Genomic DNA, 141085 nt, shown 5'->3' on the forward strand with positions numbered 1-141085 from the left:
AACGTTTAGATAGCTGCACTAAAATGCAAATGACCAGGTGGGGTCTGATTCTCCAGTAAAATTAAACATTTGTGTTTAGGATTCATTCTCTCTTTTTCTTTTGTTTATGACCAGTAAGGCTTTATTATAATTGGTAATATGGCAAGGAAAGTTTTTTTTTAGTTTTTTTTTTTAATCCAGCACATTTCAGCAACGAGGCAATTTAAAGTGCTTTGCATGAAACACATTGTGGAAAAAAATTGCAAGAACACCGAGAGAATATAAAATGAAAAGAAGCAACAAAAAAAAACGAGACAGGAATTAAAATACCGGAATAAAAAAATTGAGTAAATTTAGTTAGTAAATTACAAGGTAAATAAAGCGAGTACAATAAGGACAATTAGCATACCTGGTAACAGGAGTCCTCTATACTGAGCTGTTTCTGTAAATTATTTATAAATAAGTTGTGTATCTTCCTTCCCTGTAGAACTGGACAGTCCTGCAGAGCTGGAGAGGAAGAGAATCTGCCGCATCATCACCAGGGACTTCCCACAGTACTTTGCGGTCGTGTCTCGAATCCGGCAGGAGACCAATCAGATGGGACCGGAGGGCGGGACTCTGTGCAGCCGGAGCATCCCATTGGTTCAGGCGTCCTTCCCCGAGGGGGCGTTAACCAAGAAGATCAAGGTTGGACTGCAGGTGAGTTGAGAAATGTTGTTTTTCACAGAAAAAGGTAGAGAACAAAACACACACACACACACACACACACACGCGTAGGTACACAAACCTACGCGCACGTTAAACACACGTGACCGATCCCTCGTCTCCCAGGCCCAGCCGGTACCGGACGACAATGTGAAGAAAGTCCTGGGGAACCGAGCGACCTTCAGCCCCATCGTTACCGTGGAGCCCCGGAGGAGGAAGTTCCACAAGCCCATCACCATGACGATCCCAATCCCGCCTCTATCAGGGGAGGGGCTCATCAACGGCTACAAGGGAGACTGTACTCCGTGTCTCCGCCTTCTCTGTAGCATCACAGGTGTGTGTGTGTGTGTGTGTGTGTGTGTGATGGTACTTGTACAGCTATCTTTGTGAGGACCAATTAGAGGAATTTTTTTTGAAAGACAGATATTTCTGTGAAAGAGATGTTTAAGAATTAAGACATGTTTTAGGTTAAATTAAGGTTGGGGGTTATAGTCAAGGTTATAGTTATGGGCTAGCTAGAGAATATGTGACGTCAATGGATATAAACTATTGTGAAACCATTTGTTTGGCTCCACATTTTTCCGTGGTGTCTGCACAGTAAGCAATGAGTTGTTTTAGAGAGTTCTGGGGTTTCTGGAAAAAAACATCAGACACAAATTATCATTCAAAGCACCAAAATCTTACCCAATTTCAGATTTTTCTACCGATTTACACATATGCAACGTATCCTCCGTTCGTATGGTGATCTTTTTCGTGTATTTTCCCATCTCCGGCAACTTCCCTTCATTTTCCAAATCTGTTTAGACAAAACTACTTGGTTAGGTTTAGGAAAATTGTTGTTTTTTGCAACACATTGATATTTTATTTGCACTCCGTTTTACTGCACCTGCTGCACAACAACCTCCCTCAGGATGAATCAAGTGTATCTTATTTTCATCTTCACACAACAATAGCTGTCAAAAGAAATGCGGTGAAATGTCGCTCCTGTGTGCTTCCTTGTACTTTACTCGTATTAAAATATGAATCGCATTAAAAGACAATCTTCCTATCCGTCTGTCAGGGGGCACGTCACCGGCACAGTGGGAAGACATCACCGGCACAACTCCTCTCACCTTCGTCAACGACTGCGTCTCCTTCACCACTAACGTCTCTGCCAGGTGAGACGCAAGACACACGCTTTTTGTGTTATTATTTCCGATCTGATTTCTATGTGTCTGAAATGTGCATCATTGTATTTTTGATCCGTGCAGGTTCTGGTTGGCGGACTGCCACCAGATCCCAGAGACGGTGGGTCTGGCCATGCAGCTGTACAGGGACCTCATCTGCGTCCCCTACATGGCCAAGTTTGTGGTGTTCGCGAAGACCAACGACCCGGTGGAGTCCAGACTGAGGTGCTTCTGCATGACGGACGACAAGGTGGATAAGACCCTGGAGCAGCAGGAGAACTTTGAGGAGGTGGCCAGGAGCAAAGACATAGAGGTACATGAATAAATATTGGTTGGTTATCATATTTTCTGTTCCCGTCAGAATGTGAGGTTCAGTTTTGAAGCATTGTCACATCAAAACATTATCTATTATCAATTATCCGTAATCGAGCCAGGGCTGACACCTAGAGACAGGCAACCATTCACGCTCGCATCCACACGGGCAATTTAGAGTCCTCAATTAACCTGAGCTGCCTGTCTTCTTGTTCATGGATTGTACTAAATAAATTATGTTGAGTTTAATCTAACCATCGGATAGAAAACTGGACTTAAAGCAATCTTTTATGCGTTTGGGTCATTTGCACAGCAATGGAGTCACTTGTGAAATATGTTTTTAAAGTGTTAAGCCGGTTATTAATACAAGTGCCTTAAAGGGATTGCAGCAGTACATGAAGTTTAGTTCATAAGTCGGTAACATTACCATAAAGGCAACAGTGAGGAGCTGCAGTGGGCTGAGCCAACTCCTGAAACTGTAGAATTAGTATATCAAGAAAAGCGCTGAGAAAAGAAACAGGAAGCTGAAAGATGTGTAAGTGCTGTTGAGGGTTACGAGCAGCTGCGAGCTGCTTCCAGACGATATCGTGAGTTCTTACCTCCGTGATGTGCTCTCTCAGGTTCTGGAGGGCAGGCCCATCTACGTGGACTGCTACGGAAACTTGTCTCCTCTGACTAAAGGTGGTCAGCAGTTGGTTCTCAACTTCTTCGCCTTCAAGGAGAACCGTCTTCCCTTCTGTGTCAAGGTACTGCATTCACTCTCACCGTCACTTTTGCCTTCAGCGGCCTCCTTCTCAGGCTGGAATATGGAGTCTGAAGATCTATTAATGAACATGACAAAAAAAAGAAACGTGTTGAAAGTTACACCAAAGTTGACACACCAGAGTACAAAAGGAAGTGTTAGGAAGACGGTAATCGTATCTATGTAACATGCGGTGGTCCTCGGGCAGCATGTGGTCCTGGCTTCCCTTGATGGAGACTGGCAGCCTTGTATCGCCTGACGATGACCTCAACCCCACCACAGTAGAGGGAACTCGGCCCCTCACGTGACCACAAAATGACCCGAACCACAACGAATGCGTTACAATACCTTTCTATCACCCTAATATATATCGTCGGCTATGATCGCCATTCATACCACACGTTGCAATCGAGTCGTAGAAAGCCCGAACAGGAGATTGAACCGCACTAACACCCCCTCTACTCATCACAACATGGTATCTACCGGAACTTTAAATTCGTGCTCAGGTACCCCTTCGGCTTGAACACAAACCTCACATGTTATCTTTCTGCAAAAGCAACAGTTAACGCTGCCCTCAGTCATCGTTCTGGCCGAGGTTAAACCACAATGAGCACATCATGTTGAGATGACCTAAGTAGCCAAACTAAGTGTACGTTTGTCTCTACAAGTCCCGCCTCCAATCAATTCTGGCTGAGGCAGCTACAAGATCCACCAGAAACCAATCAATACATTTCAATAAAACATGCAACCCTTTGAGTGTGTGTGTGTGTTATCTTTCGTTAAGCAGCGCTAACCCATCGTTGTTTTGATCCCCTTCGCTGCACCACTCCTACCCAGTGATCCCAGTCCGCAGGGTCTAACCTAGTTCCCACTGCCACCAATGAAAAACCTGATGTCATTGATCCACCCATTAAGCTCTTGTTCTACATAATCAATCCTCTCGCATCATTTGGTGAGAACTATTCTTGGTGCTCGTGAACTAGATTAACGGTTGCGGGGCACCCGAGTTTATTAAAACATAGCAATATGAAAATTAAAGCAAATTTCCAAACTGCTTTTAAAATGTTACATTTTGTGTTTCTCAGAACATTTTTATTGATAAGAATTCTGCTAGTAAAATAAAACCGTTGTCTTAATGTATTTGTATGCATTTGTATGTTAACATACTGTTAGTGTATAGCTGTAAATATATATATTTTTCCCCTATAGTTTCACTTCATTTCTTAATTAAATGAGAAAATACTGATTGTATACAAACATATGCTGCACCATCTGGTTATTATCATAAAGACTATATATTTATACAATTTCCAGAAAACACGTGATACGTATCGTTATCGAGATATGAAATAACAACCATCGGGATACAAGATATTGTCCATATCGCCCAGCCCTCCTGTTAAACAAAGTAATCCTCAACGTGTACGGTGTACACTTTGCACCTCTATAATGGAACAAGGTACATAAAGAAGCCATGTTCTCTCTCCAGGTGAGAGATCCGGGCCAGGAGCCCTGCGGCCGCCTGACGTTCCTGAAGGAGTGTAAGACCATGAAGGGCCTTCCGCAAACCGCCGTGTGCAACCTGAACATCACACTTCCTGCAGTGAAAAAGGTACGGCGGGCGTGAACTCACCATTCTTTGTTTCCACCTCCATAACCCATGGTTCCACCTCCATAACCCATGGTTAGGGCCCCAGTAACACGGATAGATGAAAGCCGGAGAAAGACTTTGGCCAAACTGTGTCTTTTATCTGTTTTGAGCTTCTCTCTCTGTTAACCCGGTTAGCTTTGCAGTGGATTCTCGTCATTGGCTGTTTCATATTGATCATTCCTACCATTTGATTTTGGATGACATGCTTTTGGCTGAGGGCTTTTGTGCAAAAAGGCTTTTTTTCCATTTTTTATTATCAGGCTGGCTTTTTGTGGCTTCAACTCTTTTGCTGATTTTGCTGCTGAGTGTTGGCGCTTTCAAGTTTTTATTTGGTGTTTGTTTAAGCTTTTTTTTTTGCTTTTTTTTTGTTGCTAAAGTAGCTTCTCGTCTGAGTTGGAGCTTCAATCAATCACTTCCTTTTTTCACACCCTGATGTTTCTCCCCCCTCCCCTGCTTTCCATTATGTTACTCCCACTGTTTCTGCAATGCATCTTGGGAACCAGGAAATGGAGTCAGATGCCGAGGATGAGGTAAACCACACCCTCCCCACCATTTGCTGTCCTCTGCGCTAGATCTATAGCAGCCCTGCTTCATCATAGCATTATTCTTTCCGCTTCCACAAGGACAAAACAAGCTTTCCTTGTTCCGAGCAACCTTTAGCTGCTCAGTTTTGCATGCTATTTTGTAGATATGAAAAAAGATTTATTTTATGTCCTATCCTGACCCCTTCCGCTCTACAGTATCTAATACAAATGGCTTTTTTAATTTAATTTTTACTTACGTTGTCTTTTAAGTTAAGATTTAACCTTTAGTAACTGAAAACTGACTATGTTAACTACAAAGAAATAAGAATATTGAAGTGCAGTTAAAACTCTTAAAGGAACATTTGCTGCTGTATTACGCAACTGTTAAACATGGGCTTTGTTTTTATGTTAACTCCAACTAATTCAGACTATTGGGTTTGCTTTAATTTGACATTTATGATGTCCAAATGTTGGTCATTTGGTCGCATCACACAATGCAGGGTGACTTAGAACTAATAGGTTCTTGTGTTGTTTGCTATTGTTGCAGACTGAAAAGCCAGAGCGACGTCATACCTTTGCATCCCTAGCCTTACGTAAGCGCTACAGCTATCTGGCCGAGCCTGCACTGAGTGAGTTTTGACATTTTCACTAACAAATTGATGAATATAATAATGCCAGTTTTGGTGGATAAGTTAGTTTATTAACCTTTTTTTTAATCAACCTGTAAAATGCGTGATCGATATGTAGATAGATGTGACTTACTTAATGTAATAAATGCATATTTCTCATCCCACATAACATGCACTGTCCACATGCTTGTTTACAACGTGGTACATATTTTTGCATGGGTCAATGAGTGGTTGTTGTGCTGTGCTTGCCCACGTTGTGAGTTGTACTTCTTCTGGGTTTGTTTGGTTGATTTGCTTTGACTTGCCAACAGAATGTTATCGGCATTTGGGAGGAAGGTCAAAGGAAAATGTTATGTTTTTTTTTCATTTATCCCCTCTGAGTTTCATAGCACCACTTTTTGGCTTTGTGATGATGGAGCAGCTTTTTGTGGGACGAAAATGCATGCTAGCAGGTCTTGAGTTTGGCTTTCTTTCAGGTGTTTGTTTTCAATTTTTCACACATTGTGCTTGTCACCAGTTCATATTGAAGCATGGCAAAATGGGCCAAAACATGAGTCTTGGAAAACACATTTTGTCATATTTTGTTTTTATATAATAAAAGGAAAATGGGAACATCTGCAGCCGTTGGCTTTGTTGTATCGTAGTGTCTAAATTGTCTTTGGAGAATCTCTCTTTATGTAATTTTTGGACCAAACAGATAAAAGGCACTTAAAAAAGCGGATTGAAATCAGAGCCAGAATCCATACACTGATTTTAGATTAAAGTCCAAAGAGAAAAGTTGTTTTCGTGTTGATCCTGGTGCATTTGTCCTACCATTTTTCTGTTGTCAATTGTTAGTCTACGCCATTGTCTTTTTGAATTATACTTTGCTGCCGTATATGCTTCGTTCAGTTATTCCATTGTGTTGTTGTTGTTGCTGTTTGAGTCATGTCCCGATCCTGAATCATACAGGACCACAACTGTCTCGTTTCATTACTCCATCTTCAATCAATACTCGTACATCAGCACTTCATAAAACTGCAATTGTTCCTTCCTTGATACCAGGACTGCGTCACTGACAATCTCTTCCCCCTCTGATCTCTTTTTTCCTTTCACATTTTTGTATTCCTTTTCCTTCCCCAACATAATTTTTTTTTAAATATATCTTTACTATTCCACATTCTTTTTTTTATTCTTTTTTTCCCCATCCTTTGCCATTACTTTTACAAATTCATCTGAAGAAACATCAGTTGAGCGAAGCACAACAGCAAGAACACTGCCTGCTGGTTACCCTCACAAACCTGTCTTTCCAACCCGACCTTACCCACAATGGTCGACTGCTCCTATTACCGTCCCTGGTCAAACAAGGCCCGTCGGAGTGGGGGGTTTCCTCACCTCTACCGATTCACCGGAAGGCTCACCAGCTGCTTCTCCATTGAAAACTTCCTGGCCCCTCTCCTCCCCATCACCTGCATGCGCTGCAACAATCAAAGCCGCCTTGGAGTCATCCCCAGTTAAATCAGTTAGTGACTTACTGTCTTCATCCCCCATCAGGTCTTACAGGACTATGCCCTCACCCATTAAGACCGTTGTCCAGCTGGGTCAGTACCCTATCCAGGGGTCTGCCAGCCTTGTGTCCCCTGGAAGCCCATATAAACCTGCCACAGATCCAGCATCTATCAAAAACCTTGCTTCAGCATACACAACAAGGACTTCCCCGCTTCACTCGATACCCAATGGTTCTCTACCAGAGAGGCCATCAGTCTCTATTACTGCTCCAGCATCGCCAAAGGGTTTTTATAAAACTGCCCTTGGTGCCACAATTGCGACGGATGCAGGCGCACCAAACCTTTCTCCTGTAAAAAGCATCTCCAACCTGTCCTCTTTGAAAACCTCAGTAGATTCAGCACTCTCGTCCAGAGGAGGGAGGTCGCCCCTCTCGTCGCTCTCCTCAACTGGGCAGACGACAATTGCTTCCTCGGAATTGTCCATGATGAACGGATCAGTCTCTCCTGTAAAATATCCATCCTCCTCCTCCACACCATCATCCCCTTCTTCTCGCCATCTCTCGGAAAGAAGTACCAGCCTTCAGCAGCGGATCCAGGCCACCACCCAGGCAGCGACCACTGGTGTCAGCGCGGCCATAAATGAAGCTATAGACTCGTATTCTGTGGGCTATGGCACTCTTAGATCACTGTCCTCCTCGCGGAAGTCTGCAGCAGCAAGCTCTGCTTACGGGTCTCTGAGATCTGTCGCTGCCTCCTCCAGCTCGGTGGTCCCTTCTAACACGGTGACTGTACCTGTGTTTTCGTTAATCAACGTCATTCCAGAGACCCCGGTCAAACCTGGGCCTGGGTCTCTCAAAATGGCACTGCCTGATTCTTCTCGTGCCTCACCCTCTTTGTCTTCCTCTTTGTCTTCCTGTGTTACCTCATCGAAAATAAAGTCCCAACTGAAATCCCCTCCGTTCATCACACCGCCCATCATCCACCCAACCGGAACCACCAACCAGGAGATACTAAAAGATGTAGCAGACATGAAAGAGGACTTGATCAGAATGACAGCTATCCTGCAGACAAACACACAGACAGCAGCTAAAACTGTTCAAACCTCATATACTGGCACTCCTAAAGAGACCAAGTTAGAGGACGAGGAACCTTTTAGTCTAGTGGAGAAAGTGAAAGAAGATTTAGTGAAAGTCAGTGAGATATTAAAGAAAGATGTCAAGAGGGAAGGTAAGGCTATTGCAGGTAAGGAGAGGGCCTCCGAGGATGAATGGGAGGAATTTTCCAAAGACGAGATTGAGGAGGCACAAAGAGGTTCCCTCGCAGACTATTACCCACCTTTTGATGAAAACACACTCCTGCTTAGGCAGCAGTCCATGTCAAGCAAAGACTTAGAGTTAGCTAAAGTAGACTTTTTAACAAACGACATTGGTGCTAGCTCTCTCTCCAGGATGGCAGAGTTGAAATGTAGGTACGAGGAGGAGACAAAAAGGGAAGGGGAAGAGAAACAGAAACGTGTTCTCAAACCATCGATGTCGATACAAGAGCACAAACTCAAAATGCCTCCACCGGTCTCAGGCATGCTTAGGTCTCCCTCAGAGAAGGACCTAAGCAAACTTACTGAATCATATCAGGGTACGGACACTATTTTGGAGTCACCCGAGGACCTGTCCCATGAGCAGGATAAGAGTCCACTGTCAGACAGTGGGTTTGAGACCAGGAGTGAAAAAACGCCCTCTGCTCCTCAGAGTGCGGAGAGTACAGGACCTAAGCCTTTATTCACAGATTCACCCATACCTCCCTGCGTAAGTGAGACCAGGACTGAAGTGGTCCACATTAGGAGCTATGAGCATCCTGATGATCCTTATGAGCCTGTGTTCATGGAGGAGGCTGCATCTGCTCTGCCTTCTCTAGAGCAAGATGCAGCTTCTACGAGCTCCATGAAAGCCTTACAGATGAAAATGCCAGACGAGGACTCCATGATGAACAAAAGTATGTGTCTTAAAGAGGAAACTCATATTACCACTACAACTAGAATGGTTTATCACAAGCCCCAACTGACTGATGGCGCAGAGATGATAGAGGAAGGTATGTCAGTTAGAGATCTCATGAATGCTTTCCAGTCAGGAAGGGACCCATCTAAAGAACTGGCAGGCCTTTTTGAACACAAAGCTTGCCAGGATTATGTCAAAGGTGATGAGCTGACTCCTAGATTTCTTGACAGGGACAATAAATCCAAACCCAAAGTTGAAAGGATAATCGAGGTTCATATCGAAAAGGGCCACAGCACAGCGGAACCGACTGAGGTTATTTTCAGGGAAGCCAAGAAACATCCTGAGCTTTATGTGTACAAGGGGGACCATGGAATTAAGGAATTTACTGATTACGATGAGGCCCAACGGGAAGAAGAGGAACTTAATGCAGAAGAATCTCTGCCCACCTTCCTAGAAACATCTCGCGTTAACACCCCTGTTTCACAGGAGGAGGACAGTCGCCCAAATTCTGCCCAGCTGATAGGCGATGATTCGTATAAAGCCCTGAAACTATTGAGCCAGCACTCCATAGAATATTGTGATGATGAGCTATCGGAAATCAGAGGCGAGTCATATAGGTTTGCTGAGAAAATGCTTCTCTCGGAGAAACTAGACACGTCACCGCTGTCTCACTCTGACACAGATGATTCAGCAATGGTGACTGACAAAAAACACCCCCTAGTTTCTGAAGAGAGTGGTAGTCGTAGCACTGAGAGTCAGTCGCATGGAAGCCCCAAAAGAGAGTTTGTTTCTCGCTCCTCCAAAGATGGGTCCCCTGTATCTGGTAAATTTGTGCACAGGGACGAACCCTCCCAGTTTGATAAGGTCACAGTGCTTCATTACTCCACAGAGCAGGGCAGCCCAAAACATGCTGTTTGGATGCGATTTACAGAGGACAAGCATGACAGGAGCAGGGATAAGCTCCTTTATGAGGATAGGGTGGATCAAAGTGTAAAGGAAGCTGAAGAAAAACTCAGTGAGGTATCACAGTTCTTCCGTGACAAAACGGAGAAGCTCAATGACGAGTTGCAGTCCCCTGTGAAAAAGCCTGTGAGACGAGAGCCAAAGGAACCCAGGTCCTGGCCTAGCTCAGCCTGCAGTACCCCTGAGAAAACACAGCAGAAACCTAAAGCAGAGGAGGGCTTCGTTAAAAGCAAACTCAGGGAGCTTTCTGTTGGTAAAATGTTTGGCAGCACCACTACAACTGAAAAGACAAGTTCCAGCTTACCGAGCAGTCCCCAGAAAAGCATGCTCCCTCATATCAGTGAGGATCAAATTAAACAACAAACTAAAACCAGTGAGTCTGAACCCTCTTCTCCCGCTCATGTAAAATCAACATCCAAAGTCAGTGCTGTGAGGATGAAGTTTGAATCTGAGGCTCAAAATCAAAGTCAGTCTAGTCCAACTAAAATTCCTCCTCCAGTACAGCCAAAACCTTCTATAAAGAAATTACAGGAGAGCAAACTTCCTGTGTATCAGTTTGCAGGAGGAAAACCCTCAAAGGTATCTGAAACATCAGAAAAGGTTACTCCAAAAAAGGATGTAGAGAAGGACACATGTCCTGCCACAGACAGCAGTAAACCTGATTTGATATCACCAACGTCTAAAGCTGCAAAACATCCAGGGGACAAGTCGCCAAACAAAAACATTCCACAGCCTTTGTTGCAAAAACAAATTAGTGAAACTGACAGTCAAAAAGCAATTATTAAAGGGAAAGATATTGCTTCTACTGTTACTCGGGAAATTAAAGACAGTAATAAAGGTCAGAAGGTCCAGGCACCTCTTATTCACGATACCACTAGACTACTAGTGAAAGATAGTGATGTCAAAAAGAGCCAACAAGTCACAAAAAGGGAGTCTGCTTTCACAGAAGTAATTGCTCAGGTGTCAAGAAAAGACACAGAAGAACCACTAAACAAAAACCTTAGAAAAAAGACAGAATCCAGAATTCCTGTAATATCGTCTTCCACTTTAGATAATGAACTCACTAAGAAACAGACAGTAACCAAACCTTCACAGATACCTACGTTATCTAAGAGCAAAATACAGGCGAGTCTTGAGACAACCCTGGCCAAAACAGATACAAATCTGACTTTTGAAATTCTAGATAATGCGCCCAAAGATTCCAACTCCAACAACCTTACCAGCCCCAGAGACACACTGGAGAAAGTCTTAGCCCCTCCAGCTGCTACAACAACCAAAGAGAACTTCAAGGGCATCAAAACGTTACCCGTTTATGTCAGTGTCCAGGTGGGAAGGCAGGGTGAGAGGGAAGCCAAAGGATCACTGTACACAGTCAAACAGAAATCTAACTCAGCACTCAGCCTCATTAGCCCAGATGATGACACGCTAGAACAGGTCTCTTTCATAGATAGCTCAGGGAAAAGTCCCATTACACCAGAGACCCCCAGCTCTGAGGAGGTCAGCTATGACCTCACGGCCAGGACCCCTGATGGCTTTATGGAATTTATGCCAGAGAAACCCAGCCCAATCATGGAGTTATCTGAAGAATCAGATGAAGAAGACCAAAGCAAAGTTGTTTTCTCTTTTAAAGAGGTCCTGCCAGAAACCAAAACTACTGTTCACAGCACGCAAGCAGACCTTGCTAATGCTAATGAACAAGAAACAAAAAATTATGATGTACAGCAGGAGTTAACTTGTAATTTCAACGGGCAAGAATCGGCAGCCAATGGCTGGCGTGACGAAATGACTGAGCGGGAGCACCAAGAAGTCTCAAAAGACAAAGGTATTGCGTATATTGAGTTCCCTCCCCCTCCTCCTCTGGACTCGGCTTCAGAAATGTCAGACCCAGAAAGGAAAGGTTCCTGTGCCTCTTCAGACACCGAGACAGAAATGATGGAGGTGAACTTACAGGAAGAGCATGACAAGCACCTGCTCACCGAGCCAATTATACGCATCCAACCCCCGACCCCGGTGTCCCAGGAGGAAGATGACAGTCAGTCGAATGATGACGATGCAAGGGCAGAAGAGGATGAGTCGATATTTCAACCCATTCCTTGTAGGAAACTTGCTTTGAAAGTACCCGAAGAGGAGGAGGAGAAGAGGAAGGAGAAGGAGAAGGAAAAGGCATCTAAATCCAAAAAACATGAAAAAAATGGAAATGGCAAAGACCCTAATGGTGCGACCAATGGCACCAATGGCACCAATGGCTCCAATGGTTCCAATGGAAATGTAGAGGACTATGAATACGAACAAAATGGAAATGATCAGTCAATTACAGACTGTTCAATAGCCACAACAGCTGAATTTTCTCATGACACAGATGCAACAGAAATTGACTCCCTAGATGGATATGAACTTCAGGATGAGGATGATGGCCTGTGCGAGCAGGCAGATTTACGCCTGTTTAGTCTTCCGGACAGCCGGAGAGACGTCTGGGCAACAGACACATATCGGTCCACGGACCGGTCTTTTCCTCCGACCAAACTGGAAGCTATCGAAGAGGAGAAAACCCCGGAGGAATGTCCAAAGGACACTCTCAAAAAAGAGGCACCCGCAAATTGCGGAATACCGGATGGTGTTAGTAATGACGGGGTTAAAATTCAGGAACAGATCAAATCGGATAAAGAGGGATTTTCAGACACTTATTTTAGTTATAAGTTAGAAGAGGAGTTTAATTCTACTTTTAAGACTGTTGCCACTAAGGGGCTGGACTTTGACCCCTGGCCCAGTAAAGGTGAAGAAGAAGAAGTCGTTGACATGGGAGGGACAAGGGGAAGCAATGGTGAGCCTAAGCCTTTTGGACTGGCAGTGGACGACCAGTCTCAGGCGACAACACCAGACACGACCCCAGCCCGAACGCCAACGGACGATAGCACGCCGACGAGCGAGCCAAACCCATTCCCCTTCCATGAAGGGAAGATGTTTGAGATGACACGCAGTGGTGCGATTGACATGAGCAAGAGGGACATGGTGGAGGAGAGGCTCCAGTTTTTTCAGATTGGTGAGCATAACTACACGGCGGGCAGGTACAGGGTCAGGGACAAGGAGGTAAATGCCTCCTCACAACATGGGGATCAGTTTAATTTTCAGGATCCCATAGATACCTTAACAGTCCCTCATGTCTCCATTCAGACTACCACTGTCCATCTAGAAATATCAAATGCGACTGGCAGTTACACCACATGCAGAGGCTCAACTTCCAACACTGAGCCTACATTCTCCACTTTTAGAACAGGATTCAAGTTGTCATCTGATAAAACCTGTGATGCTTCAAATAGCAGCTCTAAATGTAGAATATCAGGCATCTTTGATCACGCTGACAAAACCTCAGGAACAACTGTAGATAGTTCTTATTCTGTAACCTCAAACTATTCAGATTATTCTAATTTTGATACATCAGGCACGACGGATAACTATTTGAACAATAGGCCGTCAGGCCTCACAGATTATCATTCAAATCACAGAATTCCTTCAGGGACATCCAGCCATTCTGATTGGACCTCTGAAAATCACACGTATTACCAAAGCACAAATTATTCCGCCGCATCGTCGCAACATATTTCCAATCTCCAAACATGGAGCAGCGATACCAGTGGCAACATCCCAGACCCCCATTATGTACATTCGGACGTCGGTCAGGCCGGCAATGTTGTGTTCGACGTGTTGTCCTCAACGGGACCCGCTCTGCAGGAGGTCTGCAGGATAGAAGCATCCTTCAGCCAGCTAGAGGAGAAACGCAGGGAAGGCGGGGCTTATACTAATGTAGCAATAACGGACACGGGAGCCAAAGAGGTCAAAGGCAAGTTATGCAAGTCCAGGTTACCAGTTAAGGCACAGAGCCGCCGCAAACTATGCAGTCAAAGTCAATCAATGGTGAAAGACAATGTTTATAAATTCATAGCAAAACATGCAATGCACAATGTCAGGGAAAGATTAGACCCTTTTGAGAATGTATTTCCTACATCTAGAATCCCAGTAATGAAAGCCATGAAATACTCCTCTTGTTCCCCGGTACAGAAGCAGGTTCCAACTAAGTCTTCGGTTATCGGTAAAAGTATTAAAACCAGCGGGGTTGATAAACGCCTAGCTAAAGGCAGATCCAGTACTGGGCACGGTTTAGTGAAAATCGCGCGTAGAGGTAGCACGAATGAGACGGGGAGAAAAAACACAGCAGCGGTTTCCAAAAATGGTAAAACGAGTTCTGTCGATAGCCAGGCGGCCAAACGTTTGGACCAAACCGTTCCCGAGGAGGCTGAAAGAAAGTTAGAGGGGAAAACACTGCCCACTGAGGACGGAGAGAGCTGCAGCCTCAACACCTCCTTGTCAGAACCATCTAGAGCTTCTAGAAGTCCCTGCCCTTCACGCACCTCTACCTCCACCTCCACCAGCACCACCACACCAACACCATCTGCTAGAGATGTGAGAGCTCAGGTTGAGCAGGCCAGCAGTGAGAGGAGGATGAGGAGGAAGAGTAGGCGGACACTTGGAGGGAAGGAGCAAGAGCAGAAGGAGGAAGGGAGTCAGGTTGATCGACCAATCACGGCTCCTGTCACGGAGAACCAGACTAGTTTGTAAACTCTTTCTAAACACTTGTTACACTTTTATATCTCTCTCTCTCTCTCTCTCTCTGAGATGCATGTAGCTGTTGTGGGTGCCTTTTTTGTGATGTGACGTCGTGAGTGTAGGTGTCAATTCTTCTTCCCGTCATTCTTGTTATCTGTGTCCTGTGCCGTCCGATTTAGACAACGAGGTAAAAGGTCTAAGACGCGGGGAATCGATGACAGCGTCAGAAATATAAAGAATTGGTCGCCGGCTTCCTGATTTCATGCTGATTTGATTGTTTAAGCTGCTCCGCGAGAGCAATGTCGGTATACGTCCTACGACGGTGGGTTAAAAGTACCCCACGGCTAGTGGAAAGTTGTACAACAGACGATAGTTATGTCTTCGCTGCACCGCAAACACTTTTTAGTCATCGGTATTGGATAACACAGGCTACCACACACATTCTCACGCTCTCATTTCACACACGATAGCTCGAGGTTAGCTTTCGCACACCACACCGCTCACCACCACCTTCCGCAAGATTCAGACCCCGAGATGTGAAAGAGCGTTTTAGGGGTGGGGGGGGGTCGGGGGGACCTGACCTTGTTTTTTTTTTTTTTTGGTCTGCTTGCCTGGTTTGTAGAAATCATTTGGCGGTACTTTTTTCCGCTCCCTGAAAAAATTTTAAAAAATCACTGCGAAAACAATTCATCGGCTAAACTTGAACCATTGGAACAAACGTCGGCTGCACGTGAGCGTGCACGTGAGAGGGCGGAGTCAGTCGTTTGGGAAAAACCTGCTGCAGCGGCGATACTTTTGATTTTCAAGTTGAAGCCATGAATTGCTTTTTCTCAGTGGGAGGGAATGTTGCCTGATGGTAGTTGTTTGTTGTTAGTGATGTGACTCTTTAACTGAACCTTTACTACAAATACTAATATTGCTGGACATTTTAGTGTGAATATGTGATTTTGTTTTTCTTTCTTTTTTCCTTTTTCTGGCCTCACAGATCCTCAAGCGTTTCATTTTTATTTGTCAGTCGTCTCGTTGATGTTCTTTAATATTGTAGTCTAAAAGTAGTTAATTATATAACCTAATTAGAGTGATATTTTGTGTTTTCTTTGTTAAGTTAGTACTTTCCCTAAAGCTTAATAATTAAGAAGTAAATATAAGGAACACAGCTCTATAGACCAGATTTTTTTGATAGTCCTGGGTCTTTAACCACTGCAAGACAATCAGTTTCTAGACCATAAATCAGCATGTGCCATAGAAAATACATTTTAAATAAAAATACTAGGCAACATTTGTAAACTAGTAGCGCATTTCCCAAAAAAGCGTCAATCATCCAAAATGAATCATTGAGGAAAGTCTGGCCAGAAAACCTTTTTTTTTTCCAGAGGTGAGACGTGGGACAGTGAGCTAAAGTTAGTCTTTAAGTTTGTTCAGTCGACAACACTGCAGGGTTTGATACGATGACCACATCAGAAAATGACCACACGCACACACAAAAACGCAACTCATTTAAATTAGGTATTCAGTAGGTGTTTATTATGGTTAAACCACATTAAACAATCTGAAACAGACAAACTTTCAGTTCACAATCCCAAACTGTTTTATCGTGGAGCCCCTCTGCGCCCATTTTTTTTTTTAAGGAGCCATTTTTTTGCGTCTCTTACTGAGAACCCTACATTTAATTAATTTGGGGGTTGTTGTCATAATGTCCCGTGTTAACTGTTTGTGTCCTGCCCCTCCCTGCTCCCCTCGCCACAGGCCCTCAGAGTCCCTGTGAGAGAACAGACCTCCGTATGGCCATAGTAGCCGACCACCTCGGACTCAGCTGGACTGGTGAGTCTACACACATTTAAAAAACAAACTCTCAAAAACAAGCGTGAAAAGGGGATGAAAGAATACTGGTTTTATTATGGTAACGTATACGACGCGAGCCTAATTTGTCTCTTTTTAAGTACTTTTTACCTGATTCCAGGTGACTTTTACAGAAAGGAAAATAGCAGAATAACAAGAACCCTGCAGCGGCATGTTTGTGTTCAATTGGCCCATTTTTACTTTCCTAATTCTAAATAAAGTGTACAGAATAATGTGTCCTTTTGGGGCGTGAACTTGCATTTATCTCTTGCATGAAAGAATATTAATCAGTTTTCAATCAGTCATTTGTTGTTATTTTTTGCCAATGCTTGAGTATTTTTCTTTGCCAGAAAGCTTTTGTGATTACAAAAAGGTGTGAAAATGTGGAATAAATACAGTATAACGTGGACCCTGGAGAGGGCAATAACAAACGAGAGTCTAAATATTAGATGGGGAAACCTGTCTTCCAACAAAGAGGTATTCAGTATGTGAATTTAACAGCACACACACATATATGAATGAATGGATGAGCTGGACTGGGACCAGCTCTCAAACCATTTCACAGTGTTGGTTGCCATCTGGTGGACATGTGGTTAAAAAAAAAAACACGCCTCGACTGAGCACGACTGCAGTGCATCTGTACCACATCCATCCTCACTGCACGTATGATGCAACACTCCCAAAACTTGCATTGTAAGCTATGTAAGTGAACTTTGAGAATTCAAACACACACACACACACCCCTCACGATGAGACAAATTAGGAGTTAGTATGCGAGTAAATGATATACAATCATTGTTGCATTATTAATTATTACCGTAAAAAAGCTTGCATAGCAATCTGTTGATGGTCTTCCGTGTCATGTATATCTGTGTGTGTGTGTGTGTGACGTGTGTGTGTGTGTGGGCGAGAGGAGATTTTAAGTACATATGGTTGTTGGTGCTGCGATAAGGGGCGCGGCCTCTGCAGCTCATTCCCAGCCTGACCACCTGCACTGCAGCACTGCCCCACGCCTTCCTGCATGTGTGTGAGCGGGGGGCGTCACCGTGTGTGTGTGTGTGTGTGTGTGTGCACAGGCATCCATCTGAATAGTTGTGTGTCTGTCTGTAAGGTGCTCTGACTGAATGCGTGGAATTTAATCCATATTTAATGTGCGTTCCTGTTGCAGAGCCGCAGCGAACGAGCCTCTGAACATTATGTTCTCGTGGTTTCACATTTATGGCCGGAACGCTCGTCTGTACAAGCAGAAATGCAGAAATGCAGTTTTATTTTTAGGCATTTACTGTCGTTTAGCAACCGAGGAATCAGGTACAGACGCAAAATCATGCAGATAATTTGAAATGCCGCCCTCTCCACGCGTCTTTTCCAGCTTCTTACTGCGTTTACATGTTAATCTTCTGTTTGCACCACGTGTGGTGAGTCAGGCGGCCGCTCGTCAATCAGACGTCCCACTGTTTTCTCGAGGTTCTGCTTTCTCAAGGAGGCCCTCACTCGGTTTTTGCCTCTTTTTTTTTTTTTTTCTCGTTTCAGAGCTGGCCAGGGAGCTCGAGTTCTCCGTGGATGAGATCAACTTTGTCAGAGTGGAGAACCCCAATTCCCTGACAGCACAGAGCTTCATGCTCCTAAAGAAATGGGTGCACAGGGACGGTAAAAATGCCACAAGTAAGTGTGTGTGTGTGACATTAACGACCACTAGAATACATATTTCAGCTGCTAGCTTATGAAAACAATGAATCAATGGTGTCGTTTAAGACACGACTGTAATTGCAATGTCTCTCTCCCCCCCCTCTCTCTCTCTCTCTCGCCCCTCTAGCGGATGCTTTAACGGCGGTGCTGACTAAGATCAATCGGTTGGATATTGTGACTTTGCTGGAAGGGCCCATATTTGACTACGGTAACATTTCAGGCACACGCTGCTTTGCCGATGATAACGCAGTATTCCCGGATCAGTCCGATGGTAAAGTGTAGCCCACCCTAGCTGAACTCTTAAGTCTATCTCTCAGTCTATCCCTTCACCCCTCTTCACCTCCTCTCTCAGTCAGACCTGACTGCGTAAAAACAAATAGCAGAACCAATCAGGTTTGACCGAATAACGGAAGCTCATTATGAATTTAACCAAAATGAATTAATGCTCCGGCAGGTTCATGGAGCTTTAACGGACCTTCAGGTAGTGACAGCATTAGAGTCGCCCTCTCTTCCAACGCTGGGCGGTGCGCTTAATTTGCAGCACTCAGTCATTTGGAACCTTAATGGCAAGTGATAGATTTTTTTTTTGGGTGATAATTAACATAGTTTTCTCTAAAAAAAAAAAAGAAAAAAAAAAAAAAATCTGTACCATTTTGGGTGCATGAGACTTTCTAGTATGTTTTCGTCTTTTCCTGTAAAGCATGATCCTGAAGCAAATGTGAGCCGCTGACGAGCCGGCGTCTCCGTCCCCCGTCTGATGAATGTGTCGATAATCCCGACGACGAGATTATGAAACGAAGCACGTTTTCTTCAGACGGGTTAGGGCAGAGGTTCACCATTTGGTTTGACGATAGTTATGTTTATGTGTATGCAACAAAGAAGTTTAACCGATAGCCCGCAAAATCCTTCTTTTGTCAATTTCTGTCGTATGCTTTTTATTACATAACGCAGAAAAAAAACATAATTATAACAACCGATTTTATAATAATTGCATGCTTGCTTTAAGCAGCATGGCAAGTCTTTCTCTCTTTTCTAACTTTCTCTCTCTTCTCTTAAATGAAAATTAAATGTGGCAGCTGCCAGTATTCTCTGATTCTGACGCACCCGATGAGGTTCATTTCAGAACTTGGATACAGATAGTTGATAGGTACAGCAATTTGTTAGATGCATTAAAAAAAAAACTGAGTTAAATATTTAGTGAAGGGGGTTAAGATGGCAGGAAGGGCTGTAACTGCCTGTTCTGCTACTGAGCATGTGCAGCAGGTGTGTTCATCGTCGTAGTTTAAAGGAGCGCTTCACGGCGGCGGCGGCGCACTCAAACAACATTCTCAAACTCGTGATTTTTCAATGCAGTAGAATATGTATATTTTTTCCTTCCCTGCATCCTCTTTCTTGCCAAAACCTTGCGTCTACATTACCCACAATACAGTGCGTTCAGATATTCGCACAAACTCTCTTCAGCTTTAAATTGGCACAGGAATGACATCCACTCAATGATGGAAGGTGGAAGTGGCTGAGTACCTCATTACAGTACTTAGGCACAATTGTGAGGTACTTGCACTTCATTTGAGTATATTCACTTTCCACTGCTTCACATTTCAAACTGAAAATATTGTACTTTATACCTCAATACATGTTTCTACAGCTATAGCTACCAGTCATTTTACGAATTTATATTTAACTTGAAACAACTGTACATAACGTAGTTAAAATAAGCTGAACCTCATCCAACTAAAACAATGACATGCTTCTTACATGTAAATGCATCGGTATATAATATACATAATAATATAATAATGACCGTGACCACCCTCCTGCATAATGAGGACTAACTAACTTCCCCATGCTGTCCATATTTCTCCATTACAACGCAGGACTTACAACTGCCTTCATAGAACCACAGCCATGAGGCCGGTATATGCGTCACATCATCAGCGTACGACTGCACATTTTTCCCATTGTTGTTCCTTTGGTCGTCATGGAAACAAGGAACTAAAGAGCCCCGGTCCAACCATGTGAGCTCTCCTTAGCGACGGGGACTGAAACTTCTGAAATGGACCTCATTGACGATCTTTCTGATTTTAAGTTTCTAAAAAAAGTCATCTGAACACAATGATCCGTGCTTTTAAAAATGTTTTTTTTTTAAAAAGCTCCGGATCTTTCTGCAAAGATGATTTTAACATGAAACCAACATTTTAACACATTGTGTAAATAAAAAAAATGCATGGCTACCCACGGCTTTGTGTGAGAGGCTGCCTGCTGCCCGATGTTGTTGGCTTACAACAATACACTTCTGACACTCTTCAAAGGGGCGGAGCCTTTTCAACGCACGAGACGCTCACGAGATGGGTTGAAAATGAAACGCCCTCTTTTTCAAAGTGTGCCGTGTATATAACTCTGCTTCTGTGTCACTGCTGTTAGCCGTACTGTATCTATCATCTCCTCGCCCCCCCCCCCCCCCCCCCCACAACCCCACCTCCCCCGAGCCTCCCAGCTTCTCCACTGTAGCTGCTCCTGCTTTGAAACCAGCAGACTGCCTCCCGCCTCCTCTCTCCTCTTCTTCTTCTTCTGCTTCTCAGCTGACTTAACTCCTTGATTCCCCTTGTCCACGCTAACCACCGCTAACCGGCTAATCTCCACCGGCGACTTCGGCAGCTTCTGGATCCCATCGTAGCTTCTGCTCCCCTCACCCCCCACCCCTTCGCCGCCGAGCTCAGGCCCACTAAAGTACGGCTGGAAGTGCATCAGACTCACAACTGTCCACGGGTCATGTAGGGAGCAGGAATGTGGGGGCTTTACAGGCTGGAGAAGAGGTGTACGTTCTGCAATCACACACATGTTATACACAGTTGGATTTAAAGGGCTGATTTAGGTTTATTTTTTTATTTTTACATATTTAAATCAGTGGACTTATGACTCAATTGATTTATGAATTTATTGCAGTTCAGTATTGTCCCACAATACAATGAACAATAAATATGTATATATATATATATATATATATATATATATATATATATATATATGTTTAAATATATATTATTTATTTTAAATGCAAAATCATTATTTAAAAAATCGTTAGGTAGACATTTTACTTTCTCTTTGTGAAGTTTATTGATAGTGGAATTGTGACATATTGTATAACTTTCTGTTAAACTAATTAGATATACATAGAACTAATTAGATATAAACATATATATTTGTATATTTATATATCTATATCCAATTACACACACACACACACACACACATAATCAGTAAGTAGTAGTCAGGATACAGCAGCTTGTGGTAGTTCTGGGGAAATTTGTTGCCGTGGCAACCTCGCTACAAACTCGGCCTTTCAGCGCTTCCCAGTTCCCATCCCGCTTCCTTAGAGCTCCTAGATCCCACAAATGCAACACCAAAAGCCTCCACTGTTGGAAAAGATGCTTCTGCTATTCGCTATTCTCTCCTCCTCCTCCTCCTCCTCCTCCGCGAGACAAGCGACCCTCGTGAGTCTGGTGTGCAGCGCCTCTAAAACATTCAGTTCACTTCACTGCATCGTTTGATCTGCTGTCTGTCTTCTCATCCACGTGACCTTTCTTTCTCTTTTGTCTCGTGTGAACGGTTTATTGTTTCAGTAGCTCCAAAGCTTCTTAGGCCTCCCGCGTTACCCCCGTGTCCTCAAACGCCCCGGCCTGTCGCTCCTCTATGTCCTCCTCCTCCCTCATCTACCTTGGCCTTGTCTCCTCCTTCCTCATCTACCTTTACCTCGTCTCCTCCCTCATCTACCTTGGCCTTGTCTCCTCCTCCCTCATCTACCTTCACCTCGTCTCCTCCCTCATCTACCTTCACCTCATCTCCTCTTCCCTCATCTACCTTTACCTCGTCTCCTCCCTCATCTATCTTGGCCTTGTCTCCTCCTCCCTCATCTACCTTTACCTCGTCTCCTCCCTCATCTACCTTGGCCTTGTCTCCTCCTCCATCATCTACCTTCACCTCGTCTCCTCCCTCATCTACCTTGGCCTTGTCTCCTCCTCTTTCATCTACCTTCACCTCGTCTCCTCCTCCCTCATCTAACTTCACCTCTTCTTCGTCTCATCCTCTTTCATCTATCTTGGCCTCGTCTCCTCCTCCCTCATCTACCTTTACCTCGTCTCCTCCCTCATCTACCTTGGCCTTGTCTCCTCCTCTTTCATCTACCTTCACCTCGTCTCCTCCTCCCTCATCTAACTTCACCTCTTCTTCGTCTCCTCCTCTTTCATCTATCTTGGCCTCGTCTCCTCCTCCCTCATCTACCTTTACCTCGTCTCCTCCCTCATCTACCTTGGCCTTGTCTCCTCCTCCCTCATCTACCTTCACCTCATCTCCTCCTCCTTCATCTACCTTCACCTCGTCTCCTCCTCTTTCATCTACCTTCACCTCGTCTCCTCCTCCCTCATCTAACTTCACCTCTTCTTCGTCTCCTCTTTCATCTATCTTGGCCTCGTCTCCTCCTCCCTCATCTACCTTTACCTCGTCTCCTCCCTCATCTACCTTGGCCTTGTCTCCTCCTCCCTCATCTACCTTCACCTCATCTCCTCCTCCTTCATCTACCTTCACCTCGTCTCCTCCTCTTTCATCTACCTTCACCTCGTCTCCTCCTCTTTCATCTATCTTGGCCTTGTCTCCTCCTCCCTCGTCTACCTTCACCTCGTCTCCTCCTCCTTCATCTACCTTCGCCTCTTCTTCATCTCCTGCTCCCTCATCTACCTTCGCCTCTTCTTCGTTTCCTCCGCCTTCATCTACCTTCACCTCGTCTCCTGCTCCCTCATCTACCTTCGCCTCTTCTTCGTTTCATCCTCCCTCATCTACCTTCACCTCGTCTCCTCCGCCTTCATCTACCTTCACCTCGTCTCCTCCTCTTTCATCTACCTTCGCCTCCTCTTCGTCTCCTCCTCCCTCATCTACCTCTTTCTCCTTCCCCTCCCCTCCTGCTGTCTCTTCTTGCTCCTCTGTCTTTCACTTCCCGTCTCCCCCTCCCGTCGCTCCTCCTCTCCCTCACTCCCCATCTCTCCCTTCTGGCTGCTCCTCGTTCTTCTCTCCTCCTCCGTTCATCCCTCATTCCTTTCCTCCCTCTGCCCTCTGTCTGCCCTTGTCTCCTCCAGCTCCCTCCATTTCTCCTCTCACGCTTCGCCCTCCGTCCTCCCATCTTCCCTCTCCTCCCCCATATCTCACCCCCCTCTCCACCTCTCCTCCTTCCTCCTTCCCGTCTCCTCCTCCCCTGCCACCGTCTCCACTTCACATCCCCCTTTCTCCTCCTTTTCCCTCTTCAACACGTGCCTCCTCTCCTCCTCCACTTTCTCCTCCACATCTCCCCCTTTCTTCCCCTCCATCCTCTCCCTTTCCTTCTCCCCCACCCCATTGTTCCCCTCCTCCCTCCCCCCTCCCTCCCGGTGTCCCTCCGTACTTCAGGCGAGATCGTTCTGTTCCTGAAGTCTACATTTAGAAGCTCTTCTCCTCTCTGCTTCTTTTTCTTGAAATCAACACTAACTAACTGACCTTTAACACACTTTAACATTGACTTACGTCATTATTGTCATGACGACCGGCGTTCACTCATTTCACTCCCATCGCCTGAGGCACTTTTACAAAAAGTTTTGAAACTGCGACAGTCCCCGAGGAACTTTGTGACATTAGTGTGACTGAATGTTCATGTCGAATGTTGTACGAATGCAGTACATGTGACATGTTTTCTTATATTTTTCCATCCCGTGACGTGGTCATGCGTCTCTACTCTGCATCGCTGGTCTCAGGAGTCACTCGGGAGCCCCCACGCGAGATTCCCTAAAGCGGCATTCATTCTTTAACACGGGCGCCACTTTGGGGCGGCACAACAACACGGCAAATGTGTTTATCGAGACGCTGCTTGTTTACGCGTCGGGCAAATGAGAAGCAACATTATAGTTCTTCTGGAGTCATGTTTCTGGTCACTTTTACTCATGTAAGTCCAATATTCATGGCTCCGTTTTTTTGGTCTCATGAGGGAAATGTGTGTCTTTTTAGATGCTAAATGCTCCACTTTGTTGACCCGGCTGGCTACAGACCTGTCTGTCCACGGAGAGGAATCACTCTACATCGCAGTTTTCCTCAGAGATATTTGGGCCCGCGGACTTAACTCTTGACAAGAGACAGTTTTTGTATAAAAGCGCTGATAAACCCGCTTCAGCTTCTTAACTGAATATACCCAGACAGCTAGTTACTAAAGTTAGTAACTAGCTAGTTACTAAAGTTAGTAGTTAGTTACTCAAGTTAGCAAGTGGCTAGTTACTCAAGTTAGCAAGTGGCTAGTTACTCAAGTTAGCAAGTGGCTAGTTACTCAAGTTAGCAAGTGGCTAGTTACTCAAGTTAGCAAGTGGCTAGTTACTAAAGTTAGCAAGTGGCTAGTTACTAAAGTTAGCAAGTGGCTAGTTACTCAAGTTAGCAAGTGGCTAGTTACTCAAGTTGGCAAGTGGCTAGTTACTAAAGTTGGCAAGTGGCTAGTTACTAAAGTTAGCAACTGGCTAGTTACTAAAGTTGGCAACTGGCTAGTTACTAAAGTTAGCAAGTGGCTAGTTACTAAAGTTAGCAAGTGGCTAGTTACTAAAGTTGGCAAGTGGCTAGTTACTAAAGTTGGCAAGTGGCTAGTTACTAAAGTTAGCAAGTGGCTAGTTACTCAAGTTAGCAAGTGGCTAGTTACTCAAGTTAGCAAGTGGCTAGTTACTCAAGTTAGCAAGTGGCTAGTTACTCAAGTTAGCAAGTGGCTAGTTACTCAAGTTGGCAAGTGGCTAGTTACTCAAGTTGGCAAGTGGCTAGTTACTAAAGTTGGCAAGTGGCTAGTTACTAAAGTTGGCAAGTGGCTAGTTACTAAAGTTAGCAAGTGGCTAGTTACTAAAGTTAGCAAGTGGCTAGTTACTAAAGTTAGCAAGTGGCTAGTTACTAAAGTTAGCAAGTGGCTAGTTACTCAAGTTAGCAAGTGGCTAGTTACTCAAGTTGGTAACTGTCAGGTGAAAAGTTAAACATCATGGCTAAAGTGCCACATATCTTCTCAAAAGTTGAAAATGTCCCAAATGACTTAAACGTGGTTAAAGAAGCGTGAATATTGGACTTCCATTCATCTGTTGGACACGAACATGATGATGACGCTCTGTCTGCTTGGTGTGTAAGTTCACCAGATCAGCCGTCGTGTTCTGCTGCCGCCAAGCGGCCCAAAACCAAACCGCAGCTTTCACGTGTGCCGGGGTCACACCTGTCTGACTTTTGAACAAATGCTAGATGTTACAAGTGTTTCTCATTTCATCACCTCCACCACTCAACCCACCCCTTCCCTCCTTTCCTCCCCTGTTTGTGTCTCTCCCTCCCCCCTTTCGATCGCCTCACCCTCTAATCCTCTACTCCTGCCATCCACCCAGGATACGACAATATAGATCTGGAGCTGCGAACCCCCACAGAGCTGAACTACCAGCCCCCCACCCCGCTTCGCTCAGACGACTTCTTTAGCGAGGGCGATGCTAGCGCAGACTCCCCTAGCAAGGTCCCGCTCACTAGACCTAGCGACCTCTCCCTCACTCAGACCACCAGTACCTCCAGCAGCGACCCCCCCACGGTCGCCGCCTTCAGCGCCCCGCAGCCCCCCATGGCCGGGGCCGAAGACACGACCCTGACCGCTGGAGAAAGAGGGACGTCTCAGGAGGAAAAGACAGGGCTGGTTTATTATGAGAGGCCGGATAACGACAGACGGGCGGTAGAGCAGTTAGGAAAGGGAACAGACGGGCACGCTGAGGCCTTAGAGAAGGAACCGAAGGCAGGGCAAGGCGTTGGTTTGGAGCGTCAGGGAGAAGATGCTGCCTCGGACACCGGGCACGGAAATGGAAAGCGGCAAGAAGAAGAAGAAGAAGAGGAGGAGGAGGAGGAGGAGGAGATGACTCCGGAGAGGCTGCAGAGGCTGCTGGACGATATAAAGCAGGAGGGAGGCTTGGAGGACGAGGAGATGACAGAGGAGCGGGTGAATGCGATCCTCGAACAACTGCATCAAGCAGAAAAAGACGTGTGTTCAGTTCCAGGCTGGAGATGCGAGACGTCCGGCGCGATCGTAGAGTCGGGCGCCACCGGCCACGGCCCCGGCACCGAGGAGGGCAGGTAGGATACAGAAATATATATATATATATATATATATATTTACTCTCAATCTGGTCGTTCCCTGAGCACCACCCTTCACTCCCCCTGCAGCCCCGACAGCCTGGCTGACTCGTTGGAGCCACCTCACGCCGACAGACACAACGGAGGTCACGTCCACGCGGCGAGCGAAGAAAAGGAAAAGGAGGCCGCGAGGACGGGATCGCAGGAGGACGGCAGCACAGCGGGACTGAGCAGAGGCCGCCAGGAGGCCGGAGAGCGGTCCCAGCACAAAGTCCAGGTGAGAGTCACTCTTTTTATTCACGTGTTTATATATATATTGCTGAAATTCATGCAAAAACACGTTATGTCTGTGGCCTTAAAAAAAAGTTGTTGTTTCCTTGCAAAGTTGGGCCGATATTTAATTTGAACTTTCCACAAAGTCACAATTGGAAGGTTCCCACACACACACACACACACACACACACACACACACACGTGCTCGGTCCTGTAACAATGCTGCCGGCTGCCTTCGTCAGGAGAGCGTTAGAGCCCAGGACTCCAGCTCCGATGAGGAGACCACAGTCACCACCAGGGTGTACCGCAGACGGCTCGTCCTCAAGGTGTGTACGCCCGGCTGGAGGCCGAGTGCACCTGCATCGAGCTTTCAGCCTCAAAGTGTGTGAAGGACAAGAGGCTCAGAGATGGATACCAGAACAAAAAGATGTGTTAAGCTGTGCTGGTGTGCGTTTGTCAGCCTGTGTGTGTTTTATAGATTGAAAAGTGTGTTTCTGGGTGTGTTTGTGTTTCTGAGAAAGAGAAACTGTTTATTTTCAAAGAGTGGAAAGTCTGCGAATTAAAGTATTGAAAGTAAACAAACATCACAATAAAAAGCTTTTAGGCTTGAGGTGGAAGAGTTTCTGTTTGGATAAAAGTACAAAAAGAAAAGGAAAGAGAAAAGAGACTGTAACGTAAGTCTGAGAAGTGCGAAGTATTAGTGAAATGTCCAAAATATATCCCTTAAAACAATATAAAATACGAGTTAAATGTCGGAAAGATTTAACCAAAATGAAAAATTACCAAATAATTGTACAAAAGATTATACAAAAGATATCCTCCAAAATATATACATCCAAAATATTTTTCCCATAAAATTGAAGGAAGTTGTGTGCGTGTGTGTGTGTGTGTGTGCGTGTGTGTGCGTGTGTGTGTGTGTGCGTGTGTGTGTGTGTGTGGCCTCGCTCTAGCATGAAGTGCTACTCACCGCTTGGATCAGCTGCTTCCCGGTTGCTGTGTGTTTGGCTCATTTTCATATTCAGTGCTGTTTGTATTCATGATTCTGATGCGTCTGGTTTATTCTGATAAAGAGTCCAACAACCAAAGATATTCAGTTATTAATAACAGTAGAAGAAAAGTGAAATATTCAGTTAAGAATATATATATATATATATATATATATATATATATATATATATATATATATATATATATATATTAGTTTTTTTTACACTCCGGACACATCTGCTGGAAGCTGTCGGCCTTTTTCTTGCAGCGCAGTATTATATATAAATGATCTTACGTGCATTTAAAACCGGAACCCGTAGCTTTTGTAACGTGTAGTCGGTTTTTCTGCTCTTTTGAAGTCTTTTTTTTTTACATTAAAATCCGCTGTAATGTTAAAGTGAGCGAAACGTTTTCACGTCATTTTCGGTCAAGGATTTTATTTTGGAATCTTTTCTGAGAATTTCGTAATAATGAAACTGCACTTGAATCTTGATTTTTTTTAAACAGCAGGAAACTCATCAGCTGTCTTGGTTTTATTCTAAATAACCAGATGAATACCCCCCCCCCCCCCCCCTCCTCCATCCACCCCCTCACTCGACCTTTAACCCTTCATCCCTTCATCCCTTCGTCTCAGGGACAGGAGGCCAAAAACATTCCCGGAGAGTCTGTGACAGAGGAGCAGTTCACAGATGAAGACGGGAATCTGGTCACCAGAAAAGTAACCACCCTCACCCTCCTCCATCAGCGCATCTTTATCCTACAGCACACACACACACACACACACACACACCTCCTCCTCCTCCTCCCCCCACCCCTCTCCTGACATGTTCTGCCCCCCCACAGGTGATCAGAAAGGTGGTCCGCCGTGTGTTCAACACGGAGGAAAAGAGGGAAAGTGAAGGCGAAACTGTTGCAGAAGGAGCTGCTGGTGCTACTGGTGCTTCTGGTGGTTCTGGGGGTGGAGCTACTGATTCTGCTGGTGCTGGTGGTGGTTTTGGTGGTGCTTCTGCAGCAGGAACCCCGGGGGGGAAGGGCAAGAAGAGGGGCAAGCGCTCCCGACAGGGCAACAAGGCGGAGAAGTCCGGCGAGCAAACTGAGGTTGGCGTGAACAAAAACCGACCGCTGAACTCTTGACCTGCGGTCGCCCTCTCGCTCGCCTGCATGAAGCTGTGACGGATGTGAATAGCAGACTCGTGGTCCAGGGTGTAGCCTCATGCACCAAAGTTGGTTCACTCCCTCAAATTAAAGTTTCCATCCATTGTTTTCACGCGATGGGGAAAAAAAAAAAAAAAACTGCTGGAAATTCTAGTTTTTTTAAATTATTTACATGAAACAAACACGAGCGCCACATTTACATCGTGTTTTTTTTTTTAAACGCGCAGGTTTGATTTTGGCATTTTAAATCAACCCGACAGGAGAATTGGCCCGTTTATGTTCTTCTTATATTCACGTTTTGTATAACTGTTAAAGAATGGAAATGCACATTAATTTGCATCAATTTGCTCTGCAATTGGATGAAAAAAAAAAGTTTATTAATTAATAATGTTCCCGTGTGTGTGTGTGTGTGTGTGTGTGTGTGTGTGTGTGTGTGTGTGTGTGTGTGTGTGTGTGTGTTTCCTCTGGACTGCAGTGTGTCGTACGTTGTGTTGACCTGACAACGACTAACGTGACGTCTCCACTAATATAGAAAGATGGCCGCATGTGTGCCTTCATAGTGATTCTAACCCCCCTCTTCTCTCCTGCAGCATGCGGCCCGCGGCCTCCTCCGCGGTTTTAACTTCATCATCGTTAATAACGCGTTCCCCCCGAGCTAACTGTGACTTTTCTCTCTCTCTCTCTCCCTCGTTCTCGCTCTGCAAGCCGGGAGCCAACGGCAACAGGAAGCAAGGGAAGAAGAGCCAGTCCTAACGGAGGAGCTCTCCACTCAACCAGGTACGACGATGTCATCCACTCATTCAACATCAACGGGTCACAGTTCTTATTTGGGGGAAATGTGAAATGTTGTTAGGAGAGAAGATCAAGTATGAAGCCACCAGGGGGTTAGCTTAGCTTAGCATAAAGAATGGAAGCGGAGGGAAACTGCTAGCATGGTTTTGTAAACATCTATGAGGTTCACTAATATACATTTTATAATGCGTTTATTTAGCTTGAATAAGTAAATTAACTATTCCCTTTGTTTCGATATTGATTAGTTTGTCAGAAAATAGTAAAAGAAGTAACATTTAATATTAACAGAGTTATTTTGTCAGCCAAAGATATTAATTTATGATTATTTAAAACAGATAGGAGCATTAAGTCTGCTGGATGTTTGGCTCGATTTAACCAACGGCCTCTTTACGGCTCTAAATAATCAGATATTTGTAATTGGAGCATTTACAGCATCCATCCCTTCATATTTTAATTCAATTCTTTTAACCCCTTTAGGTCCACTGACGCCCGCCAACACACTCAAAACGCACCCCGGGGAGGAAAAAAGAAAGACTGGAAGGCCTTCGTCAATCTCATAAAAAAAAAAAAAACACAAAAAACCCAGAAGAACCTCGTCTGGAGCTTCCTCTGTACACAACGCATGGTTTTCAGCATGAGCATGTCACCAAAAGTCACGTTGGAGAGCAACGACCGACTGAAACGGGGCGTGGAGGACGTGAGCCGGAGCGTTCTCTAAAAAAAATTAAATTCAAAGAACGGCACAAACGAGGAAAAACTGAACGAGGAAAAACTGAACGAGGAAAGACGTGCGGTTCACTTTTTCTTTTTTTCTTGCACCATGCGGTTCTTTTATTTTTTAAATGAAATAGATTGAATGGGTGATTTTTTTTTTGGGGGGGTTGTATATAAATGACACTGTATAAATTCTTTAAAACAAATCACACACACACACACACAACAAATAATAATAATAATAATAATAATCAGTAGCTTCACAGATTTGTTTTATGCGCTTTGCAGATCGGCCTTGAGGTGCGCCGGAACAACAAAACAACAACAAAAACAAGCTGAATGGGAAACGAATGGAAGAACAACAACAACATAATAATAACCGCTTGATTTTAAACAAAAGGACGTTTCTTTTAACGCCGACCGCTTCTTCCGCTCTCGTCCGTGGGAACTTTTTGTCTTCAGAGAGAGATAATATTTTGCTGCATGTCACTTTATTTTTTTAAACGTTTTTTTTTTTTCCTCCTCACGATTCAAAAAGAAAAAAAAAGCACTAATACAATTTATAGGAGAGAGAGATGGTACTTGTGTCCTTGTGGAGCACTCATAATAACTCACACTTCTGTCATCTATCTCTGTTTTTAAGTTTGTTTTTGTTAAGAAAAATGGAGGAAAAAAACACACACAGGAAGTTTAACTGCTATCAGCCTCGTGTGTGTGTGTGTGTGTGTCATCAAATGCAAACATCTATCTGTAAGCCCTTAATGCAAACTAGGAAGTTTAAGCTTTAAGATCTGCTGTGATTCTTAAAATAAAAAGGGGCAACCGATACTTTTATTTTGACGGTTTTGATGACTTATCTTTATTAACAGGTTCTAATTACATGAGAACAGGGAATCTCTTCTTTTTTTTTTGCCCCATTATCCAAATATTGTTCTTTTTATTGACTGTTGAAAAAAAAATAAAAATCACAGTATTGTTATGCACATTGTTAAAACATAATGTGATCTTCTGTGTATTTTCCTTCCGTTTTTTGTCTTTTTTCATACCAAAACCTCCCCAAGCATCCGTCGTTGATGATGAATCTGGTACCGACATGTATGACAAGCCAACATAGCCTACACTGGATGATCCAAGCAATTATTTAAACAGAAAAATAAACTGTGTTTAAACTGAACGTCTGTGAGTTTGTGTTTTAAATCATATCAGGGGTGTTGATTCATGGTCAGTAGATGCACACCGAACATAAAGATATCTTATTTCATATTATATGTTGAAAGTCATGAAATGATCGTCTCGTATCGTATGTCACAAAAAACATCAACTCATAAAATGTAAACCCAAAAATAATCGTGAATTTATAATGTGGAAAAAGAAAATTTAGGTTTCATTAAAAAGTTTGTTCAAAACAAAATCCTGTAAAAAAATTCATAGTATCGTATGTCACAAAAAACGTCCCATCAACTCGTAGTACGCCGTAAAAAATGTAAACAAAAAGAATCCTGAATTTATAATGTAAAAAATTAAAAATTATAGTATAGAATAGCATGTCATAAAAAAATTCATAGTCTAGTTTTTTTTGGAAAAAGAATTAATCGTATCGCAGTGTCGTTTATCTTTTTTTAAATTAAAGTTGAACTTATGTTAAACATTTGTGTCACATTTCAGAGGTTATGAGTGGAAAAAAAAAATTATGTGTATATATATAATTATTATTTTTTTCCTCAGCACCACGTAGAACATTAAATACAGAGGCTACAAAACATGTGAACCAGGTATTTTAAACATTATAACAAAGAAATAATAAGTCGCTAAATAATTGGGAGAGAATCCTCTAAACTCGTGACCTCCTCCTTGAGTCCTCCTTCCCGGCGTGCGCCCGCTCGCCCTCGTGGGCGCCCATGTGCTTGGTGAGCGAGCCGCTGGCCGTGAAGCTCTTCCCGCACACGTTGCACAGGTAGGGTTTCTCCCCCGTGTGGGACCTCATGTGGATCTTCAGCGCCCCGCTCTTGTAGAACCGCTTGTCGCACACGGCGCACCGGTGCGTGGACTCGCCCGTGTGGATCATCGTGTGCGTCTTCAGCGTGCCGCGCTGCCTGAAGCCCTTCCCGCAGACGCTGCAGAGGAACGGCTTCTCGCCCGTGTGGATGCGCATGTGCGCCGTCATGTACTCCTTGAAGCCGAAGCTCTGGCCGCACACGCTGCACGCGTACGGCCTCTCGCCCGTGTGCGCCCTCATGTGGCCCGCCAGGTTCCCGTTCTGGGCGAACGCCTTGCCGCAGACGCCGCAGACGTACGGCTTCTCGCCCGTGTGCGTGCGCGCGTGCGCCTCCAGCTGCTTGCGGCCGTCGAAGTGTTTGCCGCACGCCTCGCAGTCGTTGGTCCGCACGTACGCCTGCAGGTGGAGACGCAGGCCGTCCGAGGACTCGAAGCGCTCGCCGCACACGCCGCAGAGGTCCGCGGCGGCCTCGTCCTCCTGCACGTGCTTCAGGAACGAGGCCCTGTAGCAGAAGTACTTGCCGCAGACTTTGCAGCGGTATTTCAGAGGCGTCGACTCCGCGTGATCCTTATTTTTAGCCCCTTTGGGTTTGTTTGGTCTTTTAGTTTTCGCTTTTCGTGAACACGCCCCCTCTTTGGTCTCGCTGCCTCCGTCGCTTCCTTCGCCGTCCCTCCACTCCTCGTCGCTGTCCCCGCCCGCTGGACTCTCTGCGTCAGAGTCCTCGCCCTCCTCCTCCTCCTCTGACCGCCCGTCCCCCGTCTGATCCCCGTCTTCTTCGCCGTGGGTCTGCAGGTGCACCTTCAGGCTCTCGTCGGGGTCCAGGTGTTTCCCGCAGGCGCCGCACAGATCCGAGGTCCGTCCGTGCGCCAGAACGTGTTTCAGGAACGAGCGTCTGTAGCGGAAGAACTTCCCGCACACTCGACAGCGGCTCCGCCCCGTGGTTTGGATCTCGGTCGTCGCGGAAACTTTACTTTCCCGTTTTGGGAGTTTCTTCCCAGCGGCGCTTTGGAGGAAAGACCTTCCACACATTTCGCAACAATCGTCGCCGTGACCGCGACTCTCGAAGGTTCTGCTTTTGTTCGATTCGAGGCGTTTCTCGCTCGTCTCGTCGTCGTCGTCTTCGCTCGAATCCTTCGAGAGAACCTCGCGGTCGCTAGGCGCCAGCGTCTCCGTCTCCATCGCCGATTGTGCTCTTTGTGTCCGGTGAAAGCGTGGCGGTTCGACGTGGACCGGCTCACGGTCGGCCTCCGTAGACGCGTCTTTACCCCGAGGTGGAGCCGATGTTCTGGGGATCTGCTCAGAGGAAGCGTCCTCCGGAGAGAGCGGCGGTCCGCCTGAAGAAAAGATGGAAGAGGAAATTCAGAGCGGACACACAGAAAACTTGAATAAACACAAACTTTCCTGCATGAGCAACAAAAAGAAACTTTATTTTGCAGTCACCTGAATCCACATGTACCACAAATTCACCAGCTAAAAGTAAAGTGATTCTGAGTGATTCAATAAATAAATATTTTATATATAGGGCCTCAGTACAATGCATCCATAAACTGCTTTTATCAATTTCACTTCATCTCCGATTCATATAATGACGACAAGTTAAATGTTATCGACAGGAAACAAAATCAATGAACACTCCATGACTAATTCCTGCATCATAACCTTTATTAAAACGTGTAACGCACCTGTTCCGTGTACATCGGCCTCCGGCTGCCGTTCACCTCGGATCTCCTCGTGGGAACCGGAGACTTCTGCCCCGTCCTCGCCCAACATTTTCTCCAGAATCCTGAAGATCTCGTCGGCGACCGCCGACAGCCGCTCGTGCACGGACGCCCTCTGCTGCTCAGGGGTCATATCTGGAGGAGGAGCATCTGGTACAATTAGGAATCAATGCGAGAATAACTCGGCTGCAAGAATATCTTTGGTCATTTCTTTTATTTCTCTCTTTTTTTTTAATGTCTAAGAAATGTTTATTCTACGTTCAATAAGAATAATGATTTTAAGACTCTTAGACCAGTGGTGAACAAACAAGTATTCATATCTTTTACTTAAGTTAAAGTAATAGCACGTTGTGAAAATACCCTACATTCAAAAGTTATTTTTATATATATATAGATATATAGATATAGATATATATATATATATATAGAGAGAGAGAGAGAACCTGGTGGGGGAAAGAAGAGACTACATTCATCTATAAATAAAGAGTTGAGTTAATATAATACACAAATAAATGATGGTGCATCATGTGTACTTTTTACATTATGTATAATGACGCAAAATTACTTTTGTAAATTAACGTAAGTAAAAAAAACTTTTGACTGCAGCACTTTAACTTGTAACAGAGTACTTTTACACCGTATTGTTGATACTTTTACTTCATTTAAATTTTTTTTTAAAAAGCAGGTATTTATTGTTGTTTACAAACCCGACGTGAGCCGCAGCTTCTTCTCCGCCGCGCTGGAGATCTCCTCCGCGGCGGCCGCCAGTCTCTCGGCCACCAGCGCCTTCACCGCCCGCAGTTTGGACATCGTGGACCGGGGGAAGAGTCTCTTCAAGCCGGGAGCATCATTTTCGAGGCTTCGGCCGCACCGGAAGACACACTTTACCGGCGTTACCGCAGCGACGTGGGAGCGAGCGAGCCGTAGTACTTCCGGGTTCTTCTTCTTCGTGTGCTTAAGCTGACGGGTTGATGGTAAAACACCGCCACCCGCTGGTCGTATATGGTATTACAACGTTCAATGTCCCAGCGGTGGGCGGATGAAGGCAACACAACGTTGTAAAAAGACATATTTAGTACTTTACATACTGCTGGGTAGCTTGTAAATTTCAACAACGGATCAATTAAGGTGTATCTTTATATTTTTATTATATTTTGTATTGTTTTATTGTTTTATTCTATGTCTGTGTTTATTGTAATGCACTTTTCACCTTGTGTGGTCAAATTACCGGGCAATAAACACTTCTCTGATTCAGATGTATTGATTATATGTTGGTGTTATCAATCTGAATCTGAAAGGTGTCCATGGACCAGGACCAGGACCAGGACCAGAACTGACACCTGCAACGATGATGCAACATCTTAATATCTGCAATTGTTTTGCATTATCAAATTGTGTCACTGTTTGTTTCTACATGTAACTTCGTTAAGTATCGTGTGTGTGTGTGTGTGTGTTCTGCAAAACACAAAAAGACAAATATTGAATGTCCGTCGTCTCTAGGCGGCGGCGTGACGTGTGGATCTGTGTCATCGCGTCACGTCGGGCTAAAGGCCGGCGTGCAGTTAATGATTCATATTCAGGCTGGTTGGAATGGGACATTTGTGTGTGTGTGTGTGTGTGTGTATATATAATGCATTGTTATAGATTATACTACCCAACAGAATATATATATATATATATATATATATATATATATATATATATATATATATATGCTTTTAAATGTTGTGCCTTTACTTTACTTTTAGTAGTCGTGTAGATTCATTAAATTGGCCAAAATGATCATCAGTCCAGTCAAATATGAACCGAGTCGCGTTGAATACATTTTCTCAAGATTTCTTTTTTATTAAAAATATTCAAAACATTTTTCAAAAATACTCTCTATAACATTTTATACATTACTAAAACCACCTGAGAGCTGTGAGTGACTTGTTACCGTCTGAGGTTCAAACAGAGGAGCTGCACGTGTTCATCGTTTGGCCCTTTTTTTAAGGACTTTGAAAACTGAATATATTATATATTATTCATTTCATAACTGGTCTCTGTAAGTGCCGCCGGGGGGGGGGCATCCTGGATGGTTGCTCCCACAGGTCAGTGTCCCAGTCACACCAGTGACAGTTTCCCATCGAGACTTAGTCCGTTAAATAGTCCCGAGTTCACGCGCCCTTCTGGCTCTGCAGCCTCAGGGCGCCGTTCACGCAGTACGGCACGATGCTGACGGCGACCAGCGGCACGGTGGCGCTCTTGCAGAAGGACAGCAGGTAGAAGAGCGCCGCGCTGTGCGTGGGCGGCTTGAAGGAGTCGAACAGGTGCAGCAGCACCAGGGAGCAGACCACGCACCCGACTTTGACCGCCGTGCCGCCGCCGCCGCTCCTCTTGGTCTCGGCGTAGAGGGGCGAGTGCAGGCCCAGGCCCAGGCCGAACAGGGTGCCCATGTTGCGCAAGAGGCTGGCGAACGGCGTGGAGTCCAGGTGGACCCACTCGGGCCTCACGCACCACCTCTGGGCTTTGTCCAGGGTCCACAGCAGGTCCACGCCCACCGCCTTGAGGGCGAGGTAGAAGCCCACGGCGAAGGAGGTCAGGAAGAGGGTCGTGTCGAAGTACTTCCTCATGCTGGCGCTGTAGATCCACTGAGTCCTGTTGAAGGCTTCGGCCACGATCATACCTGCAACCCATCAATATCAGGTGAGAAAGTGAGAAATAAACTAGACGGAATACATTGTTAATGGGGTTTTATCCCTTGTGTATTTTAATTATTCAAGTGTGCAGATTAATGTGGGAATTTATGTTTTTTGTGTATTTTATTTGAATTTATTATATTTAAAATAATTAATAATAAATAAATAATCAGATTTATTGACGAAAATGTGACAATGTAAATAACAAAAAATAACAATAATAATATATATATTTTTTCCTTGTAAATTAAATTATTTAAGTGTGCAGATGAATGTGGGAATTTATATTTAATTTGTATGTGTTTTTTGTGTATTTTATTTGAATTTATTATATTTAAAATAATTAATAATAAATAAATAATCAGATTTATTGACGAAAATGTGACAATGTAAATAACAAAAAATAACAATAATAATATATATATGTTTTCCTTGTAAATTAAATTATTTAAGTGTGCAGATGAATGTGGGAATTTATATTTAATTTGTATGTGTTTTTTGTGTATTTTATTGGAATTTATTATATTTAAAATAATTAATAATAAATAAATAATCAGATTTATTGACTAAAATGTGACAATGTATATAACAAAAAATAACAATAATAAGATATATATTTTTTGCTTGTAAATTAAATTAGATAAGTATGCCGGAGAATGTGGGAATTTATATTTAATTTGTGTTTGTTTTTTGTGTATTTTAATTGAATTTATTATTTTTTAAATAATTAATAATAAAACAATAATTTGATTGATTGACCAAAATGTGACAAAAAATAACAACAATAATATATATATATATATATATATATTATATTATATATATATATATATATATATATATATATATACATAAAACAAATTTTTCTGAATTGAGGTGTTAGAAGTTGACCTCCAGACTGACCTGAGATGACGCCGGCGACGACCTGGTGGGGGAAGTGGGCGGCGATGAAGACCCTGGAGAGACAGACGCACACCTGGACCCCCCAGAACAGGGTCCACAAAACCACCTTCAGGTACCTGCCGAAACAACCGAAACCAAACCTTTTTATTATTTTATTTTATTTCTCAAAACTGAAGATGCAGCAGATTAAAATCAGCCCGGCCCTTTTTTAAAAAAAAAGCAATATAACAATTAGCAGTCGTTCTGAACTCTCAGGAGAACTTCGGCTGGTACGTCAAAAAGACAACTCACTCGCAATCTCCCCCCCCCCCCTTTTTTTTTGTGTTCTCCAAACCAACATTTTTCCAGAGTCAATGATCAACCGGCTCCAGATAGCGTGTCCGCAGTGATAAGCTCCCAGAGGGGGGGGGGGGGGGGGGGGGGGCAACATGGACTCACCAGTCCCGGTCGGGGGACTTCTGGCCTCCATGTTTCTTCTTGCCGGTGGTCACGATGGCGAGGATGGAGGTCACCAGAGTGTAGTAGACACCGGCGGCTCCCATGGCGTGGCCGGAGGGGCTGCCTGGACAACACACGCACACACGCACACACACGCACGCACACACGCACACACACGCACACACACACACACACGCACACACACACGCACACACACACACACACACGCACACACGCACACACACATAGACACGGATATCAGTGGCTGGAATGATGACTGCATGGTTCATTGATAAAAAAAAAATTAAATTTTAGCTAATTTTACTATTATTAGAGACAGTGGTTAAAGTACTAAGTACAAGTATGAGGTACTTATACCTAGTATTTCTATTTGCTACTTACATATTTTTGACAGCTGCAGTTACAAGTTACTTCTCAAATTAAGATTTTACATTTATGAACATATTATAAGCTATAAATAAAACAAAATCCTGTACAGAAAAAACGGTGTCTAGTTGGTTTCAGGTATGTGTGTGTGTGTGTGTGTGTGTGTGTGTGTGTGTGTGTGTGTGTGTGTGTGTGTGAAATTTTAGAAGTTACACCAAATACCAAAATGTCTTGTTCCCCTCTAAAGTCCCAAACAATTATTATGAATTAATTTGAATAGCAGAAGAAGCAGAAGAGCTTTGTGTTTTTTCTTCCTTCCAAACTACCTAAATGTACATAAAGTACTAAATATTGAAAGTAGTATTTTGACCGTGTGTTCCACAGCACTTCATATAAACAATATAATAATATCATATACACTTATTTATCAGCCGGAGGGTTCCAAGTACTTTTACTTTGGAGACGTGATGATAACACTTTATGTACCTCTATTGTTGTTGTTTAAATGCAGGATTTTAACTTTTGATTATTTACCTTGTTGTGCATCTTAAAAGATTAAACCTGTGCATGATGATAATCACAAACAGAGCTTCAGGTTCACACTAACGCAGGATATTAACGTGTAAGCAGCTGATCTGGATCCCCCAAGGGTCCAGACCTGCAGCTGGGTTTGCACCCACATCCGTAGATTTAGTTATCGGGGTGGGGGGGTGTAACATATTTCCTGTGAGAGAGGAATGTGTGTGTGTGTGTGTGTGTGTGGGGGGGGGGGTCTCACCTGGGCCGGTCTCGCAGGTCATCGGGTACTGCTCGATGTGAGGCCGGTCTGCGTTGGCGTAGTGGTCCGTCTCGTGGACCCACCAGTAAGGCCTCTCCCCGAACAGGATCCTGGAGGACGCCACGGAAACACTTTCTTTTCTTTTCTCTTTTTCAAAAGTGGAGGACACGTTTCCACGGTTACAAAAAAGGGACTCACCACTTGAAGACCAGGTTGAGCCAGTCTCCGATCACGGCCACCCAGATGAGCTTGATGCCCACGGAGGAGCGCAGGTGAAACCACAGCGGGAAGAAGATGAAGAAGGTGTTCCTGAGGTCCGCCGCCCAGGACACCCAGAGGAACAGGCCCCGGGCGTCCTGGTAGTTGGTCTGCAGGTAGCGGGTGGTGCTCACCCCGAAGCCCTGCATGGCGTCCATGAGGGCGTCCATCTTTGAGAGACAGAGAGAGACAGAGAGAGAGAGAGAGAGAGAGAGAGAGAGAGAAATCTCAGCCCGGTGCTGTGTGACAAGAGAAAAACAAGAGTGCTGCTATCAGTGACACAGCTGGTTGGTTTTTATACAGCGGAGGGGACCCAGCACCCAAACGCATGCTCGCGCTGAGCTTTGGACCTTGCACATGTGCAATAAAAAAAAAAAAAAAAGTCAGGAGAGTTTGGTGCGGTTTTGTGACGCAAACATGTTGAAAATATTTTTATTTTTTTTTAAAACAAGACGTGAATCGGCGTCTTTGTCCTCGGGAGGCAAACTGTTTGCTCAATAACGTTTTCACAGAAAAGTGCACCCAAAAAAAAATTATATTTTTAAACGTCAACCACAACCTCTCTCTCTCTCTCTTTTAATACCCTCTCTTTCTTATTCGTGCACTTGAGTCATAATTCATCAGTTGTGTAATTGTGTGTTGTTGTTGTTTCTTCTTTCTTTTCGATGATTCGGGGGGGGGGGGGGTAATCCATTCGTTACATAAGGAGATCAATGATTACATTATTGGCTCTGGGCTGAAGCGGAGGAGATAGTCACTAATAAAACAGAAGGGCGCAGATTGTCTGTGGAGACCCCCCCCCCCCCCACGCCCCCCCTAGATGAGCTCATATTTGATCTGGTTTTGAGGGACAGGATGTCATTATCGTCCCCGAGTGGGAAGACACACACACACACACACACGTGACGCACACTCCACACACTCTATGGGACATGAGTTTGGATTATTAATTAGATAATTGGATTTTCACAAGCTCGAGCATGGAGCATTTAAATAATAATAAGGAATCTGTGATATCCGTTCGAGGCAGCTGATTTCCGTGACGATGGATTTTTTGTGGGCACCTCGGAGGGTGTAAAGGTTAAGGAACCATGTCTGCAAACAAGTACGCCCGGCCTTGAGTAAAGTCCGACGGGGGGACCACACAGAGTCCGGGACAGGAGGGGGACTGTCAGGCCTGGAAAGAGCTCGGCAGCGGCCTAACCGACCAGAAAGGGGACCCCGGGTTTTGGCCCAGAGGTTTGCGGTATCATGGATCTCCTCCACAGCTGGGGGGTCGAGCTGGCGGTCCACCTGCAGACCGCGTACGGCCGGTACGAGGGCCTGTTCGGCCTGGCGTCCGCGGTGGCCGACCTGCACACCACGTTCTTCTTCTTCTTCCCGATCTGGTTCCACCTGCGCAGGGACACGGCGCTCCGGCTCATCTGGGTGTCCGTCCTCGGCGACTGGCTCAACCTGGTCCTGAAATGGTAGGAAAAAAAAGTGCAAAGAGAAGAGTTGTTGTTGTCGTTGTTTTTTTTAGTTTTCTCGGGTGTTTCCCCCGTGGCAGGGTTCTGTTCGGGGAGCGGCCGTACTGGTGGGTTCACGAGACCCGGTTTTACGGAGCGGGGCCGGCCCCGTCCCTGAAGCAGTTCCCCATCACGTGTGAGACCGGACCAGGTACGGTTCATGGCAGACCTGCAGTGGATCACATGCCGAAGACCTGATTGATCCGCTCCGTTAGATCCTTGTGTGCTCGTGGCTTTTTTATGAATGAACGTGAAGGTTGTGAACTCCAGTATGTTGGGCTTTGTAGAGATTTTAATTTGGGTTTGTATTGCGCAATGTCTCCTTTTCGTTGATTTGTATTTATAGAACGATGGAAAGTCCGTTTACTAAAGTCCTGAAGCTCAAAGTTATAATTATCTTCTTTTTTTTTAGTCCACTACATTTCAGAGGGAAATATTGATCAAACAATCCTATTTATTTATTTATATGGCACCTTGCAATTTTTAAGTGATTTTACAAAAGACTAATGCACTATATTAAGTTGTAGAAAATAAAAATCTTATTTAAAAAAAATATTAATTAATTAATGCCACATTGAATAAATGGTTCATTGTAAAACAGTAACAAATAATAATAAATAAATATTAATAAAAAATAAAGTAATAAATAAAATATGTATATATATATATATATATATATATATATATATATATATATATATATACTAGAGACATTGCATAAAATCAGACTTAATAATAAGCAATAAAAAAAAGCCTGAGATTTGAAGTCTGAGTGTGTTGCAGGAAGCCCTTCGGGTCATGCTATGGGGGCAGCTGGGGTCTGGTATGTGATGGTGACGGCGCTCCTCGCCATAGCAACAGAGAAGCGATGCCCTCCGTTACTCTACAGGTGAGTCTGTGGGAAGTCAATCACTCACCTCTCTCTCGCTCTCTCGCTCTCTATATATATGCATATATATATATATGAAACATTTAAAATGAAACATCTTGTCACTCCCTCTGCGACAGGTTCTTGCAGCTCGGCCTGTGGGGGCTCATGGGCCTGGTGGAGCTGGTGGTCTGCACGTCCAGGGTCTACATGGCCGCCCACTTCCCACACCAGGTCGTTGCCGGAGCCGTCACAGGTCAGTCCGACCCAAAACACTGCAATATTCATACATGTTGTAGGGATGTGAATGTGTATTTGTGGCTCCGATGGTGGTATCCATCACTCACCTGAATGCTGTACTGGAGCTTCTCTGTCTCACCTCTTCTCAGGTGTCCTTGTCGCTGAGGTGGTCTCAAAGGAGAAGTGGATCTACGCCGCCTGCATGAGGAAGTACCTCTACACGACCCTCTTCCTGACCTCCTTCGCCGTGGGCTTCTACCTCGCCCTCAAGGCGGTGGGCGTGGACCTGCTGTGGACCCTGGACAAAGCCCAGAGGTGGTGCGTGAGGCCCGAGTGGGTCCACCTGGACTCCACGCCGTTCGCCAGCCTCTTGCGCAACATGGGCACCCTGCTGGGCCTGGGCCTGGGCCTGCACTCGCCCCTCTGCTCCGAGAAGGCCGAGAAGAAGAGGAGCGGCGCCGGCTTCAAGGTGGGGTGTATCGTCGTCTCCTTGTTTCTGCTGCAGCTGTTGGACGGATGGACGTTTTCCCACGAAGACCTCCGGACTTTCTATTTCCTGTCTTTCGGTAAAAGCGCGGTCGCCCTTCTGGTCCCGACCGCGCTGGTTCCCCGGGCGCTCGGCTGGATTTGCAAAGGAAAGAGAGACGACAAGAACTCGTGATTTCGTGTCCAGCTCGTGGAGGTTGAGAGTCAGTTACGAGTTTAATTTTCTACGTGATAATAAATTGGAAAAGAGACGGCGTCGTTTGCACTTCCTGTTCGCTCGTCTCAAAGTCAACGTGTCGAAAATCAGGTCTGAGTTTAACACACAATGAAGACAATTTAACCTTTTACGACATAAAACACGAGAAGTAAACGCCCCCTTTGGTGTATTCAGAAGCTTTTATGCGTCCTCCTTTAGCTTCGTGGTCGAGTTCATTTATAGCCGCTAACGTTAGCTTCTCACTTCTCCTGATTGTGTTCACGCTTCAAAAGCCACCCTAAATGCAGTCTTTTATGCTAAGCTAAGCTAACAGGGGGCGCCACACTTGACATGAAAGTGGCTTAAATAAATCTCTGGGAATCAAAAGCTTTGTTGTTTATTCGGCCTCTCTGTCTTTTTCTGGTCTTCACTCATTGCAGACTCAGAAACTTAGAACACAAAAGTGTTTTTTTTTATATATATATATATATAAATAATAGAATAAAAACAGTTTTTTATAACCACTAGCTTTCTGCGAAGACCTATTTATTTCACCGAATGTCCCAGACGGACAGGAACAACCATTAAACATTAACCCGAGCACGCTGCCGTCACTCGACGGCCCCGCAGAGTGACGCCCGCCACCGACCACGAAGAGACGCGGAGGGTCAAAGGTCACGAAAGGCCAACGCGTGCTTCCCCCCCCTTTGAGGCTCCGAGAGCGACGCCCAGATCAGACTCTGCAGCTCTAATTCTCCTCATGCTATAAACCGAGCGTAATGATATGAAATGATTTTAAAAATCTAGTTTTAGATATGAAAGTGTGGTTGATCTCAGTTGTGCACGGGGGAGGGGTTGATGACATAATACGTGCGACATTTCCCAACTGCTTATCTCAGAGGGCCCTCTCTGATGTTTTCCGGTGCTTATCTCATGAAGCCATATCTATATGCTGCTGTATGACCAGCGGCTGCATTGAGACGTAGAGAGGAGGGGAAGGGGGAGGGGCTACAACTGCATGGGGAACATTACGCAACCCTTTTCTGTTTACATCAGTTTACATTTGTCGGCTCTCACTCGGTGGTTCTTCACCACCGTCACGATGTACAGATCTAATTTCATCACTACTTTCTCATCAATAGTGCACACGAGTGTTTCCCAAATAGATTTGACCTCGCTGAGAAATACTTTAAAGTCTGCACAGATATTACGGGGAAAGCTTGGACTGAAAAATGGAAATGTTATGTTCGTACGAGTATCTTATATTCTTATTTTGGTCAACTGGTTTATAGGTTGTTGTTGAGCAAACTATCATGCAGCAGCATGCATCCTCTTCTCCTGTCGTGTATGAATAAGTACTTTCTGTATAGATTATTAAAAGTACTTTAAAATGACTTTGGAGTTGCTCCAGACGTGTGAAGACCGACTGACTCGTTATGTACTGGCATTGTCAGCCAATAAAATCGATTTTCTGGAGGGATTAACATTTGAAACATTACATTTTGTTCTTATTTATAAAAACTAACTGCACACAATACAAAGAAAATAATCAATCAATCACATCCGTGTGACTTGGCAGTTGTGTGTTTGCCATCGTGTACGTCATGAACATAAACAGTGACATCTGCAGGTCAAGAGCAAACACAGCAACACATTTGCACATTAACATCTTGATGTTTAAATAAAGACACCGATATCCAATATGCTCATTTTTGCAAACACACAAATGCAAGAAATAATTCTCTTTCATCAGAAAAAAATAAAAATACGTTTTATTGAGTAGAATGAATGCCTCAACATGAATTATGAATTTTCACTGAAAACGAATAATCTAAAACCTGCTTATGCAACGACTGTATTGCGTAATTCATAACATGTAGAACTTTCGGAAGAAAAGCGGATCCGCTCGACAACAATCCTCCAGATGAAGAAGTCTGACGTGAGAAAAATAAAACGTTTAGGGAACGAAAAACAAGCCACGCGGCTCCGACGAATTATTCTTAAATGAAAACAATTTCACAAAAGATCTCAGGACGAAATGTTTAATTTAAAAAAAAAAAAAAAAAATCTACGATCTGTCTCACCGTTTTCCTTCAAAAGTTTTTTTTTTTTTTTTTTTTTTTAAAACAAGAAAAATATTTTACTTTTAAAACAAAAACATGTGCGTTGTCTCCGTCTATGGGAGCGATGTTTTTGTACTGGGTTGTGTTGATTGTACTGAAGTGGGTAGTCCAGAGGAACGGGGCTGCTGTAGCTCAACAGGCATGGCGAGGAGGCGGAGGGTGAGACGGGTGGAGGGTGAGACGGGTGGAGGAACATCAATACAACGCGTCTGTGTTACTGCTTCGAGGCTTCTTGATCTTCTCAATGTTCTTCAGGATCATGTCGTGTAACGTCACCTTCACAGAAAAATAAAGAGACATTGAAATCATGTAGAAAATACAGCATAACAACTCAAATATATATATATATATATATATAAAAACAAATATAACTTACGTATTGATTTCTGAGCTCAGAAACTATTATCTTCAGACTGATGTATTCCTTCTCATCAATCTCGGTTACCGTGCGCCGATAGTCCTCCTAATAAAAACAACATTTTTAAAGTCAACGTCAAAAGTAATTCACCTAATTGCACAGTTTGTAATTTCTTGATTGGTACACTATCCAACTCTTTTTTTTAAGTTACAAAATATCACGTGTGAAAAAAAAAAATCAGTTACTTGTGTTTCCGTAGCAACACTGTTTAATATCCTTCGCATTCCGTCTTTTGTTCTCAAAAGTATTTTCTACTTTGTAATTATTTTTAAAATAATTTTCACTTACCACATGTGGATATTTAGCTATTTTAGAAACCAGCTTTGCTCTCGTGATGTAGTATCTAGAAGTAAAAAGGAAAAAAAAAACAAAGTTATGGCTCCGACAGCTAAACTTGGTAAACAATGCAGAACCAAACGTGTAAATAATGAAAGAAAAATAAATAAATCTGCTTCCGATTCAAAAACGACCTTCATTTGAGTCATAAAAAGCCCAACACACCTCCGTAGCGCCACATCACGATGAACTCTAAAACACGCCCACTTTACAGCGGTCCAATCAAAAGGCTCAGGGTTGGATTTAAGTCCCTCTTGTCCTTTGCTCAAATATTATGTTAAATTATGTGAAATAAGTCACATTACAGAAACTACAGACACTCCAGCTTCCATTAATGTAACTGCTTTGGGGTCAATTCTTAATCTAAAACATGTATATTTTAAGTAATGCACCAAGTTTTGACGGTTCCTTTTTTAAAAACTCTTCCGAGTAAAACCGGTATTGTCACTGAAATATCGGCGACGTGGCACCACGTTCACGCCTCCTACTTTATCATGTACAACACGGTTAAAACCAACCTCGATATCTGGTCGAGGTAAGACGCCGCCTCCCCTTCAACTGTTCTCAGTTCAGCGACCGTCTCCTCCTGGATTGACACTCCGAAGTTGTTGCCGTCTTCTATCCTGGGGATCAGCAGCTGGACCCACATTTTGACCTGTGCAGAGGAGCAGAAGGGTAAAATAATAAAATTAAAAGATAACCGCTAAGAAAAAGCTCAATGCAACATCTGTATTTAACTGTTCTACACTTATTTTACACATTTCCAGCTGTAACACCCCGTGCACTCAAAGTAAAACATCCCTGAGAAGGTTCTTGGTGGAAGACATTACGTACCGTGTTACATTTCTCTATGAGTGTCCGGATCTCTGGTTTGACCTTCTCAATGAGTTCAACAAGGCTTCCGTTGCTCTTCATCATCCCACCGGGCATGACAAAGACCTTGGTGCCCGTCACTGGGCGAAGAAGGAAAAGAGGGCGAAATAATTAAAAAGTTGTCCCAAAAAAAAAAAAAGGAGCCGGGAATGACGGATACATCTAAATAAAATAAAAAGGTCTCTTTGTGTCGTCACACTTTTCTTGGTTGACTTCAACTAAACAACATGTACTCGATGTTTTTGTTAAGCAGATTTAGATTTAGTTTCCAGAACTGTCCAAAACTTCTCAAGGCCTGGGAATTGCCATTTGTGAAATTCCACGACTACAGGCGGTTTTTCAACGTGCACTGAACTATTATAAGAGGATGTCACACAATCTTCTGTCGTGCAAGAAATAATGTGTAAAAATTCAATATTCTTGAATCTGGAATATACTTAAAACCGCGTCCATCCAGCCAGACAATGTGTTCTTTCACTTTAAGTCTATTTGACCTCACCAACAGCCTTTTTACTCACCCTTGTCCTCCCCGACTCCATCCTCGAGCCTTTTCTTTTTGGCATTTTGCTGTGAAACAAGATAGAAATTAGGCTCCACTCTCACCTCAGACGTGATTGTAAGCATCGAGGATTCAATTCGGCGCTCTCATGGAGCCTCACCGCTTCTAGTCCGTCATGCAGGCTCGAGAGCAAGATGGGGTCTGGCAGCGTCAGGTTTATCTCCGAGTGGATCTCCTTCAGGTCAGCGATGTTTATGATTGGATCCTGAGAAAACATCAAGGACACTAGCTGAGCTTTCTTTCCTTTACAAATGATGCTCTGCGCCTTGAACACTGCTCGTCTTTGTCACAACTTTAAACCGTAGAAACTCAACTACACAGTTTCTCGTTAAATTTCCAAGAAGCTAATTTAACCGTGACATATTCAAACAATACTTATGTGTAAGACTATACATTGTGCATTTACTTGAATGAACCCGTAACTGACCTTTAAGAAGTGATCAAGCTCCAGCAACTTCTTTGGGAAAAAACTTGAAACTAATTCTTCTGCCTGAAAGAAATGCAAACGTTCAGCGGCTTGAAAACCCAAACGGTGTCGATAGCCGCGTGAGAAACAGTGGTCTCGATATACATTTGGTTTGAGGCGTTAACCAACACTTACTTCTGAAGTGATACGTTCCCTGAAAGCATCGACCTGCAAACATAAAAAGACAAGAGTCCAAATATCAGAGCAGTTGCAACAGTCTATATGTAAATATGTAAAGTATGCAGTACTTTCAGTGGTGTAGTGCTTTTACTTGTGTAACGATAAAGGATATTAACAACGTTAACGCTACCTCTACTTCAGCAGCTCCTTACTACATGTCTGTGGTGTGGAACATGATATCAAATACAACGCCAGGAAGAGCGCTATCTTCATCTGGAGAACCAAAAGAGGTTAAAAGCCTAGAATTCCCTGGCTTCAAATTGTCTGATTAACTACCTTGATAAGGTAAAATATTATGGACATTGTATTACAGGACAGATGATATTTACAGGCAATGTGAAGACGTCTCTTTTTTTACTGCACACTTGTGGTCTAATTACAAAAAAAGAAGCCTACAGATACTTCAAGTTGTATCATCTTGATTGTATTAAACATAGTTTAGTACATTGGTAGGTTTATGTATTTTAATTGTGCTTTTGTATGTATTTTACTCTATTTAATGTTTATCTGGACCCAGAGTCTGAAATAAAGTGTGATTGTTTGGTTGACATTAGCACTCTCTAAATGCAGCTAGAATAAATGTGAACAGCTGTAACATCATAACATGGCGCAGGTATGAGAAGGCTAAACTTGGTAGCTCAGGCCCTTTTTAGGGGACATGAACTCCTTCAAATACCACTGCTATTTTTACGAAACACGCCGTAACGTAAAAAAGGTCCCGTTACACCGACACGGGGCTTAACGTTACCGGGACCCAGCACCTGCCGGGGAGGTGCGACAGCTGCGTTGTAGCACGCGGGGGGGTAGGAAACGAAGCCGGCTAGCCGCTGTTAGCTAGCTGCTAGTAGCCGGTTTATCGGTTAGTTAACTGGCGACTTTTCGGCTGAAACGCGTCCGTTGTTGTCGTAGTAAAAATAAAAGAACCACGTGGCTGTTTAATATTTATATAATATATAAATATGATGTATACGAGAAGGTTTGTCGGGACTACGACCACGGACGCGTTCGGCTGATAGTCGCCGGTTTAACAGTGTCGCGTGATGGACCGTTACACCGGAGTTCTCCACTAAAAACGTGGCTAACACGCTAGCAGGAGAAACGGCAGCGACACGTCGTTCAACGTCAACCGGGTGTTTTTCTAAAAAATAAATTTAAAAAAAAAACACAAACATTACCTTGATTTTAATTTCATTGTCCACCTTGAGAAGTGAAGACATCTTATGGACTCAAAATAGGCGTAAAAAAACCCGATTGTCCCAACAGTTGTGGCTTATTTTTTTTTTTTCTCCTGCCAGCCACACTTGTGTGAGCTTAAAGATGACGTCGATGACACGCGACAGCCAGGGGGGGGGGGGGGGGGGGGAGGAGAGTGCAACTGCGCACGCGCAGAAACGTCACCGTATTTTTCTTCGACGCAGCTGACGATGTAAACAAGAAAAGACAGTCGAGGGCAACAAGGGGGATCAAACAAGGCCCCGGCGTCGCCGCAAATGATAGCCCGGCGCGCGCTCGACAGACGGCCGACATGGGGCCGCCCGTTACGATTAAAGTGAACTTCCGGGGCAACGTGAAGAGGTTTCTGGCTCAGGATCTGGACAAACTGGAGTGGGAGTCCGTGGAAGCCTGGGTGAGCTACTGATGCTAATGCTGCTAGCCGCGCGCGCGCTGGCTAAACGCTGGCGCAGTTTGGGTAGAAACGCAGGCCCCGGATGTGGCCTAACCACACGTAAACAATAGACCCCCCCCCCCCCCCCCCCCCCGCACCTCCTTTCTGAAGGACACTCGGTACAGGTGCGACCCAAAATAACGTACACGAGTGGGGGATCTTTTTTTCTTTTTTTTAAAAAATATTTTTATTTCGTAAGCTAGCTTCCGAGGAAATAGGAAACGAGAGGGCTTCTTCAGCTCGCTGTGACGCGTTTGCTCAGCAGCTAGAAAAACCCGTTCTGCCCCATTATTGATGTTTTCCTGTCACGTGTGAGGCGGTGACATTAAAAAAAAAAAAAAAGAAGAAAAAGAAAAAAAGTTTAATTAATTGTGTTGGATAATCGTCTCTTTGTATTTCAGATCAAAGCGTCTTTCGGGATCAACCACTTTCAAGTGAAATACTTCGATGAGGATAATGAAGAGGTAAGGGAGTGTATACAAATGTGTGTATTTACCAATGGTGCAATGAGAACCAGTATATTTTGTGCATGTACTTGAGTATTTCCATTGTATACATTTCTGAAGCCGACGTAGTACTACATTAATTTGGCAACTGTACAAAATATAGATCAACTGACAAATTATTATGGATTAAGCTAAATTAGATCTGAGGTATTTATCTGTAGACAGTGCAGGTTATTACAAATACAGCCTAACATTATCAATACAATGGTAAAATATAATATATAATACGGTAGTTAATGTATTACAATGGTACAATACAGTAAAAAATAGATACATTCATTACAAAAGTAGCAGATACTTTTATATAAAACAATGCAGGGATGCGGTAGTATGATTACTCATTTGCTTTAAGCAATTTCTTAATAAGTTCATGTTTTAAAGGTTAGTCATTTAGTGCGTTCTCTTAATTAAATGAAAGGTAGCGGCTCTGACTTGAAGGAACTGCCCAACCTTTATTGTTCTACTCAGACTCCTGGTAGTTGCCCTGCAGCTACACTCCTTACTCATTAAAAATAGACTTTATTATAGGAAGAAATCTTTAATTATTATCCATTAATATAATATATGAAATATGCCTGAAATGATAATGATGTTTTGGTTCATTAACTCATTATGATCTCATTCACTCTTTTCAAATTCCAGATTTGTATAAACAGTCAAGGTGAGAAAAATACTTTTTCTGTTTGATTATTATTTTAAAGGGTAACGCTAAATATGTAAATTGCAATTGTTGCAGCATCTTAGAGAACACTGAACAATACTTATCGACATCAATGGTCAACTTCCTGTTGATTTTCTTTTCCTTTCAGATGAATACGAAGAAGCCATCAAGGTACTGCGACACGGCTGGATTTCTGTGTAATAGTGAAGCTTAACTTCAGCAGCACATAACGACCACACGAGAATACAGGAAACTTTAAACATTAATAACATCAGCCAATGCATGATGGGAAAGAAAACACCTCATACATCATATAGAGGCAGGATGGACGTTGTGAGTGTGTAAATGTGTACTTGTTGTATGTTTATGGGACGCTTGTTTTACCCAAACACAGAGCGCAGAGAAGCAGGGGAACCAGTTGCACATGAACGTGTACAAGATGAAAGGTCAGGCCTGCGGCGGCCCGCTGAAGACGGAGGTGAAGGAGCTGAAGGGAGACCTGAGGCCTGCGCCTCCTTATCCATCGAGGGTCAAGACGGTGGACAAGGGCACACAGGTCACCCCGGAGAGGGAAGCTGTAAGGAGATTCTCCTCTTCCTCCTCGTCCTCCTCTTATATCTCTCTCACGTGTGCAGAGACTCGAACGTTAACGCGTTTTAATGTTTTACATCTCGCGCTGTGTCACGAGCCTCTCGTCTTCCGCGCGGTGATGCGGCTGGCGGGTGTAGTTCGGTTGAAAGAAAATAGTCCCGACAGAAAACTGCTCACGACAAAGTCTGTGCGATTATCTTTAGTGATTTCTGAAAAGACACATTGCGTTGTAGTGCACAAAACCACCTAAATTGAATGTCTGGAGCCATTAAAAGACATGTATTTTTGATTTGGGGGTGGTCTGATCCCAGTCTGTCATTGACGACATTTATCTGTCATTAAAGGAATTATATATCATAGTCGATGGAATATATAATGGAACATGTGTTTGATGCCGGCCTGATGTATCTTGATACAGGTCCCGGTAAAAGACAACAAGGGGAACAAGCCAGAAGACGAGCCCCCTCCAATGTGGTTTAGATCATACATGGAGAAGGTACGATTTTAAATAATGTATTTTTTTTTATTATAAAAAGGTCATGTTTAGCGTCGACTGACATCAACTCTTTGTTTTGATAGTTTAAAGACGAGGTGGTGAAAGAGGTGGTTGAGAGGATGTGCAACGACTTCTCTGGCCAGTGTTGCACCCACAAGTCATCCGACGGTCCCCTCGAGGCCACCGAGGCGGTCTGCGGTCCCATCGGGCCCCGGCCGGGCCCCTCCATCGCGGCTGGATCCCTCGGCTACACCCCGAACTGCAGCAGCTGCAACAAACTCACCTCCGAAGGGGCGTACAAGTGCAGGTAGGAACACATAACTGTAATCTGAGGGAGACGGGTGGCTTATATACACGATCCAGGCGGCAACCTCCGGTTCTGAAGAGGGAAGCCGATGCGGGAGTGCATTAGACCTGCATTCCTTTTACTGACCACCAGGGGGCGACTCCTCCGACTGTATAGAAGTCTAAGCTTCATGTGTTAAAGCTGCATTCTCTCTCCTGACCACCAGGGGGCGACTCCTCTGTTTGTATAGAAGTCTATATAAATGACTCTACTTCTCTTGATGTATTCCCTCAGTAAACATTGTAAACATGAGTTTATGGTCTCAATCTCTAGTTTCAAGTCTTCTTCAATACAGCACAATGTTCATTTAGTAAGTTATGGTCCATTTAGAGTAAAACAGACCATAACGAGGAGTATTCTTTTGTGCGCTACCAGAGCCGTGTACAGCACGTTGACTATGTCCACTTCTTAAATACGGCCTACGACCGTATGTTCTGCGTGTTCTGTGTATCAATGTGTTCTGTGGTCGTGTCCCCTGCCAGTGTGTGCCCGTCCTGCATCCTGTGTGAGATGTGCAGACACAGCCACGACCCCAGCCACAACCTCGTGAGAACCAAGACGCCCCTCTCCATCCCTGAGCATGGAATGACGGGAGAGTTAAGGTAAACCCACAAACCCCCCCAAGAAGACTTTTGTACTAGCCCCTCTTTTGCCGTCACTTCTTTCTGCATAAAATAGAGAAAAACGTAAATTGCTGCTCAGCAGCTAGATTACTGTAATACTGAAATGTGAGTGCGCATGTGTTTCTGTTCTTGGAAAAATAAAACTTTTGATAGTCAACAAATAGGTGTTCCTGATGACATTTCAAACCAGGTTCCCGAGGCGAGGAGACAGGACGGTGCGCAAGGCCGAGCGCCAGCGCCTCAAAGCCGAGAGGAGGCAGCTCCGAGCCGAAGTGAAGGAAATCAAGAAGAAACTGAGACTGGAGAAGAGGGGAATGCCGTGGAGCGGGCCCTCCACCTCCGGCAGAGCCAACCTGACAACAAACATGGCGTCCGCGTCCACGCAGGTCCCGGCCCCGCCCCCACCCGCCGCCTCAGACACAGCCTCAGGTCCAGCCCCAGCCCAAGGTCCCGCCCTTGCCCCGGTCCCCGATCCCCAGGCCTCCAGTCCAGAGTAAGCGGCCACCTCGGGAAGGGCGTCCGACATTGCTGGGTACCTCGAACCCAGCATGGATGTTATAAAAGTCTCTCTCTCTCTCCTTTTTTTTTTTTTTTTTTTTTTTCTCTCCCAAGAAAAAGAAATCAAAAAAATATTCCATCTTTGTAATCTAGTCTGTATGAGTGTGTCGCTGGCTGCTCTGGGGTTGGTGGAAAAATGTTGGAACTACCTCAATGTGAAAACTGCTGCTGCTGCTTCATAGATTTTCTAAGAAAAACAAAAATTGCTTTTGAGCTGCAAAAAAAAAAAAAAAAAATCTGGGGGTCCTGCTTTTTTTTTTTTTTTTTTTTTTTTATTCGTAGAGAACAAAAGAGATGGATGTTATAAGAAACCAGGGCTATTTTCAACAATGCTCTGTACACTTGAAACTAGGGGTCCCGGGGTCTCGCACACGTCTTTGGTTCCCACTATGGCCGCCTTCTTTCTGGATGAAAATCTGCCGGACGGCACCCGTCTGGAGCCGGGAACCAAGTTCATCAAGTACTGGAAGATGAGGAACTCGGGCACTATCAGCTGGACCTCAGAGACCAAGGTACCCCCCCCACCCCCCCCACCCGCCGAGAGGACAGCTGTGTGTGTGTGTTACTTTCCTGCCGAGTCTTGTGTAATTTATGTTTTTTTCTTCGCATGTTTATTCCTATTTTGTGTGTTCTGTGTGTGTGTGTGTGTGTTCTGTATGTGTGTGTGTGTGTGTGTGTGTGTGTGCACCCAGCTAGTGTTCATGTGGGGGAACCTCGGCCTGGCGTCGGAGGGGAGGCGCGAGGTGCCGGTCCCCTTGCTGCTGCCGGGACAAGTGGGCGTGGTCAGCGTGGCGTTCGTCGCTCCCGTGCTTGAGGGCACGTACACCTCCCACTGGCGGCTGGCGCACTGCGGCTGTCAGTTCGGCCCGCGCGTCTGGTGCAGCATCGTGGTCGCCCCCGGCGACGGCCGCGGCGCTCTCGGGCTTCAGAGCAAACGACCGGCAAGTCTTAGATATCCGATGACGCGCTGTGCAGCCGCAGAGAGAGAAAGCAACGGTTGACGGCAACGGTTGACACTGTTGTCTTCAACCGTTGACGTGCAGCTTGTAGATTCACTCAAGTGTTGTACCCAAGTACAATTTCTGAGGTACTTTTATGCTGAGAGGGAAATACTTTTCACCTACTTACTAGTCATAGAAAAAAGTTTTTTAAAAAACCTTGTTTTGATTAAACTATTTAACCATCAACTAACAGTCGGTTGCCGGTTCTTTACATTTATTTGTCAAATACTTTGCAGATTAAGTTTGTAAAACATCTTATGAAATGCAACAAATTGTTCTGAGTCATTTCCAATTTTATTTTTGGATTTGTGAGAAACTCATCCAGAGAGACGGGGTACCCGTGTGTTTGGAACCCTGTAGTGGAACCCTGTAGTGACGCTACAGGTGGAACCCTGTAGTGGAACCCTGTAGTGACGCTACAGGTGGAACCCTGTAGTGACGCCGTTCTTGTGTGTGTGCTTCAGAAGGAGGAGGAGCAGGAGGCAAGGACCCAGGACAGCGGCCCCGGTCTGCCCATAGACCTGAACCACGAGGACTACTACTTCCCCTCGGTCGACCTGCTGACTGCACAGGTGCACACACACACACCTGCCGCACACACACACACCTGCCGCACGTAGTCTGCCCCGCCTCCGGCTTTGTGTTTGATTCGGTAGAACGGCGCTCACACGGCGCTCGTGTCCTTCTGTCATTTTAGGATCTGCTGTCGTTCGAGTTGTTGGATATAAATATCGTGCAAGAGTTGGAGAAGGTTCCTAACAACACACCTGAAGGTGAGTAATGAACGATGCTCGAAACACAGGTTTCAAATGATGTGACAGAAGGTTCCTTCTTCTTCTTCTTCTTCTTTTTTTTGTGTATAAACTGTGTGTGTGTCTGACTGCTTTGTAGATCTGACTCCCTGCATATCCCCTCTGCCCCATGATGCACCTGTGCTGGAGAAGGCCATCATCGCACGGATTAAAGAAGAAGCCGAGGTCATGGGGGTCAGGAAGCTTTTTGGTAAGACCGGTTCGAGAGGACTTCGTGTGTGTGTGTGTGAGAAGCAGAAATTCTTTTTAACATTGAGCTAAATTTTAAAGGGGAACACCACCAATATTTTATTTATTTTAGGCTTGTTAAGCAAAACCTCTAAATCTCAGATTGAGTTGCATTGTGGGTAATGATTCTTCTTTTTTAATATCTCGTCCAGGAGTCAAACTGAGGCCGCGGAGGGAGCTGCTGGAGCCTGTGACCCAGGAGGAGGACCGGGAGGAGGAGATCAGCGGGGCCCAGTTCCTCTGCGAGACCGTCATCCGCTCCCTCACCTTGGAGGAGGCCCCCGATCACAGACCCCCCCGCTGGGTCCAACACAGCAGCCACAGACCACAAGGTGAGGAGCCCCTGTGTTGTCGTACGCTGCCACGTGCAGCATATTTAGCTTGTAGCATATTTAGCTTGCAGCATATTTAGCTTGCAGCATATGTAGTTTACAGCATATTTAGCTTGCAGCATATTTAGTTTACAGCATATTTAGCTTCCAGCATATTTAGCTTGCAGCATATTTAGCTTGCAGCATATTTAGCGTGCACCATATTTAGCGTGCACCATATTTAGCTTGCAGCATATTTAGCTTGCAGCATATTTAGCGTGCACCATATTTAGCTTGCAGCATATTTAGCGTGCACCATATTTAGCGTGCACCATATTTAGCTTACAGCATATTTAGCTTGCAGCATATTTAGCGTGCAGGATATTTAGCTTGCACCATATTTAGCTTGCAGCATATTTAGCGTGCACCATATTTAGCTTACAGCATATTTAGCTTGCAGCATATTTAGCTTGCAGCATATTTAGCGTGCACCATATTTAGCTTGCACCATATTTAGCTTACAGCATATTTAGCTTGCAGCATATTTAGCTTGCAGCATATTTAGCGTGCACCATATTTAGCTTGCAGCATATTTAGCTTGCACCATATTTAGCTTGCAGCATATTTAGCGTGCAGCATATTTAGCGTGCCGCATATTTAGCTTGCAGCATATTTAGCGTGCAGGATATTTAGCTTGCACCATATTTAGCGTGCAGGATATTTAGCTTGCACCATATTTAGCTTGCAGCATATTGAGGCACTCAGACGTGGGTTTTATTTACTTTTTTTGGGGGTTCTTTCCAGTTGTTTCCCGGGGAACCAGCTTCTGCTTGGAGAGAGCCGTCAAGGTGGAGAAGACGGAGACGGTGCAAGAAGGAAGTGAGGAGATCTGCGCCATTGGACTTGAAAGTTCAGCTCTGCCTCTCAGCCAGGTCGCCCAGGAAGAGGAGACGAGGACAGGTGAGAGGACCACTTCCAGGATTCCATTTATTTCCAATTTTCTCTTATTGTTTTTCTAAATTTTTCCCCTGTTGAATACTTTTTTATTTATTTTTAAACGGGCGTGATTTAACTATCTTAAAACATTTATGGTAACAATCAGTGAATACGGGTCTCTTGAAAATCATCCTCCGTCCCCATCATCCCTTGCAATTGTCCCTAAAATGTCTTTTAAAAGCTTACTCAGGACCAGCAGGTTTCCTTATTCAAAACTTGTAATCACTAATAAGAATATAGACAGTTTTCCGCCATAAATCAGAGACGCTTCAGGTCCGTTTGTGGACCTACATGGACCCCCTTTGGACACACCAGGTCGGGACACTGGTAACCTTTTATAGTAATGGGCTTCATCTTTTTAAACCCTTTTATATTTGGTGTTTTTTTGTTTGTTTTCCCTCTTTTTCAGTTCATCTGCCGGAACCAGCAACTGGAAACCTGCATGTCAGTTCACAGCCCGCTATCGAGGACGAAGAGGTCCCGGTCCTGGAGGACGTGCAGAGCGTGAGGGACGTTCACGAGGAGAAAGAGGAAGGCGGAGCCAAAGGAGAGGACTGGGAGGAGGTGAGGTTTTCAACCTTCATATCCCAACGCTTGTGTTTTTAAAGAACTGGATTGTACATTTGTTTTTAGACGCCACAGAAGAATGTTAACGTTTAGTCGTTCTCCTGTAATGACGTCCACCATCATCTTCTCCTCCTCCTCCTCCTCCCGTGTCTCAGGTCAGCAGCCAGACCTCCTCGGTCTCCTCCTGCGAGGATTACATCATTGTCCTCCCAGACTGCTTCGACACCAGCCGGCCTCTGGGCGAGTCCATGTACAGCTCGGCCATGTCGCAGCCCGACGATGCTGCAGCCGACGTGACCTCAGCCGAGCCGGACGTAGAGCAGCTAGAGGAGGAAGAGGAAGAGGAGGAGGAGGAAGAAGAAGAGCAACAAGAGGAGGAGGAGGAGGAGGACGATGACGACGACGATGAGGAGGAAGAAGAGGATGAAGAGGAGGAGGAGGAGGAAGAAGAAGAGGAGGCGGAGTCTGACTCCGAGTTGGCGCCGCTGAGAGAGAGGCAGCAGGAGGCGCCGCCCGTGACCGCGTGGCCTCCGGCCGTCCCGCCGAGCCACAGCAGCGTGAACCAGATGCTGTGCGCCTCCCAGACGCTCGACGCCGTGACGCTCACGCCCGAAGTGGTTCCGCCGCCGCCGCCGCCGGTGCTGCCCGACCTCCTGGCGCCCCCGCCGACCCTCTACTCGCCCAGGTGAGAATCAGTCCAATGGCCCCTGTGTATTGAAGGAAAAAAACATAATATGTCCATGTTTTGTGTGTATTTAGGTACTTTTATGTTATCTTACCCAAACAGTTGGGTGAGCATCCCTCTGGGAGCCCAGTCTTAGTGGTATGTCAGGTGGAGTTATGTAAAAATAATATCTTCTTGCAGCGATACCTGCTTGGAATTGATAAACAGAAAGGGAGGAACATGCATGCGTCATCAAAGACATTACGGTTTGCTTCTCGTCTCAGGTCTGAGGCCCTGTACCTGGCTGAGGACCCGAGTCCTCCGGCCTGCGATCCGTACGAGCCGCACCAACCACGGGTCCACCTAAATGGTGAGTTTCACTCCGTTGAACCGCTGGATAGAAGAAGAGGTTCATTTAATGTCACTTCCTTTTTAGAGAGGAAGTGAAATAACACGCACACGTTGTGTGATGTGTCGCTTCAGCAGAAGTCTGTGTTCCTCCTCTAATATTCTGTGTGTGTGCGTGTGTGTTGTTTCCTTTTTTTTTTTTTTACTTTCCTTCTCTGACTTCTGCTCCGCAGTATCATCTGGTCTGTCGAGATCAGCCGGCTCAGCATCCAGTGCCTTTGAGACGTACAACCCCAGACCCGGCAACGCTCTGCAGCCGAGGTGCATTAACACAACACGGAAAAAATGAAACTCCCCGTTTCAGTTCCTCCTTTTTTTTATTTTGTGCGTGTTTCACACCATCTTTTTTTTTTTGTTTATGCCACAACCGGATCTAATAACTTTCTCACGCAGAGTCTGTATAACCAGTGTTCGATGAGCTTAACTAGGACGCGGCGGTCCTGTTATGTATCCCATAATAACCACATCCCTGTCTTTACACAAGGGGCCAAGGAGGCATCACGGAGGGACTCGTCAAGGGGGCCCTTTCTGTGGCAGCGTCCGCCTATAAAGCCCTCTTCACTGGGCCAAACTGCTCCATACAGGTACGCCACACAGAGCTGCATCATCAAAACTATATAAGTTTATTTTATTATTGTTTTACAGCGATTTAGGCTTTTTATTTATTTAGTTTATCGCTATGATTTCTATTGAAACTGTTAATTTTGCACTTTAGTTCTGTTATTTCTTTTCATTTGTCAATATTTTTTTATTTTACTCACACAGGCTTCACCATATGGTTATTTTATAGGGAACTTTTTATTTATTTATTCATTTATTTATTGAATTTATAGAATATTTAGTTTCTAGTAAGTAAGTAAGTTGATGATTCACACCAGTAAATAAAACTCAGAGCTTTGCAGAGATTTTCTCAGGAGAGTTGCCCAAAAAAATATATTTACCAACGTGGGAGAAACATTTCCCCAAAATGATGCAATAATCTTTGCAACATTTAAAACAAAAAAGGAAATCCTGATCATATTTAAAGCAGGAAAATAGCTACTGATGTATATTTAATCCAAAATGGATGATAATGCATTTAATATCTGAATAATAACGTGTTTTAATGGTGTTTTTGTCCGTAGTTTGACAGGAAAGTTAGACAGAGCTTCCTGCCAACTATAATAATAATAATAATAATAATATAATAAGCTCCCTTTTAAGTAAATAAAAAGTTAGCTTTATGGCTGAGGAAACAAAAAGTAGTTACAAGGAGGTTCGAGGCTAGATTTATGTACATTTTATTAAAAAATGATGTTGAAATGCGTGATAAAACTGGCGGCCATTGTTCCAGTTCGACAGGTTTTTTGAGGGGATTTGGACGGACAAAGACATTTAGGCACTTTTAACACCCTTCTGTCCCCCCCCCCCCCCCTCCAGCGAGGCATCGACCCGGCCACCAGGCAGGACCCCTCCCTGATGGCCATGCTGCTGGAGATGGGCTTCAGGGACCAGCGGCTCAACCAGCAGCTGCTGAGGAAGCACGGCTACAGCCTGCTGCACACCGTCAACGAGCTGGTGCAGATGGCCGAGGACGGCCAGAGCAGAGCGGTCAACGTTCAGCACTGAGGGGGGGGGGGGGGGAGGAAGATGATGACGATGATGAAGAAGATACAAAAAAATGGCTACTGTAAAAGGGTTTGAACATAATGTAAAGATGATTTTTAGATTACAACCCGCGTATCTCTCTCACCCTTTTTTTTTTTTTTTTTTTTTTTTTTTTTTTCTCCAGCATTTAGCTTTTATTTTGAAAAACCGGTGTAAAAGAAGAGACAACAAAGAAAAAAAGTAATTTGTAATCGGTGCAATTGATTGATTGATTTTACCAAAGGGTGGCCTCGTTTATTTGGACCAAGCGTAACAATAATAAAGACAGAAATGTCACTTAACGGAAGAAGAAGAAAATGTGAAAAAATTAACGGCTTCTCCTGCCTTTTTTTTTTTATTATTATTTTAAATTTTAGCTTCAACGTTTTTGACAAAACTTAACACGTTTCGTGTAAATTATTATGAATAGCGCTCGACCTTTTGACCTTTTGCCACGACATGTTTACCCCGGGGGTGTCAGAGGGGTAACAGTGTGTGATTCAGCTCTTCATCTTCGTGTTCGTATAGCTGCTAAATAAAATAAACAAAAACAACGAGAACAACAAATATATTCGAGACCTTTTTTTTTTTTTTTTCGTCGACTTATCGTAGTGAAATCTGCCTAAAAACAATGCAATCTTTTTTTTTTTTTGTCCTTCTGTATCCGAGTACTGTTATTTTAGACGTCGACCTGTGGAATGTATACAACAAAAAATAAATAAATAATAACGATAACAAAAACGTCCCCCCCCCCCCCGAGCGGATCACCGCTTTCGGGATGTTTTTTTTTTTTTTCTACTGCTTTTTAGGAGACGCCTGCGTGACGGGTGAGAAGGCTTTAGAGGTGAGTCGTGTGTTCTCGTGGTCTTAGCACAGTCACGGTAGAAAAATAGTCCGCTTGGCGTCATCGTTCAACAACAACAACAACACCAACACCCCCCCCCCCCCCCCCCCCCCCCCCCGCCCCCCTCCTCCTTCATGTGACCTCATCCACCACTAACACGAGCCCGTGATGTCACTAACTACACATTCCTCTCTCATAGTGAAACCAAGTGTTTTATCTCATTGCTTTTATGATCATTAGTTTACTGAAATATAGACGTGTGGTGATTTGACTTCTCCTGTGTGTGTGTGTGTGTGTGTGTGTGTGTGTGTGTGTGGTTGAGGATTGTTTGTAACCATATCTTCTTCTGTTGATTGTTAATCCTTTTTTTTTTCAAAGATTCACGCTCGAGAGAATAATTCAGAATATATCGTACTATGCTTGTCAAATTATTTCCTCTCGTCACAGAAGTGTGTGTGTGTGTACATTAAAAATTCCCTACTACTGTCAACCCGCCAATAAACTATTTGCACATCTCTCTCGTGTGTGTGTGTGTGTTTTAAACTCCGACTGTTTAATTAAGTAAAAGTAGGAATACCATGATACAAAAAAAAACAGCCCTCAATTCAAAATGTAACTTAAATGGACCAAAAGTACACATTTTGCCAAATTGCTTCTTTTAAAATGTGTATTTATGTACATTATATTCTGTTTTTATCACAAATAAATACATTTATAAGCATTTTGTCAATGCAAATACAATTTCAGATACTTTGTATACTACTAGATATAGGAGTATAGTACTACATCACACCATATAAGCATAACCATTATATGTGTGTTTCCATAAAATACCACGAAAGTCAAGTACAAGTATACAGATGTATATATTCTTCAAGTACAGTACTTTGGTGAATGTATTTAATTACTTAAAATTACCAAAGAAAATGGGGTAAAATAGATTATATGTGCTCGGAGGACCAGAATATGTAGAATAAAGACCAGTAGAATAAATAAATATTATTCAAACATTTATTCACACGTATTTATTGGTATACAGATGAATACATTCTTCAAGTACAGTACTTTGGTAAATGTATTTAATTACTTAAATTAGCACCAAAAAAAACAAAAGAACGGGTTGAATGTGTTGGTTGTCAAACACAAAGCAGTATGAATAAATGAATAAATAAACATTGTGCATGTGTTCACTCGCGCACGTATTTATTGGTATTGTTCGTGGTGCAGTAGTTTTTCTGAAAATGAAAGTGAAGCAGCACATGTGACCTGCAGCCTGTCGGCGGCCTGCAGGAGGAGAAGAAGAAGAGGAAGAAGAAAGAGAAGAAGAAGAAGAAGCAGGAAATGTTCCTCCCACTTTGTTTGTGTTCAGACTCGAGAGGTTCAATCCGGAGACATTTAGCGTTTTAAAGCCTCAGATTACACATAAAGTCTCTCGCTGCGGGGGGGTGGGGGGTGGGGTGGGGTGGGGTCGCGTGCGTCTCTGCTGTGAGGTGAGTGCTACCTGCGTTGTTTGTTTGTTTGTTTGTTTGTTTGTTTGTTTTTGTGAGACAAACAACCCCCAGATGTAAAGATGTCTTCCACGTGATTAATGGATCTCTGAAGAGAGAAGTTTCCTAAATATGATGTTATTATGAGGGAGAGAGTTCCGGTGCGAAGCGGATTAATCCGTGTTTTCTCGTGTTCTTCGCGTGACTCGGCACAAAATAGAGCTTTTAAAAAAACACCTTTTACTCCACATTATAGAATTATATTATAAAAATACTGCATTGCAAGTAAAAGTCCTGCATCAGAAATGTCTCTCTAGTTAAATTATATACTATATTATATTATTGGATTATTACTGCGTTTATGTGGAAGCAGCACTGTGTTGTTGAAGCTTAGTTTGAACTATTTTATATGCTGTTAATTTGCTAACTCAATAATAATACAACATATTTCATTGAATCATAGTATTAAAACAATTTGTAGAAATGTAAAAAGGCAACAGATAACAAAATATGATGTTAAATTATATATATATATATATATATATATATATATATATATATATATATATATATATATATATGTGTGTGTATATTATAGTGTTTAGCTGCATTTGATTACATAAGAGATAAACAAGTTCCACTGTATGTACCACATTACTTTTAATAGCAGGTTAGTAAACTGTAGAGATAGTTTTAATATTCTTTACGAGTTAAAGACGTTCAATGATTCAACGAAGAAACTACAGTGAAACGTTGCAACATCACACAGTAAATAACAGTCACTGCAAGAAAAATACTTATGATATACAAGTGAATATATTTAATTTAATGGGCTTGATCACATTTACTTTTTCTTCTACTACATTTCAGAGAGATATATTGTCCTTTTTATTGCATTGTATTTATTTGAAACATACAATTAAAGGTTAAAGGTTGTTGTCTACCGAGTTCCCTAGTGTGTGTGTAGTGTGTGTGGTAGTGTGTGTGTGGTAGTGTGTGTGTGTAGTGTGTGTGGTAGTGTGTGTGTGTAATGTGTGTTTGTGGTAGTGTGTGTAGTGTGTGGTGTGGTGTGTGGTTGTGTGGTAGTGTGTGTGTGTGGAAGTGTGTGGTAGTGTGTGTGGTAGTGTGTGTGTGTGGTAGTGTGTGTGGTGTGTGTGTGTGTGTGTGTGGTAGTGTGTGTGTGTGGAAGTGTGTGGTAGTGTGTGTGGTAGTGTGTGTGTGTGGTAGTGTGTGTGGTAGTGTGTGTGTGTGGTAGTGTGTGTGTGTGTGGTAGTGTGTGTGGTGTGTGTGTGTGTGTGTGTGTGTGATACACTCCCAACACGAATGCTTTTGTTGGCTCTTCACACTCAAACACAGGCGTTGACATCTGGACCTCTGAAGGTGAACAGTATTCCCTGTTCTTCCACATTCATTCTGCATGACGAGCTCTGTAGACTCTTTCATTTAGCGCAACGTTTGTTAGCAATTCTTCATTATAAGTCAATTCAAATGACTCTAAAAGGACGAGACCGGCTCACCAGCATCAGACACCTCCAGGTCCAATGGACCCTATGAGACGTGAAGTCACAACGACTCTGGGGAGGAAGCAGAGTTAATAAGGTGCAATGGAGAGATGTAAATTCATCCATAAGGAGAGAGAGAAGAGGAGATAGGTGCTCAGTGTATCCTAAAACATCCCCCAGCAGCCTATAAGCCTATAGCAGCATATCAAGGGGCTGGACCAGGACAAACCTGATTCAGCCCTAACTATAAGCACTATTAAAGAGGAAAGTCGTGTGTAATCGGGCTGTTTTGATGATTTTGATGTTTTTTGCTTCCACAGACGGGACTTTTTCTTTCGATTTCTAAAAGTGTCATGGTGACGCCGACGTGAAACGGCAAAAAGAAACTACGAAAGAAAAAAAAGGGACCCGGTCTGACGAAAAAAAGGGGGATGGAGAATGTGAAAACGCTGAAGTACTTCCCCCCGTACGGCGCCATGAGCGGCGGACACTCGTCGGGGGACTCTTGCCCCACGTGTCGAGGCACCGGGAGAATTCCCAGAGGTTTTATTATTATTTATTTTTAAACATTAAGAAAACTAAATCTTTTGATTGCATTTTTAAGTTTTTTTTTTGGTGCCTTTTTTTTTTAATGAAGGCAGTTAACTGAGATTCTCATCCTCCAAATAGCTTTGAATTTAAGTTCCAACAATTAAGGGAACTTAATTCAAAGTATCTTTCATTTGTTTGTTTAAATCACAGGATACAGAATACTATTTTTAATTAATTTTAATAAAAATACCATCCCAACGTGTTGCACCTATTGCACCTAACCTATTGCATCATTACACATTTACAATATGACAAAAGTATGATTTTATAAAAACTCAAAGAACACAAATGAGCTAAGAAAAGGCAAATAAAATAGGGGTTACATCTATATAAAATGTCTTTATTTCTTTGCGTCGACAGGCCATGAAGACCAGCTGGTGGCTGTAATACCGTGTAATGACGTGAGGCTGAAACCCAGACGCACGTAAGTGATGAATGGATATGTGCACGTGTGCCTTCATAGCAGCGGTCTGAAACTATATATATATATATATATATATATATATATATATATATATATATATATATATATATATATATTAGAAAAGTTACTTTTTTATTTGTACACATCTAACATTAAAAAAAAAGTGCAACCAGCTGTTTCTATACATTTTTATAATAGTTTTTAACATTGCACATTTGCACATTTTCCTACTTTTATTATTATAATCAATTAAAGGCGAAAATAAAACACACCTAAGAGATCTTAACGATTTTAAATGTGAGAGCAGAGACAAATAAATGAATTTTAAGAGAGAATTAATTTACAGTGAACTAATACATTTATTAGATTTGTGCACAAAGATATAATATAATGTGTTATTTACAATCGTGCATGTTTGTATATATCGCATTTCAGGAAGCTGCACGTGTGCATCTCCATGGCCGTGTGTCTCTTCCTGTGCAGCCTGATCCTCTTCTTCCTCTTCCCCCGGAGCGTCACCCTCACGCCGGTGTCCGTGCTGTCAGTCATGGTCTTCTTCAACGGGGACACCGTCGACATGAAGGTCACCGTAAGTCACAGGAAGTCCCACCGCGGAGCAGACGGGCTCCCTGTCTGTTGTTTCAGAGGCACTTTGCAGAGGAAGTAGAAGCAGAGATTGTTTTAGTGTCTTGTGTACAGGAAGTAGAGGAAGTACAGGATTCTCCCCTAAAAAGCCCAAAATAAAATGGCTTCCTATTAGTTGAAAATTAGTTATGAATAGAATATTGCATATATATATATATATATCCTATGTATCTATCCTATCTATATATATATATATATATATACATATGTATATATATATATATATATATATATATATATATATATATATATAGAGAGAGAGAGAGAGAGAGGTGTGTATAGTGTATAGATATATAGTATAGTATATACAGTATGTGTGTATATATATATATATGCTTTAAAATAAATTAAAAGGCAGTAGAGAAATTAATCAAAAGGCACAGAGGATACACAACACAGGAACTGCATCCTTCTCTATGTATTAATATTATAATATGGTACTGTATCCAGTTTATATATATATATATATATATATATATATATATATATATGCATTACAAAGTTCTACATATCCTTTTTTTTTTTTTAACTTCCTAAGCCATCCCATTTTTATTGTGCGTGTCCAAACACATTGCGCTCACATGACGACCCCCGTAAACAGCTGCTGTGGCTTCACGTGAAGGACAAAGGTCCCCGAGACGTTTTAACGATGTAAAAATAAAATGCTGCGTCGGTCGCCTGTAACGTTCCTCTTTCTCTCTCTCTCCGAAGAACCTCGTCAACATCTCCAACGAGAACTTTGTCCCGGTTCAGATCGTCGAGTTCACCGTCCAGGGTCTGGTCTCCAAAGTGGTTACCGGAACCACCAAGATCACCAACATGACCGCCATCCAGTCCCGCTCGCAGAAATCGGTGAGCGGCGCGCGGGAAGAAGCGGCGTTCAAAAATGATCGATGTGTGTTTGCCGCGCAATGAATTCACCACCCCCTCGTTTCTATTTACAGTACACCGTTCAAATTGACCTGCCCATCGTCGATAAAGGCCTCAAGTGAGTCCGCTTTATGGCCTGAGAATTATATAATACGATATTATTATTGTTCCTACGTCTGAAATCCATCCGCTGCTTTCATTTCTTTCAGCGTTTACTGCAAGTCGAGCACCATCAAGATTCACACGTTGTTTCTGGAGCTGCAGTAAGTTCACGGCGCGTCGCTGGTGGTTGAAGACGCGGACAGGAAGACACGTTTTCTCTCTGAAGAAAAGGGTCAAATCTTTGTTTTTATCTGAAATGTTTCTCGGAGATAAAACTACGGGTTCACGCCAAGGTTTGTGTCTGCTTTTAGAGAATAAGTGGCTTTTTTTTTTTTTCCCACAAATAAAACTAACTTTTGGGCTTTTTTTGGGGTTTCTTGCAGTAATATTTATATATATATATATATATATATATATATATATATATATATATATAAATATAGCACCATGTTTTTATCTGAAATGACTATATTGACCAAGGAATTTGACTAAATTCTTCTACGGATTTTTTATTTTTTTTTTAACTGGAAAAATTAAGGTAAAGAATATACAGAAGGGTTAGGTACAGTATTTAAAAAAAAATAGGTGTTTATATTATTATATATAAATAAAAGAATCACTGAACTTGGGTCATTTTAAACTTGAAACTGCATTAATTTATTTGGCCACTGGGGGAGCAGCAGAACAAGCTGAAAACATATTATCGCCTTTTTAAAAAGTCTTATGTTTGTCTTTTTACCTGTTTTGGTCTCAAACAACTCTGTTGAGAAAAAATATTATACATTACATAAGTAATCTTATCTATCGTCTATATGCGAAATATTCATTAGTGCCGCTTTAAAACATTATGAAGATATCTCTAATAATGTTTTTTTTCTTCTTCTTTTTTCCTCCCCAGAATGACGATGAACATTTCGTATCTGTCTCACACGGAGCAGGTTTCTCTCGACACCTTTGAGTACATCGACTGTGGCACCAATTCAACGATCCCTCATCCCGTGACATGACGACACCCAAAATGAAAAACACCGGCGTGGGAGCGCGTGAAATAATTAATACTCTGGCTTACTATTGTCTATGTGAAGATATATAGTGGAGTGAATGTCTCCCGGAGCTGAGAAATGAAGCTTCTCTGTGCTTTGTTTACATTGCCGGCCGGTCGTCTTTGCACTTTATGTGAGGCTATAATTACATAAAATAGCGGACACAAAATGATTTTTTTTTTTCATGCATTTTCTTCCATCGCCATGGCAACAAATCGTAACGAGTCATACCAGGCGGCCACATCCGGTTCTGGAAAAGTGAAGCCGATGCAGAAGTGTCTTAAACCTGCGTAGGGCCTGGTTGTAAAAAGTCCACATCGTAAACACGAGTTTATGGTCTCAAAAAGACCGTAAAGCGGTCTATGCTTTAGGGGGCGGGGCTACAAGGTGATTGAAAGGTTGCTGCAGCTTCCTGAGCCGTATATAAAAATAAAAATAAAAAAGTCTTCTGTGTGCAAAATTGCAAAATCATACTAGCCAATCACAGCACGGAAGACGGCAGAACACACAACAACAAAAAAGATGGCGTCTTCACACCCGTGGCTCCGCCCTCTTTTGGTAAACTGTGTGCGCCGCTAGCCGCTGACTCCATGTTGAGAGCTGTGTGGAGTCAACAGGTGTACTCAGAATTCGACATTGAGCACCAAAATCTACCGATGACGACATGACCTTTAATGATATGTTAGGATTAAACAAAACATCGATGTTTCCATCACACTTTGACGTTAAAATGAATGTTTTTGCTGCAAATCTGTATTACAGGTATAATTTCTTACATTAATGAAAGGGCACTTTTTATTCAAAGATGTGTAAATCTCTTAAAAATGTAACTTAATTTCCAAATGTGAGGCCGTATATATTGTGTAAATGGGATGTTGATCTCTGATAATCTTGTCTTGAGTCATTTGCACGTCATTAAAAGGTGGCACTTAAGGTTCTGCACGTTTTTTATTTATTTATTTATTTTCAGAGTGTTTCCATCTACACATTGTGGACTAAATTGATCCTCATTGTGTTGGAGTGGTGCTGAGGGGATGCCATGCCCAGCAGTGTGCACACTCGATACACCGCCCACACTTACACATGAGCATCTCACGATAACCCATACACTAATGTCTGTATTTTACAATTTTAAGGAAGTATTTTTACAATTTGGTATGCTTCTTTTTCCTTTAATTTAAGGATTATGAGTTCTTCTTCCACGAATGGTGGATTCGGATTAAAGAAGTCCGATCAAACAGGGGCAAGTTTGCAGAACTGAGATTGAAAATACAGTTTATTTATTATTATTTGTGTCACGTCAGCACGGATAAGAATGTCTTTTTTGTTCCTATGAAATACTGAGTATAGAAAACATAATAAGCTCCACAGGGTGGAGCCAATGCTTTGATAGACGGACACATGTAGACACGCCATACTCAATACATACTGGTATTAAATTAGGCAAATTTCACCATTGGCTACCTAGCAAGTAGTAGTATTTTTTTTTAAAGTATAGAAGAAGGTAATATTTGGGCACAGAAAAGTATGCGTCCACAAATAAATATATTTATACATATATTTTACTATATTCAGAGGCAAGTATTGTACTTTTTTAACAGCTTTAGTCACATTTTATTTATACTTCAAACATCTGATGCGTTAATAAAATATCTATCTTTATAGAACAGTAAACACAGTCGTCACATGTGACATCCAGACGTTAATGAATCAGGAGTACTTTAATTTATATTTAAGTAGAATTTGCTACAAAAGAATGATATTGTTGCACGTAGATATTATAAAATATGAATCGATATAGATTAAACCGCACACCAGTAAATTACATTATTACAATGAATTTGCTCGCTACAAAATTAAAGTACTGCATGTTAATCAGTATTAATAATCAAAATATATTATAATCTAACACAGACATTCCCCGGTACTTTCTGATACTTAGGAACACTATGAGTTTACTTGAGTATTTTTCATTTTCTTAATAACATTTCGCTACAATTATTATTATTATTATTATTATTTATTATTATTTAAATGTACCGGAAGGGGGCGCGCGCGGCAGCCCCTTCCAGGTGACCGTGACGTCACCGGTTTTTTTGTTTTTTTTTGTGGGTGCCGCGCTGTGCGCTCGTGCCATTCGCCGTGGGATGAGCTCAGGAGCGGATGTGGCCGCCGTGCACGAGCGTAACCCGTTAACGATGGACGCGTTTACTGCGTGCGGGTGATGTCTTCACTCACCATTTGAAAAGGTACGAGCATTTATTTATTGTTATTTATGCCTTTTTTTTAACGGGAAGCGGGGACAGTTTCTCGCGTTGGTGATTTTAATTATTTAAATATATATAATGTGACGCGCATTAATGTTTATATCTTTAAAAAAAAAAAAAAAAAAAAAACTGTGACGGCGTGTTTCGCGAAGTTTAATTAAAAAAATGTAAAAACGTCACGTTAATAACATAACGATGCAAACCGGAACAGGAGAGCAATTAAAAAAACTATACGTGGCTTTATTATTCCCCCAACAGAAAACTAGTAACGCACACACACAAAAAACGTCGACTCTCCTATAAATAACACTCATTACGTAATAAATACTGAGTCAATAATATAAATGTCCGGTCTGTGTTGTGGGCCAAAAGGCATCTGATTGATGGGTATCAGGATGTCAACAACAACAACCGGATTAGTGCTGCTGGATGGATCATACCGTGTGCAGAATACACGATATGATCCATCTCCACTGCATTGGAGTCGTGGTTCCCTTGAAGGGGGGAAAAAAGAAAGAAAAAAGCCCTTTGCAGGGTTAAGAGGATTTAGGCTCCAGGTGACCTCAGCCAGCCAATTAGCTTGCAGTTTGGCTCAATTATCGTTGTGTGTGTGTGTGTGTGTGTGTGTGTGTGTGTGTGTATATATAATCAGTATGACTTTCTCAAGTGTGCAATAAAGTAATCAAACACTTTCAAAGTGTGCCTCGGCGCCGCCGACAATCAGCGCTGTTGTAAATAGTTATTTTCGGGGAGATTGTGAAAATCGCAGCTGGCTTTGCAAACACCCCTCCCCCCGCCCCCCATTGTCTTCTCATTAAGTATTAACTCTTGTGTTTGTTTTTGTTCCCCCAGCACCGTCTGATCCCGCCAGGCCAAATGCCACACTACTGAGAGAAGAAAAAAACAAAAACAAAGCCAAGCGGATTAAATCAGGAATCCGTCACCTCCCCCTAAGTAGGTGTGAACTGCCCGGCTGCGATCATGGGCAACCAGCTGACCGATATCGCCCCCAACACGTCCTTCCTGCCGAGCTTCCAGTCTCTGCACGTGGTGGTCGTCGGGCTCGACTCGGCCGGCAAGACCTCCCTGCTCTACCGGCTCAAGCTGAAGGAGTTTGTGAAGACCATCCCCACCAAGGGCTTCAACACAGAGAAGATCAAGGTGTCCGTGGGGCCGTCCAGGACCACAAACTTCCAGGTGTGGGACGTGGGCGGCCAGGAGAAGCTGCGCCCCCTGTGGAAGTCGTACACCCGGCGGACGGACGGGATGGTGTTCGTGGTGGACTCCACCGAGCTGGAGCGGATGGAGGAGGCCAAAGTGGAGCTCCACAAGATCACCCGCACCTCGGAGAACCAAGGGGTGCCGGTGCTCATCCTGGCCAACAAGCAGGACCGGGACTCGGCCTCGTCCGTCGGCGAGGTGGAGAAGCTGCTCGCCGTCCACGAACTGAGCGCGTACACGCCGCACCACGTGCAGAGCTGCAGCGCGGTGGACGGCCGCGGGCTGCAGCCGGGCCTGGAGAAACTTTACGAGATGATCCTGAAGCGGAAGAAGACGGTGAAGCACAACCGGAACAGGAAGAGGTGAACGGGCCTCGGGGGGGGGGGGCCTCGCGCCGCGGTGGAGATTTTGGAATTTTTTATTTTATTTTTTTTTTGTCGGGGGGGCCACTCTTTTTATCGGGCGAGCACCGCGACAAATGCGAGCGAGAAATGGATTTGCTCGTAAAATAATTGAAGCGCCGTTGACGCGATCTCCGTCCTTGCAGCTGCCCGAAAATCATATGTTTTAGATTTAAAAAGGGAACCTCAAGCAGTTAGTCTTCACTAAGTGCTTTTCTACACCTGTTTTAAAGAATAACTCTAGCGAGACATATGCCTGTTATCTGTAGGACTAATATTACATCCACGTTTCAGGTCCCTGTACTATATATATATATATATATATATATATAAAAAAAGGCCCTTTATAATCCTTCACAAGCTTGCACAGATCCTGTCCCACTAAATTGCTGTTTTTTTGTTCCACAGACGCTTCCCTGAAATATTTATTCCACATTTTTTTCTTTGTGTTCGTGTTGGACAGAGAGAGGGGGACTTTTTGTTTTTTGTAAATGATGTGAAATGAGACCGAGTTCGGTGGTGATGGGAGCACCGCGTGATGTTAGATATTCTTGCCATGGAAACTGTAATCCTAAGTGCATTCCCTTCGTGGCCACAGAGGTTAAGTTTCAGTTACTATAATAATGTTTATACAAATTGTACATTTTTGTAACACTGAAGACTTAATAAATCTACGCACTGTACAGAACATGCATTGCTTCACTTGTAGTTAATGGAAGTGAATGAAACCCCCTTTGATGGTTTGAAAAATTGTGAAAAAAAAACTATTGAGCCAAATTATTAAATACCAAGAAAGATTTGGGCTTACAAAAAAAGAAAATACTTGGCTGTAAATTTTACTTTCACCCTCACGGCTCTTGCTTCGTATCGTCTGCAGCAATAAACTACAGAAAGGTAAAGTTATCAACTATTTGGGTAACATTAGTGGAGCGCTTAGCAGATAAAGAGACAGATGTTTCCCTCAGGAGGTGGTGGGGAACAAAATCAGAGCAAAGGAAAAAAAAGAAGTGTATTTCAGATTTAGATTAACATGAATCCAAATTACATTACGTGTCATTTAGCTGACGCTTTTATCCAAAGCGACTTACAATAAGTGCATTAAACCATGAGTCCAAACTCAGAACAACAAGAATCAAGCAAGTACAATTTCTTCAATAAAGTTAAACTACAAAGTACTATCCGTAAGTGCCATTTAAGTGCTACTAAAGTGCTAAACAACAAAGTGCTATTGGTAAGGGACATTTAAGTGCTCCTACGGCATTTAAGTGCTACCTATTCAAGGTATAGTCGAAAAAGATGTGTTGAATTATAAGATGAATTATAATGTTGTTTGGTGTCTGTTCAATGTGTAAATATGCCCATCTTTACAAACAAGTTTACAATATCAGCAGGTGTTAATATTTTAGTTTTGGTTTAAATAGTTTTAGGCCAAAAAAAAAGTAAGTTATTGTATTCTTTAATTTCTGTATGATCTGAAATAAAATTACAATTTAATCACCCAAGATGGACACATCTAATGGAATAATAGGTGCCCTACAATTGCTGTTTTTTTTCCTTATAAACAATATATTTTAAGTGCATATTATACACTACAACTTTATATAGTTAGCAGCTATTTTGATTTGTACTTTATGCATATTATAGTCCCAAACACCGTGGAAATAAACACGATGGCTGTTTGTTTTTGCATTTACAAATTCAAGGTCATTGGAACGCCGGATTTTGTGACGTGTCACTTCACGACCAGCAGAAACCATTAAACCCATTTGTGGCGATTCTGTGAGCTTTAGAGTCACACATTGCTGACCTGCATACAGCGTGTGTGTGTGTGTGTGTGTGTGTGTGTGTGCGTGTGTGTGCGCGTGCTCCTGCTGCGCAGTCCTCTTGCTCTACATGATGAGATAACCACTTTGTCGCCTTCTCGTCTCTGGACTTGTGCGACCTCGCCGTCCCCCGTTATCAACGTCGCTGAGCTCGTTAAAACTTTCAAGGGCGTCTTTTGCAGAATCATCTTGACACGGCAAGCTGGTCTCTGAATAAATTAGCATCGCGATGGCGGCGCTTTCGACAGGCGAGACACACCGTGGGCACGCTGGAGGCATCGATCCGGGAAGAAGAAGAAAAAAACACTGCGATTCTCGGAGTAAAAAAAAAAAAGGTGTAAAAGACACGGTGGCGGAGAAGGAAAACGGTGTTTAGCACACGTGATCGAGTCCAGAGAAGGAAAAGAGGGAGCTGCGTGTTTTTAACATGTTCCCGTCTCTCGTCTCTTCTGGTCGAGGTGCAATTGAGGCCGACTGGAAATATAGGCAGTACAGGGGAAGCCTCGGGGATTGTGTGTAAGGGATTAGACGCCACGTGGCCAGGGGTATCCCTGGAGTCATGTGACATAAGACGGGCTTAGTCAGTCAATGCATCCACCTGAGGACATGGACAATCCCGGTGTCTTTCCGTTTCCCCTCACAAAGACGCATGGAATGACTGCGAAAAGGTTATACATTGTTAAGTTCTGCGCTTCCCGCGCTTTGAAAGATGTCCTGAGACCAGTAATTTATAATATAAAGTATTTAATAAAAGAATAAGGATAATTTTCTGTCCCAGCCGGGCGCGCTCACGTGTCGTTGGGTCCACAGGCTATAATAATGATTTATATGAATAAAAATCAGTTAAAATAGGGAGCTGTCTACCGCCTTCACGTGAGAGGACAAACGCCTTACAGAGTTCTGAAAGGTTAAGTACAATCCATACACTGAGCATAAAGCTTCTCCATTGGTTAGCATCAGGTATGCATGCTCATACCTCAACTACACAGCATGCTATTTGCCTATCACTACTTCCCTTATCTCGTCCCCTTTGGTCCTAAACAGTAAGATGGGCTCCTTCAAAATAAATGCCTATCTTCCGGTCTCTTAGGGAGACCACTACTTTGACTACGCCTCCTTGGATCAATACATTCCATTCATACCTGAGTCATCTTTATAGTTATGATAAAACAATCAGCATACAGTTACAATAATACTTAATCCAGTGATTACACTTATACAGTAACATACTTATACAGTGACTTTTCTCCCAAGTTTCCCTAACACATTTCTTCAGAATATTCTTCATAATATCCCTTTTTGATTAACATATCGTTCTTATGTATTAATTAAAAAAACACCCTGCCTTTACTGTAGAGAGGTCAGGAGCAAGGCCGAGGTTCCTGGGAACCATGAACGATCGTGCAAAAGTTCTTGTCAATACATCCAGTAACTGTCGAGATATTTGGCATTCATGGAGCCACGCTGCGCACAAAAGAGAAACATTTTAAAAGTTAAAAAGTCCAGATAAATAACAACAGCTCAATAACTTTCACGTCGCTTCCCGTGGATAACGCCACGCCGCAGTCCACGCCGGTCCCCGCTGTCGCCTCCGTGCAGCGATCCGGTGAGCAATTAAGTTGCCTTTTTCCCCAAGTTGTCGGCGTTTGGGTCCTGTTCTTGCGGCTACTCCCGTGACAAGAACACACATGATAACATGAGGACATGAGGACACCAGGACACACATGAGGACACCAGGACACACATGATGTCGCCTCCGTGCCGCAGTTCCCGCCGGTCCACGCCGGTCCCCACTATCGCCTCCGTGCGATATATATATATATATATATATATATATATATATATATATATATGTATATATGTATATGTATCCGTCTGGATAACTGCCGCTTCCAGCTCTACTAGAGTAGCAGCAGCCAGATTCATATTTTTTTAATATTTCAACTTTGGCCTCTTTTGGTGTGAACGGAGCATGAGGATCGGCAATCTGTTTTTTCTTTATTGGGATAACCTGAGCACCAGGAGAAAACCCAACACTACGACTCATTGGAGATAATCATCTAGAGTTCCCAATAGCCTAAAGTGAATGTTGCCGATACACAGTGCTAATCATTTACCACTGTGTAGCTCTGCGTCTTTGGAAAGGGGAAGAGGAAGAGAGGTGTTAGTGAAGCTCAACCTCAGCTGAAGGTCATCCATCCTAGTCACCTTCAAGATGCCTCATCCTACTAAAGGGGTAGGGAATGGGACCAGGCTCGGGTGGAATCCTACGGAACATCGTGCCGAAGAAACCCGTCTCCGTCACCTGCATTTTCCTCTTCATCTTTAACAACTTGACATCTCTGTCCTGCATCCTCGGGCCAAAGACGCCCCTAAGCTGCTTTTTGAATTTGAGACATATCCTCCAGGAGTGTGCTTTCGACCTCCATCTCTTGAACTTTCTCATTCAAACGATTAGCTGTCCGTAGCTCGTTCTTAAACTTATTATCTAGAGCTTTCTGGGTTTCCAGTTGAGATTTTGAAATGGCCCGCACGGTCTGGCTCAGGTTCATTTTGTGTCTTTTGTCCAGATCGTCGTATTTTTCTTGCCACTTTTCTTGGTTTTTCAGCCCATTGTTCACGCCTCTGCACTTTAAAAGGAGATTTGCATTAATCTTGTTGAGCAGCGTCAAGTTATTCTCCAATTCTTCAACCTCTGCCTGGTGGTTAACCTGACGGTGTGTTAATTCCTGTTGCTTCAGGACCTGGTCTTTGGCTGCCTCGTCTACCAGAGAGTTGATTTTAGCCTCCAGGGCCTCAACATTCTGCAGCCGTTCAGCTTTCTCCTTAAACAGCTCGTCTTTTGTCTTTTTGAGTCTTAGAGACAAATCCTTTGTCTCCCTTAAGAGCTGGTCTTGTGTCTTTTTAAGTCTTAGAGACAACTCCTCTGTCGTCCTTAACAGCTGGTTTTGGGTCTCTCTGAGTTTCAGAGACAACTCCTCTTTCTCCCTTATCAGCTGGTCTCTTGTCTCTTTCATTCTCAGAGACAAATCCTCTTTCTCCTTGCAGAGATCACGGTTTGACTTGGAGAGTTCCCGTGTCTCTGCCTCATAGTTTTCAACCATTTTGTTGCGCTCCTGGTTGCCGAGGCGCACCTGATGTTGGAGAAGGCGGGCGAGTTCTGACTCACTCTCTTGTAGCCACTTTAGGTGCTTTAATCTTATTTCAGAGACCTCTTGGATCTTTTCCAGGTGGTTTGTTTCTCTGCCACCTTCCGAATGTTGACAGTATTTACATTTTTCAATCTCAGATCCTTTCTGAAATTCCTCCATGTCGCTGAGCTTCTTGGTCAGAAGTTGGTTCTCCTCGTTGGCTTGATCCAGAGCGGTTTTCAGATCGAGCTCTTCTGAGGGACGTTCTGAATTTTGCTGAGGACTGGCAACCTGGTTTCCCAGGTTGTCGTTGATATCCGCGATACTCATGGGTAAAAGTAAAGTCCTGCTGTAGCAATGAAAATGTAGCTAGACCCGAAAGGTGGAATATTACCCTGGCAGTTGGTTATTTAAAGGCTTATATTCAATGAGTCGAAGTCTGCTGTAGTAACGAAAATGTAGAAAATGTAACGTACAACATGGTGCCGTGCACACTCCAACTTTGGGCCCACGGGGATTCCCCATACTTTGACGTAGAAACTTTATTTAAAATTTCGAACGTTAACAAAACTCTGGACTTTATTCGGCCAAAGTTTTATTTATTTTTAGGAACATTTTGGGACCATTTCTTATTTTGACTTGTTTACTCCTCTGAACAATGTAAAAATACCCTTTATATACTATTATTATACAAATATCAACATGAAGTCAGTCCTTTATTGTTGTAGCTGGGCAGTTTAATCTAATACAACACATATTTTACATTTTGTAGATAACTGTGATTGAAGCCTTAATCGGTGCTCTTTTCAATGCCACTGGACTCCATTGACAAAAAACAGTAATTGTACCGACTCATGCGACCACGTTTCAAAAAGGACCATTTCTATACCTCGTAAAGGCATTGAACGAACGCACTCTCCCATCCTCGGGGGTTATTCTGTCTCCCACGTGAGCTCCATCATGTGTCCAGGAAATATAGTCTAGTACTTTCTATTAATCATTTTGTTGTATCTTCTATCTGCTACATTTAACCTATATATATATATATATATATATATATATATATATATATATATACATACATATTGTTGAGTTGTAGTGGATTTTATATACACTTGCACATGTAGATAAGAGAGGTTATGTTTTAAATTAATACATAAAGAAAGATATGATAATTAATTTGAGGAATATTCTGAGGAATGTATTATGAAGCATAAGAGAGGATCACTGTTTTATTATTCTGTTTGTTAATGACAAATGTGGTGATTAATTGTATGATGCATGATAATGAATGGATGTTTTATTGTTTAGACAATAGTTAAAGGGATGCCGATTGAAACCTGAGATGTTGCTTTTATTCTGAAGGCAGGATAATAGGGTTTTATTCTGAAGAGGAACTTCCTGTCCTTGACCGGAAGTGTGATCTTTGACCCCGCTAGTTTATCGATTTGAGGCATTCTTTGAAGTGGCCAATGGAACTAACCCTCAGGTGTGAACCTTATGTCTTATTCGCTGGTCAGCGTAGCATGCTATGTCTCTGAAAGGTATTTACATGAATACCTCCACTAACCAATGGGAGCTTAGCTCAGCGAATGGACTGCGAATAAAACTAATTGTGAGACGTGAATTTGGTCTCTTACGTGGTGACGCCAGACAGAAACTGTTGGCTAAGTCAGGAGACTGTGGAAGCGAAGCCATAGCTCGAGATTCTCTGAACTCTTACAATATATATATATATATATATATATATATATATATATATATATAAATAAATGTATTTATACATTTTTATATATATATAAATATATATATATATTTACATATATTTTTATATATATATATTTATTTAGATATATATTTTTTTATATATATAAATATATATATTTATTTATATATATTTTTATATAAATATATATATATTTAATATATTTTTTTAATATTTATATTTATATATATATATATATATATATATATTGTAAGAGTTCAGAGAATCTCGAGCTATGGCTTCGCTTCCACAGTCTCCTGACTTAGCCAACAGTTTCTGTCTGGCGTCACCACGTAAGAGACCAAATTCACGTCTTATATTTATATATATATATTTGTAAATGTGAGACAGTCTTTCTTACTCCCTCCCACCATGTTTCACCACATATCTCACACACACACACACACCACTTCCCATATATAAAGTTGTAAACATTTCAAACATCAAACAAAGAGATCACGTGGTTGCTATGGGAACCCATCTCTTTCCTGCTATGTGCCCATCAGCCCACGTGAACCACACTTTCCAGACTAAACAATGTTTCTTATCTTCTCACTTTCCCCCTAAATAAACCTTTATTGGACATGGAACACTAATGTGAGGGTTTCTTTCATGTCTCTCGTAATAAATATGGTGCTATAGGATTTCTAATAGACTCTGACTGACTGACACACACCCTATTTCATCCCAATCTCAGACGCACACACACTCTTTCTAACGACGCCACCTGTGCGAGAAATACAGATACTATTTTGACTGGAACCTTTATTTTTCCCCTCGGGAAAACTGAGCCCACACTTAGCAGAGGAGGGGCGAAACATCCCAAAGGGTTGCTGAGAAGTCCTCCCAAGAACACACTGCAGATACGTACGACTGCACCAAGAGAACAACTGCTCGCTGGCCTTTGGTCATCTTTTATAATATAATGTATGTATCTTAACACTATAAATAAAGTTTACTTTCAATACAAATCCATATGACTCATTTGGCTTGATTTTGAGTGAGTTGGTCAATATGACCCTGAACAGCACAGGTGTCTCATCTCTATTTATCTACATCACCCCATGAAAAAAAAAAAGTTTCAAAATGTAAATCAAATTTAGGAAAAAATACATGTTATGGTAGACTAATGCAATTTATATCTAGATCTTTCCAAAGTACCTAAACAATTGTTTGAACATGTATTTTTCATTAAAACGAATCAGTTATCCTAATTGAACTCTGAACTAAGGAGGGGTAAATAACTCCATTCCTCTAAAAACTGATTGAATTGTTAGTAAAGGTGTTGGTGATGAGGTACAAACTATATTCCTTAGGATTTTTTGCTTTCTGACAATTTTTGGATGATTCAACATTCAATGGGTCATATCATTGCTGTACCTAAGAAACGAACATAACAGGAGGGTTAAAGGTGAAACTGAAATGATAAGTAATTTGCTGTGTCGGCCGGGACTCCGATGGGACACGGGGAGTTGGGGTCGGCCGGGGTGCCGACGGGACACGGGGAGTTGGGGTCGGCCGGGGTGCCGACGGGACACGGGGAGTTGGGGTCGGCCGGGGTGCCGACGGGACACGGGAAGCTGGGGTCGGCCGGGGTGCCGACGGGACACGGGAAGCTGGGGTCGGCCGGGGTGCCGACGGGACACGGGGAGTTGGGGTCGGCCGGGGTGCCGACGGGACACGGGGAGTTGGGGTCGGCCGGGGTGCCGACGGGACACGGGGAGTTGGGGTCGGCCGGGGTGCCGACGGGACACGGGGAGTTGGGGTCGGCCGATTCCCTCATTTTCTACCATTCCATAGTATAATCGTCTTCGTAATGGATTTTATTGTAAACATCATTGTAATACAGTCTTTATTATCCCCCATATTCATGTGGAAGAAAAACATCCTTATAATAATTGTCAGTCTGGTTCTAATCATCACACAGGTAAAACATCTTAAGATCTCAGAGTATTCTAATCTGATCTATTGTTCGCGTGTCTGTCTAAGTGTCTATATCTATGTATGTGTCTATGTGCTGATGCTGAGGTCAACAAGGCAGGCAGGTGCATGATGAAGGTCGGTGATGGAGAGAAGGAAAGTTAAGACACACAGAAACTCTCCAGTCCGGGCTTCTGGCTGAAATGTAGGCTATTGTCTTGGGAAAATGTACACGTTAATACCAGTTATTTGTTATTTTTGCTTTCACAGTTTTCACATTCTACCTCATTAGCTCATAGTAACCTGGAGGTGGGGTTGAATAGAGCAACGCCCTGTCTGGACACCCTACTTCTCTATCATCAATGGCTGCTCCTCTTTCGTCAGTGCAGTGGTTTATGAGTCTGGCAACCAAAGTCCTGAGGCAAGGAACACAACAACAACCACAGAGCACCAAACCCACGATCATCATGGCCAATGTAGCCACATGTCTGTGAAGGGGTCCAACATGTCTTTGAAGGACTCACTTCACTTAGTGAGGTTCAATTCAATTCAGTTTATTTTGTACAGTCCAATATCATAAATTACAAATTTGCCTCAGAGGGCTTTACAATCTGTACACATACGACATCCCTGTCCCAGGACCTCACATCGGATCAGGAAAAACTCCCCAAAAATAACCTCTCACAGGGAAAAAAAGGGAAGAAACCTTCAGGAGAGCAACGAGGTGAGTCCTTCACAGACAAGTCTCCGCCACTCCGGTTCTAACAATATTATTATTATTATCAATAATACAGTAATTATCCAAAAGTCAATCTATCTCCAACAAAACTATAATTATGGGAAAAAAAGGTTACCGACGTAATTAAACAGACACTAAAACGTTAGTTATTTAACTGTTATAACTTCAATACACCAATTAATCAAAAAATCAATACAAACAACAAAAATATCAGTGCAGTTCTGTCCCAGTCGGGAATCACAGATTTGAACCTCATGGCGGCACAAGAAGAAAAGTCAAGGCTATCTCCAAATTCACAAGTGTTCATCCCCTGGGAACCAAAAGTTCTTGTCAATACATCCAGTAACTGTCGAGATATTTGGCATTCATGGAGCCACGCTGCGCACAAAAGAGAAACATTTTAAAAGTTAAAAAGTCCAGATAAATAACAACAGCTCAATAACTTTCACGTCGCTTCCCGTGGATAACGCCTCGCCGCAGTCCACGCCGGTCCCCGCTGTCGCCTCCGTGCAGCGATCCGGTGAGCAATTAAGTTGCCTTTTTCCCCAAGTTGTCGCCGTTTGGGTCCTGTTCTTGCGGCTACTCCCGTGACAAGGACACACATGATAACATGAGAACATGAGGACACCAGGACACACATGATGTCGCCTCTGTGCCGCAGTCCGGTGAGCAATTAAGTTGCCTTTTTCCCCAAGTTGTCGGCGTTTGGGTCCTGTTCTTGCGGCTACTCCCGTGACAAGAACACACATGATAAAATGAGGACACCAGGACACACATGATGTCGCCTCCGTGTGGCAGTCCGGTGAGCAATTAAGTTGCCTTTTTCCCCAAGTTGTCAGCGTTTGGGTCCTGTTCTTGCGGCTACTCCCGTGACAAGAACACACATGATAACATGAGGACACCAGGACACACATGATGTCGCCTCCGTGCCGCAGTTCCCGCCGGTCCACACCGGTCCCCGCCGTTCCCTCCGTGACGCAGTCCGGTGAGCAATTGAGTTGCCTTTTTCCCCAAGTTGTCGGCGTTTGGGTCCTGTTCTTGCGGCTACTCCCGTGACAAGGACACACATGATAACATGAGGACACCAGGACACACATGAGGACACCAGGACACACATGAGGACACCAGGACACACATGAGGTCGCCTCCGTGCCGCAGTTCCCGCCGGCCCCACCGGTCTACGTCGGTCCCCGCCGGTCCCCCCCGGTTCCCCACCCGGTCCACGCCGGTCCCCCCCGGTCCCCCACCCGGTCCACGCCGGTCCTCACTGTCGCCTCTGGGCCGCAGTTCCCGCCGGTCCACGCCGGTCCTCACTGTTGCCTCTGTGCCGCAGTCCGGTGAGCAATTAAGTTGCCTTTTTCCCCAAGTTGTCGGCGTTTGGGTCCTGTTCTTGCGGCTACTCCCGTGACAAGGACACACATGATAACATGAGGACACCAGGACACACATGAGGACACCAGGACACACATGAGGACACCAGGACACACATGAGGTCGCCTCCGTGCCGCAGTTCCCGCCGGCCCCACCGGTCTACGTCGGTCCCCGCCGGTCCCCCCCGGTTCCCCACCCGGTCCACGCCGGTCCCCCCCGGTCCCCCACCCGGTCCACGCCGGTCCTCACTGTCGCCTCTGGGCCGCAGTTCCCGCCGGTCCACGCCGGTCCTCACTGTTGCCTCTGTGCCGCAGTCCGGTGAGCAATTAAGTTGCCTTTTTCCCCAAGTTGTCGGCGTTTGGGTCCTGTTCTTGCGGCTACTCCCGTGACAAGGACACACATGATAACATGAGGACACCAGGACACACATGAGGACACCAGGACACACATGAGGACACCAGGACACACATGAGGTCGCCTCCGTGCCGCAGTTCCCGCCGGTCCCCACCGGTCTACGTCGGTCCCCGCCGGTCCCCCCCGGTCCCCCACCCGGTCCACGCCGGTCCCCCACCCGGTCCACGCCGGTCCTCACTGTCGCCTCTGGGCCGCAGTTCCCGCCGGTCCCCACCGGTCTACGTCGGTCCCCGCCGGTCCCCCCCGGTCCACGCCGGTCCACGCCGGTCCACGCCGGTCCTCACTGTTGCCTCTGTGCCGCAGTCCGGTGAGCAATTAAGTTGCCTTTTTCCCCAAGTTGTCAGCGTTTGGGTCCTGTTCTTGCGGCTACTCCCGTGACAAGAACACACATGATAACATGAGGACACCAGGACACACATGAGGACACCAGGACACACATGAGGTCGCCTCCGTGCTGCAGTTTACGCCGGTCCCCCCCCGGTCCACGCCGGTCCCACCCCCGGTCCACGCCGGTCCACGTCGGTCCCCACCGGTCCACGCCGGTCCCCCCCGGTCCCACCAGGTCCACGCCGGTCCCACCCCCGGTCCACGGCGGTCCCCACCGGTCCCCCCCCGGTCCACGCCGGTCCACCCCGGTCCCCACCCGGTCCACGCCGGTCCCACGCCGGTCCACGTCGGTCCCCACCGGTCCACGCCGGTCCACCCTAGTCACCTTCAAGATGCCTCATCCTACTAAAGGGGTAGGGAATGGGACCAGGCTCGGGTGGAGTCCTACGGAACATCTTGCCGAAGAAACCCGTCTCCGTCACCTGCATTTTCCTCTTCATCTTTAACAACTCGACATCTCTGTCCTGCATCCTCGGGCCAAAAACGCCCCTGAGCTGCTTTTTGGATTTGAGACAGATATCCTCCAGGAGTGTGCGTTCGACCTCCATCTCTTGAACTTTCTCATTCAAACGATTAGCTGTCCGCAGCTCGTTCTTAAACTTATTATCTAGAGCTTTCTGGGTTTCCAGTTGAGATTTTGAAATGGCCCGCACGGTCTGGCTCAGGTTCATTTTGTGTCTTTTGTCCAGATCGTCGTATTTTTGTTGCCACTCTTCTTGGTTTTTCAGCCCATTGTTCACGCCTCTGCACTTTAAAAGGAGATTTGCATTAATCTTGTTGAGCAGCGTCAAGTTATTCTCCAATTCTTCAACCTCTGCCTGGTGGTTAACCTGATGGTTTGTTAATTCCTGTTGCTTAAGGACCTGGTCTTTGGCTGCCTCGTCTACCAGAGAGTTGATTTTAGCCTCCAGGGCCTCAACATTCTGCAGCCGTTCAGCTTTCTCCTTAAACAGCTCGTCTTGTGTCGTTCTGAGTCTTAGAGACAAATCCTTTGTCTCCCTTAACAGCTGGTCTTGGGTCTCTCTGAGTCTCAGAGACAAATCCTTTTTCTCCTTAAACAGCTCGTCTTGTGTCTCTCTGAGTTTTAGAGACAAATCCTCTTTCTCACTTGACGCTTGGTCTTGTGTCTCTCTGAGTCTCAGAGCCAAATCCTTTTTCTCCCTTATCAGCTGGTCTTGTGTCGCTTTAAATCTCAGAGAAAATTCCTCTTTCTCCCTTAAGAGCTGGTCTTGTGTCTTTTTAAGTCTTAGAGACAACTCCTCTGTCGTCCTTAACAGCTGGTTTTGGGTCTCTCTGAGTTTCAGAGACAACTCCTCTTTCTCCCTTATCAGCTGGTCTCTTGTCTCTTTCATTCTCAGAGACAAATCCTCTTTCTCCTTGCAGAGATCACGGTTTGACTTGGAGAGTTCCCGTGTCTCTGCCTCATAGTTTTCAACCATTTTGTTGCGCTCCTGGTTGCCGAGGCGCACCTGATGTTGGAGAAGGCGGGCGAGTTCTGACTCACTCTCTTGTAGCCACTTTAGGTGCTTTAATCTTATTTCAGAGACCTCTTGGATCTTTTCCAGGTGGTTTGTTTCTCTGCCATTTTCAGAATGTTGACAGTATTTACATTTTTCAATCTCAGATCTTTTCTGAAATTCCTCCATGTCGCTGAGCTTCTTGGTCAGAAGTTGGTTCTCCTCGTTGGCTTGATCCAGAGCGGTTTTCAGATCGAGCTCTTCTGAGGGACGTTCTGAATTTTGCTGAGGACTGGCAACCTGGTTTCCCAGGTTGTCGTTGATATCCGCGATACTCATGGGTAAAAGTAAAGTCCTGCTGTAGCAATGAATAATGTAGCTAGACCCGAAAGGTGGAATATTACCCTGGCAGTTGGTTATTTAAAGGCTTATATTCAATGAGTCGAAGTCTGCTGTAGTAACGAAAATGTAGAAAATGTAGATCCGAAAGGTGGAAAACTACCCTGGCAGCTGGTTATTTAAAGGGTGATATTCAGTGAGTCCAAGTGTGCCTTTGATTCAGTCTCTGATGCAAAACTCTGTCACTGCTTGTGATGTCATCAGGGGAATTCCATGGTGCTTTCCATCTCCATGGATACAACATGGTGCCGTGCACACTCCAACTTTGGGCCCACGGGGATTCCCCATACTTTGACGTAGAAACTTTATTTAAAATTTCGAACGTTAACAAAACTCTGGACTTTATTCGGCCAAATGGACATTTTGATAGCTAGCACAGTTTTATTTATTTTTAGGAACATTTTGGGACCATTTCTTATTTTGACTTGTTTACTCCTCTGAACAATGTAAAAATACCCTTTATATACTATTATTATACTGATATTAACATGAAGTCAGTCCTTTATTTTTGTAGCTGGGCAGTTTAATCTAATACAACACATATTTTACATTTTTTAGATAACTGTAATTGAAGCCTTAATCAGTGCTCTTTTCAATGCCACTGGACTCCATTGACAAAAAATTAATCTATTAATCATTTTGTTGTATCTTCTATCTGCTACATTTAATATATATATATATATATATATATATATATATATATATATATATGTTAACCCTCCTGTTATGTTGTGGGTCAAATTGACCCTTTTCAAAGTTTGAAGATCTTGGAAAAATATTTGTAAGTACTTTTTCTGTATAAAACTTATTCTGTTGAACTTATTTAGTGTAATCAACTTTAAAAAAAAACAATAAAAAAATATTATGTATTTGCAACCCCCCCTGCTGGTTGATATTACAGTGAAAGTGGAGCCTAAAAGAGGTCAGAAGTGTCAAGTTTAGACCATTTCTTTCTTTGTAAATGTGAGACAGTCTTTCTTACTCCCTCCCACCATGTTTCACCACCTATCTCACACACACACACACACACACACACACACCACTTCCCATATATAAAGTTGTAAACATTTCAAACATCAAACAAAGAGATCAGGTGGTTGCTATGGGAACCCATCTCTTTCCTGCTATTTGCAGACTAAACAATGTTTCTTATCTTCTCACTTTCCCCCTAAATAAACCTTTATTGGACATGGAACACTAATGTGAGGGTTTCTTTCATGTCTCTTGTAATAAATATGGTGCTATAGGATTTCTAATAGACTCTGACTGACTGACAGAGTGACACACACCCTATTTCATCCCAATCTCAGACGCACACACACTCTAACGACGCCACCTGTGCGAGAAATACAGATACTATTTTGACGGGAACCTTTATTTTTCCCCTCGGGAAAACTGAGCCCACACTTAGCAGAGGAGGGGCGAAACATCCCAAAGGGTTGCTGAGAAGTCCTCCCAAGAACACACTGCAGATACGTACGACTGCACCAAGAGAACAACTGCTCGCTGGCCTTTGGTCATCTTTTATAATATAATGTATGTATCTTAACACTTTAAATAAAGTTTACTTTCAATACAAATCCATATGACTCATTTGGCTTGATTTTGAGTGAGTTGGTCAATATGACCCTGAACAGCACAGGTGTCTCATCTCTATTTATCTACATCACCCCATGAAAAAAAAAAAGTTTCAAAATGTAAATCAAATTTAGGAAAAAATACATGTTATGGTAGACTAATGCAATTTATATCTAGATCTTTCCAAAGTACCTAAACAATTGTTTGAACATGTATTTTTCATTAAAACGAATCAGTTATCCTAATTGAACTCTGATCTAAGGAGGGGTAAATAACTCCATTCCTCTAAAAACTGATTGAATTGTTAGTAAAGGTGTTGGTGATGAGGTACAAACTATATTCCTTAGGATTTTTTGCTTTCTGACAATTTTTGGATGATTCAACATTCAATGGGTCATATCATTGCTGTACCTAAGAAACGAACATAACAGGAGGGTTAAAGGTGAAACTGAAATGATAAGTAATTTGCTGTGTCGGCCGGGACTCCGATGGGACACGGGGAGTTGGGGTCGGCCGATTCCCTCATTTTCTACCATTCCATAGTATAATCATCTTCGTAATGGATTTTATTGTAAACATCATTGTAATACAGTCTTTATTATCCCCCATATTCATGTGGAAGAAAAACATCCTTATAATAATTGTCAGTCTGGTTCTAATCATCACACAGGTAAAACATCTTAAGATCTCAGAGTATTCTAATCTGATCTATTGTTCGCGTGTCTGTCTAAGTGTCTATATCTATGTATGTGTCTATGTGCTGATGCTGAGGTCAACAAGGCAGGCAGGTGCATGATGAAGGTCGGTGATGGAGAGAAGGAAAGTTAAGACACACAGAAACTCTCCAGTCCGGGCTTCTGGCTGAAATGTAGGCTATTGTCTTGGGAAAATGTACACGTTAATACCAGTTATTTGTTATTTTTGCTTTCACAGTTTTCACATTCTACCTCATTAGCTCATAGTAACCTGGAGGTGGGGTTGAATAGAGCAACGCCCTGTCTGGACACCCTACTTCTCTATCATCAATGGCTGCTCCTCTTTCGTCAGTGCAGTGGTTTATGAGTCTGGCAACCAAAGTCCTGAGGCAAGGAACACAACAACAACCACAGAGCACCAAACCCACGATCATCATGGCCAATGTAGCCACATGTCTGTGAAGGGGTCCAACATGTCTTTGAAGGACTCACTTCACTTAGTGAGGTTCAATTCAATTCAGTTTATTTTGTACAGTCCAATATCATAAATTACAAATTTGCCTCAGAGGGCTTTACAATCTGTACACATACGACATCCCTGTCCCAGGACCTCACATCGGATCAGGAAAAACTCCCCAAAAATAACCTCTCACAGGGAAAAAAAGGGAAGAAACCTTCAGGAGAGCAACGAGGTGAGTCCTTCACAGACAAGTCTCCGCCACTCCGGTTCTAACAATATTATTATTATTATCAATAATACAGTAATTATCCAAAAGTCAATCTATCTCCAACAAAACTATAATTATGGGAAAAAAAGGTTACCGACGTAATTAAACAGACACTAAAACGTTAGTTATTTAACTGTTATAACTTCAATACACCAATTAATCAAAAAATCAATACAAACAACAAAAATATCAGTGCAGTTCTGTCCCAGTCGGGAATCACAGATTTGAACCTCATGGCGGCACAAGAAGAAAAGTCAAGGCTATCTCCAAATTCACAAGTGTTCATCCCCTGGGAACCAAAAGTTCTTGTCAATACATCCAGTAACTGTTGAGATATTTGGCATTCATGGAGCCACGCTGCGCACAAAAGAGAAACATTTTAAAAGTTAAAAAGTCCAGATAAATAACAACAGCTCAATAACTTTCACGTCGCTTCCCGTGGATAACGCCTCGCCGCAGTCCACGCCGGTCCCCGCTGTCGCCTCCGTGCAGCGATCCGGTGAGCAATTAAGTTGCCTTTTTCCCCAAGTTGTCGCCGTTTGGGTCCTGTTCTTGCGGCTACTCCCGTGACAAGGACACACATGATAACATGAGAACATGAGGACACCAGGACACACATGAGGACACCAGGACACACATGATGTCGCCTCCGTGTGGCAGTCCGGTGAGCAATTAAGTTGCCTTTTTCCCCAAGTTGTCGGCGTTTGGGTCCTGTTCTTGCGGCTACTCCCGTGACAAGAACACACATGATAACATGAGGACACCAGGACACACATGAGGACACCAGGACACACATGATGTCGCCTCCGTGTGGCAGTCCGGTGAGCAATTAAGTTGCCTTTTTCCCCAAGTTGTCGGCGTTTGGGTCCTGTTCTTGCGGCTACTCCCGTGACAAGAACACACATGATAACATGAGAACATGAAGACACCAGGACACACATGAGGACACCAGGACACACATGATAACATGAGGACACCAGTACACACATGATGTCGCCTCCGTGCCGCCGTTCCCTCCGTGACGCAGTCCGGTGAGCAATTGAGTTGCCTTTTTCCCCAAGTTGTCGGCGTTTGGGTCCTGTTCTTGCGGCTACTCCCGTGACAAGGACACACATGATAACATGAGGACACCAGGACACACATGAGGACACCAGGACACACATGAGGACACCAGGACACACATGAGGTCGCCTCCGTGCCGCAGTTCCCGCCGGTCCCCACCGGTCTACGTCGGTCCCCGCCGGTCCCCCCCGGTTCCCCACCCGGTCCACGCCGGTCCCCCCCGGTCCCCACCCGGTCCCCCACCCGGTCCACGCCGGTCCTCACTGTCGCCTCTGGGCCGCAGTTCCCGCCGGTCCACGCCGGTCCCCGCCGTTGCCTCCGTGACGCAGTCCGGTGAGCAATTGAGTTGCCTTTTTCCCCAAGTTGTCGGCGTTTGGGTCCTGTTCTTGCGGCTACTCCCGTGACAAGAACACACATGATAACATGAGAACATGAAGACACCAGGACACACATGAGGACACCAGGACACACATGATAACATGAGGACACCAGGACACACATGATGTCGCCTCCGTGCCGCAGTTCCCGCCGGTCCACACCGGTCCCCGCCGTTCCCTCCGTGACGCAGTCCGGTGAGCAATTGAGTTGCCTTTTTCCCCAAGTTGTCGGCGTTTGGGTCCTGTTCTTGCGGCTACTCCCGTGACAAGGACACACATGATAACATGAGGACACCAGGACACACATGAGGACACCAGGACACACATGAGGACACCAGGACACACATGAGGTCGCCTCCGTGCCGCAGTTCCCGCCGGTCCCCACCGGTCTACGTCGGTCCCCGCCGGTCCCCCCCGGTTCCCCACCGGTCCCCACCCGGTCCACGCCGGTCCTCACTGTCGCCTCTGGGCCGCAGTTCCCGCCGGTCCCCGCCGTTGCCTCCGTGACGCAGTCCGGTGAGCAATTGAGTTGCCTTTTTCCCCAAGTTGTCGGCGTTTGGGTCCTGTTCTTGCGGCTACTCCCGTGACAAGGACACACATGATAACATGAGGACACCAGGACACACATGAGGACACCAGGACACACATGAGGACACCAGGACACACATGATGTTGCCTCCCTGCCGCAGTTTCCGCCGGTCCCCACTGTTGCCTCCGTGCCGCAGTCCGGTGAGCAATTAAGTTGCCTTTTTCTCCAAGTTATCGGCGTTTGGGTCCTGTTCTTGCGGCTACTCCCGTGACAAGGACACACATGATAACATGAGGACACCAGGACACACATGAGGACACCAGGACACACATGAGGACACCAGGACACACATGAGGTCGCCTCCGTGCCGCAGTTCCCGCCGGTCCCCACCGGTCTACGTCGGTCCCCCCCGGTCCCCCACCCGGTCCACGCCGGTCCCCCACCCGGTCCACGCCGGTCCTCACTGTCGCCTCTGGGCCGCAGTTCCCGCCGGTCCACGCCGGTCCTCACTGTTGCCTCTGTGCCGCAGTCCGGTGAGCAATTAAGTTGCCTTTTTCCCCAAGTTGTCGGCGTTTGGGTCCTGTTCTTGCGGCTACTCCCGTGACAAGAACACACATGATAACATGAGGACACCAGGACACACATGAGGACACCAGGACACACATGAGGACACCAGGACACACATGAGGTCGCCTCCGTGCTGCAGTTCCCGCCGGTCCACGTCAGTCCCCGCCGGTCCACGCCGGTCCCCACCCGGTCCACGCCGGTCCCACCCCCGGTCCACGCCGGTCCCCCCCCAGTCATCGCCGGTCCACGCCGGTCCCCACCCGGTCCCCGCCGGTCCATCCTAGTCACCTTCAAGATGCCTCATCCTACTAAAGGGGTAGGGAATGGGACCAGGCTCGGGTGGAGTCCTACGGAACATCTTGCCGAAGAAACCCGTCTCCGTCACCTGTATTTTCCTCTTCATCTTTAACAACTCGACATCTCTGTCCTGCATCCTCGGGCCAAAGACGCCCCTAAGCTGCTTTTTGGATTTGAGACAGATATCCTCCAGGAGTGTGCGTTCGACCTCCATCTCTTGAACTTTCTCATTCAAACGATTAGCTGTCCGCAGCTCGTTCTTAAACTTATTATCTAGAGCTTTCTGGGTTTCCAGTTGAGATTTTGAAATGGCCCGCACGGTCTGGCTCAGGTTCATTTTGTGTCTTTTGTCCAGATCGTCGTATTTTTCTTGCCACTCTTCTTGGTTTTTCAGCCCATTGTTCACGCCTCTGCACTTTAAAAGGAGATTTGCATTAATCTTGTTGAGCAGCGTCAAGTTATTCTCCAATTCTTCAACCTCTGCCTGGTGGTTAACCTGATGGTTTGTTAATTCCTGTTGCTTCAGGACCTGGTCTTTGGCTGCCTCGTCTACCAGAGAGTTGATTTTAGCCTCCAGGGCCTCAACATTCTGCAGCCGTTCAGCTTTCTCCTTAAACAGCTCGTCTTGTGTCGTTCTGAGTCTTAGAGACAAATCCTTTGTCTCCCTTAACAGCTGGTCTTGGGTCTCTCTGAGTCTCAGAGACAAATCCTTTTTCTCCTTAAACAGCTCGTCTTGTGTCTCTCTGAGTTTTAGAGACAAATCCTCTTTCTCACTTGACGCTTGGTCTTGTGTCTCTCTGAGTCTCAGAGCCAAATCCTTTTTCTCCCTTATCAGCTGGTCTTGTGTCGCTTTAAATCTCAGAGAAAATTCCTCTTTCTCCCTTAAGAGCTGGTCTTGTGTCTTTTTAAGTCTTAGAGACAACTCCTCTGTCGTCCTTAACAGCTGGTTTTGGGTCTCTCTGAGTTTCAGAGACAACTCCTCTTTCTCCCTTATCAGCTGGTCTCTTGTCTCTTTCATTCTCAGAGACAAATCCTCTTTCTCCTTGCAGAGATCACGGTTTGACTTGGAGAGTTCCCGTGTCTCTGCCTCATAGTTTTCAACCATTTTGTTGCGCTCCTGGTTGCCGAGGCGCACCTGATGTTGGAGAAGGCGGGCGAGTTCTGACTCACTCTCTTGTAGCCACTTTAGGTGCTTTAATCTTATTTCAGAGACCTCTTGGATCTTTTCCAGGTGGTTTGTTTCTCTGCCATTTTCAGAATGTTGACAGTATTTACATTTTTCAATCTCAGATCTTTTCTGAAATTCCTCCATGTCGCTGAGCTTCTTGGTCAGAAGTTGGTTCTCCTCGTTGGCTTGATCCAGAGCGGTTTTCAGATCGAGCTCTTCTGAGGGACGTTCTGAATTTTGCTGAGGACTGGCAACCTGGTTTCCCAGGTTGTCGTTGATATCCGCGATACTCATGGGTAAAAGTAAAGTCCTGCTGTAGCAATGAATAATGTAGCTAGACCCGAAAGGTGGAATATTACCCTGGCAGTTGGTTATTTAAAGGCTTATATTCAATGAGTCGAAGTCTGCTGTAGTAACGAAAATGTAGAAAATGTAGATCCGAAAGGTGGAAAACTACCCTGGCAGCTGGTTATTTAAAGGGTGATATTCAGTGAGTCCAAGTGTGCCTTTGATTCAGTCTCTGATGCAAAACTCTGTCACTGCTTGTGATGTCATCAGGGGAATTCCATGGTGCTTTCCATCTCCATGGATACAACATGGTGCCGTGCACACTCCAACTTTGGGCCCACGGGGATTCCCCATACTTTGACGTAGAAACTTTATTTAAAATTTCGAACGTTAACAAAACTCTGGACTTTATTCGGCCAAATGGACATTTTGATAGCTAGCACAGTTTTATTTATTTTTAGGAACATTTTGGGACCATTTCTTATTTTGACTTGTTTACTCCTCTGAACAATGTAAAAATACCCTTTATATACTATTATTATACTGATATTAACATGAAGTCAGTCCTTTATTTTTGTAGCTGGGCAGTTTAATCTAATACAACACATATTTTACATTTTTTAGATAACTGTAATTGAAGCCTTAATCAGTGCTCTTTTCAATGCCACTGGACTCCATTGACAAAAAATTAATCTATTAATCATTTTGTTGTATCTTCTATCTGCTACATTTAATATATATATATATATATATATATATATATATATATATATATATATATATGTTAACCCTCCTGTTATGTTGTGGGTCAAATTGACCCTTTTCAAAGTTTGAAGATCTTGGAAAAATATTTGTAAGTACTTTTTCTGTATAAAACTTATTCTGTTGAACTTATTTAGTGTAATCAACTTTAAAAAAAAACAATGAAAAAATATTATGTATTTGCAACCCCCCCTGCTGGTTGATATTACAGTGAAAGTGGAGCCTAAAAGAGGTCAGAAGTGTCAAGTTTAGACCATTTCTTTCTTTGTAAATGTGAGACAGTCTTTCTTACTCCCTCCCACCATGTTTCACCACCTATCTCACACACACACACACACACACACACACACACACACACACCACTTCCCATATATAAAGTTGTAAACATTTCAAACATCAAACAAAGAGATCAGGTGGTTGCTATGGGAACCCATCTCTTTCCTGCTATTTGCAGACTAAACAATGTTTCTTATCTTCTCACTTTCCCCCTAAATAAACCTTTATTGGACATGGAACACTAATGTGAGGGTTTCTTTCATGTCTCTTGTAATAAATATGGTGCTATAGGATTTCTAATAGACTCTGACTGACTGACAGAGTGACACACACCCTATTTCATCCCAATCTCAGACGCACACACACTCTAACGACGCCACCTGTGCGAGAAATACAGATACTATTTTGACGGGAACCTTTATTTTTCCCCTCGGGAAAACTGAGCCCACACTTAGCAGAGGAGGGGCGAAACATCCCAAAGGGTTGCTGAGAAGTCCTCCCAAGAACACACTGCAGATACGTACGACTGCACCAAGAGAACAACTGCTCGCTGGCCTTTGGTCATCTTTTATAATATAATGTATGTATCTTAACACTTTAAATAAAGTTTACTTTCAATACAAATCCATATGACTCATTTGGCTTGATTTTGAGTGAGTTGGTCAATATGACCCTGAACAGCACAGGTGTCTCATCTCTATTTATCTACATCACCCCATGAAAAAAAAAAAGTTTCAAAATGTAAATCAAATTTAGGAAAAAATACATGTTATGGTAGACTAATGCAATTTATATCTAGATCTTTCCAAAGTACCTAAACAATTGTTTGAACATGTATTTTTCATTAAAACGAATCAGTTATCCTAATTGAACTCTGATCTAAGGAGGGGTAAATAACTCCATTCCTCTAAAAACTGATTGAATTGTTAGTAAAGGTGTTGGTGATGAGGTACAAACTATATTCCTTAGGATTTTTTGCTTTCTGACAATTTTTGGATGATTCAACATTCAATGGGTCATATCATTGCTGTACCTAAGAAACGAACATAACAGGAGGGTTAAAGGTGAAACTGAAATGATAAGTAATTTGCTGTGTCGGCCGGGACTCCGATGGGACACGGGGAGTTGGGGTCGGCCGGGGTGCCGACGGGACACGGGGAGTTGGGGTCGGCCGATTCCCTCATTTTCTACCATTCCATAGTATAATCGTCTTCGTAATGGATTTTATTGTAAACATCATTGTAATACAGTCTTTATTATCCCCCATATTCATGTGGAAGAAAAACATCCTTATAATAATTGTCAGTCTGGTTCTAATCATCACACAGGTAAAACATCTTAAGATCTCAGAGTATTCTAATCTGATCTATTGTTCGCGTGTCTGTCTAAGTGTCTATATCTATGTATGTGTCTATGTGCTGATGCTGAGGTCAACAAGGCAGGCAGGTGCATGATGAAGGTCGGTGATGGAGAGAAGGAAAGTTAAGACACACAGAAACTCTCCAGTCCGGGCTTCTGGCTGAAATGTAGGCTATTGTCTTGGGAAAATGTACACGTTAATACCAGTTATTTGTTATTTTTGCTTTCACAGTTTTCACATTCTACCTCATTAGCTCATAGTAACCTGGAGGTGGGGTTGAATAGAGCAACGCCCTGTCTGGACACCCTACTTCTCTATCATCAATGGCTGCTCCTCTTTCGTCAGTGCAGTGGTTTATGAGTCTGGCAACCAAAGTCCTGAGGCAAGGAACACAACAACAACCACAGAGCACCAAACCCACGATCATCATGGCCAATGTAGCCACATGTCTGTGAAGGGGTCCAACATGTCTTTGAAGGACTCACTTCACTTAGTGAGGTTCAATTCAATTCAGTTTATTTTGTACAGTCCAATATCATAAATTACAAATTTGCCTCAGAGGGCTTTACAATCTGTACACATACGACATCCCTGTCCCAGGACCTCACATCGGATCAGGAAAAACTCCCCAAAAATAACCTCTCACAGGGAAAAAAAGGGAAGAAACCTTCAGGAGAGCAACGAGGTGAGTCCTTCACAGACAAGTCTCCGCCACTCCGGTTCTAACAATATTATTATTATTATCAATAATACAGTAATTATCCAAAAGTCAATCTATCTCCAACAAAACTATAATTATGGGAAAAAAAGGTTACCGACGTAATTAAACAGACACTAAAACGTTAGTTATTTAACTGTTATAACTTCAATACACCAATTAATCAAAAAATCAATACAAACAACAAAAATATCAGTGCAGTTCTGTCCCAGTCGGGAATCACAGATTTGAACCTCATGGCGGCACAAGAAGAAAAGTCAAGGCTATCTCCAAATTCACAAGTGTTCATCCCCTGGGAACCAAAAGTTCTTGTCAATACATCCAGTAACTGTTGAGATATTTGGCATTCATGGAGCCACGCTGCGCACAAAAGAGAAACATTTTAAAAGTTAAAAAGTCCAGATAAATAACAACAGCTCAATAACTTTCACGTCGCTTCCCGTGGATAACGCCGCGCCGCAGTCCACGCCGGTCCCCGCTGTCGCCTCCGTGCAGCGATCCGGTGAGCAATTAAGTTGCCTTTTTCCCCAAGTTGTCGCCGTTTGGGTCCTGTTCTTGCGGCTACTCCCGTGACAAGGACACACATGATAACATGAGAACATGAGGACACCAGGACACACATGAGGACACCAGGACACACATGATGTCGCCTCCGTGTGGCAGTCCGGTGAGCAATTAAGTTGCCTTTTTCCCCAAGTTGTCGGCGTTTGGGTCCTGTTCTTGCGGCTATTCCCGTGACAAGAACACACATGATAACATGAGGACACCAGGACACACATGAGGACACCAGGACACACATGATGTCGCCTCCGTGTGGCAGTCCGGTGAGCAATTAAGTTGCCTTTTTCCCCAAGTTGTCGGCGTTTGGGTCCTGTTCTTGCGGCTACTCCCGTGACAAGAACACACATGATAACATGAGAACATGAAGACACCAGGACACACATGAGGACACCAGGACACACATGATAACATGAGGACACCAGTACACACATGATGTCGCCTCCGTGCCGCCGTTCCCTCCGTGACGCAGTCCGGTGAGCAATTGAGTTGCCTTTTTCCCCAAGTTGTCGGCGTTTGGGTCCTGTTCTTGCGGCTACTCCCGTGACAAGGACACACATGATAACATGAGGACACCAGGACACACATGAGGACACCAGGACACACATGAGGTCGCCTCCGTGCCGCAGTTCCCGCCGGTCCCCACCGGTCTACGTCGGTCCCCCCCGGTTCCCCACCCGGTCCACGCCGGTCCCCACCCGGTCCACGCCGGTCCTCACCCGGTCCACGCCGGTCCTCACTGTCGCCTCTGGGCCGCAGTTCCCGCCGGTCCACGCCGGTCCCCGCCGTTGCCTCCGTGACGCAGTCCGGTGAGCAATTGAGTTGCCTTTTTCCCCAAGTTGTCGGCGTTTGGGTCCTGTTCTTGCGGCTACTCCCGTGACAAGAACACACATGATAACATGAGAACATGAAGACACCAGGACACACATGAGGACACCAGGACACACATGATAACATGAGGACACCAGGACACACATGATGTCGCCTCCGTGCCGCAGTTCCCGCCGGTCCACACCGGTCCCCGCCGTTCCCTCCGTGACGCAGTCCGGTGAGCAATTGAGTTGCCTTTTTCCCCAAGTTGTCGGCGTTTGGGTCCTGTTCTTGCGGCTACTCCCGTGACAAGGACACACATGATAACATGAGGACACCAGGACACACATGAGGACACCAGGACACACATGAGGTCGCCTCCGTGCCGCAGTTCCCGCCGGTCCCCACCGGTCTACGTCGGTCCCCGCCGGTCCCCCCCGGTTCCCCACCCGGTCCACGCCGGTCCTCACTGTCGCCTCTGGGCCGCAGTTCCCGCCGGTCCACGCCGGTCCCCGCCGTTGCCTCCGTGACGCAGTCCGGTGAGCAATTGAGTTGCCTTTTTCCCCAAGTTGTCGGCGTTTGGGTCCTGTTCTTGCGGCTACTCCCGTGACAAGGACACACATGATAACATGAGGACACCAGGACACACATGAGGACACCAGGACACACATGAGGACACCAGGACACACATGATGTTGCCTCCCTGCCGCAGTTTCCGCCGGTCCCCACTGTTGCCTCCGTGCCGCAGTCCGGTGAGCAATTAAGTTGCCTTTTTCTCCAAGTTATCGGCGTTTGGGTCCTGTTCTTGCGGCTACTCCCGTGACAAGGACACACATGATAACATGAGGACACCAGGACACACATGAGGACACCAGGACACACATGAGGACACCAGGACACACATGAGGTCGCCTCCGTGCCGCAGTTCCCGCCGGTCCCCACCGGTCTACGTCGGTCCCCCCCGGTCCCCCACCCGGTCCACGCCGGTCCTCACTGTCGCCTCTGGGCCGCAGTTCCCGCCGGTCCACGCCGGTCCTCACTGTTGCCTCTGTGCCGCAGTCCGGTGAGCAATTAAGTTGCCTTTTTCCCCAAGTTGTCGGCGTTTGGGTCCTGTTCTTGCGGCTACTCCCGTGACAAGAACACACATGATAACATGAGGACACCAGGACACACATGAGGACACCAGGACACACATGAGGACACCAGGACACACATGAGGTCGCCTCCGTGCTGCAGTTCCCGCCGGTCCACGTCAGTCCCCGCCGGTCCACGCCGGTCCCCACCCGGTCCACGCCGGTCCCACCCCCGGTCCACGCCGGTCCCCCCCCAGTCATCGCCGGTCCCCACCCGGTCCACGCCGGTCCACGCCGGTCCCCACCCGGTCCCCGCCGGTCCATCCTAGTCACCTTCAAGATGCCTCATCCTACTAAAGGGGTAGGGAATGGGACCAGGCTCGGGTGGAGTCCTACGGAACATCTTGCCGAAGAAACCCGTCTCCGTCACCTGTATTTTCCTCTTCATCTTTAACAACTCGACATCTCTGTCCTGCATCCTCGGGCCAAAGACGCCCCTAAGCTGCTTTTTGGATTTGAGACAGATATCCTCCAGGAGTGTGCGTTCGACCTCCATCTCTTGAACTTTCTCATTCAAACGATTAGCTGTCCGCAGCTCGTTCTTAAACTTATTATCTAGAGCTTTCTGGGTTTCCAGTTGAGATTTTGAAATGGCCCGCACGGTCTGGCTCAGGTTCATTTTGTGTCTTTTGTCCAGATCGTCGTATTTTTCTTGCCACTCTTCTTGGTTTTTCAGCCCATTGTTCACGCCTCTGCACTTTAAAAGGAGATTTGCATTAATCTTGTTGAGCAGCGTCAAGTTATTCTCCAATTCTTCAACCTCTGCCTGGTGGTTAACCTGATGGTTTGTTAATTCCTGTTGCTTCAGGACCTGGTCTTTGGCTGCCTCGTCTACCAGAGAGTTGATTTTAGCCTCCAGGGCCTCAACATTCTGCAGCCGTTCAGCTTTCTCCTTAAACAGCTCGTCTTGTGTCGTTCTGAGTCTTAGAGACAAATCCTTTGTCTCCCTTAACAGCTGGTCTTGGGTCTCTCTGAGTCTCAGAGACAAATCCTTTTTCTCCTTAAACAGCTCGTCTTGTGTCTCTCTGAGTTTTAGAGACAAATCCTCTTTCTCACTTGACGCTTGGTCTTGTGTCTCTCTGAGTCTCAGAGCCAAATCCTTTTTCTCCCTTATCAGCTGGTCTTGTGTCGCTTTAAATCTCAGAGAAAATTCCTCTTTCTCCCTTAAGAGCTGGTCTTGTGTCTTTTTAAGTCTTAGAGACAACTCCTCTGTCGTCCTTAACAGCTGGTTTTGGGTCTCTCTGAGTTTCAGAGACAACTCCTCTTTCTCCCTTATCAGCTGGTCTCTTGTCTCTTTCATTCTCAGAGACAAATCCTCTTTCTCCTTGCAAAGATCACGGTTTGACTTGGAGAGTTCCCGTGTCTCTGCCTCATAGTTTTCAACCATTTTGTTGCGCTCCTGGTTGCCGAGGCGCACCTGATGTTGGAGAAGGCGGGCGAGTTCTGACTCACTCTCTTGTAGCCACTTTAGGTGCTTTAATCTTATTTCAGAGACCTCTTGGATCTTTTCCAGGTGGTTTGTTTCTCTGCCATTTTCAGAATGTTGACAGTATTTACATTTTTCAATCTCAGATCTTTTCTGAAATTCCTCCATGTCGCTGAGCTTCTTGGTCAGAAGTTGGTTCTCCTCGTTGGCTTGATCCAGAGCGGTTTTCAGATCGAGCTCTTCTGAGGGACGTTCTGAATTTTGCTGAGGACTGGCAACCTGGTTTCCCAGGTTGTCGTTGATATCCGCGATACTCATGGGTAAAAGTAAAGTCCTGCTGTAGCAATGAAAATGTAGCTAGACCCGAAAGGTGGAATATTACCCTGGCAGTTGGTTATTTAAAGGCTTATATTCAATGAGTCGAAGTCTGCTGTAGTAACGAAAATGTAGAAAATGTAGATCCGAAAGGTGGAAAACTACCCTGGCAGCTGGTTATTTAAAGGGTGATATTCAGTGAGTCCAAGTGTGCCTTTGATTCAGTCTCTGATGCAAAACTCTGTCACTGCTTGTGATGTCATCAGGGGAATTCCATGGTGCTTTCCATCTCCATGGATACAACATGGTGCCGTGCACACTCCAACTTTGGGCCCAAGGGGATTCCCCATACTTTGACGTAGAAACTTTATTTAAAATTTCGAACGTTAACAAAACTCTGGACTTTATTCGGCCAAATGGACATTTTGATAGCTAGCACAGTTTTATTTATTTTTAGGAACATTTTGGGACCATTTCTTATTTTGACTTGTTTACTCCTCTGAACAATGTAAAAATACCCTTTATATACTATTATTATACTGATATCAACATGAAGTCAGTCCTTTATTTTTGTAGCTGGGCAGTTTAATCTAATACAACACAAATTTTACATTTTTTAGATAACTGTAATTGAAGCCTTAATCAGTGCTCTTTTCAATGCCACTGGACTCCATTGACAAAAAATTAATCTATTAATCATTTTGTTGTATCTTCTATCTGCTACATTTAATATATATATATATATATATATATATATATATATATATATATATATATATATATATGTTAACCCTCCTGTTATGTTGTGGGTCAAATTGACCCTTTTCAAAGTTTGAAGATCTTGGAAAAATATTTGTAAGTACTTTTTCTGTATAAAACTTATTCTGTTGAACTTATTTAGTGTAATCAACTTTAAAAAAAAACAATAAAAAAATATTATGTATTTGCAACCCCCCCTGCTGGTTGATATTACAGTGAAAGTGGAGCCTAAAAGAGGTCAGAAGTGTCAAGTTTAGACCATTTCTTTCTTTGTAAATGTGAGACAGTCTTTCTTACTCCCTCCCACCATGTTTCACCACATATCTCACACACACACACACACACCACTTCCCATATATAAAGTTGTAAACATTTCAAACATCAAACAAAGAGATCAGGTGGTTGCTATGGGAACCCATCTCTTTCCTGCTATTTGCAGACTAAACAATGTTTCTTATCTTCTCACTTTCCCCCTAAATAAACCTTTATTGGACATGGAACACTAATGTGAGGGTTTCTTTCATGTCTCTTGTAATAAATATGGTGCTATAGGATTTCTAATAGACTCTGACTGACTGACAGAGTGACACACACCCTATTTCATCCCAATCTCAGACGCACACACACTCTTTCTAACGACGCCACCTGTGCGAGAAATACAGATACTATTTTGACGGGAACCTTTATTTTTCCCCTCGGGAAAACTGAGCCCACACTTAGCAGAGGAGGGGCGAAACATCCCAAAGGGTTGCTGAGAAGTCCTCCCAAGAACACACTGCAGATACGTACGACTGCACCAAGAGAACAACTGCTCGCTGGCCTTTGGTCATCTTTTATAATATAATGTATGTATCTTAACACTATAAATAAAGTTTACTTTCAATACAAATCCATATGACTCATTTGGCTTGATTTTGAGTGAGTTGGTCAATATGACCCTGAACAGCACAGGTGTCTCATCTCTATTTATCTACATCACCCCATGAAAAAAAAAGTTTCAAAATGTAAATCAAATTTAGGAAAAAATACATGTTATGGTAGACTAATGCAATTTATATCTAGATCTTTCCAAAGTACCTAAACAATTGTTTGAACATGTATTTTTCATTAAAACGAATCAGTTATCCTAATTGAACTCTGATCTAAGGAGGGGTAAATAACTCCATTCCTCTAAAAACTGATTGAATTGTTAGTAAAGGTGTTGGTGATGAGGTACAAACTATATTCCTTAGGATTTTTTGCTTTCTGACAATTTTTGGATGATTCAACATTCAATGGGTCATATCATTGCTGTACCTAAGAAACGAACATAACAGGAGGGTTAAAGGTGAAACTGAAATGATAAGTAATTTGCTGTGTCGGCCGGGACTCCGATGGGACACGCAAAGCTGGGGTCGGCCGGGGTGCCGACGGGACACGGGGAGTTGGGGTCGGCCGGGGTGCCGACGGGACACGGGGAGTTGGGGTCGGCCGGGGTGCCGACGGGACACGGGAAGCTGGGGTCGGCCGGGGTGCCGACGGGACACGGGAAGCTGGGGTCGGCCGGGGTGCCGACGGGACACGGGAAGCTGGAGTCGGCCGGGGCGCCAACAGGGCACGAAACTGTGGCGTGGACTGCGGCGCAGCGTCGGCAGGAACCGGCGTTGACTGCGGCGCAGCGTCGGCAGGAACTGCGGCGCAGCGTCAGCAGGAACCGGCGTGGACTGTGGCGCAGCGTCGGCAGGAACCGGCGTTAACTGCGGCGCAGCGTCGGCAGGAACCGGCGTGGACTGCGGCCGAAGCAGGACCATGTTTAACGCTCGGAGGGACTCATCATGTCCCGGAGAGCGTCCTGGGACAAAGCAAGGGAAGCAAGGGCCGGCCGGAAGTCCGTCAGGTCACAGGAAGTTGGGGTTGGCCGGAACACGGAGGCGGCAACAGGAACAGGCGAGGGCTGCAGCACGGAGGCGACTGCGGGAACCGGAGTGGTCTGCGGCACAGAGGCGGCAGCCGGAACCCTCCACCGACGCGGTCCGGAGGCTTGCGCCCCCCACTCCGGGGCTGGGCCTGCGTGACCTCTGCCCCTGGGGCTACGAGGCCCCCCATAAGCCCAACGGGTCCCGTTGAAGGGGTCTGGTGCCGAGACCCTATGGGGGCACTAGTGTGCCGCGAGAGGCTGTCAGGTGTGCCGTGAAATTTTTTTTTTTTTACATACTGTCACTTCATTCGTGGAAAAAAAAAGCCAACTTGTGTGTTTGTGTGTGTGTATGTCGTCGCGCTGTTGGTGGTGCAATGTTTCGGACGTTATTGCACTGATGACACGGAGACGGGACGACGTTTTTAATCCTGACTTTATTGGGCATCCACCAACACAGATAGCGTGCTCCTCTCAGTTCAGCAACTCGAACGTCAACAACAACGGTCCTGTCAACCACACTTAACTCCCCTTTTCCGACCGGTTAATCCCGCCTCCCCTCTACTCCTCCAATCACAGGCACGCCCCCTCGACCAGCACGCACGGTGCCACACTGTGATTGACAGCCACGTCACAGGGTCGCTACAGTGGTATGAAGGCTCAATACTCCCCTCTGCCTGTGGGTACGCAGCGTAATTAATAGGCAGATTTGCTGAGGCGACAATTTAAAAAAGTGAGATTAAGAGATAGGTATAGTACACGCATAAAAGTCTAATGGAGAAATTTTTTAAAAGAAAACTAGGTCCTGATCAAGATCCCCCCACACTTGATCCAAATGATGAGCCCAGTACAAGTGGGTGTCAAAAGAAGGCTAAAACGGTGAGCTCAAGACAGTACAGTGATGAGTATCTGTCATTTGGATTTTCCTTCACTGGGGTTCCCGCCGCACCGAGTCCGTTGTGCGTTGTGTGGGGAAAAGCTAGCTAACAGTGCCATGGTCCCTAGCAAGCTTAAACGCCACTTGCAAACTAAACACCCTGCGCTCCAAGACAAGGATCCAAACTATTTTGTTCGTTTGCGTGACAACACTATGAAACAGGCATAAAATGATCTGTACCTGGGCATAAAGCCTGTGCCATCTTGGCATTAGGATGATGTTAAGTTTAATAAAACACAACAAATAGAACACGCGTTTCCCTGATTTCTTAGAGTATATTATGCTCATGCTGAAACTATGTTTGGGTTTGATTTGCATACCATTTCCTGTTGTTGGTGTGCCGTGAGATTTTTTCTGTGTCTTAAGTGTGCCTTGACGCATAAAAGGTTTGAAAAACAATGATCTAGACAAGACGAACCGACAAAGGGGAATGACACAAACAGGACTTAAATACAGAGGGATGGTGCAGGTGATTGGACACAGGAGGAAACAATCAGGGACAGGGCAGACAATCACAGGGACAGAAAGTGCAGAGAAACAGAGGACACGAGAGACAAGGACTTCAAAATAAAACAGGAAACACGACACACGACACAACACTACAGAGCCTGACAGAACCCAGGAATCCTGACCAAGGTTGAGAGGGGGAACCCATGCGGATCAGATCTGGTATTTGGGTCTTGATCTCCCAAACGAGGCGCCCATAGAGGCCTTTTTTTGTTCATCCCAGCCATCCTTTTGTTCCTTTTCACGTTTTATTTTATCAAAGATTTCACTGTTTGAGGGTCTGGAGTTGGCCAGACCGAGTACTTCAGAGCAGGCATCACGCTCGGATGAAGAGGGGAGTTTTTTTTTTTATTGAGGCTCGGCAGTAAAATCCCAGTCCTCCAGTGGCCATGACTTCACAGGAACCATCAGTGCTGATTTGACAACAGTGACTTCATTCCCGCAAGGGGGATGTGGTCATTCACTGGAATATTATATATCAACCTCGATTCGAGTTTGTTGGCCGTAAACTGATTGGGCGCAGCTTCCATTTGCTCATGTTCTGGCCTCATCGGCACTTAGGTCAGCTCTTTTTGAGAGAATGCTGCTGCCCCAGTTTGTGCCTCAAAGTGCTGGATAATTAACAAAAGGAGGACTAAAATAATGACTAACACAGGAATTGCTCAATACGTGTGGCTGTAAATAAATGGCAGTAGAAAACCATCAAACACAGACGAACAATTTCTGGTATAAAACGTGGGTACAGATATGTTTCGTGAAATAAACATAGTGCTCGTAGCTTTGTGTTACCTGGTCTAGACGGCTAATGCTAGCTGAACGCCTCTTTTTGTATAATATTCTATATAAATATAATATTCTCATCGGACTCTCGACAGTTTCACCGAAGAAGCTAATTTATCTCTCTCAGCTTGTTAATAATAACTCTTCTATTGCAGATATTAACCTCAAACATATTCATTATGTGGGCCTGCAGATGTTATGGAATGGACCAATGTTCAGAGATTAAAGAAAATAAATAGTCCCCAAATATAATCTGTGGGTTTAGAGTGCAAGGACACGAATTGTCCGTTTTTTTTGTGTCGCGCCGGATGGAAACAAAGCCAACGTAAAATAATTAAATGTAAAGAAAGATCACTTTCGGTGGGCGGGACAGGACGTGTATGGGTCCGCCAAAACACAACTATAAGGAACTATAAGGCCGAGGTTTTGTTCCCTAAACTTAAGGTGCGGGACGTTTTTTCCCAAAACCTTCGTAACGCAATGTCGCCCCGAAAAAAAGGGCATTGTAGCCGTTTGTTTAATTGCATGTCTCCTGACCCCCCCTGTGTGTGTGTGTGTGTGTGTAGGTGACATACACAACGTCCTTTCAGCGTTGCTTTAATCCTGTCTCACCGACCCTGAAGCTGCGTGCGTTGCCAGGAAGCACCAGCAGGTCACAAATAGCCTTAAGTCCCGTCTAGACAGGAGAGCTAATGGATGCCTTGATGGCCCGAGACCAGCATGAAAACTTTTTCAGTCTGCCTACAAGGTCAATTTGTTCTGAGGTCTTTGTCTGGAATGTCTGAGCCTTCCTAACTTCTGGGTCACCGACAGGTAGCGCTAAAGGCACCTCCGTTGGCATTTTTATCTCTCTTTTCCACAGAAAGCTGGGGCCAGTGAACCAATCAGAAGAAAGCAACTCATCTACTGTTTTCCCTCTTGATGCGTAATCTGCTGGGTTTTCATCAGTTGGTACATGGAACCATTGCTTGGGGTCTGAGGCATGACGGATTTTCTGCACTCTATTTGCTACAAAGGTGTGAAAGCGGCGAGCATCATTATTAATATAGCCTAAGACAACCTTTGAATCTGTCCAAAAGAACTCTTCTACATTACAGTAGCCTAATTCTTCTTTGAGCATATTGCTCACTGTGACTGAGACAACTGCTGCGGCAAGTTCTAACCAGGGTATAGTTGTGACCTTCAGCGGCGAGACACGCGCTTTTCCCATGAGAAGAACACAGTGAATGTCTCCTCTTTCATTCTTCAGTCTCAGGTATGTGCATTGGCCATAGCCCGTGGTGCTGGCATCCGAGAAGTGATGCAATTCTGTTTTAATCACCTTTCCAAAGCCAGCCGGCTGGTAGCAGCGAGCTACCTGTATCTTTTCCAACTTAACAAGGTCATCTTGCCATTTCTCCCACCGTGCCATCAATCGCTCTGGAATTGGGTCATCCCATCCTGTTCCTTGATGGCACATATCCTGGAGAATATTCTTTCCGTTGAGGAGGTATGGAGCTACGAAGCCCAGTGGGTCGTATATGGAGGCGACAGATGACAGGATGCCGCGCCGTGTTGCAGGCTGGTTCTTTGGTGAGAACTTGAAGGTGAAACAGTCACTCTCGATGTTCCAGTATATTCCCAATGCTCTTTCTAAAGGCTGGGTCATTGAATAAATGGACCGGGCATAGTCGGGCTCAAGTAGCTCACGCAAGCGCTGTCCTTCATGTTCTGCATCATATTCTCCATTTACGCCAGTCAGTCAATATCTTGATAATGTCACTGGTTACTGCTGCACAAGCATCAACTTTACGCCTTAGCTCAGTATCGGGCGGGCCGCACCCTTTAAATTCATCATACACTTTCATGACATCCATTTTCTTTATTTCCAAATTGCCAAGTGACTTTCTGCTAGCTCAGATTTGAGTTCTTGACGTGTTAGACGAGCTTGGGCTTTCCACTGTTCATAAAGACTAACGAGTCTCCTTGCCCGTTTGCTCTGCTCTTCTGTACGGTATGCTAGCATCTTTTCAGTGGGAACACGTGTCCGGTCAGGACGGCTAACAGCTAAATCTGCATCATCATCTTCACCACTTAAAAGTTCTGCAAGAATTTTCTGTTTGTTTTGCAAAGTCTCTTTTAGTTTGTGTCTAACGGCACCTTGTTCTGATTCCTTTTCTAGCATTTCCTTGTATTCTTGAATGACCTTTCGCAGGATTTCGATCTGTTGCTCTTTATCCTCACTGCGCAGAGCAGCATTGTTTCCCTCCATTTTCGTTAGCCTTCCTCCGTCTTCTTGCTACTTTTACCACGTCACCGTCTTCAATTCACCGCTGTCCTTATCCATTACCTCCGTAAAGGTGTTTCCTTCCACTAGAAGTTGTCCTTTTAGTCCGTTGTAGTCTTCTACTTAGCTGGAGGTGACGCTCTTAATTTATGCAGCAGGTTAGCTAGAGAGGTGTAGCTCTTACTGTGGCATGAAACTTACTGCTGGTGAAATTACTCTTTTATTTTCTTCTTCTGGGTCACAATACATTCATTAAACGTGTAAACTATCACCACCGTAAGAGCTTTAGCCTCATACGGGTCCATTAAACTATTACACTTTCTTGCAGATTTAAATGCGCATCCGTCCGTAACAAGTTCCGTAGTCGTACCGTCAAGTTCGCATTCGAACGTAAAACAAAACTGCGTTTCCTTTTAACCTTTTCAAAATAAAAGTCTTATTTACCTATTAGAGAGGAAGTAGCATAAAGCCTCTATACATTTTTCAAACAATACAATAACTATGCATACGTCAAAGGCAATAAGGCAAATACAATGCAGGCAATAAAAACAAAACAATAAACCTTCCATGGGGTTATTTACACCCTGCGTGTGCAGACCCATGCCCTCATGCAAAAAACGATGAAGGCATTGTGTGTGTAAGAGTCCAGCAGGGACAATGAATGCTCTTCTTGTCGGTGACTATATTCAAGGGCGAGCTCCCCACAAAGTCCACGTGTTTCCATTTTTCTCTCGATAGCAGAACGTCAAAGCCAACAGCTTTTTGGGGTTTTTCCATCGTCAAACTGTGCGGATAATTCTCGTTCCTGGGTCGAGTTTCCTAGCGAGTTAAAACACTGCTGACCGCTGATTGTGACACAAACCTGATAAACAGCCAAGCTAGTAACTTTTCTTTTATAGCTTTGAAACCCACGAAACTCCGCCGTACAATTAACGAACGCGCAGACGTTCCTCCGCTTGGTTCCTCCGCTTGGTTCCTCCGCTTGGTTCCTCTGCTTGGTTCCTTTGGAGAGTGAGTCGAGTTTAGCCGAAACGTGCAGTGGAAATGAGGCGTAAGCGTACTTAACGTATATGTTATAGCTATTAGAATATAGAATATAATATATCGTCCTGGAGATCCCCGAGAACTCGTCAGCATCAAAACGATTTCAACGTCTCCGTCTCTCCTTGTGAATTCCAGCTGTATACATCGTTGATAAAAGAACAGAGAACGCTTTGTTTCCCTCATTATTTTCTTCCCCCCCCCCCACATGGTGCAACGTGGTGAAACGCATCAGAGTTGGTCGTTCTTTCTCAAAACTCGATTGAGAGTGCAGCTTCGTAGACTTACTTCACAATGTCACCAATGAAACCATCATTCCTATTTCCAAGGTAAGGAGAAGGGGAGGGGGGGGGGGGGTTATACCCATTGTGCTTTCTTTGGTCTGTAGCCTGAGAAACCACCGCTTCCATCACTGTAAGAGGAGACGAGAAGGAGGAAAGTAAATGGGGAAGCCATTGTGCGAATGCTTTTTGGAATATGTCCCGTGGCACAATTTCTTTTTAAAAATCACCCTAAATGGAGCATCCAGTGATCTGTAACTGCGCAGAGGAGATTGACTCAAACATCTTCCGCCGGTCCTCTTTTCATTAGATAACTTACTAAACCTGAATGGAAACTCGGGAGAGTGCGACAGTAAAACATTTTTTTTTAAAAGCAAACGCCCCGGGCGTCAAGTTGAATTCGACTAAATATACGCTGTCATTCTGTCAAGGGCACATTGCAGTTTTTAGGGAGATGGGAAGGATTTGAGAACTGCAGCGTAGCGCCGGCTTTTACTTGGATGTAGATTTATATATTTTTTTAAAGGCAGCAGAGGCCACAATTTGCCTTTCCGTCCATTATTCACAAGCTGTGTCTTATCTGGCAACGTACTGGGACTGAGAACAGCCGGGTGGAAGAACTACAGGAGATCAGCAGGGGAAAGAATACATAAATAGTTGTTGAGGAAAAAGGGGGTGAATGAATGAAAGCACCCGGACATCTTTCTCATCACGAGAAGCACGACAAAAACAAAAATGAAAAAAAAAACGGATTTCCTGGAAGCAAAGCCGCAGCAATACTTCCTCGGAGCAGGAAAAGGAAACGGCTCGGAAAGGGGAAGTCGGGGAGGAGAGAGGAAGTTGTGCATCGTGTTACCCGATGTGTGCGCGCAGTGGAAAGATGACCAGCGATGACACGCGGTGCATATGCTCCCTTGACGGCTGCAGACACTGCAATGCAGAAACAGGGGGAGGGGGTTGGGGGGGGGGGCTCAATTACAGGTGCACACCGACACCAATAACTCTCATTCTGAGGGTGCAAAACGACTATTATTAGACAACCACACGCTGACATAATCCAACGGACATTTAAGAACGCATGAATAGTTCCCCAAGTCATTTTTACAAGATACACAAGTAGATGAAGATGTATGCGGATTAATATACGGAGCGCAATGTCTCAGAGGCTGCTGGTGAAATCTAAAAATGTCTTGTTATTATTATTAATAATATTCTGTATAAATGATCTCTGCGTCCACCTTTTGTTTGAACGTCGCTGACACACAGTGGGGCACACTGTGCAAAGCTTACAGACGTTTTGGAGGTAAAAACGTATTTGTTTTCTTGCCGAGAGTTAAGGAGATGATTGACACGTCTAGAGCGATGTTAGCTTAGCATAATAAATGGGGAAACAGCTGGCTTGGTTTGGCTCTCAGTAATTATTAGTTTTTAATTCTCATTTGTTATAACAAATAAGTGTAATAACGCTCTATTCAAAAAGCCCCCAGACTCCAATGACAAAAACTCGGTTGCTCAGTTTATGTTTATGTTATTGCGTCGCTTACATTTGTTCTCCTGTCTGCTAAGGGCGTGCTAAAACATCTCAGTTACCGTGGGTAACACACACCGACTATGGATACGGATATGTACGCGTGTGCAGAATTATGAAAAGAAAAACAACCAAAATATGGAACCGAGGTAATATTTATTTCAGGGATATTGAATTTTCATTGCATTGAAAGAAATTGGTATTTTCTTCATCTACATGCATTCCTGTAATTTCTTTTCACGCAGTAGTTTCTATAAACAACTGGAGAAAGAGGCTGCAGGTCTCCAAGCTCCAGTCCAACCCTCTCTGATTAGAGCTTAACCTGAAGCTGTCAGCCTCTCCTTTCCTTAGCCCTCGCTATGGCAGCAGGTTTAACAGGATTAAACAAATGGACCGACCGAGCTACTTTGGGATCCTTTGATTATTAAAAAAGAAAATGAATCCATGAGTTACTTTTTATTTATTTACTTTTAGCCATAATGCTGCAATAATATAACAGAATCAAAGAGCTCTGCATGTGAAGGGCTAATTAAAAAAAACTGAAGTAGGTATCAACAATGAATGCATTTCACACCAGGAAAGAAAAATCATGTGCATAATATGCAATATGAATGTAGCAGAAGAAGAAGAAGAAAGGGAGGCGCTGGGCCATTGCACTCGGATGATTTATAATTGGTGGATTGGGGCAAATTAATTTATTAATAGTTTGTAGTCTAAGTGCACTACCGACTGAATTTAATAAATGGCCAATAGGAATACAAGCGCGCATCCCTGTGAGGCTCTCGGCTTATGACTTGCCTTCAGGCAGGAATCAGGGCCGCTCAGGGAGCAAGAGTCAGCCTTTCACTCTGCAGCAAGAAACAAACTTCAGGCTCATGTTTTTTTATCCCAGAAGTAGGTTGCTTCCTTTATTCTGCCCAGAAACAGTTATTCAGTGTGCATGTGAACGTTACGGTAGTGTGTGCGTGTGTGTGTGTGTGTGGTTTGGTTGTGTGCAAGCATGCATGAGTGTGCATGTTTGCATGTGCAGCCAACAGTGAGTGGGCTGAGGGGAACGGAGGAGGAGGAGGAGGAGGAGGAGTGGGAAGAGTAGGAGGAGGCCAGTGGTAAAAGCTTCAACAAAAGCTAAAGATAGCACAGCGCTCGCAGGCACTCAATGAAGCTTGGATTTCTCTGTCAAGGTTACACACACACACACACACACACACAGCAAGGGCCTCAGAGTGCACGAGAAGCCGCTTTTTCAAAAGAAAAAGTAAAACAATTGAGCAGGTAGTTTGAGCGTTAATGGGATTACGTACACGATTGTCCATAATGTTCAGATCAGCCTTGTGCCGAGCGAATATGAAATCACACATTCAGTGTTTAATATTCAGCCGAATGAAAGCATCGGCGGTTCACACTATTGCATACAGTATTATGGAAATGACAGACATGCAAGGATTTATAGTCAGATGCTGATTTCTAAATGAATCTGTGGCTTAATGTTGACCTTCAGCAGGAAAAAAAACGCCCTCAAGAAAATATGATGCATTCACATGAAATCAGGCAAATGGTAGACGTCAAACCAGATATGTTTAAAATTAGGTAAAACAAGGTGAGGCCGGTAGATATATATATATATATATATATATTTAAAAAAAAAAATATATATATATATATATATATATATATATAACGGTGGGCAGCATTCCCATGTTGGCGATCTCTGCGATGGAATTTACGACCTGAGGTTACGTCGCTCCCTAAAGCAGCATTTTATAGCCACGTACATCACTAGAATAAGATAAACACAAAATAGGTTTTCTTTCCATATATTTTATTTCATTACCATAGTAACATATCGTCAACTCAGTCTTAAAGCTGCATTCTCTCTCCTGACCACCAGGGGGCGACTCCTCTGGTTGTATAGAAGTCTATGCTTCATGTGTTAAAGCTGCATTCTCTCTCCTGACCACCAGGGGGCGACTCCTCTGGTTGTATAGAAGTCTATGCTTCATGTGTTAAAGCTGCATTATCTCTACTGACCACTAGGGGCCGACTCCTCTGGTTGTATAGAAGTCTATGCTTCATGTGTTAAAGCTGCATTATCTCTCCTGACCACCAGGGGGCGACTCCTCTGGTTGTATAGAAGTCTATGCTTCATGTGTTAAAGCTGCATTATCTCTACTGACCACTAGGGGCCGACTCCTCTGGTTGTATAGAAGTCTATGCTTCATGTGTTAAAGCTGCATTATCTCTCCTGACCACCAGGGGGCGACTCCTCTGGTTGTATAGAAGTCTATGCTTCATGTGTTAAAGCTGCATTCTCTCTCCTGACCACCAGGGGGCAACTCTTCTGGTTGTATAGAAGTCTATGCTTCATGTGTTAAAGCTGCATTCTCTCTCCTGACCACCAGGGGGCGACTCTTCTGGTTGTATAGAAGTCTATGCTTCATGTGTTAAAGCTGCATTCTCTCTCCTGACCACCAGGGGGCGACTCCTCTGGTTGTATAGAAGTCTATATAAATGACTCTACTTCTCTTGATGTATTCCCTCAGTAAACATTGTAAACATTAGTTTTTGGTCTCAATCTCTAGTTTCAAGTCTTCTTCAATACAGCATGATGTTCATTTAGTAAATTATGGTCCGTTTAGAGTCAAACAGACCATAAATCAGGGGATGCTTTAGGGCTCTACTGAAGGGATGAACAGCATTCTCCCTAAAGAAAATAATTAATTGTGGAAAGCACAACGCTCCAGGTGTCCAGGTGTTATCAGGTGACTGTGAAGGCCACAGCATATGATTTACATCAATTGAAGACTCATTTTACCATTTACTGAGCCTTCCATATCCTCATTTATTCCCCTTTTTTTGTGGCCGCCTGTCCGCATATCCGATATCGTCTCATCAAGATTCATGTGAAGGTCGGAAGGCCTTTGGGTAAAACTGCATTTCCCCTTCAGAGAAGCGAGTAACAGGAGTTAGATTGCGTTTATCCGCCGCACCATCCAAACCCTCTAACCCTCCGTTGATTTACGATGCTGCAGAACAGAACAATATGGCAGACTGCCTGGATTCTCACGAGCCCCCTGAAGTGGGAGCAATACATCTCAACTTCACGCTAATCTTGACACGGGATCCTCCGTCAACCGCGTTCCAGACTTCTCAGGATTTACAAACTTCGCGTTGGGAGCAGGTCGGTCCTCCGGCCGAACGGAGGCTGGTGACACGTTGGATTTCTGTCATCAGCATTTCCTCACACTTCCCTGGGAGTAAACGACACCGTGAGCAGACTCTTAATTCACCGCATTTGGTGCACCGAACCTGCCAAACGTGTGAGGATTAAGTATTACATTCCCTTCGGTCGCATGTCGATACGTCTCGCCAACTCCATCCGGCTCAATAATAGTGCGGGTCTTAAGATAGATAGTGAAGTAATGGACACACAGCCATGAGCTCAATCACACGGGACGGTTAAAGCCTCTGAGGAACTCAATCTAGTTTTGTAGCTTTTCTGTGGCGGCCATAACAACCAGCTTTGTTTAAAGGTGGGATAAAATGCTTACGTGACTCCGACAAGGTGGTAAACCTGAACCTCAACTTTTAGGACGTGATGTTTTCATTAAAACCTGTTACCGTTTTGTGCATTATATCTTCTTGGTAATGTCAAACACAACACTGGGGTATACGTAACTTTAGCCATATCAAGTTACCGGGCTAGTGTGGAAGAAGAGGTCACTGGGTCACTAAAATCATTAGAAACCGTCTTTTGTGTCTTCGGGGGACGCTCATGCTAAATTACATTACGATCTATCTGCTAAGAGAACAACCCGACTGAAACGAGAGCTACTTTAATTAAAGTCAATTCAAAGGGATAGTTTGACATTTTGGGAAATGAGTTAGATGAGATCAATACCACTCTCGAGACTGTACGTTAAATATAAATATAGTAGAGCCGACGGGCAATTAAATGAATTCAGCATACAGAGAATTCAAAGTTGTCGGATTTTGTGAGAGTTACAGAAAAGAGATATGTGAGAGACACGTTAGCTAGTATGCTGTTTTCTCAGTTTTATGAAATGTACCTTGTTCTTTTTATTCATAATATCATTATTACTTGACACTATGGCAATCTTCTCCTCGTTATATTAATGTCAGTAAAGCACATTGAATTGAACACCATTTTCACAGAGACAGGCTAACAGTTCCCCACCTGCTTCCAGTCGTTATGCTAAGCTAAGCTAATCACCTGCCGGCTCTTGCTTCATTCATATCAACAAGAAAAGAAAAACTATGTATTTTTCTTTGCTCAAATCCTGCATCACAGAGTGGCTTTTTAAAAGCAGGTCACGTAGACGTTGATTTTTATGCGTTTCTACGTCATCGCATTATCAGTTTGATGTGAAAGCAGCTCAATCATTGTGTGATATAACGTGATCTAGCGAGCTTACATAAGAACTGCCCGATGGATACATGAATGTTATATCCTCACGGTGGCGTCACGGGTTGTGGATTCACCCGAGGACCCGGTCAGCTCCGCCAAACAGCTCGCCTTTATTCCCTCTGACTCTTTTCCTGGGGGGGGGGGGTCATTATTTGATCACAGATTACCTAAAACAACACGAGGCGGCTGCGCTTGTCACATTATCGCTCCCCGTTGTTGGAATACCATTAAGCCCCGAATCACGTCTCGACAAAAGAGGCCTTTTTATGAGATCTGTGAAATCGCATTTTTTTCGGCTAACGGGAGAAATCCTCTCCTTCAAAGCGTGTCAGTCCGATTACAAGAGGGAGGTTTATTTATGTTGGCAAGTGTTTGTGCTGTGGAGGGAGGATGGTATCGCTTTCCCCCACATGGCAACGGGTCAAGCTTCTAATCGCTGTAATTCTGCTCGGGGGCCAAAGATTAATCGCGTTACAACCCTATTTTAGTGAGTTATGGATGTGGGTTACGAAGAGTGTAAGTTGGAGAGGGACGAGAATCCAGTTTGGGTGATAAACTGGAAGGAAGCTCGAATCCGTTTTATAGGTTTTAGTGGCGTAATGTGAAGGACTCTACTAAATAATGCATTCATGTGCCTTGATTTATAATGTTAATAATGTAGATGATTGGAGAGGAATGAGGAATAAGGAAAAGATGGCTGCTCAGTCATCTTGGGAAAGTGTAAAAATAGAGAGTTGTTGAAGAATAGAAAAGTGAGAACAGAGCCAAATAAAACAAACGCACACTTCCTTTAAATCAAAAATATATACGAACGCACCATAAAAGCGCAGGCAGTTAAATGTACAGCTGACTTTCTATATTGGAGAATTAAATGGCTGCTTTGTGTAATAATAATAATAATAATAATACAGTTTTTGAAGATTGGTTTGAGGTTTTTAGTGAGATGTCCAGATAACTGTTATTATTAAACAAGATGAGTGAAAATAACTTTAAATTATAAATCCTACACATGATTTTATTATTTGTAAACTTTTTTTGGTGTTCTAATATCCAATATTTCATTATTATTTTGAGAATCGATGAATCGTTTAAGTAATTTCTTCAAGTTAAAATGCCAAACGTTGCCTCGTTTCCCTTTTTTGGTCTTTAAGTAAACTTAGTATGTTTGGGTTTTGGACTGTTTGGACTAAATAAACGTGACGGACATTTCTTACACATTTTATAGACTGCATTTCTAATTAATAAGCCGTTTAATCAACAAATTAAAAATAATCCTTTGACTATTCTAGAGTAATTCACCACAAATAGAAAATATACATTAGTTTAACATACGGGCAGCATCTCAATGTGTAGTTGTCTTCACTATACAACTATATTTATTCTTTCACTAATATTCGTGCCTTCCTTTTAATTATCAACAGAGGAAATAGTCAGTCAGACACGAGAGGTCACTCTTTGTATTCACATCAGAACCAGAGCTCACGGCCCAGACTGAAAATGACCTCCCCTGAAAGAAAGGAAAACACCCGAGGTCAGGACCGCACAGAGTGACCACCCAGAAGAGCGGTCCGCCCTGTGGCCAGAACCACCAGAACACTCCCGACTAACTAAGGACCAGGCGGGCACGTCGCACACAGAAGTGCACGTATGCAAAACACTTGTGGAGGCATGCAGCCAAGTTCTGACCCTTATGCTTAAAATTCCTTGATTACGCTCCTCTAGTGTTTAATCAAAGGTGGCCTGTCGGGGGGCAGATGGTTATATCAATCACACTTTGCAATGTTTCCAACCCTCTCCTTTAGAAACGGTATACATCCTCTGACACGAGACAAATAACCTTCTACTGCAAAAAAGCTCCTGGCTGAAGCCGGACCGAGCGGGGGGGGGGGGGCCAGTGTGCGTGAAAAGGGCCTCAGATTGATTGAGACGCACCGATTCTGGTATGAAAAGAGCTCGGGGCTAAAAGGCACCGCGTGCAGGATATGCATTACAATGGCGTGGAGCATGTAGGGGGAGGCAGCTTTGAATGGTAGAGTGCATCACACGCAGAGGCCCATCTGGGTGACTCAACTAAAGGCTGCTGTCGGGCAGGAGATCGCGCATCTACAGAAGCAGGAAAAAAGAAAAAAGTAGCTTTCTTAGATGGCGAGTCTGGAGAAGCTGCCGACCCGGTGCGACTGGTGACCTCTGCTGGGGTTTCCTCGGGACGGTGATGGGCGTAATCTGGTGTTTCGAGGAAGCTTGCAGGCTTGAGAATTACATTGAATGCAAACGCGTCTGCCCAGTGCATGAGCACAAGCGAAAGGAATGTCCCGCACGAACATGTTGATAGCGGGCCTGCATCCAATCTGCCCTGCTAAAGCTGCTTTGAGCTCCCCGGGTGGGAAAAATGGACAATTATTACCAGGCTTCTCTTTTCTTTATAGAAGTAAAACAAATATGCTGGGGGGGGGGAACAACTGGCAGGGCCTGATATCTCTACCGTCCTGGTGATTTTTTTTCTTTCTTTCTTTTTTTTAAAGCGAATAAAAAAACAAAACAGCCACATTAAAATTAGAATAAAAACACCACGATCTGTTTTGTGAATCTGCAGATTTACAGGTTGGGACTCAGCTGCCGTTGCTCTAACCAGCCACTCGCAGACTACATTGCAATTTGTTTCGTATTAAGATAACAAAGCTAATATCAGATATTAGTCAGAGCAGGGTCACTTCAAATCCGATTTGAGCGTGCAGTGCCTGTCACTGATAGCTGGTTTGCAGGAGGACCCAGGTGGTGGTCGTCCAATTAACCGGCCATGCAGCCTTATGATGCAGAAGGAGGGAAAGGGAAAGTGTCAATAAAAATGCTACTAAATCAATGTTAAGCCTTGACTTCTCTCAGCCAGATGGGGCCCTCCCCTGTCCACATCATTTACATGATGGGTGCAGGGCCTGCTGCTGTCCTTTGTTTAATAAATGCAATAACAAAAACAACTAATTAGGTAGATTTTTAATGTAAAACCTCATCTGCTAAAAAGAAAAAAATGTAAACGACATTTGCATATGTTTACACGATGCAATGCATGAGGTAAAAGGTGTCCATATAAAGTATATTGAATACGACATATTATCTCACACCTTTCATACGCAGTTTAAAGTGATGACCAGCGGTGATTTTATAAATCTAAACATTTAATTTTAAGCTTTTGATGGGACAAAAGTAGCTTTGCATTTTTTGCCAGGCTGATATGAGCTGTAGCCAGCTAGCTAGGGAGCTAACCTAGCAGGGAGCTAGCAGGGATCTAAGCTAGCTAGGTTAGCTGAATACATAAATAACTCTTAGAAATGCACTTGATGGCTACTTAAATGAAATGGTGCTAAAAGACTGAAGCTAATGATCCATACAAAACATTCATAACAAAAAAAGCATTCTTCTTGTCGAGCTAGCTTAATTATGAATTACAGAATTTTTTTAAATTTATTTTCGAACGTGTGTTTTCATTTTAAACTTAAACAAGAAAATGTGTAATGTTGGTGGAGGGGAAACTTGTTTCTTTGTTTTGGAAAGGTTAATAAAAGAGTCAAATTGGGCCTTCTGTTAAGTTCGCTGGACTCTGAATGGTCCAAATATTAATACAGGAATGGAAAAATTAACTTCAACTTTGGCCCATTACTTGAGTTCAAAGCAACTTTTGTGCATAAATGAATCAGTGTCATGACCATCAGACATCCTAAATACAACAAACACACACACACACAAACACAGGTGTGCGCGCTACAGGGAGCTCAAATTTGGTTCCACGAGATCTGTTGTTGCCATGGCACTGAACTGCATCTCCTTGCATCGCCATGGAAACACAAGGAAAAAAAAGAAGATGACTAGCACCGGGGCTTAAAGTGAAGTGGGTCAAGAGCCTCCGAGTCGAGCCAAGTTGAAAACCCAAATTCCAGTCCAGGATCTAAAAGAAGACGATGAAATAAACCACCAAACTTGTTGAGCAACAAAAAAACGATAGTTTTCAGTAAAAATATATTTTTACATTTATTTTTTGATCCACTTTAAATGACTTTAAAACACTTTTGTGGACAGTTTTCCTCCATTGTTTACATGCATTCACTTTGAAATGCAGTTTCAATGCAAACATTCTGAAGTATAGATGCGAAAAGCCTTAAATCAGCAGTGGTCAGTTTTTTTTTACTGGATGAGATGAATGTTTTTTTTTCGTGCCACACGATGGAATGCACCTCAATTACTTTATAAACCTCTCATTCACTGAGCCATCACTCCCTAAACGGGGATTTCAACCCCCGACTCTGTTGTATGATGAGTTAAATACACCTCAATACGATCATTAATCAGTTATTATCTATTTGTCCACTCTGTGCATCGTTATAAATAGTGTCCTCATAACATTACAGTTTAAAATGTCTAATTATGTGCCTCCATCTTGTGGTTGTAGATATGTATTACAGTTAGCACTCTGCAGGCTGGATGTTTTAGTAACACACATGCACAGCAGTGAGACCAAACATGTGTCTATAATACTGTGTCACATACATTTCAGCTGTGTTTTTTTTAAAATTGGCATTATTTTGACAAGACATGTGCATCAACAAGAGCTAAACAAATGTTTACAGTGTACCGTAACGTCACCACGAGGCCGAATAAACACAGAGTTAAGGCTCGTGCTGACATCTAGAGGTTGGGAGAGTTAACACATCTATTAGCGTGTGAAATGTGTTTATCAAACCTATTTACTACAGCAGTCAAACAAACAAATAATATTACATGTGTACTATTTGTTCACCTTCTATTTTAAAAGGTATATTGTAAAAAACAAGTACAATATTTCAGTCCGCAGTGTAGTGTTGTAGAAGTATAAAGTAGCATAAAATGGAAATGTGGAAGTAAAGTACAAGTCCGGTACCTTAACGTTGTTCTTGTAAGTGCAGTAAATATGTTTAGTTACTTTCTATCAAAAGAAAAACAGCACTTTTATAATAAGAATGGAGCAGGATAAATAAATTAGCCGATTCATAAATTGACGTGAAATTTTAAAGATGTTTATGTTTATTAAAGTCTAACATTTTCTCCAGCAAAACTTTGTCAATATGCCCAGTTTTAAGAAAGAAAAAAAACAACATGTGTCCACTTGTTGTTGTTGTTGTTGCACAATGAAGAAGAAACAATGTGTCGTACTCCCAACTAGTCCTATCTTCACACATCATCCGCTGACCTGTACAAAATAGGTGATGCACCACATATTATATGATAGAAACCCAGACTAAATGCGAGGCCAATACGGGGCCAAGTTTAGGATGTTCCGAGGGGCACCTGAAGGCAGCAAGCTATCCTCCCTTGCACTACTGTCCTCCTCGGGTCCTGCTCTCGTCTCCCGAGTGCCTGCCTGCCGGTGGGGTGTGTCTGCTGGAGATAGTGGCGGAGAGAGGCGGCTGCGTCAAGCTGGCAACAAACGGACGGAGTAAAACCGGAAGTTGCACGATTTCACCTTCAGAGTAAAAGCCATGCAATGCCTGCTACTGCCTTTTATATATTTTTTAAATTAGAAAAAAAAATAGACTGAGTATATTGAAATGTAAAACACAATGACTCCTGGTAATAAAGATAATACACAATACATATCTATACTGTATATATATATATATATATATATATATATATATATATATATATATATATATAACTATAAACTACAAATGTACAATATTTAGAGCAATGTAGTGGATGTAAGCAAGATAAGATATCACTTTATTCATCCCCAGGGGGGAGTTTCGTGAAACATGTTTACAAATATACAATACAATAAAATAAAATAGCCGGGCAGGACATATTACATTTAAGAATTTAAATAATAAAGGAACTTTAAAAATGAAAGTGTATACAGTGTAAAGTAGCCAATAAAGCTGCATAAAATGGTAATTGAGCCTCGGCCTGCTTGAGGCAACTTATTCCACCACATTGTGTTTTTAAATGTAATGCAATATTATTCATTCTCACACTTTTATTTCAAATTATTTCTCTCTGAAGAGCACTTGGATCAAAAATGTGTTGCTATAATAGAGCTGTCGGGTTTTTACTCTGAATGTTTTGACCGGAAGTGCACTTTTAAAGCTCCCTCGCACTTGACGTCGATGAGGAGAAACTGTAAAAAAGAAAAAAGAAAAAAAAAGACCAAACCACCAGACACCTTGTAAAGGGAGCCCAGACAAGCAGACAGCGCGCGCACGACCTCACGTGCAAAAGGTAAAAAAAGAAGAAGAAGAAAAATGAAAAAGAAATGCAGCTGAACGACGGGACGATGCTCACGAGTCTGGAGCTGGTTGTTATCTAACATTAGTTTAAGAAGAAGAAGAAGAAGAAGAAGAAAAAGAAGAAGGACAAGAGGAAGAGGGAGAAGAGGAAGGGTCATGAAGAAGCACCTGAGCCCCACCAAGCAGCAGCCGCCGGCGGACGCTTCGGAGGTGACGGTCCGGCAGCTCAACGAGCTGCTGTCGAACGGCAGCGGCTTCTACAGCCTCCCGACGCAACACTTCAACGAGGTCTTCCCCCGAATATACGTCGGCAACGCGTGAGTCCTCCCGTGACTTAGTAATGCACCGCGAGACAGGCTGTGGTCTTTGTTGTCTTCTTTTTCATTTTTTTAAATCTATATAGACACAAAGATGCTCGCGCCCCATCCACCCGACACACCAGACGCGACAATGTGGCAACAATGTTGCGTGTTCGGTGTCAGGACGCACACGTTAGGGCGTGCTTGTTTGTGTGTGTGTGTGTGTGTGAGTGTGTTTGTCTCTACTATCATCATCATGGAGGGAAGCGACCGCCTGTTGTTGTCAACACATTGTGTTGTTGTTGTTGTGCCTCAGCAGCCAGACAGGTACACATTGTGGTAACGGTGTCATCATAATAATATTCATATTAATATTTCCGGAGGCATAATCGTGTTTTCCATTTGATGCACACGTGAAAGGAGGGACACAAAGACCCTGTTGTGTCGCCCTCCATCATTAGTGGAGCGCTGCCGTGGAATCACGTCTTCGTGGAGCCGCTCCCCTTCCCCTCCAGCTGGGCTGCAACAGCAAAACAAACAACAACAACAACAACAACAACAACACATTGACAACAAAAAATACAGCAACAAAAAAAAAAGAAGCGTTCTTGTTCCATTTTCATTCATAAAACTAGTAGGAAAACAGTTTTTGGAAAAGAAGCAGCACGTGAAATGTTGTGTGAGTGGGACGTCATACACCTTTATGACATACATATAATATAATAATATGTACCAAATGTATTCATATAAAAAAACAATCAATAACTTGTGTAGAGATAATAGACCTGATGGCATTACTTACTGCAAGCATAAGGTATCTTTGGTGTATTCTAGAGAATTGTTGATTAATCAATAAGTCTATTGACGGAAAACTAATGTTCTTTTTGTCATATATTATTTTACATTATTTAGCTTATCAGTTTGGAGGCTTTTTCTCTTTCTTGTCTCAATAAAACTGCATGCTTTGTGGACCAAACTAATAATCAGGAAAATGATCTGTAATTTATATTTATTTTTTATAATCAATGGATAGTTGCTACTTCCTGAAATTCAAGCTTAAGTTATCTCTCATTGTGAAAGGTATTGATGTTTGAAATATCAATATACAGCTGCAACTGCAGACTATTTCCTCGACGCATTGATTAATCACTTGGCCTATAAGGTGATAGGAAACAAGGAACCAAGGAGGCGCAATCAAATGTCTTTATCTGAAACATATAGTATTATTAGGCTTTGTCATGAACATGCCGACTCTTCAGGAATGTACAGCTCGGTGTTCCAGTAAAACCAGTACAACCAGTTCCCGGTGCCTCCTACACTGTGTGTGTGTGTGTGTGTGTGTGTGTGTGTGTGTGTGTGTGTGTGTGTTATGTGCAAGTATAAACAACATAACATTCCTTTGTTCTTACCTTTCCTTTGTCATGGCGACGTCACACATTGGTTTCGCCGTCGCCATCTTGCATTACGGCCGTCGCCACGTTGTTATTTTGTTTGCCACCGATGAACTAAAGTTACCGTATTTAGAACGTGGAGAAGTGACCTGTCAATCACATTAAGCCCCTCCCCTAAAGCATACCCTGCTTTATGGTCTGTTTGACTCTAAATGACCATAATTTACTAAATGAACATCACGCTGTATTGAAGAAGACTTGAAACTAGAGATTGAGACCAAAAACTAATGTTTACAATGTTTACTGAGGGAATAAATCAAGAGAAGTAGAGTCATTTATATAGACTTCTATACAACCAGAGGAGTCGCCCCCTGGTGGTCAGTAGAGAGAATGCAGCTTTAACACATGAAGCATAGACTTCTATACAACCAGAGGAGTCGCCCCCTGGTGGTCAGTAGAGAGAATGCAGCTTTAACACATGAAGCATAGACTTCTATACAACCAGAGGAGTCGCCCCTTGGTGGTCAGTAGAGAGAATGCAGCTTTAACACATGAAGCATAGACTTCTATACAACCAGAGGAGTCGCCCCCTGGTGGTCAGTAGAGAGAATGCAGCTTTAACACATGAAGCATAGACTTCTATACAACCAGAGGAGTCGCCCCCTGGTGGTCAGTAGAGAGAATGCAGCTTTAACACATGAAGCATAGACTTCTATACAACCAGAGGAGTCGCCCCCTGGTGGTCAGGAGAGAGAATGCAGCTTTAACACATAAAGCATAGACTTCTATACAACCAGAGGAGTCGCCCCCTGGTGGTCAGGAGAGAGAATGCAGCTTTAACACATGAAGCGTAGACTTCTATACAACCAGAGGAGTCGCCCCCTGGTGGTCAGGAGAGAGAATGCAGCTTTAACACATGAAGCGTAGACTTCTATACAACCAGAGGAGTCGCCCCCCTGGTGGTCAGTAGAGAGAATGCAGCTTTAACACATGAAGCATAGACTTCTATACAACCAGAGGAGTCGCCCCCTGATGTGTTAATATTTTCAAACAGATACAACTATTGATATTTAAAATAAAGAAATCTAACTACTTCCGCAACTGAAGATTATTTTATTGATTCATTGATTAATCACTTGGTCTACAAATCATTAGGAAGCAGTGAAAGACGCAATTAAATGTCTCGTTTTGTCCGTCCAACGATCCAAAATTCAATTAACAATCAATTTACTGCTGTTTGCTAATGAAGTGGAGATTTCTGGCTAAAAAAAAAACTAATTTAGAGAAAACTAGTTATTTAAAGATAGATTTTTAAAACAACATACATTTTAAGGACACTAAGGTTAATCGGCCCCAAAAAACTACACCTAAATGTGTGTTTTTTTTATGTTTCCCTAGTTTGAAAGAAGATATATAATGGGAGCAAAGTAACCCAAAATCTCAAATTTAAAAAAACAAAAAAACAACCAAATATCAGAAGTCATTTCAGGTTTCAAGTGTCAAATAATTTCGAAAAAAAAGCCATTTTAAGGAAAACGAAGTTCCAGGAAATATATTTATTAAAAATACATTTCTCTGTTCTGTAATGTAATAAAAAGCTTTTACAGCTTTAAAATCTCCTTTTCTTTTAATGGATTCACGGTAGACGGTGGATTCAGGGATGCCCCCCGTGAGAAACGCAGGCCAGGCCCATCATTTTGGCTCCGGTCGCTGCCAAGAGAGCGCCGGAGGAATACAAGCACATTACTGTACCTCAAAAAAACAAAAAAAATCAATCTGAATGTGCCGACGTGGCCGGAGCCAAGTCTCCAAACCGAGTGCTGGCGGTCGCGTGCCGAGCCGAAGCTGATCACACGATGCCGAGACTGATGAATGGAAAGTTATTTTGTAATCATTTCAAGGAGCTTTTGTCATTACGTTCTGTCGTCGGGGGGCCGTGTACAGTGTGGCGGAGGTAGCTAGTTAAGTATTTCATCATTAAAGTACATCGTAGGCAGCGTAATGTGATGCGATATCACGAATGACCCATGCAGGGCGAGGCGGTATCGATCGGTAATGAAAGAACCGCGTCCACTATTTCCTCCACTGGGACCCACGAAGCCGTTCTGCTCATGCAGCTTTTATTAGTCCTGTTACTATTTAATTTGTGCAGCTGGACAACATCAAAACAAATACACCAATTAACACACACACACACACATATATAAATATATATATATATATACACATATATATACACCTATATATATATATACACACACATACAGTGTATATATATATATATACATATATATACACACACATATATATATATATATATATATATATTTATGTGTGTGTGCATATATATACAGTATATATGCACACATATATATATATACACATATATACACCTATATATATATATACACACACATACAGTGTATATATACATATATATACACACACACATATATATAATATATATACACACATATATATATACGTACTATATATATATATACAGACACACATATATACACACACATATATATATATATATATATATATATATACACACATACAGTATATATACACACATATATATACACACACATATATATACACATATATATACCTATATATATATATAAACATATATAAATATATATACACACATACAGTATATAAACACACATATATACACATATATATATATATATATATATATATATATACACACACACATATATATATATATATACACACACATATATATATATATATATATATATATATATATATATATATATACACACACATATGTGGCGCAGTAGTTATTCTTATTCGATCACAGTTGACTAAAAATATCTTTGTCCTTGAACACATTCATGAATGTCTCCCATCATGGGATCCTCTACGGGGACTTGGGCCCGTGACCTATTTTGGGCTCCGATCTATACTTTTAAAGCAACAACCAGGACAAACTGTAATATGGGATGGTTCCCCTGGCACTCATGAAGCATCTTTTATTCGTTATAACTTTGCACAAAATCTTAATTGCAATCCAAAATTACACGTATGGATTTTATCCACATCACCCCCACTGTGTGTATTCTCCTCCAATAATACAATATAGAGTTGTAAAAATGCTGACGCGTGGGCATGTTTCATGAACTAGTCAGTAAAAAAAAAAAAAGTTCCCCCCATCCCTAAAAATGGATTAAGAGCGTAATATTCTCCAGAAATCTCTTACACTGTTTTCATATCCGTCGCAGTCAGCAGTATGAAACCCACGGCGTGCAGCTCGGGGACGCACTTAAAGGTGTGCTTTGTTTGCTTTTGGAGGAACACTTCGGCTCCGTTGTGAAGCCGGCCTTTAATAATGGATGTGGTGGGACCGCAGATCCCAGGGTGGAGAGGGAGGCTGGGTACAGGGGGGCAAGGTGGATAGGAAAAGGGAAGGAGCCATTGGCGGTGAACTGGCTTGTCTATGCCTCCTGCATTGTGCAGAGTACAGTAAGTAAACGTATAAAAAAGGTTCACTTTGTTCACAAAAGGTCTACACGTAAAACGGACGTATTCTGCATAAAAGAAGGGGAATAATATGAATTAGGAGTCTCTGCCCTGCAGCTGACACACAAACAGATGGGCTTCTTCATCCCTCCGCCAATGCACGTTAAGCAAAATGGCGGCAGAGAGAGATTTTTTTTATTTTCTTTAATTAGTTCTTGCTTTGAAGCCACCGCCTCCAGGGGAGCTGTCCAGGGGTCACCTCGCCTCTCGCCCCCGCCAGCCTTATATTGACTGTGAGAAGACAATATAGAAGCACACCACGCCGTCAGGGGGGAATGCATGTCACGAGAAGATTTATCATTCTTTGGTCTGGAGAAAAGAAGAGCGAGGAGACACTTTTAGCTTTTATATAGAAGAGTCCTCTAAACACCTGTATCAGAAAGGCCTCCGATACGTCCTACAACGCTGGATCGGCCGTCGGCGAGGACGCGTGACCATTACGACACACCTGTGGTTAAACCAGGTGACAAAGGATCTGAAAAGGGAAGCCAATGCTAAAGTGCCTTAAATCATTTTCTCTAATGACCACCAGGGGGCGACTCCTCTGGTCTATATAAATGACTCTTGATTTATTCCCTCAGTAAACATTGTAAACATTAGTTTTTGGTCTCAATCTCTAGTTTCAAGTCTTCTTCAATACAGCGTGATGTTCATTTAGTAAATTGTGGTCCATTTAGAGTCAAACAGACCATAAAGCAGGGCATGCTTTAGGGGAGGGGCTACCTTGTGATTGACAGGTTGCTACCCCGGCGTCGTTTAGTCTGAGGGTAAGTAGCCTGTGTGTTCTCGTCGTACAACATGGGTTGGGTTGTACTTAGCTCCACCCTCTCGTGTAAGCTCTGGTTGCAAAAAAAAAACAAGATGGCGGCGGCCAAAAGGCAGAACTCGCGACTTCAAAAATTGTAGTCGACCAAACCGATAGGTGACGTCACAGTGACTACGTCCGTGACTTATGTACAGGCTACGGATTAAACACACTCGTTTGTCGAATGACAAATGTAGAAATCAGTAGGAGAGGAGCTAGTTTACGTTAGCCGGTGGAGAGCAGCAACCAACAGCTAACGTTAACAGATGCATTGTGTTATATTACGATGCATTCATGCTCTTGACGAAGGTGATGTTTTCACAGCAGTATTAAAAAGATATCAGAGAGGTAATAAAAACCTGTTTGAACTGCTATTGGAATCGGTATCAGAAAGGAAAGAAATTGTATGAAAAACACTTTTTATTTTGCTCATTTCACAACGTAAAACAGGTTTTTGTGCCTCTCTTTTTTTTTTCATCCCTCTCTTCTTGTTTTTCCCAACGTAAACTCACGCTGTTCAAACTGTAAATTCAGCACAGCTAATTAGTGGCACTAAATGTTCCATAAACATCCCGATACAACATATACAAACGAGGCATTTTATTTCACAATCAATGGGCAGCGACCTCCGGCCAGGTTTGAGTCGTAACCGTGGACACGGGCATCGAGCCAGGCATGCCCGGAGCAGCCAAAACCCCCCCCCCCCCCCCCCTCAATTGCTTCGTTATGGTCTGTTTGCTCTGTCGAGGCTTAATAATGCACGATGGAAGCAGATTTCCTGGATGTTTAGTAGATGGATGTGAAGCTCTTTAAACATTTATTTCCATCTCAAGTGCCGCTATCTCCTTTTGTAATCGATCTTGTTTCTCTGTCCAGTGTGTGCAACTATTTTTAGTAATTGTGGCTTTTCAAGCGATATCACAGAGACACTTTCGAAGTGCGTTTTAAAAAATATTTTTTTTAAAGCAGCAACACGCAGCAACCTTTTTACAGCTCCCAGCTGCAGATGTACAGCATTTGGCTGTATATCACGGAGTGGTCGTGAAAAAGATGCGACGCACACGTTGTCAAAATAGCACTTTGAAATAAATTGCGCTGACACACACGCCTCCTTCGCTGCGTCGGTCGGGTGTTTATTATTAGTTCTGTTATTGGTCTTGGATGTCTTGTTCTGCTGCCGTACACTCGTCCTGTTGTGTCGTGAGAGAGGACAACAAATAAAAGAAGAAGGCACTTTCTTTTCTTTTTCTCCTGAATTTCCCAAGGTTCGTCGCCCAGAATGCAATGCGTCTGCAGAAACTCGGAGTGACGCACGTCCTCAACGTGGCGGAGGGCACCTCCTTCATGCACGTCAACACCAGCGCGGAGTTCTACGCCGGCACGGGCGTCGCGTACCACGGCATCCGGGCCAACGACACGGAGCAGTTCAACCTCAGCGCCGTCTTCGAGGAGGGGGCCGACTTCATCGACAAGGCCCTGGCGCACAACAACGGCAAAGGTTCGTTTTTTTTGAAGCTGCGACGTGCAGCAATACTGTGGAGTATTTGTTATATCGACGGATGGTTCAGTCGTAATATTGAACCCGAAGGAGAATTCAGCCCCCGCGGAGCATTTTTAGCGTCTTTCAGCTGTTTTGGTTCTCTCTCCAAACCGCAGACAAAGAACTATTTGACTCTGAATGTATATTAAATCAAATAAACAGGGATTTGGGACAATTACTCTAATTAATTTAATTAAAATGCTCTCCACAATGACTGTAATTTTACCTCGCTTAACAAATTCACTTCATTTCGCTTAACTTTCCATCCGTTGGTTCAACAATCACCAATTCTGGTTCGAGAGTGTGAAAGAGACAAAAAACAAACATTAGTGGGTAAAAATATATCGCCTAGTTTTACTTTTCCTGTCTATGTGCACCAATTTAAATGGAATCAATGTCAAAGTTAGCCACAAGTGGGTGAACATAGCGGAGCATTTAATGTTAGCAGCTTAAAGAGACATTTATTTATTTAGAGATGGAAAAACAAAGCTAAAAAAGTTACGTTTCTCACGTAGACTAATATAATATCAGCACGTAACTTATTACGTTACAACGTTACAGACATTAAAAAGTAACTCCTTATGTTTTGTTGTTTTTCTGAGAGTTTACACTGCGTTGTTCTGACAGTAATCTGAAGACAGGGTTCACGGCACCGGGGTGAACAGGATGAAACCGCGCGTGTGAAAAGAAAAAAATGCTCAAAAAGCAGAAATCGCTGGTTGCTCCTCTATTATTCATGAGAGGTCGGGTGCAGCGTGTTTTAACACGTCTGCATGTATCGTGCAGCGTATTGGAAAAAACACTGTATGTAGATTGTAGAATCAATCAATCCCAAAGGGCCTCCCCCCCCCCGCCAAAATAAAAGAATCTTTCCTCATCTCTCCCGGAGCTGCAGACACATTTACTTCATTTGTCGCCGCGCGTGAGGGATGTCGTTAAATTGATGTGCTGAACCCGGTGTTTTATCACGCAGATTTATTGTCAGCATTGGCACAGAAAAGCATCTTAATTACTTTTTTTGGGGGGGGGTGCACCACCAACGCTGTGGTAACGTGAAGAGCGACCGTGATGGAGGATGATGCTCCGCCTCCTATCGCTGCAGTTTGACCCTCAGTGCTATTGGGCAACATTATCTTTGACATCCTGTGAACCCCCCCCCCCCCCTCTCCCTCCTGCGCAGCTAGCTCTGAAAAGGTCAAAGGTCCTTTTGAAAGGATTTTTAATGAGGAGCTGAATTGATGTTGCTACATGTCCGACCATAAAGAAGACACGAGGCGACTGAGTGTTTACGAGCTCGCACACTTCATAAATTCACCGTGTGAGAAAAAAAGAGAAGGTTTTGGGTCATTTAATGGGTAAAGTATTCCTTTTTTAATGAATGCTTTTTCAAATGAAAATGATATGTTGATCAGCGGCAGTTTTAGAGAAAATTTAACGTTTTCTCTCGTTGTGTTTTTGGATAAAAAAAAAAATTAATTGAGACATGTAAAATAAACCGAGACTAAATAAGAGGAAGAGAAGTCCGTTTGAGTACCTTTTTAACTTTTAACTGTCTGGGGCTTTTATTGTGAAAGGATCTGGTCTCTGCCTTTGTCGAAGGGTTTCGTACTACGGACCACAAGCGTACTTTTTTTAAATATACGGTTCTCCTTTATTCACGCTGCAGTTCACTGAAATAAAAAAAGAAAAATGTTCATGTCTGTGTCAAACCCCCCCCCCCCCCCCCCCCCCCCCCCCTCCTTTTTAAACATTAACATTTCTGTATTGTTTCCTTTTGGTCACAGTGGAATTAAACTTTAACATTTACCGCATTAAGACGTTTTCCTGTGTTAATTCTTCAGTCTTCTGTCAAATATGTGTAGAAATATGTATTTTTTGGGGGTTGTTTTATATCAAATCTCATTTATTTTCCTGTAAATTAATAAAAATGTAGCTCATGTATCCAGGCCAAGGTGGTTTGGGATGACCTTTAACCCTGACCAACGTATAAAACAACACTTAGCAGTTAGCGGAGTGATATTAAGCAACAAATGCACCACTTTCTCCCGTTTTAATAACATTTTGATAAAAAAAAATACATCGACGACCTTTTTCTAAAGTGACTCCGAGTAACTTTCATTTTTAGTGGATTCTGGCGCTCCCTGTGGACAGGAGCGGTAGTGTTTCCGAGCACCAGACTCCAAAACCTCTCATTTTACTTGCAGCCGGGTTCTCACAGTCCCTCTCAGTCCTGGTCCTGGAATCACATGTTCATAAGTAACCAATGGGCTTGATTTTGGTCTTCATGTACGATATTTAAATTTTAATTTGTGGATACGCAGCGCTAATCTTGTGGTTCTATTCTCCGTCGGCGTCCTCCAGGGAAAGTGTACGTCCACTGCAGAGAAGGCTACAGCCGCTCGCCCACCATGGTGGTCGCCTACCTCATGCTGCGCCACAAAATGGACGCCCGCCTGGCGGTGGCCACCGTGAGGCACAAGAGAGAAATCGGCCCCAACGACGGCTTCCTCCGCCAGCTGTGCCGACTCAACGAGACGCTGGCGAAGGAGGGCAAGCTGAACGGGGAGGTGGGCAAACTAAAGACCAAGTGACAGCGAGGCCCCGCCTCCTCCCGTCACGCCTCTTCAGACTGACCCCCACCCTGACCGAACCAGCACCCATGTGACACCCCCAGGGGGGTATTCAGAAAACACAAACATACATGCATTTATTATCATAATTACGTCACACACACACACACACACACACACACACACACACACACATGCTGTTTTTCTATCTTAAGTTCTCGTCCGTCACTGCTGCACCTCCTAAAGGGGGGTCGGCCTCCTCCTCCTCCGAAGAGGGGGATCTCAAATACTCATCCCCCCTTTTTTTCTAAACTAAACCCCCCCCCCCCCCTCCAACTTCCAAGATTTCCTTAATTAAATAGAAGATTAAAGCACAATCATTCCATAGTTTTCCACTGCCGGGAATGTCAGCGATGTCTCCAAATTAACTCTTTAGAACATTTTTAAAGTGGATGGCCAAACAAGACGCAGGCAAAAAAAAGAAAAAAAAGTAAAAATACACACACACACACACACACACACACACACACACACACACACGCACACACACACACACGCACGGCCTCTAGTTCGACGGCGGTAGCGTCACACCTGTCGGCTGACAGCAAAGGTCGAGATGATTAAAAGATAACGAGGCGCCGGGAGGAGGAGGTGTGTGTGGGGGGGGGGGGAGGGGGGGCGGGGGGGTGTTGGTCACGTGGCCGCCGTATTTAGCCGCTGATGCGACGAATATTAAACGTGAGGTCAAATCCAATTTGGGCGACTGAACATCCTCTTAACGAGCTCATTTACAGTATTTCATTTCTAAAAAGGGGGCTTATTGACTCATTCAATTGCCTCCTGCAGGTAATAAGAGGGGAGGTGTCATAACCTTCTGCACGATTCAAATGTCACCGACTCGTCCTGATGAACACACGATCTGCTGGTTTAGTTTGTGTTAAGCTAACAGGATGCGATCCCACGTTGAATCAGCCCCGCCGTCTACACAGGCCACGCTACAAGTGTATTTTTACAATTTATACTTTTATACGTGTACCTACAGCGATTGTGTTTTAGGCGCCAGGTCTCAGATGACCTACGCTCGCCGCTGTACCTGAACGCATCCTGTGTGGACGGTTTAATTAAAGGACGTCTAAAACTAAGCCAGCGGATTTTTTATTTCACTTTGAAAGATCTTATGAACGCTGCTGAATCTCCTTTTTTTTTTTTTTTTAATGAAGCCAAGGGTCACGATTTGGTTGTTTTCGTTGGCATATTTGACTTAAAGTTGAGATTTGATCATCAATGCTTTTGATCATCAATGCTTTTGATCATCAATGCTCCCCCGTCGAGCTCAACGGTGTTTTTAATCAGGTTAATCAGGCTCAAGTCAGAGTTCTCCCTGAGCAAACGCAAAGAACATCGACATTTAACGTATATCCGTTGTTTTTTTGCTGTTGTTGTTAAAGCGGGTAACACTTTAAATATCAATAAACGCACCCGCATTGCCAAACACCCAAAAACAGCTTCGATTTTCACCGCCTTCAAACTAAAGGCCTTTTTAGTTTTAACTGCGGGATGCGGTCACACACACACACACACACACACACACACACACAACATCTCACTCCTCAGTGCGTGTGTTTATTATGCCCGACTCTCTACACACACACACACACACACACAACATCTCACTCCTCAGTGCGTGTGTTTATTATGCCCGACTCTCTACACACACACACACACACACACAGCATCTCACTCCTCAGCGCGTGTGTTTATTATGCCCGACTCTCTACACACACACACACACACACAACATCTCACTCCTCAGCGTGTGTTTATTATGCCCGACTCTCTACACACACACACACACACACACACACACAACATCTCACTCCTCAGCGTGTGTGTTTATTATGCCCGACTCTCTACACACACACACACACACACACAACATCTCACTCCTCAGCGCGTGTGTTTATTATGCCCGACTCTCTACACACACACACACACACACACAACATCTCACTCCTCAGCGCGTGTGTTTATTATGCCCGACTCTCTACACACACACACACACACACACAACATCTCACTCCTCAGCGTGTGTGTTTATTATGCCCGACTCTCTACACACACACACACAACATCTCACTCCTCAGCGCGTGTGTTTATTATGCCCGACTCTCTACACACACACACACACACACACACAACATCTCACTCCTCAGCGTGTGTGTTTATTATGCCCGACTCTCTACACACACACACACACAACATCTCACTCCTCAGCGTGTGTGTTTATTATGCCAGACTCTCTACACACACACACACACACACACACACACACAACATCTCACTCCTCAGTGCGTGTGTTTATTATGCCCGACTCTCTACACACACACACACACACAACATCTCACTCCTCAGCGTGTGTGTTTATTATGCCCGACTCTCTACACACACACACACACACACACACACACAGCATCTCACTCCTCAGCGTGTGTGTTTATTATGCCCGACTCTCTACACACACACACACACACACACACACACACACACACACACAGCATCTCACTCCTCAGCGTGTGTGTTTATTATGCCCGACTCTCTACACACACACACACACACACACACACACACACACACACAGCATCTCACTCCTCAGCGTGTGTGTTTATTATGCCCGACTCTCTACACACACACACACACAACATCTCACTCCTCAGCGTGTGTGTTTATTATGCCCGACTCTCTACACACACACACACACACACACACACACACAACATCTCACTCCTCAGCGTGTGTGTTTATTATGCCCGACTCTCTACACACACACACACACACACACACACACACAACATCTCACTCCTCAGCGTGTGTGTTTATTATGCCCGACTCTCTACACACACACACACACACACACACACACACACACACATCTCACTCCTCAGCGTGTGTTTATTATGCCCGACTCTCTACACACACACACACACACACACACACACACACACACATCTCACTCCTCAGCGCGTGTGTTTATTATGCCCGACTCTCTACACACACACACACACACACATCTCACTCCTCAGCGTGTGTGTTTATTATGCCCGACTCTCTACACACACACACACACACACACACACACACACCGGTGTATACATAAAGCAATGTTTCATGTATACTATAAAGCATTGCAATATATGTCAATACCCCCCCATCAGATATATATATAGAATGTACTCGCGTCTAAACATCAGGCTACACATATAAAGGCATAAACGGTAGTTCGACAGCACATTTTTAAGAAAGTATTTATTACGTGGCATAATACTGTAAACTAAAACCTAGTGCCAGAAAGCATGAATCCAGAGAGAGGAAAACTAGGTCGTCTCACCTCCATTAATGGCACTATTTATTCCTCCTTTTGATATATCTGTATACATATGAATATAAACATGTATATGCATATTTAAGTGTTGACATATATGAATGTATGAGCAATGTGTGTATAACGTGAAGGTGTCGTCTGTCCGTCTAACGTCCTTCTATATATCATGTTATACTCGTGGAATGGCTCCTCCATTCTCGCTCGATTACATGTGCATTCATAGTCAAATGTAATGTACATGTAAAATGTTGTGATGTTTATTATCACAATTGTGCTGGGATACCGAGGCATGCGATCATCGTGTTTACAGGTGTGTGTGTGTGTGTGTGTGTTTTTTGTGTGCGTGCGGTTCTTTAAGTTCTCCACGTTAAACCTGATTCACACAGCGAGCTGCAGGTGGCAGCGGCGGAAGGATACGGACGATGCACTCGACCCCGTCGCACCGCTCATTTGGGGTTTCTTTTTTTATTTCAATGCATTAGCTGCAAAACGCTTAATTTCACTCCCCTTTTCACTGGTAGTTTTTAGCTGGATTTTCACAATAAAATGTTCTAAGAACGGTCGAATTATTCCAAACAGGACTAAATGGAGCTGAGAAGTTTATTTTTTATTAAATTCTAAAATTTGATTCTTTTAATCGAATATCTTTTGAGTTTTAATTTTTAAAAAGCAAATCGAAAAAACATCTTCTTTTGGCTCAGGGGGGGGGGGGGGGGGGGGGGGGGAATTATGACGTTCATTATCGCTATTTATTGAGTTTTTGTAGACCAAGTAAATAGACGACGGATCAGTCGATAATTCCAATAATTGCTTCTCTTGTCGCGACTATAATACTTTTTGCATATCTCGGAAGAAATCTAATCTGTGAGAAAAAAACAGTAAAGCACAGGAAATCCAATCTTAAAATAAAATCTCAAAAACATGCATTGAAAGGTCAAATGTTGCCGCGAGCCCGATTCATTATCAATCAACGGACGTCACGCGGCTGCACGTGTTCCGGTTTTCCTTTCACGGTCGTCTCGTGCACGTGTTCATGTTTCAGTCCTGCACAGCAACACACTCGACTTCACTCGTCTAGATGAATCTGGTGCAGCGGCTCGGACTTCGAGACCATTTGTTCATTGTTTCATTTCGTGCTCACGCGTCTCACTGCACTGACCATCGTCACGAACCCCAAAAAACCACACGACGGCGAAGTTATGACAACAACAAAAGACGGAGAGAACCTCGAAAACCTCGGAGCCCTCAGAGGAACACATTGAACACCAAGATTGGCTTTTTTTTTGCATACAAATATTCACATCTGCTCTATAATACTGCCCTCCTTCTGAATTCACAACAGAAAGAAGCAACAACAGGATGAGGGTACTTTATAGCATCCACCGACTTGCTTATTGATCAATCCATTGACCGTTTTCTGGCTCCCAAGATGGAGTCTGATCAACAGGAGCCGGACTGGCCATGCTAGATGTTTTTCTGACACTATTTACACGACAACATTTTACAACTTTTGGGGGGGCAAACAAACAAAGAAAGCATCTGTGATGGCTACACTTCAGGTTTCACGCTCTTTTTATTATTATTTTTTTACTGCGACGTCTGCGAGTGTGCACGCACAGTTTGCCAACGGGAGCACGGCGGGAGTGCAACCGCCTTGCGAGCTACGCAACGGCATCAACCACCAAAGATGGATCGACTTTCCAGATCTGTGAGCGAGTGGAATGCATCAGCGTACACGAGCAGCACAGTATTTATTGTCCAGAGATACACACACACACACACACACACACACACATGCATTTAGTGGACAGCTAAAAACAGTCCAGTGGAAGTCAACACGTTTAATAGCTTGCAGGCAGTTTCGGGTTAAAGTTCCTACGAGGACATTTCAGTTTGTGGTGATTCTGGCGCCCCCTTTGGACAAAAGCGGCGGTGTCTCCGAGCACCGAGGGTCCCTTCTGCAACAGGGGTCCGACGGTCCTGGTTCTGGTTCTCACGTGCCCCCTCTGTGTTTATCACCCATGTCAAACTTTTATGTCACCGCGGGCGCATTCGAAAGTCATCGGCTAACGCGGTCACTCGTTAGCCTGAAACACCCGTTGCCGTTTTGGAATCGGCGTTTCTCGACGAAACCGAACGCGACATTTCGACGCCGTTCGCAGTTTTAATTCGAACGCTTGGAAACTCGCCAACTCGTCTGGGTGAAAACGTCTCTTGACGACGTCGGCTGTAAAAAGGTCTATTGCGTAACAGATAAACACTGCCACCTGCTGTTCAACAGATCAACTTCTCTTTTTTAATTTTTTTTTTTACAATCCAACCACACGTTTTCTGTCAAAATGAGACTTTTTCTTCTTCTTCTTCTTTTTCCTTAATGTAAAACCCTGTAATGTCAAGATGTCTCTTTTTTTTTATTCAAACAAAAAGGTACCAGCATCGTTTTGTGGGTTATACTCCAGGTACAGTATTATCGAGAATGTCAAACGTGAAATGCCATTGATATATATTGTTATATATATATATATATATATATATATATATATATATATATATATATATATATATATATATATATATACACACACATATACTGAGTATGTAACACGCACTAAGGCTATCGTAAATTGCTGCATTTTACCGTCTTAACCGGCCTACTCGTATAGAAAGGGGCATTGTTCAAAAGTTGAATTTTCTCTTTAGATTTCGTCCTGTTTACAAAGGATAGGTTGATTTTTAAAAGGTCTTTTATTTTTGTTTCTCTGCTAATAAAGAAGGCTTTTTTTTTTTTTGTAAAAATCATGAAAGTGACTCCTCATGACATCCAGAGTGGTTTCTGTATGAGTCAGCTTTGTTTTTAATGGTACCTGGACCGGACGGTAATTGTAGTTGATTCACGGTGCTTGTTGAGAACTGGAGTAGAGAGGAGGAGGCTCCAGGTAGTTGTGCTTTTACAAAGTCAGTACATTAAATTGACTTTCAGGTCAAACGTCCCAAGTGGGGAATCTCAGCCATCTGCGCTGAAAGTAGGCAAAAAAAAACTAAACCCTGAGATGTTTTTAAACCCTCCGTGACCGACTTTTCTGCGTCATGGAAACTCATCTGGCTGAACTTTTTTTTTTTTTTTTTTGTCCTCCGTCCAATAAACTCCATCCATCTGGACGCTCCTGAGAGCGCTCAGGAAAACGCCGGAAATTACATGCAAATACCGTTTGGCCCAGGTGAAGGAGTGCAGAGCTGCCATCTTTCTTTTCTTTTCCTTAACTGAACCCGACTTGAAGCACAAATGAGCCCACTGCCCGACTCCTCCTGGAGTCCATCACCCGGGCGACGTCTTACCCGGTCTGGTTTCTGTGGGCGTGCAGGTGTCGGAGGAGGAAGGAGGAGGACATTGTTTTGGGGTGTTCGGATTGGCTGTTTGTTTTTGTTGTTGGGGGGTTTATCCACTTTACATCTCGACGAGACGCAGCACCCCAAAAAGCCTTACAGTGTCCGTGTGCATCTCACTTCACGCGGTGGGAAGGTGACGGGTCATTGTGGAAGTGCACTTGATTTTAAATTCCAATGTTGCTTTTCTTACCTTGGAGAAGTCCCTTCTTTCTTATGTTTAAGAAATAAATGAGGTATTGTTAACGTCTGATCACGAGTGGCTTCTTATTTTGAAAACCACGATGTATTTGTTTGTTCTGCAAGAACAGATGCAGATCAATATCCCCACCCACACATATATATATATATATATATTATATATAAATATATGTGTGTGAGTGTGTGGATACGCTGCATGTAAGTATTTTTATATCATCTGCCACTTTAAATTTCCCTTGAGTGTCATTAAGTGTACGAATGCACTGGATGTGATGATGTGATAGTGGTTTTTTTTAAATTTTTTTTACCAATTTCTATAATTGTACCTGTTTATATGCATTAAATATATCAAACACATGTTTAGTTTATTGTTTTTACAATATAATCTAATGGGGTTTGCTTGATTTGTTTAATGTTCATACAGTAAGGAAGGAAAATGCATAAAATTGTCTGTTGTTTTTAGTTATATTTTGTTAATATCAACCGTTTGTATTTAGTTTATAACTATTTAAAAAATCTATGTTATTTTGTAATGCAATTATTATTAAATAATATACATATATATACACAAATATAATATAATAAAAAACATAATTATGCAGTAAACTACTACTATTAAGATATTCTATAAAAAATTAAATCATAATTTAACATATATGGAAACTGCGTCACGCCGGAAAAGTCCGAACCAGTTCAACGAGACTCCGAACCAGTTCACCGAGACTCCGAACCAGTTCAACGAGACTCCGAACCAGTTCAACGAGACTCCGAACCAGTTCACCGAGACTCCGAACCAGTTCAACGAAACTCCGAACCAGTTCAACGAAACTCCGAAGACTCCGAACCAGTTCACCGAGACTCCGAACCAGTTCAACGAGACTCCGAACCAGTTCACCGAGACTCCGAACCAGTTCACCGAGACTCCGAACCAGTTCAACGAGACTCCGAACCAGTTCACCGAGACTCCAAACCAGTTCAACGAAACTCCGAAGACTCCGAACCAGTTCACCGAGACTCCGAACCAGTTCACCGAGACTCCGAACCAGTTCAACGAAACTCCGAAGACTCCGAACCAGTTCACCGAGACTCCGAACCAGTTCACCGAGACTCCGAACCAGTTCACCGAACCAGTTCACCGAGACTCCGAACCAGTTCACCGAGACTCCGAACCAGTTCACCGAACCAGTTCACCGAGACTCCGAACCAGCTGGTTTTCAGGAGCAAGAACTGGCCGAAGTCTTAACGAGGACCAGGAGCAGGTCTAGCACTAGTCCTCCTTCAGCTTGGAGGAGGAGACGTGAAGTCACGTGACCGCGGTGGAGTTCCTTTCTTATAGCCGCTAACGTTAGCTTGTTTTACTTGCGTAGATTATCTTGATGATCAAAACGTGTGAGTACCGTAAAATGTGCATTGTTTTCTGCAATAATCCAAAATGGACGAACGCCATTGTCTTTTTGGCGAGGGAATCGGTGCGATGCTAACTTCCTGGTTTTACCAACAAAAGCACGACACCGCCTGCAGCCTCACGCCAACGTCCTTTTGCTGTCTGCACAAGACAACTGTGATCGCTTTAATGAAATGCAAACAATTTGAGTTTTTCTACCTGCATATTAAATTAAAGTTCACTTCACTTGTCCTTTTTTTTAAACGCAGTGCATCAAAATATACGAGCTGAACATGTGTTTTCATGTACAAGCTCATTCTGCCAATCACCTATAATCTGCAGTCCTCTTATCAATATGTAATGTGACGGACTAGATCAATAAAAGGATAACAGTTTTCACTTTGACACACTCCTGTGTCTGGAGGTGTATTCACAGCTTCACCACCAGGTGGCGGCAGACCTCCGTTTAAAAAAAAACAACAACTCCGCAGCAGCGAGGACAAAACCTCCCAAAAATAGAGCAACAGAGAGAAGGTCAAGGACATCAGGAGGAGGTGTGGGAGTTGATCCTTCCACATCTCCCAAAGTGTTGACGCTATTTTGTGTTTTCACAAGACCGGAGCGACACACCTGGGATGGACTCGCACATCGGGGTTACCGAGGAGCCGCAACCTCTCCACGGTTGCTTGCACAAGCAATTATTGCAGACCAGCTGTGTGGTCTCTCCAGAGGGGTGGGGGGGGGGGGCTGGGAGACCAGGGGCCTCGTCCCGGCTGAATTCAAACAATCACTGCAACATTTTTAAGCTAGAAAGCTCATTTAATTTTCTTTTAAGCTTCTAAAAGGTTTTTTTTTTTTTCTGTAACTTTAAAATGTAAAAAAGATGTTAGCCTCCGACCATAACTCCTCCATCCAAGGGTGTCTTGACGCAGAGATATGCCAGGTTCAGCATGCACGTGGGAGCAGCGAGGGCCAGGAAGAAGCCGGAGTTACAAACGGAGGGATTATGTGTTGCCGGGCGGGTTACAGGTCCCCCCCTGTGACGCTAACATGAAGGAATCCAGGACGCTCGTTTCCCGAAAATCTCATCAATAACAAACTCCGTGTGATGAAGTGCCATTTTATTTCAGCTATGTGCAGCGGCGGCGGCGGCGGCGGCGGCGTCATGGAAATGTTTATAACCGAAGCCGGAATCGAACTCCGAAAAGGGTGCATTGTAATATTTGTCTATTTTTAAATGAAAGTGAATTTTTTAGGAAACTCACATCTGTGTGTTTTTTCCGTGTGCACTGAATCATTGTCTCGTTTTGATGGATGCGAGCGGAAAGCGTACGTTTGATTCCTGTTTACGGGGGAAATGATTCATCGGTGAGAAACAGGACGTCCAATCAGCTGCAAATATTTCTTTTGGGAATGTTTTTTATCGCTTTTTTTTAAAGTTTTCTTACTACCAGTTGACTCATTGCCCTCCTCCTCCTCTCCCTTCATGAGTTGACTTTCAAACTCCCAAAGTCACTCCTTGTACTCCACATGTTTGGGTTCATCAGACTACTTAAAGATGATTGCAGTCCTCAAATACTTTTCGCTTTTCCAATAATTCTCCACAGCTTCTTTTCTTCTTTTCTCCTCCTCCTCCTCGCTCAGCTTTCATCTTTGTCCTCAATTTTAATGGCTTTTTATGAAATAGAAAGCACATGATGCTCTCTCTCTCTTTCTCAAAATCGTCGTAATGTCCCACATTCTCAGTCGCGAGGGCGACGAGGGAGGAAAAAAAACACACATCTGTGCCGCAGCGCTAATTATTAGGAAATATATCGGAGGGGTGAAAAAGGGGAGAAGGAGAGAGAGAGAGAGAGAGAGAGAGAGAGAGATCGAGGGCTCCTCAGATCCTCTTCCAAGCCCTCGGTGGTGTTGCTTGTTTCATCTCGTCCATCAACTGTTTTACTGCACTTGCTGTAATGCTGCGTTTTGATCCTGCAGGTCCAGTGCTTACACACACACACACACACACACACACACACACACACAGGAGGATAAAGCTGCCCTGTCAGGCCTCATTTTGTGACTTGATTCGGTTTTCTCCTCCACGTACTTGGTTTTTAATGAGGGCGAAACACTCGCAGTGAGAGGAGCCACTTGAGAAGAACAATATCCTTAATTCGTGAACGCAAAAAAACACCCTCGCAGAGAACGGTCGTGACATTCGGTAGTCGTGGAAACGCCTCCTCTTCAGCTCTCTAAACGGGCCTCGCCGCCACATTCTCATGCAAAGGGCCGTACATAATCAATACCGAATATAAAGTACTCTGCTCATATTGTATTGTGCTATTTGAGTGATGCACTTTATTAAAAATCGGCTCCCAGATGCACAACTCACCTGCTCAAAGTTAACCCGCCTCGTATTCACACAGTAAAATGCAATAATAATGTCGTCTCGAAGGGCATATGCATTGTTTGTTTATTCTATCCGGGTAATAAAAAATAAAAAAAGAGCTTTTGCAGCTTTTTTTTTTTTGTCGTTGTTGTAAAAAATAAAATAAAACATCAGCACGCAGCCTGTTTTTTTGTTTCGCAATGTTCTCTCAGCCGAGCCGAGACGGTGGTCGTTTCTACAGAGCGTGCAACCGTTTGTGTCCCAGACTGGAGTCGCAG

At 43.8% G+C, this 141085-nt stretch overlaps 12 protein-coding genes across 19 annotated transcripts in view; 6 read left to right on the forward strand and 6 right to left on the reverse strand.

The window, feature by feature from the left end:
- The window catches only part of LOC117748933 (ankyrin-3-like), a 123948-nt gene extending 92616 nt beyond the window's left edge, over nucleotides 1–31332 (forward strand). For 2 of the 6 annotated variants that reach the window (XM_034559082.1, XM_034559084.1), the window contains 16 exons: nucleotides 467–678; nucleotides 811–1018; nucleotides 1745–1841; nucleotides 1935–2163; nucleotides 2783–2908; nucleotides 4394–4516; nucleotides 5627–5708; nucleotides 16498–16572; nucleotides 18121–18252; nucleotides 18404–18547; nucleotides 25686–26412; nucleotides 26503–26689; nucleotides 28307–28390; nucleotides 28516–28770; nucleotides 29533–29604; nucleotides 30097–31332. In XM_034559082.1, the coding sequence (XP_034414973.1) occupies nucleotides 467–678; nucleotides 811–1018; nucleotides 1745–1841; nucleotides 1935–2163; nucleotides 2783–2908; nucleotides 4394–4516; nucleotides 5627–5708; nucleotides 16498–16572; nucleotides 18121–18252; nucleotides 18404–18547; nucleotides 25686–26412; nucleotides 26503–26689; nucleotides 28307–28390; nucleotides 28516–28770; nucleotides 29533–29580 (2729 nt within the window). In that variant the 3' untranslated portion in view covers nucleotides 29581–29604; nucleotides 30097–31332. Of the gene's footprint in view, nucleotides 1–466; nucleotides 679–810; nucleotides 1019–1744; nucleotides 1842–1934; nucleotides 2164–2782; nucleotides 2909–4393; nucleotides 4517–5058; nucleotides 5086–5626; nucleotides 5709–16497; nucleotides 16573–18120; nucleotides 18253–18403; nucleotides 18559–25685; nucleotides 26413–26502; nucleotides 26690–28306; nucleotides 28391–28515; nucleotides 28771–29532; nucleotides 29605–30096 lie in introns of those variants that run through there. The other 4 variants (XM_034559081.1, XM_034559083.1, XM_034559085.1 and 1 more) reach the window with 4 other exon arrangements.
- Nucleotides 30518–34990, reverse strand: LOC117748942 (zinc finger protein 2 homolog). Its single transcript, XM_034559099.1, has 3 exons — nucleotides 34755–34990; nucleotides 34012–34182; nucleotides 30518–33663 (listed from the first exon to the last, which is right to left on the reverse strand). The coding sequence occupies exons 1-3, from the start codon at nucleotides 34855–34857 to the stop codon at nucleotides 32165–32167; spliced, it is 1773 nt and encodes a 590-aa protein (XP_034414990.1). The 5' UTR covers nucleotides 34858–34990; the 3' UTR covers nucleotides 30518–32164.
- A 1213-nt stretch (nucleotides 34991–36203) lies between these two features.
- Nucleotides 36204–39659, reverse strand: g6pca.2 (glucose-6-phosphatase a, catalytic subunit, tandem duplicate 2). The gene is made up of 5 exons (XM_034559342.1): nucleotides 39430–39659; nucleotides 39232–39341; nucleotides 38067–38190; nucleotides 37629–37744; nucleotides 36204–36712 (listed from the first exon to the last, which is right to left on the reverse strand). Exons 1-5 carry the CDS (start codon nucleotides 39657–39659, stop codon nucleotides 36204–36206), a joined length of 1089 nt encoding a protein of 362 aa, XP_034415233.1.
- A 1081-nt stretch (nucleotides 39660–40740) lies between these two features.
- g6pca.1 (glucose-6-phosphatase a, catalytic subunit, tandem duplicate 1) lies at nucleotides 40741–42766 on the forward strand. The gene is made up of 5 exons (XM_034559343.1): nucleotides 40741–40958; nucleotides 41039–41148; nucleotides 41781–41886; nucleotides 42006–42121; nucleotides 42255–42766. The coding sequence occupies exons 1-5, from the start codon at nucleotides 40741–40743 to the stop codon at nucleotides 42764–42766; spliced, it is 1062 nt and encodes a 353-aa protein (XP_034415234.1).
- Nucleotides 42767–44536: 1770 nt separating this feature from the next.
- On the reverse strand, nucleotides 44537–49425 carry psme3 (proteasome activator subunit 3). The gene is made up of 10 exons (XM_034559108.1): nucleotides 48918–49425; nucleotides 47698–47730; nucleotides 47524–47586; nucleotides 47197–47301; nucleotides 47056–47104; nucleotides 46499–46617; nucleotides 46183–46319; nucleotides 45617–45671; nucleotides 45287–45373; nucleotides 44537–45186 (listed from the first exon to the last, which is right to left on the reverse strand). The coding sequence occupies exons 1-10, from the start codon at nucleotides 48957–48959 to the stop codon at nucleotides 45106–45108; spliced, it is 771 nt and encodes a 256-aa protein (XP_034414999.1). The 5' UTR covers nucleotides 48960–49425; the 3' UTR covers nucleotides 44537–45105.
- On the forward strand, nucleotides 49246–59938 carry nbr1a (NBR1 autophagy cargo receptor a). 2 transcript variants are annotated; one of them, XM_034559090.1, is made up of 22 exons: nucleotides 49246–49369; nucleotides 49810–49872; nucleotides 50557–50575; nucleotides 50724–50746; nucleotides 50970–51152; nucleotides 51585–51662; nucleotides 51746–51969; nucleotides 52491–52610; nucleotides 52822–53124; nucleotides 53542–53701; nucleotides 53882–54130; nucleotides 54655–54762; nucleotides 54888–54963; nucleotides 55082–55192; nucleotides 55383–55562; nucleotides 56346–56501; nucleotides 56947–57101; nucleotides 57260–57789; nucleotides 58053–58138; nucleotides 58350–58437; nucleotides 58661–58760; nucleotides 59596–59938. In XM_034559090.1, the coding sequence occupies exons 1-22, from the start codon at nucleotides 49268–49270 to the stop codon at nucleotides 59782–59784; spliced, it is 3303 nt and encodes a 1100-aa protein (XP_034414981.1). In that variant the 5' UTR covers nucleotides 49246–49267; the 3' UTR covers nucleotides 59785–59938. The 2 variants fall into 2 exon arrangements, with proteins under 2 accessions (XP_034414981.1, XP_034414982.1); XM_034559091.1 differs by having other exon boundaries at nucleotides 58669–58760; nucleotides 59596–59707.
- A 1958-nt stretch (nucleotides 59939–61896) lies between these two features.
- tmem106a (transmembrane protein 106A) lies at nucleotides 61897–68243 on the forward strand. The gene is made up of 8 exons (XM_034559112.1): nucleotides 61897–62136; nucleotides 63956–64178; nucleotides 64587–64650; nucleotides 65086–65239; nucleotides 66007–66147; nucleotides 66240–66283; nucleotides 66375–66428; nucleotides 67166–68243. Exons 2-8 carry the CDS (start codon nucleotides 64067–64069, stop codon nucleotides 67272–67274), a joined length of 678 nt encoding a protein of 225 aa, XP_034415003.1. The 5' UTR covers nucleotides 61897–62136; nucleotides 63956–64066; the 3' UTR covers nucleotides 67275–68243.
- A 1208-nt stretch (nucleotides 68244–69451) lies between these two features.
- On the forward strand, nucleotides 69452–71889 carry arl4d (ADP-ribosylation factor-like 4D). The gene is made up of 2 exons (XM_034559114.1): nucleotides 69452–69559; nucleotides 70430–71889. The coding sequence occupies exon 2, from the start codon at nucleotides 70559–70561 to the stop codon at nucleotides 71162–71164; it is 606 nt and encodes a 201-aa protein (XP_034415005.1). The 5' UTR covers nucleotides 69452–69559; nucleotides 70430–70558; the 3' UTR covers nucleotides 71165–71889.
- An 11117-nt stretch (nucleotides 71890–83006) lies between these two features.
- LOC117748944 (rho-associated protein kinase 2-like) lies at nucleotides 83007–92136 on the reverse strand. Its single transcript, XM_034559102.1, has 2 exons — nucleotides 90430–92136; nucleotides 83007–83074 (listed from the first exon to the last, which is right to left on the reverse strand). Exons 1-2 carry the CDS (start codon nucleotides 91898–91900, stop codon nucleotides 83067–83069), a joined length of 1479 nt encoding a protein of 492 aa, XP_034414993.1. The 5' UTR covers nucleotides 91901–92136; the 3' UTR covers nucleotides 83007–83066.
- LOC117748943 lies at nucleotides 86794–89991 on the reverse strand. Of its 2 annotated transcripts, XM_034559101.1 has the most exons (3): nucleotides 89148–89991; nucleotides 88985–89091; nucleotides 86794–88620 (listed from the first exon to the last, which is right to left on the reverse strand). In XM_034559101.1, exons 1-3 carry the CDS (start codon nucleotides 89884–89886, stop codon nucleotides 88330–88332), a joined length of 1137 nt encoding a protein of 378 aa, XP_034414992.1. In that variant the 5' UTR covers nucleotides 89887–89991; the 3' UTR covers nucleotides 86794–88329. The 2 variants fall into 2 exon arrangements, with proteins under 2 accessions (XP_034414992.1, XP_034414991.1); XM_034559100.1 differs by having other exon boundaries at nucleotides 88985–89991.
- Nucleotides 92137–94646: 2510 nt separating the features above from the next.
- LOC117749133 lies at nucleotides 94647–97667 on the reverse strand. Its single transcript, XM_034559354.1, has 4 exons — nucleotides 97425–97667; nucleotides 96524–97113; nucleotides 96288–96467; nucleotides 94647–94669 (listed from the first exon to the last, which is right to left on the reverse strand). Exons 1-4 carry the CDS (start codon nucleotides 97571–97573, stop codon nucleotides 94647–94649), a joined length of 942 nt encoding a protein of 313 aa, XP_034415245.1. The 5' UTR covers nucleotides 97574–97667.
- Nucleotides 97668–119847: 22180 nt separating this feature from the next.
- Nucleotides 119848–130727, forward strand: dusp3a (dual specificity phosphatase 3a). Its single transcript, XM_034559113.1, has 3 exons — nucleotides 119848–120242; nucleotides 127241–127473; nucleotides 129877–130727. The coding sequence occupies exons 1-3, from the start codon at nucleotides 120082–120084 to the stop codon at nucleotides 130104–130106; spliced, it is 624 nt and encodes a 207-aa protein (XP_034415004.1). The 5' UTR covers nucleotides 119848–120081; the 3' UTR covers nucleotides 130107–130727.
- Nucleotides 130728–141085: the final 10358 nt, after the last annotated feature.

Source organism: Cyclopterus lumpus, chromosome 19 (assembly GCF_009769545.1).
Source record: "Cyclopterus lumpus isolate fCycLum1 chromosome 19, fCycLum1.pri, whole genome shotgun sequence".
Taxonomy (NCBI): Eukaryota; Metazoa; Chordata; class Actinopteri; order Perciformes; family Cyclopteridae; genus Cyclopterus; species Cyclopterus lumpus.

Excerpts from the sequence above, each read along its gene's own strand:
- LOC117748942 (XM_034559099.1), bottom strand. The coding sequence starts at position 34,857 with ATGTCCAAACTGCGGGCGGTGAAGGCGCTGGTGGCCGAGAGACTGGCG. Across the intron at positions 34,183-34,754 it reads GAAGCTGCGGCTCACGTCGG|ATATGACCCCTGAGCAGCAG; the intron begins GTTTGTAAACAA and ends CTCCTCCTCCAG. Across the intron at positions 33,664-34,011 it reads GGCCGATGTACACGGAACAG|GCGGACCGCCGCTCTCTCCG; the intron begins GTGCGTTACACG and ends TCTTTTCTTCAG.
- g6pca.2 (XM_034559342.1), bottom strand. The coding sequence starts at position 39,659 with ATGGACGCCCTCATGGACGCCATGCAGGGCTTCGGGGTGAGCACCACC. Across the intron at positions 39,342-39,429 it reads CTCAACCTGGTCTTCAAGTG|GATCCTGTTCGGGGAGAGGC; the intron begins GTGAGTCCCTTT and ends GGCGTCCTCCAG. Across the intron at positions 36,713-37,628 it reads CGTCGCCGGCGTCATCTCAG|GTATGATCGTGGCCGAAGCC; the intron begins GTCAGTCTGGAG and ends GATGGGTTGCAG.
- g6pca.1 (XM_034559343.1), top strand. The coding sequence starts at position 40,741 with ATGGATCTCCTCCACAGCTGGGGGGTCGAGCTGGCGGTCCACCTGCAG. Across the intron at positions 41,149-41,780 it reads CACGTGTGAGACCGGACCAG|GAAGCCCTTCGGGTCATGCT; the intron begins GTACGGTTCATG and ends AGTGTGTTGCAG. Across the intron at positions 42,122-42,254 it reads CGTTGCCGGAGCCGTCACAG|GTGTCCTTGTCGCTGAGGTG; the intron begins GTCAGTCCGACC and ends ACCTCTTCTCAG.
- psme3 (XM_034559108.1), bottom strand. The coding sequence starts at position 48,959 with ATGTCTTCACTTCTCAAGGTGGACAATGAAATTAAAATCAAG. Across the intron at positions 47,731-48,917 it reads ACAATGAAATTAAAATCAAG|GTCGATGCTTTCAGGGAACG; the intron begins GTAATGTTTGTG and ends TTATGTTTGCAG. Across the intron at positions 46,320-46,498 it reads TCATAGAGAAATGTAACACG|GTCAAAATGTGGGTCCAGCT; the intron begins GTACGTAATGTC and ends TCCTCTGCACAG.
- nbr1a (XM_034559090.1), top strand. The coding sequence starts at position 49,268 with ATGGGGCCGCCCGTTACGATTAAAGTGAACTTCCGGGGCAACGTGAAG. Across the intron at positions 55,193-55,382 it reads GGGGGTCAGGAAGCTTTTTG|GAGTCAAACTGAGGCCGCGG; the intron begins GTAAGACCGGTT and ends TATCTCGTCCAG. Across the intron at positions 57,790-58,052 it reads CCGACCCTCTACTCGCCCAG|GTCTGAGGCCCTGTACCTGG; the intron begins GTGAGAATCAGT and ends TTCTCGTCTCAG.
- tmem106a (XM_034559112.1), top strand. The coding sequence starts at position 64,067 with ATGGAGAATGTGAAAACGCTGAAGTACTTCCCCCCGTACGGCGCCATG. Across the intron at positions 64,651-65,085 it reads AGGCTGAAACCCAGACGCAC|GAAGCTGCACGTGTGCATCT; the intron begins GTAAGTGATGAA and ends ATCGCATTTCAG. Across the intron at positions 66,284-66,374 it reads ATCGTCGATAAAGGCCTCAA|CGTTTACTGCAAGTCGAGCA; the intron begins GTGAGTCCGCTT and ends CATTTCTTTCAG.
- arl4d (XM_034559114.1), top strand. The coding sequence starts at position 70,559 with ATGGGCAACCAGCTGACCGATATCGCCCCCAACACGTCCTTCCTGCCG.
- LOC117748943 (XM_034559100.1), bottom strand. The coding sequence starts at position 89,886 with ATGTGTGTCCTGGTGTCCTCATGTTATCATGTGTGTCCTTGTCACGGG. Across the intron at positions 88,621-88,984 it reads CACCGGACTGCGTCACGGAG|GGAACGGCGGCACGGAGGCG; the intron begins GCAACGGCGGGG and ends TGCGTCACGGAG.
- LOC117748944 (XM_034559102.1), bottom strand. The coding sequence starts at position 91,900 with ATGAGTATCGCGGATATCAACGACAACCTGGGAAACCAGGTTGCCAGT.
- LOC117749133 (XM_034559354.1), bottom strand. The coding sequence starts at position 97,573 with ATGTGTGTCCTGGTGTCCTCATGTGTGTCCTGGTGTCCTCATGTTATC. Across the intron at positions 97,114-97,424 it reads CACCGGACTGCGGCACAGAG|GCAACAGTGGGGACCGGCGG; the intron begins GCAACAGTGAGG and ends TGCGGCACGGAG. Across the intron at positions 94,670-96,287 it reads TGAGGACCGGCGTGGACCGG|GACTTTGGTTGCCAGACTCA; the intron begins GTGAGGACCGGC and ends TCCTTGCCTCAG.
- dusp3a (XM_034559113.1), top strand. The coding sequence starts at position 120,082 with ATGAAGAAGCACCTGAGCCCCACCAAGCAGCAGCCGCCGGCGGACGCT. Across the intron at positions 120,243-127,240 it reads CGAATATACGTCGGCAACGC|GTTCGTCGCCCAGAATGCAA; the intron begins GTGAGTCCTCCC and ends GAATTTCCCAAG. Across the intron at positions 127,474-129,876 it reads GGCGCACAACAACGGCAAAG|GGAAAGTGTACGTCCACTGC; the intron begins GTTCGTTTTTTT and ends GGCGTCCTCCAG.